This window comes from Cebidichthys violaceus, unplaced genomic scaffold (genome assembly GCF_023349555.1).
Source record: "Cebidichthys violaceus isolate CVI_PGR_0920_01 unplaced genomic scaffold, fCebVio1.0.p SCAF_23, whole genome shotgun sequence".
Classification (NCBI taxonomy): Eukaryota; Metazoa; Chordata; class Actinopteri; order Perciformes; family Stichaeidae; genus Cebidichthys; species Cebidichthys violaceus.
The window spans coordinates 3727513-3829086 of record NW_027176406.1 but is presented as its reverse complement, the minus strand read 5'-3'; the positions used below and the strand labels follow the sequence as shown (position 1 = coordinate 3829086).

The window sequence follows — 101574 nt, the reverse complement described above, 5'->3', positions numbered from 1 at the left end:
TCCCGGTGTCGGTCAGTGTGTTTTATAAACTTATAAAAGTAGAATGAGTTACATCGTGTGCAGAGCGGCATTACTCGAGTGCAGAAGAATGCAGCGCAGGCAGACTGTGAGAGAAAGAGGTGTCCCACTGCTGCCCTTGATTCCCTCTCACAGACACTTTATGTAACCGGCCTTTTCTTGTTCCTCACTGAGCCGCTGCCCTCCTTATCACCGTGCTTTTGAACATGCGTGTGTCCGTCCTTGAGCCGAACAGAAAAATGAGGACAAAGACAAACCGTCACATACTTTCCATGACTATAGTAAACACTATATGCCTCTGTTTACTTTCGCACAGCGATGTTAGCGCATGTTTACGCTGCCCAATGACAGGAGGTCCTTCTCAAGACATGTGCTGTGTATCCAGAATCATCTAGAAACACCAGGCTGACAGAGGCCTTCAGCAGGAAGCACAGGGAGAGATAAAGCTTTCACAAATGACAATGACACGCGGTCACGTGATGAACAGGAAGTGCTGTAATAAAATTTGACCGATACGTCACAATGTGGTCCATTTATTGAAATGACACCGGCCCAGCCTTAGCGCTGCACCAAGGCCGCGCTGTGTCAGCATTTTTGCGACACTGCGCAGTCTTATAAATAGTTTTTTGTTTCCTGTGAGGTACATTGTGCTGTAAGCTACACCGTTCTTGTTTTTTTGTGGCGCAGAAATGTGAACTGATACTGAAAGTGTATGTGTGTGTGTGTGTGTGTGTGTGTGTGTCTATAACACTGAGGCCATGACCCATGGACTCAGACACACTGTGTGCTCTGTGTTATTGCCTGAGGCTTCCAATTTAGGGAAATACGGTTAAGAGTTAGAAAGAAAAAACATGGCATGCCTCCGACAAATGTGTTCACCCAAACACACACACACACACACACACACACACACACAGTCTGACCAGCAGCAGTGATGACATCATCCCTGCTATTACTGGGGGTCTAACGTCACCCTGACCTGAGCGAGCGGACACAGACGGGAGATGTTCCCCTCGTGGACCACATGCATTATTCAGCCAAATGAAGGGTTGGGCTGGGGTGTCTCACACGTACACCCCTCCTCATCTCCCCCTCCTGCTCCTCCTTAGTCACAAACCTGATACTCACAACACTTCCACCTCAGGAGGAGAGGACGCAAAGGAGAGGCAATGGAGGGAGGGAGGGAAATAAGAGGGGGATGAGGTAATCAGTAACTAGGACACACACTGACAGTGCGTTGAGTGCAACGTAGGGGAGATACAAGGAGGGTGTCTGTGCTCTCTCTCCTCCTCTAAAACCAATCACAAGCTCTAGTACAAGCAGCTGGTTGCTTCCAGCCCGGATACAACACCTGCCGACAGCAGCAGCAATCCGCCCTCACACAGAAGCTGTAAAACACTCCAAATATTAACAAACAGTGTCCGTGATGAGGGTGAAGGTGGCAAATTCATCAAGCATCAGCTGCTCTCACAGCAAACAAGCTGAACGATGACGGTCTCTGTGCAGGCTGGTGACACGAGCACACGGTGATATACAAAGGCTCATCTGACCCTCTGGATGGGAACCCTGTTGCATGACATCCCGTCTCCCGCCTTCATCCTGACTCCAGGCGAGGGGGGGGGGACAATTTCTGCATGACATGTTAAGACGGATCGTGACCGAGGATGCCTGTTAACCCACCACACTGAGCCACACCCCTCTTTTTTTAATGCTTCTCTCTCTCTCTCTCTCTCTATCTCTCTCTCTCTCTGTCCACTCCCAAAGTGTTGATCTTATGCCCAGTATAGCAGAGCTAACCTGGTGATGTTTTCAGCCGTGTCATCTCTCCAGAGGCCCGGCACTTGCCGGTGGTGGCACCTCTGCTGCCCCCCCCCCCCCCCCAGAGTGAGACCTAGCTCGCCGGGGGAGCAGAAAACACATCGCAGGATAAGCAGCGTGCTGTGCTGTTTGTTTTCACCTTGAGGGAATGGAAAGAGGGATGATGGATGTTATGAATGCTGCTGCTGCTGCTCTGTGTGTGTTTTGCGTCAGCCAGGTGTGAATGTGAAGAACACTAAAGCTGGTGGTCCCCTTCACTTCCCCTTCAGTCCCTCCCTTCCTCTCCTCCTCTCCATCCTCACCTGGTCCATGATTTCAGCGAGCCTCCTCCCTCCTCCTGTTCCCTGTCATGGCACGAGATAGCCGGCTGTCTGCCTTGTTCCTTCTTCTTCTTCTTCTTCTTCTTGTTCAGTATTCCCAAAAGCAATCCAATCGTGCTCTCCTCACACAGGCGAGGCAGCCTGGCCGCCGACGGCTGCGCCTCCCCACAGAGGCATGGCTCTGCCTCTCCTTGTGTCTCTGAGTGTGACAGTCTGGTACACCCAACCAAACACTCCCGTCTTGTCCTTTTCTCTGTCTCCTTTCCTTCTCCTGCTGCTCCGGGTGTAGGAGGTTGGAGGGCAAACAGGGTGTGTGTAGGATCCTCGCCTCTCTCCTTGACCACGCAGAGTGAAGAGTCCCGCTCTACGTTTTCGTTCTGAAGCTCTTTCACTCGTTCCCTGTGTGAGCCTCGCCTCCCCTCCCTCCCTCTCTGTATCTACTTCCCTCCTCCCCTCTATCCATCTCCCCTCCCCCCTCCTGCTGCACCCGAAGAGAGCCAGAGCGAGCAAATGAGAGAGAAGGAGTGAGGCAGAGAGGAGGGCGGAGGGCTGAGATTGGCTACCGGGGGGGATCATGTGACTCCCGGTGGAGGACTGAGGGACCCTCTACCAGCTGTCCAGCTCATGCTTCCCTGAAAAACTCTGTTGCCATTGACAACAGCTGCCGTGTAACACACCAACCACAGAACCCCAGACACAAAGCCATTGGCTGGCGGGATTCGTGGTCCCCCGCCCCCTTTTTTGGGGGGGAGCATGTTGGGACGTGTAGTCCAATCTGTAGTGACGGTGGACGGCGTGTTTAAGAGCACATATCCCTGTGCCTCTGGGAGGAATGTTTCCCCCCCCTGTGCTCGCCTCTTTGCTGAAATGTTAATGCATCAGAGCAACATTGGCCGCCCTCCCGGGTGAAACAGAAGGACAGCAGGTCGTATCATTAGCATTAAAACTCTGGCATAAACTTATATAAAAACACACATGAGTGGAGGAAAGACCTCGAGGCCCGGGCATTCTTGGTCAGCCAGGAAAAAGACATCCTCTGTCGTTTTCCTCTCGGCCAGTGCGGAGGGAAACTCCCTCCCCACAACAACAGGAACTCCACCACTGAAGGCCATTGCTAAGCACTTATAACCCCCCTCTCTTCCCTCTCTCCTTTCTTTCACTGCCTCCTTTTTCTTTATTTGCGCTGTCTCTATCCTCTCCAGGCCCCCCCACCCCTCCCTCCATCTCTTGTATTATTACACTCATTTACTCGCTGCTCCATCCTCCCATAACTCCATCTCATTGGCATCTGGAAAAGGTTGCAAGAGGTTACAGGTGACACAGAGAGGAGATGTTGTTATAAACTACCACCATGCATCAAGAGCCACATGTAGTAGCAACAAATCCACAGTGGGATATTCTTAAGGTGTTAAATATCATTGGCAGGAGTTATTATGTGATGAAGTGTTTGGACTTATGATGAATTCACAGGAAGATCCCCTGATTGCTATATTCAGCTGTTGGATAAACAAATGGATGCAGAAAGCAATAGTCCCACCCACTGCTGTGTTTAAAAGACAGCATGTGTTGTGGCTGCAGTGCAGTTTGGTCTATTGAAAAATCGAAACTCTGCCTCTTCTATAACAGGTCACTCCCTTTAAATTAAAAAATATCTAAAATGAAATAAAAAAATTAAAGGACTTTTAAGGACTGACACAAACCTGATATGTATTGTTTATGTATTAGATACGACATTTTTCAGCCATTAAATTCTGCACTGAAAACATCTGGCAGTGTTGTCACATTGTGTACATATTTACCAGCATCGTGTTAACCCAAGGAGAAAGGAAAAGACAAGCAGATTACAGAATGCTCAGAAATGCCAGCAGCTGCAGCAGTGCCAGGGTGATTTTACCTTATAAAGTAATCATAAACACTTTAAAAATGTCCCGTATTACAGCATCTACCCAGAAATACTGCTCATGGGGAAACCCAAGGCCCCCGCAGCTGGAAAACAAAAGAGCACCTGTTCTGGCTTATTTTGATTCAATGGGACGCATAACATAGCTGTGACATGATCTGATATGGTATTTAGGAGCGGTGTGACAGGCCAGTAGAGTGAAGGGGAGGAATGAGGGTCAGGAATGCAGGACAAGAAGTTAATGCAACATGCAGAGCTGCAAACAACCAAACAAACCCTGCCCTACTTTCTACAGTCCAGCTTCAGTGAATCCTTCGCTTTCCTCAAACACCCTCTACTGTAGACTGCTGCAGCGTCGTTTGATCTGAGCCAAAGATGCTATTTGAAGTGAGATGACTGCATGTGTGTGCGAGTGTGTGTAGCCTATGTGTGTGCGTGTGTGTGTGTGCTCTCAGACAGAACAGCGGGTGTATTGTAATGCTGTGTGTGAGTGGTAGATTATACTATCAGTAGAGGAATTCCGATTATTTCCCACAGTGGGTCTGCCTGCACACATGTGGGAGAAACTCTAGCTAAGTGTTCAGAGGATTGCGACACTGTGAGGCGCGCGCGCGCGCACACGCACGCACGCACGCACACACACACACACACACACACACACACACACACACACACACACACACACAATTACACTAAAGGAATATGGAAATATGCATGTGTGCTTTCTTGCTGAGAGTCGGTAAGAAGGTTGGTACCACTCTCATATGAATATGAAGCTAAAGTCAGCAGCTGGTTAGCTTAGCTTAGCATTGAGACTAGAAACAGAGGGAAACAGCTAGCTTGGCATTGTCCAAAAGTGACAAAATTCACCTACCAGCCCCTCTAAACCTTACTGATTGACATGCTACATTTTGTTTGTTTGATTTGTACAAAATGTGAAGGACTATTCCCGTGACACAGTAAAAGACTGGCTAGCTTTAGCCCCCTTGTTTCCAGACTTTGCGCTAAACTAAGTTAAGCTAACCAGCTGTCTGGTAAGTGTTTGGTAATTGTACTTACCAAAATGTGGAACTATTTCTTCAAGGGGGGAATGTAGTGGGTTTTTAGAGTATGTTCAAAGAAAGCATTATTTTAAAAGGTTAAGAAGATTAAGATTACTTAGAAGGAATGCATACAATTCTCAAAATATTTCACTAAAGAAGCTGACCTGTCACTTTGTAGAATCATTGGAGAGCAAGATGAGGAAGACAGCAATCCTTCATCTGTTAAAGAAATGACAAATTAGAAAGTAATCTTGTTTTAAAGCCACAATAGAACCGAGTTCCAGACAATATGACATCAGGTTTCTGTGACAATCACACCACAAGAACAGAGAACAAGTCCTGACATGTGACATGTGTCTGACATGTTTCACTCACAAATACGTTATGTATTACGTTTTTCAAAATATAATAATTTATTAAAATACACTGTAAAACAAGAAATAACTTAGGTGTATAAAAACATCAATAATGGATTCATATTCCTTAAACTAAGGGCTAACATTTGCTGAAATAGTGCATTCAAAGCCATTCAAATGTAACAAATCTGCTGATTTTCATCAATTGTGACTGTTGAATTGAAATCACCTGTTCTTACCATGGTTAGACTGCCATCAGCTGGTTCTCCACAACCTTCTGTAGGTAAATAGCACCATCTGCAGGACAGCATGTGCTCACACCACCAGGCCAAATGTGCTTAAACCGACAGGAAACATTGAGCAGGATGCTTAAATTAAATCTTTAAAACAGAACATTGTGAATCCTTCACAAACATGCATAAGACAGAGTTTTATGACATTATGTCCCATGAAGGAATATATTTGTTGTGATGATTATTGAGGGACGGGGAGGAACTTGCAGATCTCTCACTCCCTCAATGTCAATGACTCTAATTTATATACCACTGGACTACAGCACCACATAGTCCTGAACAATATAGTATAATAATATAATAATACTGTTCAATAATACACTTCAGCATGGAGGCATTGTAGCAGTAGGCCTCAGAAATGTAATAATCAGTAAGTGCAAAGTACAATAGACATTATTTTGAAAAGAATAGTCTTATGAGCTGTCTACACCAAATATAAAGGCTTATTTTAAAAGCAATATTTGCGTAACGTCCCTGTTTTCGGCCAGCCTGGGATCTTTGATGAAAGTCATACTCTTCTGTCTCCCAGTATTATATCCCTTATGTCACTTTCCAATAATGCAAATAAATATATATACTAAGATATAGATCACACAGACGTTGGGAATGATGAGAGAATTAAAGGTGAGCAATGCTCTGTGCAGCAGAAATGAATGATTACGGACGACAGCAAAAAATTAAAATAATATTGTGTTGAAATGAAGAGAAAGCAACTGGGTTTACTGAAATCATCTTTATTAGACATGTCATGTGAAATACTTTCATTAACCTCAGTAAATCATAAGTGCATCAGTAAACTTAATATCATCGATACATAACACATAATAGATATGAGGTTTGGTGGTAAAACTGCGAAGAGCATACGGTTGATGTATTTCTGAAATGACATCATTACTCCCCGTGGACATCATTTGCAGCTGATGTAATAAACAAAAACAGACAAACATAGCTAATGTACAGAACACTGAGTCATATAAGTGAAACATTCCCCTTGGCTTTAACCTGACAGAGAATCTTAATAGTAGTGAGGAGAAGAACATATTGGCTGCAAGTGAATAGAGTAATATAACACTGACGTGAAGGCTGACTCAACCAAGGCAAAAACAATGAGAACAGAAGGGTTGGCCACAAAGTCATAAGGATGATAAGGTCAAAACTGAACATTACACGTTACAGTCGGAGCCAAAAAAATCAGCTCACAGTGTTGCTAGGAAGGCAAATTCTACACCTGTATTACGCTCAACACTACGAAACGGTCCTGCATCCATGTCTACGGATGTACAGGGCTTGTGCAGAGGTAACATGTCTCCTCCTTTAAAGAGAAGCATGCACAACCTTCAGTAGCATAGATAATACACTGGTTAGACTGATTGCAAATAAGTGGGAGCAGTGACATTTTGTAGGAGGACCCTGACCCAATAAAGGAGGAGGAGAAGTGGGGGCTTCCACTTCTTGTCCAGTTGTTTATCTCAGCTGGATTGCTCTGCCCCTCCTTCAGGAGAGCTCCAATGGGGAAACCATCGTTTCTTGACCCAGCTGCTCTCCCTGAAACAGATGACAGCTGGCATCAAACATTTACAGTTGATCAGGGATAAATAATCGTATTAGCTCAGTCAAGTGAAATAGTGTGATAATTGCCCACATATATTAGAGACTGTAGCCTACATAAATGGAAAGCAAGTACAATCCTCCCTGCAGTGTTCCAATGTTAGAGCAAAATATCACATTTATAGTATGCAATGAAACGCTCCCTTACCATTGTCCATTATGGAAACCAGGAATGCAGGACAGTGGAAAAACACACATCCCGTGATCGCCTGTGCAGCAACGAGCAGGACGCTTCATCATCTTCATACTCATCATCATCATCATCATCACAGCAAGTAGATGATGTAGGAGAGGAAGACGAGGCCAACGATGGCGAAAAACATCAACATCAAAACGTCCACCATGATGGAAACAGTGTCAGAGATGGACGCTGTGGACGCGAGAAGGACACGCAGCTAAAACGCAGCACTGCCGCCGGTGCAGGGGATCGGCCGATATCGGAACCGTTCGGAGGGACCGAGAATCAGCTCGTGGAGGTATAAATTAAACCCCGCCCCCCCCTGCCTAAAATAAGGAAAAGAAGATACGGCGAATTGGGGGTAATTTTTACCTCGTGTTTTGGGCTTTCAGGCAGATTTTCACGACGAGCTGCAAACCGTATAGACCCCCAACAGCATTAAAACGTTTTGTTTGGGTGCCGATAAGTGTCATTGTTAAGGGCTCTATACAAACAGGAAGTATGACCTGACAGGATAACGTCCGGGTAAAAATGCCCCAAAAACTGGATGGTGATTTCCTCCATTGTCAACAATGAATCTGATGTCACGTTCTACTTAACGACATAACAGAGCAACCTAATTTACACACACTGCCATTTATAGAATGAACTCAGTCGTCAGTTTATTAGGTACAGTTAGCTAAAACTAATGTCCCTGCACTAACTATTACCTTCATGGACTGTTAATTCATTGGTCTGTAGCGGCTCAAACTACATCCTTCAAAATGACCATTAAGTTTCATGTGAAACTGAACATCGTGCATTTCATGATTCATTGCAGGACTGTTGCATTGTACTGCAAACGTTTTAGCTACATGTACCTAATAAACTGGCAACTGATAGTGCAAACTGTGCCAGGACAAGTCTTGCATAATCTGAAATCAGCCTCCCTTTATTCTCAAAGAAATCCCCCCCCCCCCCCCCCCCATATTGTACTTCGAGTGATGCACATATTGAATGAATACCTGAACACGAGAGAAGAAATATAATAATTCTATCTGGGGTTCAAACTGCAAATCAGTCAGAGAACCACAAAAATACAAAATCTACTGTGGTTCTGCATTATGACCTTATCTTGAGTCCTGGTCTCTCTTTTATTGCAGTTTATATTGTGTTCACGAGGTGCATATTCCTTACAACTTCTTTTACATCTGTCCCGCTATGCTGCTGCACATAGGATGTAGCACAAACAACAATCTGAGAAAAAAAAGACATTTTATTGAATCTTCAGAATCATAAGTACAATTTGAAGTGTTGTAACAGGGCAACAGGAGATGATATCAGGTCCTTAATTCGGAGTAGGTATTCAGAATGAGTTTTGAATACACGCGTATGTCAATGTGCATAATGGTATCTTTATTTTTTATTTATTTAAAAAACAACAAAAATGATACAAAAAACAAAAACAATTTAAGGTGGAATGCACAAAACCGGTCTGTATGCTAAACCTGATTGAGGATTACATGATTTCACTCTGCGAGGTCTACAGTATATAACCAGTATCATAGAAGCAGGGAATGATTCATCAGAAGCGCGGGAGCCTACAATGAAGGCTGAAGGAGAGAGGGATCTCAGCAGGCGGGTGGACAGGATACTAGACAGAAACTGAATGGAAACAGGGTTATGATATGAAGTTACGGTTCAGTAGATGAGTAATGCCAGAGCAGAAGAGCGGCGCAAAGAGGTTAACTCCTGACTAATATCCAGGTCAGACAAACAACTGGCCCTGCCTCACAGCCTGGGAGATTGAGGGCATCACATCACCGCCCTCTGTAGCGCCTCCCCCCCCCCAGCCTCACACACTTACATCGCCACATGCTCAAATTTGACTTTGCCTTAAGAAATCCATCCTGAGTCACACTTACACAACACTGCCCTTTTTTAAATGTTTTATTTCATCCAGAACACCAAACGGTCAAAATAAACGCAGTAGAGGAAAAAAAGAAAGTATCAGTACATCTGTATCAGATGTAATCCGCACGGTAACAGAGGCTACCAGTGTGAGTAGCCTCGTTATTAAATTCAATTTGAGCAAATATCATAAGCCAGGAACAACAATCATTTCACTTCTGGCCAAACCATCAACTCTTCAGTTTAACCGAGGGAAACGCAACCGTGAGCTCTAAAACAGCTTCTCCACCTAGCATCTGTTTAGCAAATAAACTTGTCCCGTTGTCAGGCAGAAGTTAATGCAAAATACAGGCATACACCTATAAACCTGTTGTTTTCTGATTCAGTGATCAGCACTGTCACAATTTATTAAATGTTGCAAAATTGTATTAATATTAAACACCAACTCGCACCAAACTGGATCTTTTTCCACGAGTCAACTTTTAAATCACACGACTTCCCCTCAGCCACATTCACAAAAAAGTAAAATATGAACCACTTCATTCTGAAGGCAAGCCACTTCCCAGAGCACCATGACCTGTAAAAACATTTCCCCTAACTCACCTTTATGATACATATACAATTGTACAATGTCACCTAGCTACATAGTGAGAGCCTTGTTTCTTTTAATAAAGCTGAACATTTCCCACCGCCCCGACCCCTCATGTCTGAGTCACAGTGCAGTGCAGGAGAATGAAACGGCAAGAAAGGGGGGGGTGGGGGGGGGGGGGGGGGGGGGGGTGTCTGTATGGTCAGGGGCCGATGAGATTATTTACACCACTGAGAAATGGTCAAATATCATGTTTGAAAACATATACAGGTCCTCCTCACAGAAATACGGTATCTAGCGTGAAGGAATGATACAGCATTTCTGTGTGATAGCCAGCAACTTAAATGCTTGGTTTTGTGTTTATGAACCAACCACATGCTGGTAAATTTATATGGATTCACTGGTCAAAACATCCAAAAACAGTTGACAATTTTTGGGATTCACCTGCCAAAAAAAGACAAAAAACAAACAAAAATGCTTGCATTAGTGCTTTGCCCTGACAAACGGGTGACAGCATAAATTAGAAAGACCACAAAATAATTAAGTATAAGTGTGTATTTTAAATGCCATTCTGTAACATGACCCTTTGTTAGAAGCTCCAGAATATTTAACAGCTTAAGAGAGATCCACTGATCAGAAACGAGCACTCAGCCAATTTCTCAACCAAGCTGCAGGTCGTTTAATCCCACAACTGATCAAATACTGCGACTGCACAAGTCTAGACAAACACTGCTGCCTTGGTTCATAAACTGAGTTGCTGGTTTATTTATTTAATACACTGACTTTTCTTTTTATTAATAATAAGCATCTTACAGTAACAATAAAGGCAAAAGGAAGAACAGCATGAGAATGACATTTACCACAGCCACGGATTCAACAACTTCTCTCACATTAAATGGAAAATAAAGACGGGAATGTTTACTCACAAAAACAGTGGAATGAATTTAATAATAATAAAAAAAAATAAAAAAATCACAATATAGAATTGTGCTTGGCCTTCTCTTCTATGAATGTGTTTTCTTGGTGATTTTTGTAGCAAAAGGGTGGAAGGACTTGACCTGTTCCTATCTCCTTTCTCCAAAACAGTTTAACAGCGATCACCAGAACTTTGTGATTCTCTCAGGACTGAAGGCATTCAGGCCGCAAGAAACAGGACTAAAAAGGTGCACAAACTGTACATCCACACCAACTGAGGCGATGCATTCAGCGTGGCAGCAAGAGATGGACCGATAATGTCCCCTAACTTCTCCCTGATCCCCTTCCTGGATCGCCCGAGAAAGGCCACGGCAGAAGGTGCTCTTCAGTTAGGCTACGATTCCAGTTTCACGACGACACAGCGCTGAACACGAGGGTGCCTACTCCAGCACACGATGGCGAAGATGTGTGTGTGTGTGCGTCGATCTATAAATATATTAAAAACCTCTCTGTTAAGACTGATAACTGGCTGATTGGTGCAACAGCAACGCGGTTAGAGGTTAAAGGAATGTACACAAGTCAATATTATTCAAGCTTAGTTCTAGATAGACTGAGATTCTACACTGTGTTTCCAGTCTGGCCAAGATCACGCTGCAAAATGAGAGAAAGAAAAACAAACAAGCCTTTTTACATTATTTTTTCTTCCTGTATTTTTGCCTGATGATGTGCGAGGATTGTTAAGCGCTGTAGCTACGATGGGAGCTGTGGACACGGCGTGGCCCCTGACATACTGCGATGAACTGTGAGTTTATCTTTTAAGACTTTTCATTTTTTTTTCCCCACTCGTGACAGCGCTTTGAAAGTGGAGCCAGGTTCGGGAAAAGATAAAGAGAGGATGACGAACATCCAAACGGAGACAGACATCGGCACAGACAGACGGACAGACGAAGAGGCAGGCAGGCAGACAGACGAAAGGACAGACAGACAGATAGGTAAAGGGTGTCTGTGGTGGAGCAGTGAGAGCAGAACAGGGATGCAGAAGGGGGTGGGGTGGGGTGGGGGTGGGTTCAGGGTCTCACAGGACAGATTAAGGAACAAGAGTAAAAATCAAGAGAAAGCGGCGTTAAGATGAGATGGCACTGGGCTTTTTCCTTTCCTTCTTTCCCTCCCTTTCTCTACCTCCTCATTCTTCTCTCTCGCCCCCTCTTTTTCTTTCCCTCTCGCTCAGATGGCCTCCACGTAGTTGGAAGGCAGCATGCCCTGCTGGCCGGTGCGCTCCACGCGGCCGTACATCCAGCCCTCGTCGATCTGCTGCACGTCTATGATCACGTCTCCGTCCACGAAGGACACCTCGTCCTCATCGGCGGCAGAGTAGTCGTACACTGCCCGGTACCGCTTCTGTGGACAACAACAAGCAGTTCAGTTCAGCTCTTGAAGACAGCTGCAGCGGTTATGATCTGCTAGAAAACAAAAACTGACACTTCATGTAAAGAACTGGTGGAGGACCTACCCCTGCACTGGGAGGCGGGCCGGCGGGGGCCGGCATTGGTACAGCAGGGGGCTCATAGTTGTAGTTCTGAGAGGCTGCAGGCGGCTGGTGAACTTCTGGTAAAACTGACAGAAAAGTGGAGGGAAGATGAATGAGCTGGACATTTTTTTAATGCTTCTCTTCCCTCAAAGACACTTACTATAATGGGATTCATTGTTTTGGGGGAGTAGAATTATGATTTCAATCCATATAAAATAAATGCATCTTGATGCCAGGTCCGTTAACGCCCGTCTGTACGTCTGCATTGACATTTGGATTGAGTGATGGAATTTAAAAACATGGCAAGACAAGACGTGCATCCAATGGCTCTTGATCTCTTTGTTACACAAGAACAAAGCCGTTATGTGGTAAAGTGTAAAACGGGCATGTGAAACACAAACAGCAGGATCATTCATATACTTAGCTGTAACTTTTCCTCATTTTACTGACATAATATTGTTCACATTCATGACTTGAAAGCTGCTAATTTGGAGCATCGGCAAACAATCCATTGGCTTGAGTCATGTCCATGGATTTAACCATTTTAATGTTTCTACATTAGTAGAATTACTTTCATGGTTGCTTTAACACAGACATTTCTGTGGCAATGCAACTATTTATAGCTGAATGGATTGAATGCAGAAGAGGAGGGCAGCGAACAAGTTACAACCAAGATCTCCGAGTGGTGACACCCAGCCGGGTGAGCTCATACAGCCAGCGGCAGAGACGGAGCCAAGCACAGACAAGGCAAGAAGAAAAATGTAGATACTTAGCAATCTTTTTAGCAATATATGCAAAAGCACACTAACATATTTCCCCACGTCCGTTAGTATCTAGTCATACAGACAGTTTTGGTTTGATTAAGGCTTTCTTATTCTATTTTTAATTCGGGTGAACTGATCCTGTGATGTTGTAGAAAGTTCCTGGACCTTCAGACGGTGCTTTCTGTAAACTAGGCTCTTCTCTTACCTTTTTACTACTTTTACTACTATTTCTCCTTCTACTGCTTCTAAAACTGTAGACCGAGTGATCAGTAAAATCGTATTAACTTATAAGTTATGTAAAAGTAAACGTGCGTCAGAAGGAATACCTTGGCCGGGGTGGCTCAGCTGCGGATGCGAGACCTCTCCTCCTCTTCCCATAGACATCTTCTTGTCAAATTCCTCATGGTACTTTATCTGCAACAATCACAAACAGTGTACGGTCACATTAAAGGATAACAAGTGCATGCATCTCCACACAAGAGCTTCAAATCCACAGGTGTGATCATCTTTCCAGGAAGACGTCCCGGGGTGTAGTTCATTTTCTGGCCACCAGAGGTCCCCTGCTTCCTCTCCAGCCCGCTGTGTGTTTGTGGCGATAGGTGGGGCGCCCTGTGTGCCAGCAGAGCCTCTGGAAGCAGCTTGACCCGGAGAGGAAATGACATCTCACCAGCCGGAAGTAGTGCGAGCTCATTGTTGCGTAACAACCCTCACCGACACATCAGGAAGAGCAGGTGAGGTGAGGAAAAGTGAACCGAATAGAAAAGGGGTATTCAATTAAAATTCAGCGAGGTCCAGTTAGAGAGAATTTCCTCACGGAAAGTTCCGGAACATCACAATAATGTCTAATCTGCGCTATGATTAAGTGCCATATATATTGAAGTAGCCTAGCAGTTGTATTAACATCTGTATGTAGTCAACAACAGACTGTCAATTTAAATAAAGTTCAATTGAATAATATATAAAAAATATTTATTGGCAGATTTCAAAATTAATTGGATGAATTATAAATACATAATCCAATAATAAATACATGTTCTTCTCTCATTTCAAGTAAAATAAGGGCTGCATTAAAAAATAAAATACATAACCTAAAGTTTTTGTAAAATGTGACTCATAAAATAAAGTACTTAATTTTAGAAAAATTGCAGCTTTAAGTTAATTTAATTCAGATGTGAAGTGATGTCAGTCAAAAAGGCCAAGATATCCATATTCTCATCTTCTAAAAAGAAAAATGTGTGTGCACAGACTTTATCTGTGGTTATTAAACCCACTTGTTTCAGCTCCATTCTCCTCTCTGTTTACATCATTGTCGGACAGTGAATTAATGTGTTAGGATTCTGATCATATTGGGCTCTTTGATTGTTTATTATCTGTGCCTTCATTTCGGATGTGAGTGGGTACGTTTGCTCAAAAGATTTGAGCTTTGTCTCGTAGTGGCGCTTTACATTGACTCCTTTAATAATCGCCACGGTCTCCGAGAGACATGAGACATACTGCTTTTGAACTGGTTGTGGGAATAATAAACATATAAGAGTCGGTCCATTCTTGGGTAAAGGCTCTGGTTAGGGTAACCTCTCCAGCCAGTGTGACAAAGGCAGCATTCAGCGCTACACCATGAAACAGGGACACTACGATGAAACTGAAACCGAGTGAGTGCTCTACGACTGCACCATATAAGCCTCATTACCAGGCTGATAACAGACTGACTCACAGTGTCTCAGTCGAGATTTACAAGCCCCCGATTCTGTCCTCGCTCAAAGAGCCCACTGTGCTGCCAGGCGTCAGCAAGAAGTGTGTTCACAGACGGGACGGGATGACGGCGTGTTTGTGCAAAGGACAGTGAAGCGGGTGACTGAGAGAACACTGTGACTGTTCTCAAGTGCAATATGCTAAGAGAGAGTGTGTGAGGGAGATTATTTTGGTTTGTTTTGAAGGAGCAGGTCGAACAGATGGTGTGTGTGTGTGTATGTATATTTACAGGAAGTGCCCAGGCTGCTGCTGAACTAAACCACTGTACTTCTCAATCTTTTGCTGCTTGACAAAAGGAAGGTGACGGGAAATGGAGAAGAGTCATGACAAAGCAAAAAGAAAAGAAAAAAAGATTCAAGATTCAACAGAAATACGCGTTAAAGGCTTGAAAGAGTGGACTGGTTTGTTCCTTAGAGTCCAAGGAAGAGAACCAAAAGAGAGGAAGACGTAGCTTTCATCTCGAGTGGTTCCCTACGTTTGGCTCGGAGAGACGCACTAATTGCAAGCAGATGTTTTGTTTATCACTTTTGACCAAAAACACTTTTCAGGATGTGCCCGAATCCCTCCCGCCAAAAAGCCCTTCTTATCCCATACACCTATGTAACATATGTGCATCTCCCTATGTCTCGATCTTACACATACGAGATCTTTAACCGCATGAAAGCAGTGATTACCCATCAACCCTCCACGCCAATTATGCAATTAGCAAGGCCAGTGCAGCGCTGGTTATGTGTAACGAAGTCTGCTTTGCATCCGAGTGTGTTTGACTTGGAAAAAAGAATGTCTTTACAGCTGGCTTGTGCAGTCTGAGGTAAAAAGGTAAACACTGCGTGCCTTTCTTCAGCGCTGGTCTGTATTTACAGAGAAATGGCAAATCAATAACTGGAGCTGAGGGAGAGAGGGAGGGCAGCGGGGAGAAGAATCACCCATGTGGAGAGTGATTCGAGGAAAATTTCATTACTATAAATGAGGGCCACTGTGAGAAGAGAAAGCCTGACATTTACTGAAGTTAGTGACCATGTGGGAGGATGAAAAGACACTTAATAAACAACAATATGCTAAATATTATAGAACTTGAGATGTTGATCTGGTGAAGCTCTCCGAGGACTGAGATGAAGAAGCCAATCTCAAGTGAAATAAAGAAAACGATCAAAGTCCTGGTGGTTTCCACGAGTGACTCTTGTTAAGTCTTTATAACAAACATAAGAAGCGTTATGCAATCTCTGAAACTATGCACCAGATATGCATGACCCGAATAAAGTTAGCATGAAGCTGTGATATCAGCAATTCTCAAGGAAAGAAAGGACCTGTTCTAGTGTAATTCAATATTGGCAAAGAGATAACAGTGATATGAAGGAACTAAGGTTCTAAGGGGGGAAACAACACTAGAAGAGCTCTAAATGATTTGTCTTTGTCAAAACACTGAAATAAAATGTCGGAGCTTTTCTGTTACTATTTGGAGCGCTACATAAAACAGGTGGAGGGGTCAGTTGATTGGCGACGGTGTTGCAGACACTCACATTGCTGATTTGTTCCTGCGACTTCTTAATTCTCTGCATCTCTGGCGTGTCTGCGACCGCGCTGAAACCTTTCCCTTTATTCTTCTCAAAGTCCTCCTTGTAGAGAACCTGCAGAGCAAACACAGTTCATGTTAGAAACAAAAACAAAATGATTTAAAAACATGCAGGGCAAACAACATGGGCCACATATTTGAAATTGAAAATGCGCAGACAGTTTCAATTTGTTTCTGTGAGAGTCAACAAGGAAAATCCAACAAATGCCGCGCAAATGATTATTTATAGATGCTCCGACCTAGATTCTTTCAACATATACAGAAAAGAAAAAAAAACGCTTGATGTGTCTTGATATGTTCTTTGATATTTTTCCGCCTGTGTTAAATTAATTTGTTATTATATTAAAAATTAAGTAAAACTCTTCACTAATATCATCTATGGTGGATAACATGTTTTTAGCCCATATTTTAATAAAATTATGCATGTGCTACTAAAAAAAAAAAAAATCCCCTTCTCATTATATTGAGTACATTTCTCTGTAAAGCAGAAGTTTGATGATGAAACAAAAAAACTAAATGGTAACCTTATAATCCACATTTTCATGAGAAGGCTTAGAATTCAGTAGCTTAAATAATCAAAGTTTTCTTTATACTATGACTGAAGTAAGCATTAGCAGTGTGTGTGAGTGTGAGTGTGAGTGTGTGTGTGTGTGTGTGCAAGCAAAGTAAGGCTGGCCCCGCGCATATTGCACCGTCTTTTGTGGTGACGTTCACTTCCTGTTTGTGGAGCAGAGGAGGCCGTACATACAGGACGTGGTAGTAACCATATATGGTCATAATGAGAGGTAGTATGTGACAAACAGTGTGTGTGTGTGTGTGTGTGTGTGTGTTTTTCCAACCTCCCCACCCTAACCCTGACCCTAAGAGCAGAGGAGGAAGTGTCCAGCCCAAGCAGCGTCAGATGAGTATCAGAAGTTACAACGCGTAGCGCTCTCCTTCACTGCCACACACACACACACACACACACACACACACACACACACACACACACACACACACACACACACACACACACACACACACACACACACACACACACACACACACACACACGACACAGAAACTCAGGTACACGTTCTATTTATACAGCCACACACACTCTGGCTCTTCTCCGTCTGATCTCCCTGGCACCAACCAAACCCTGACTCCATTTCCTGTACACCTCCTTCCTGCACAGTGCATTACCAGGAAACTAAGCTCCACCCCCCACCTCCCCACCCCCCACATTATGTCTGACACTGCTGAACAGAGTGCTGGCCAGTCCTCCTCTCACCTCCCAACGCCTTGTGATGACATGGCTATGATTCACAGATAATGTGTGTGTGGTTCATATGTGCCGTCACCCCTGTCGTGACGTCCGCCGAGAACATCGGGTGAAAACTATGGCCGATCGTCATTCCACGGGAAATTATACACAGCTCTCAAGCCCTCGCAAAAAGATAAGTCACGAAGAAGATTAATGCGGCCTCGACCCATCATTGTCTCTTGCTCGGCTCCCATCAGTCAACATATGATCCTCCCCCTATGTTTTTTTTATTTCTCAGTCCATCTCCTTTGTCTTTTTTGAAGTCTATGCAACAGCTTTCCTCTCCACCAATCAGGCCTCTGCTTTCTTTCCCCACCCACACCACCTTCTCTCTGTGCTTCTTTTTCATTCATTCATATTTTACTGCCTCAACAGCAACAGACAGTCGTCGTCTAACAGAGCCGGAGCCCTTCCTCATTATAATCGTTCTCTCTGCTCCCATTTGCATTCCTCTAGCTTTCCTTGCTCTAGGGATTTACCCCTCTCTCTCTCTCTCTCTCTCTCTCTCTCTCTCTCTCTCTCTCTCTCTCTCTCTCTCCCAATTTCGTTTTCTCTCAGATTCTTTATCTCTCACTCTCCCTCTGGTCTCACATCTTTCTATCCCCCCCCCCCACAATGTTGTGTTGTAACGAGGTGTGACAAACCTCTACCCTGCTACCATAGCAATAGGGTTCCCGTAGCAACTCAGGCGCCAGTGTTGGATGGCCACAGTCCTCCACAAACACCTTCAACTTCACTAAGAGTTCAGACCAATAACACTGTAGCACATGAGCATCACGGTGCAAGAAGCATTGAAGAATCTCTACATGCATGCGTGTATGCGTGTGTGTGTGAGAGAGTAGTGGCATTCAGTTTTCTAAATTTTTTTATTAATTTAAAAACAAAGATGAGTGGGAAACAATTGATTCAATTTTGAAATACCACTTTATATATTCATATTCTGTAGTTTAACAGGAAGTTCTTTAACAATGACCTTTTCTTTAATGGAGTCTGGCTGATTAGCATCTCAATCAGATACTTCTTTGACTTCTTTATGACTGTTTACTTTAAGCTGCGTCTTCTTCTTGATCATAAATCATGTTAGCACACTGCTGTTAAAAGCTTTGGGGTTTTTTCTGTGTGAAATCATAGTTTCCCGTGTCCACTATGACCACTGTGGTCACACAACTTGCTGTAAAGAAAAGAGAAAGGAAGCTTGTCTCTCATCACGACTACACAGATCCTTCACCATCACACACACAAACATCATTTGTGGATTAACAATCTCATTCTTAGGATAGTGACGGTGCATGGTCGTGTGTTTGTGGTGTGGGGGGGGGGGGGGATACAATCCGTGTAGACAAACACCATCTGTCCCTCAATCCCTTAGTTATCCCCCCCCACATGACCACTGACCCCACCCCTAAAACCCTCCTCACATACTACACATGAGTCTGGGTTGAAAGTGTTTGACACCGACACCCGGATAAGACGAGGGATGTGCTTTCTTTGATAAACACTCTCCTCTACTACATAACAAGAAAACAAGCCTCTCCTTCACCTTCTCTCTCCAGATTACTACATAAGTCCCTCTAGAATCTTGCAGTCTTTTGTGATTAATGAGGCTCAGAATTGCTCAATGTGAAGGGGCTTTTATTATTCTTTTTTTCCCCACTGTATTTAAATACCTCATTTGGCTTCTTCTGTGGTTCCTTTAGTGATCACATTGATAGACAAGTTCTTAGCACACTAAGGAACATGCCTCAAACGTCATTGCATGAATAAGAGAAGTGAAACCTTTAATGGCAGCCTTCAGGGTTGACGGCCGTCTGCCACTCGTTTGCCACCAAATAGAACATAATTTTATAGCCAGTTTATCTGTCTCTTGTTATGCCGACTTCAACTACAGACAGTGAACATACAGTAGCATAGTTTAAAGTCTGTTGGTACGTACAAATCTCTCTGACTCTCTATCCGGGCCGTCCTTATCAAGGCAATAACACATGACCCAGTTCACATGGATATTTTAGTCTGATGAGGGTTTTTTAATATCTTAGAATATATTTTGATCTTTGATTTTTTTTTTTAGCCTCTGGAGAAAGAGCCGTAGTAGTGTTTTCTGTGGTTACAGAGCCAAGATTGGGGGCTATTAGAAGAAAAATAGGTGCAGAGATAATTAGGGAGGCTCTATGATCAGCATAGCAACCAAGATGCAGTAAAAGGAATAGAGCATCTGTACTGGGCCCCAGCAGACATGGTACGTTATAAACAGCACACTATTTATTAGTCTGTAATCCAGTTTGCAACCATCATAAAAAGCATACAAATGACAGTCAGACAAATGTGATCAAGCTCATTAGGAAATGAAAACGTACTATTTCTTCAGACTAACCTGGTTCCTATTAGGCTTATTTTCAGACCTCAAGCTTAGGCAGAACTAAGCGATAAAAGGAAATTGTTGCAAAACAGATTTAAGCAAGATCCTATTTGATATTTCCAAACTGCATAACTTTTGAATAGAATTTAACGGGTGCTAGTATTCTAGTGTATTTCTGTCTGATGTGACAATAAAAAGACTGAATCAGTAATAATAGAAACTGCATATTCCTGCACACTGGATTGGGATCCAAAGCCTGAGTAACTGAACCAACATTCTTGTAGTAAGATTGCTGATCTCCGAGGCTGTGCACCATTAAAACGTACCAGGCCAGCCAAGTCTTTTTCTTGAACATAGCTTTTCCCTTTCTTGGTCTCTATAACATCCTATGTATCAGACTATTGGATGATCATGGACCTCCCAGCCCTCTCTTACAGGTCTTTTCCTTGACTATTGTGAATTCATTTCATGCTTGACATCTCAGGTCAGTTTTCAAGTTATGAGCACACAGTTATCTCTAATGTACAAACTTAAATTAGACTGATTTTTTGATCTGAAAGTTAGCTTTATTTAAGTACTTAGATCCAGATACATTTTTAGGGTTAACTCAAGTCAGGCTTTTCAAATGTGAACAAACTGTGTGTGTTTCAAAGCTGGAGTTTGGCTAGGCTGTGAGTCCTATAAGTAGTTACTAACAGTGAGAGAGAGAGAGAGTTACCTGGCTCTGCATCTTGCTCTGCTCTTTGAGGCGGCGGTTCTCTGGAGTGTCAGCCACACAGGTGAATTTTGTCTTGGGGTAGTGTCTGAAAAACAAAAACAAGGCAGACCGTCAGCACAGTAAACACACACACAGGCCGATGCCAGCGTTTTACTCAGGCTCCCACTGTGACGCTCAAGTCTAGACTCTAATGAGAGAGAGAGAAAAAAAAAAGAGCATAACTCAAGCAGTGTGCAGTCTGTAGCCCCACAGTGGGGTCATTTGTTATTCAAGGTGGTCCTGAGGTTGAGTTAGAAGCCCCTGTAGACAAAAAGCATGTCAGGATTACACACAATGCTCAGTCAGTGGGAGCCAAGGTAGTCTGAGAGAGAGGACGTGCAGACAGGGGCTGTGTGTGTGTGTGTGTGTGTGTGTGTGTGTGTGTGTGTGTGTGTGTGTGTGGATGAGAGCCCAAAGGTTGCAGAATTTTGGAGGCGAGCCATAGCAGGTGTGTGGAAAAAGCTTTCCATGCTTACTAAACACAGACACATGGGCACAGCCCTATGGGGGGGATAACAGGAAGAGAAACAGTATGCAACAGACACAGCAACCGGGTCAAAGAGACGGTGGGCGAGTGTGAATGATGTCATGGGCAGCAGAGCAGAGCGTGAAGGCCAGCGTTTCTTTTCTGAATGGTTCCTTGGAATGTTCTCGACAGTCACAGACCCATAACCACCCAGCCTCCTGCTCGGGAGAAAATGCTCTGCCTGAAACAAATATAACAAACGTAAAGATACACAAGTAAGCAGAAACATTGCAGACATGCATGCATGCCGCACGCCAAGCACCCTTCCTAAAGCCATTCATCATTGCATGCTTCTGTATCGATTGCTAAACCACTGTGAACGGTTTGTGCGTGCCGGGCATAAGTCACTGTTTTTTAATACACCGGAGGCTTCTGTGCACAAAGTAGCCTTCAGGTCCACAAATAATGGACCCGGCCAGTTTAGTGCGATCCTTAAGGCGGCAGAAACACATGGCGTAAATCTAGTGAGAGAGGAAGAGGCCTCATAGCTAACAGCTCGTATGGACTGCAGTTCCCAGCGTGCCTCAGGCTGACCTCAAAACTCTTCAACCACTATCCGTGCCTCTGGGTAACCCATTTAGGCAATATGTTTACCGTTTCCTTGACAACATGGTAAACAAACTGAATCAGCCTTTTGTCCTGATGTGATTATGGGATGTGAAAAACTCTAACAAAAGGATTGTGGTTGGCGTATTTTACATAAAGTTGTGTTAATGCAGCAGCCACTTTAAAGAAGCCCCCCCCCGAAATAATTTCAAAGAGTAGGAAGCGGAACATGAATGTAGTTGGAGAAGTTGGCATTTCAAGCTGTTGACGCACAACAAACCCGAGCACTTGATCCGCGCCTTCATCCATACAAACACTCGAGCTTTTACACCTGCGAGCGCTCATTTACCTGAAAAGGAAGCTATCGGCAACATTCAGATCTGGTGGTTTTCTACGTGAGCAGCAGAGGCCAGGCGAGCTGCGAACAATCTGATCACACAACGCAAATGAAGCTACACTTCTATTGTTGTAAGATATCTAATTAGAGTAAAAAAAAAAGGTGTTTCCTACACCGACTCCCTAATCTGTCTTTTTAATTCGTTTGTCACAAAGTGCAAACCTCCAAACTCTGTTACATCTTAAATGAAGAGGTTGAAACTAGGCTACATGGCTAAAAATCTACATTTTGTGGCACTACAAATGGATATAATTGTATTTTTTCGCTTCTAGGCAGGGCTATTTCCTAATGCTCTCAATTTCCATTCATCAATAAGGTCATTTGACTCTCAAGAACCCATCCTTCACAGCTGTAAGGCTAATCAATGTTGACTGGCACTTTTTGAAGAATTTAGTTACATCTGACAAATGAAGGGATATAAACGTGTTCAGATTTAGTTAAATTAACTAACTGACTGCCATACATTTTACCAGCAGTGCTTCTTTCTCTTTTTTGAGTTGGGGCTGTCCCTTTTATATGTACATTTCTTTCTGTGGCGCTGGGCGTGTCTGGTCTGTGGTAGAACACACTTCCTTTCACAGAGCACCCACTCCGTCTGACAAACCCTTCCTTGCCTGAAGAAGATGTGTATAAGCCACACGGTCTTAACAGCGCTCCTGTCATCTCCAATGCGTCTTTATAAACCGTCCTTGTACTTAGGGGGCAGTAAATTGCTACACAAATACACAAAAGGGTTGAAGATAAAAGCTTAGTGAGTCAATGGGATCTAGTTACGTGTGTGTGTGTGTGTGTGTGTGTGTGTGTGTGTGTGTGTGTGTGTGTGTGCAACCACGTTCACATTTTCGTGCCTGTTTAAGGCTATAAGTGAGTCACAAGAACACTCATCTATCTGTCAGGTTGTATAACAAGGTAACAAGTCGCAGACGGCAGTGGGTGACACTCAGTTAGCTCTGTGACGCTAAAGAGGGAGTGATCAAAATGGAGGGCAGGAGGTACTGCTGGGGGGGAGGAAGCCACGCATGTGTAATCACACACACACACACACACACACACACACACACACACACACACACACACAAACAAACTGCCTACTGTGCAGGAGGGGAGGCCTGTTTGCATAGTGGAACCAGGAAATGTTGAGGCCGGCTTGACCCTGTGAGACCTGGAAGGGTTGTAATGCATCATTCAGCGGGAACATTTCATCTACGTGTGAAAATGTGGACAGACGGCTCATCAAAACACACGCACAACAGTAGAAGAGCTGTAGGTAGAGACAGAAAGCAACAGGCAGAGATGTCTGCTGTACAGTAGAATACATTATACTCTCATATCTTTGCCCAAAATGTTAAATGAGCAACGAGCTGTTTACCAGACCAATACATAAGGCAGCGTAACCCAGGGAGCAGTGTCACTGCTTATTTATCAACAACATGTCAACAAATGATTTAAGGTAGCGTTTAATGGAAGACAACTGGCAGGCATCGTGAGTGACAATACTAAATCAAGACATTTGTGACAAGTTTAAATAATGCAATTTATGTTCAAATGTATTTCAGATTATCAGTCATGAAGGCAGCGTCCCAACAATGGCTCCCACAGTCCCCTGGGGGAGATGAGGATTCTTCATGTCCACTTATCTGCCCTCCTAAATGTCCCACAAACCCCCACCCCTGTGACTCTCCAGCATCTAATCAGGGATGAGACTCTCAGGGAAGCGGCGGGTGGGAAGACAGTGAAAACAAACAACGCCTATATCAATTACCGAGGACAAATATAGAGGAGTAATGGTAAAGTAGTTATCCCGCAGAATAATGACAGAGAACGTAGCCGGAATTCCTTTCTTGAAGCGGGGCGGCTCTTCCACTGATGATGTTTACTCGAACAAGACTCGTTTTTAAACAAACGGAAAGAGGCATAATAAACAGGCTCTGAAGGGCCGAGAACGGAGGGAACATCGGAGGCAGGAAAGGGAAACGAAGACGCCACTTCAGTCTGTGGACGCAAATGTGACAGCAGAACGACACCTGCTGAAGAGGCTTAACACCTTAAACCAAGAGGGGGCGGGGTCAGTGTGATTTTAGGACAGAAATGTTTACTACAAATATTTAAAATAACTATATGTTATTATATAGCAATATATGATAACATGTTATGTTATATAAGCCTATAATTAGGCCTACAAACGGGTGTTTGCACTTGTTATGGCTCATCGAGTTGACGTCATTATTCACAGGAGACAATTTGACATGTCAGAGTAGAAAAAGCACAGGTGTGAATAATTAAAGTAATAAGGGCTCAATTCCATTTAGTTGCTTCAGTTTCAGGGTTTTGTTCATGCTGCCTCACGCTCACAGCTTACTAAAGGAAACTTGAGTAAAACAGAGCCCTCGTAAATGTAATAAACAACACGTGTGTGTGTGTGTGTGTGTGTGTGTGTGTGTGTGTGTGTGTGTGTGTGTTGCTGCCAATAAAACTACACATGACAAAAGGCCTATTGCAGATTTTTAAAGCTTACATGAGAAGACAAATGCACACATTCACCTGGGAGCTGGGTGTACTCAGAAACAGATTAACACATTTGGTTAATCCAGAAAATATTTGCATGTATGTCAAGTTTTGTTTTGGCCTATCAGATGTAGCGAGGACTCTTTTGTGTCCGGTTCATTTTCTCAGGTTAAAACGCGATCTCTTACGGAGTTGTGCGATTCCATTTCGTGCATGTATTGGGCCAAAACAGCGAGTGATTGGAGGAAAATTAGGGGAACCACTGGAGTTAAAATCAGCCGCACCCCGTCAGTGCTTGTCGCTAGTTAGCTGCAAACACCTGTACTCTCTGATGAAGGACATGGCTGTTTGTGGCTAATAAACGCAGACAGCAAATACACTTTAGCAGCCAAATTTGGATGAATACAGCGACACAAAAAATGTCATTGCAAGAAAATGAATCTAGATTCAACTATATGGACAAGAAACGTTCCATAATGTTCCCTGAAAATGTTTCTTGAATGGCAAAGCTAGCTTGACCTCTTGTGTGATTTTACTGGCAATAAAACGTCAGTTCACGAAAAATGCAAGTAAAGTAACATGTCAGAACACAAGGCAACGCCTTCCCTGCATTCCCTCTCAGAGAGAGAGAGAGAGAGAGAGAGAGAGAGAGAGAGAAAATCATTATAAGTAATAGCAGAGGGGGATTCCATGGATTCCTGATGAGCCTCTAGTGTGTGAGTATGTTCTGGGGCGTGAGTGGACATGCTAGTTTTCAGTGTCCGCCTCTGTCACTGTAAAGGAACTTTAGGAATTTCCTTTGTTGATACCCCCACCCCTTCCCCACCGAGGAGGAGGAGGGAAGCACTTTCCCACACCACACATAGGCCTTTTCTGAGAGGGGGGGGGAGTTGGAATAGTCACTGATAAACAGCAGAGGAGGGAGAGAGGGGCCTTAGCTGGGATGCAACATGATTTCACACACGGCCCTATTTCCATCTGTGGACAGATTAAACACTGCTGTCAGTGTCTTTGTGATGCAGGCTGAACCAATCGAGAATAAAAAAATAAATATATAAAAAACATTAAACATGCTCACTGACATACACAGAATGATGACTTGAGGGACAACTTACGAATTGCAGTATGGTTTCTTCCCAAAGCCTTTGTAATTCTTCATGTTTAGAGTCATTTTGCAGACCTCGCAGCTGAAGCATCCTTTATGCCAGTACTGTCAGAAACAGAGAGACAAAGAAGACACGGAATGTTAAGGGAAGAGATTTGAGACTTGTTTCACCTTAAGTGCAAACCCAAAAATGGACCGCACACACACACACACACACACACACACACACACACACACACACACACACACACACACACACACACACACACACACACACACACACACACACACACACACACACACACACACACACACACACACACGAAAGCTAATTGAATGAGAGCGAGACCAGAACTACTTTCTATTCCCTCGAGGTCTCACAGGGACAGGAGCTGGATACAGACAGAAAGAATAGCGACTGTTTAAGACTGTGTGAAAAAAAAAAAAGTGAAGCGATGTGAAACACGGTAGTTTGTGTGCTGGCACTGAACAGTTACAAAGAAGACCAACGTCCCCTTTTGCAAGCAAATTGTATGCTTACTATTTATAAGAAGATGGGGCCAGTTGCACCGTTGTGAGCAGTAAGGAAGGAGATGTAAAGTTTGTGAGTGCCATCCATTTTCACACCTTTATTGCTCTCAGCTCAGTGTGCAAAATGCACATTTTGACTCTGTCCGCCCATCTCTGCAGGTCTGCATGTTTCTGTACCGCCACCATCCCTCTATCTCCCTCACTACTCCCACCCACCCACCCTCTCGCCTGCTTTCCTTTTCCTCTCCTGGCACTGGGCTGATCTGCGGCCTGAGGGTTCAAAGAGGGATTGAGGGAGGGAGGATTGGAGGCTGAAAAGAACTGGAAGGAGGGCGGAAACATGAATGGGAGGAGCTGGAGAGAGCAAAGAGGAAGGGAGGGGTGGGCGAGAGATAGAGAGAAAAACGCCAGAGAGTGAAGCAATGATCTGGAGGCTCCTGCTATATCGTCAAGGGAAGGGAGAAAAGGAGTGCAAAGACCACAGAGAGAGAGAGAGAGAGGGAAAGAATGGGAGGGGGAAGAAAGAGGGAGTCCTTATTAACATGGCCTCAGGGTGCCATGTCATCACCCTCTTTCTTTCTCCCACTCTTTAGCACTTCTACACCAATTGCCCACACACAAAACATCCATCTTCTAAACAAAATCCTCAAAACAGAGGATAAAACTGCACATCCAAGTACAACATCACTTTGTCAATGTTTCACTCACAAACACAACGCAAGTTTGATTCCACACAGTCTCCTCAGGATAAGACGCTACAGTCAGGAAAAGCTATCCTTTCCCTGCGTGCAGTGATACAGTTACAGATAATATAGCGTGTGTTACAGCTGGAAATTAATTAACAGGGTGTTGACGTTGACCGAGTTGCGAAAGCTGCAGATGGACAGACGATACAGTCACGGCGGCGCTATGTATTGAAACACAACCAAACACACATCACTGTGGCCATCTCACTTCCTTTCATTATCGAACAAGAATATCGCTTGAGGCAAGAAACAGTCTTGTCTGGATGTAACGGACCACCCGGGGTGGTATGCGTTGACAACGGGCAAGTGTGTGTGTGTTTGACATGGGTGTTTGTAGCTGTGAGCCAGCATATATTGTACTAAGGCATACTAAAGAGGAGGCTTGCTGGGGAGGCCGAGCCCGGTGCTCTGTTCGGTTGTGATCCACAGCCAAACACAGCCGTCCAACGCAAACTCCTTATCCCACGACAACCCAATCCCGGCCTGAGGGAGTTGCAGACGGACACATTGTGTTGCTCTTCCCACCACTCTCTCCGTCTCCATTGTTCTGGCTACTGCTGCAATGCCAAATCCCTTTACAAACAACAGCATCATGCAGGCAGATTCCATTTCCTCTAGCTTCAGCTGATTTGCAGCTGTGGTGGCTGCCATCTTTGCATGCTATACTGGCTGCTTCATCTAGTTGTAGTGCAGCAGCCCAGCATGATATTCTCTATGGAATACCGTTATCCCCTTCTCATTTCCCCAAATCTGTAATAATGACAAACCAGGGACTAATAGAGAAGTGTGAATGCAATTGCCGTGCGGAGAAAGGTGACCGTGGACTTTGACACTCCTGTTGTTTTCACTGAATAAATATTGACCGCGGGTCTATTCCAGAGAACAAGCCTGCTGAACTTAACCCTTCAGCACACTATTGACTAGATGCAGTCTCGCAAACTACCAACACGACACGCCCACTTCCCTACTCACCCCACCCCAACCCACTTGACCTACTTAGAACTATTCCAATTCCTAAGCCCAGCCCAGCCCGCTAGCCCACATTCTACCTGTAACGACTCTAGTGACCTCTCAGGTCACACTAAACTGCAACAACAACAGCTCTTAACACAGATGCTGAAATGAACTCAGGCCACATGTGGTGGTGGTCGGGGCAGCATGTGCCCACATGTGCAGCGTAGTGGGAATATAAAAATGTAAATACACTGACACATTACAAAAAGGACCACCCGGTGAACTCACCGAACCACTGCAGGCATATTCTCTCGCTGTATGGCTGAACACATACTATACTACACTCAGCAGTGGTTGCAGTTTCTCACAGATAAAATCAAATGTGGAGGGAGGTGAAATATAATCAGTGGAGACCAATCCCATCTGAATCTAGACACAATCTAAATATACAGTATCTGTTAGGAATATATAAAGTCTGGGGCTTAGATTAGGTCTAGGATTACGACAAATAGAGGCCAGAGGGAAAGAAGGGATGACAGCGACGTATAGGGGCTACATACATCCCAAATGTGTGGTGTTCAAGAGGCCATTCCGCACTTGTCAGCCATGTCCAGCTCCAGGAAAAACCTGGCTCCTGGGTGCCAAGACAGGATCTGGCAGTCAGCTTGAAAAATGAGGACACTGCAGAGACAGAGCCCTAGAAATAAAACACCAATAAAAAAAATAAAAAAACAGCACTGTCTTCCTGCATCAGCGCAGCTCAAGGGCACATGTGTACGTGGGCGTCTTTGTGCGTATGCGAGCAATAACTGCGTGCGTACATAGTGTGTAGTGCAGTCTGTATGTAGGTTATAATGTCTCAGTGCACGATGCATGTGTGTCAATAGGGAAGACTCCATCCAAGAGCAAAAAATGCTCAGTCAGCCTTGCAGCTCCCTTCTCAGTGAGAACCAAATACAAGATGAGCGGGACTGAAACCCTGCAGCTATCTGGGAGGAAAGCTATCTTTCAGAAAGAAAACACACACACACACACACACACACACACACACACACACACACACACACACACACACACACACACACACACACACACACACACACACACACACACAGTTAGTGACCAGGAGCATGCTCTCACATACTAACTAAAGACTCATTGGAAATTTAAGTGTCTTCTATTTACTACTTCCTGTATCAGCATTAGTGTCAAATCTAAATTGGGAAGATTTCTCACCTTGTTTGGACCACTACACATAGCAACACATATACCTAACCATCGTTGTCATTTGATTTGTATAGAAACACTGGCTGCACTCTTCTCTGAAAGCAGTGATGTTATCAAAGTAAGCTAAATAGACACGGTTATGAAAAATGTGGATGCAAGCTCTAGCTGAGCTAAGTTTGGAAATAACGGGAAAAAGGGCGAGTTTGGATTTTTGAAGTGGGTTTGTATGTTTACTCCTTTGTTCTGCAAGGTAAAATTACCAGACAGCAATCTTAACTCACAAAAGTGGAGTTTGTGGTCTACCGCTGCATTGATTGGTTACCTTGTTTGTGTTGTTGTTTGACTATTTGATTATACTGCTGAGCTTCTGGGGCGGTACTCCCGTCTGCTTCTCCAAACTGGGAGTGTGCCAACTGCCCTCTAAGCTACTGTAGGTAACAGAGTGCTAAAGCCCAGAGATGGGTTCGCATTTTTGCGTTTCCAGTTCCCTCTCGTCTTGAAGTCAATGGGTTTTTTGGTCACGCGTATAGTTTCTTTATAGACTAATATTAGCTCTTATAGTCATACAGTGATATATTAAAAAAATACATAAAGTAATGGACCTTTAAGTACCTACCAAGTGACTCATAGAGCAGGCAAATTTACCAGGACTTGGTTGGTGTTATTTTCTACACTGATTAAATGAAAATTCCTTATTTTAGATAAGAAGAAACTAAACAACAATCTATAGGCTGCGTTAACTGGATTTTCACAATCCAGTCTTCTGGTCGTCACCAAATTAAGCATCAGAGAAATTAAGCGCCTTATAAACACTAAAAGGACATCCCGAGGGAGCCCTGATGAAATCTTTCAGAAGTCTTGGTCAAATCAGCAGCAAATCACTTCAGTCTAAACCACTTTGTGGCTGATCAGGCCTCTAAAGATGCTGCGATGGCTCTTTGACTGTTTATTTTCTACCAAAATATTAAAAGCACCACCGTACGTGCGCAAGCAAACGCGCGCGCGCACACACACACACACACACACACACACACACACACACACACACGCACACGCGCGCGCGCACACACACACACACACACACACACACACACACACACACACACACACATGCACATGCACACGCGCACACACACCTCTAACGTGTGAAAGACTATTCTTGTAAGCGGTACATGCCCACAGACAACGTGCCCACATCTGGCTGGTGCTAATAAAGCAAACTAACTAATTAAAAGCATGCTGGCTAATTAATCATTGCCCTACCTGATGCCCTTAATTCTTACCCAAGCCAAGGGCTTAGTTGCTGGCCAGCAGGTGATTTGAACAGACATGCTATGCAAGAGTAAAGTACACGCTTAACACCATTTTTGTGACCACTCCAGACTATGATGCGCACTTAGTAACATACACATCCTGCCAGACATTAATAATAACAAAAACATCCCAGCAAAAAAAGATGAGGTGAGCACGGTAAAGGTGATATTATATTAAACCAGAGCACAGACAGACCATGTAATTGTGCTGGTATAAATAAAGCTGTAACACATCGAGAGAGAAACAGAAGATGTGCGCTAGTTCCTCTTCCTGATACAACGCACAAAAGGAGAAGTAGCTTGCCGCTAACTGTGGAGTCAAAACCTCGGCTGATTTTGACTGTAATGTGTGTTAGTGAATGTGAGTCATTAAAAAGGGAGGTGTCTCGTGGTGGCCGGACAGATTCCTCACCTCTGGTGCCATTTTGGACGACATGAATCAGCTCTCAGAATAATCTGTCTAAATACAGACAAGGCGGTAGACAAATTCCTCTAAAGTCCGAGGAATTGTGTTCACACCGGACCATCCGAGAGCAAAACCTCCCCGTTTAAAATCAGGACATGTAATATAGTTTGTGATTAACATAATATAAGATGCAACATGAATCATTATAACATATGTGAGTAATATAAACAGTAAAGAAGTTATTCCACTGAGCACACTGTTCTAAGAGAATAAAAGCTTTAATGATTTCTCATAAGAACAATTTTATGCATTTGATTTTACATGACTAAGCATGACGTCAGCGCCTTCATGCTGTAAAGACTGTACAACAGGCATACTGTACTCTTCTGACTTTTAACCCCGTTTTCAAGCAATTTCCTGTGATTGAGAAGCACCAGTACAATCAAGTCTCACATCTCGGAGAGAAACCCCGCACTGAAGCCAAATAACACAGCAGCCAATTTGTTAGCTAAATAAGAAAAGAAAAAAAAAAAAAAATGCACCCAAGTCGTAACTGTGAAAGCTACAGCACAAAACTTTAGTATGTGTCGGATACATCAGTGTGTGTGAAGCCAATGGTGCTGCTAACACACACACACACACACACACACACACACACACACTTTTGATAATGCCAACTGTATCTGAACATTTGAGATCATGTGAACCAAGAAACATGACTAAAAACATATATTCTAAAGTTTATATAGATTGTTTGATCAAATTCTTTGCTGTAATTGATTGTTCTGTGAGGAGCATAACATCAGGGGGTAAAACACAAGACAGCAGAGTGGGGTTTTTTTCTGGCCTGTCTGCATTTTAAAAGCCTTCAACCACATGCCGACGTAAAGAAAATAACTTCCTACTCGGGTTGTGTCCTTACATACTTGACTTTCTTCTCCACTCATGGACTGTTTTGATGTCAGTGAGGCTGTGTCTTATCCATGATACTGGGTGCCATGTGGGAGATCTTTTGTTGCATTAAAAAAATGTATCTGAAACAAGCAAACGGGTCTTGCCTCTGAAGAAATCTCGCCAATATTGTGTACAAACACTCGTTGAGATGTTTTGACACTGCGAACATATTGAAGAGCCCAAAACATATATTGAAGAGCCAGTAGCAATGTTTGCGCTTCATACTTACTTATTAAAAGCTGTCGGAACATGTCATGTTTCTCGCATTATTTATAGACCGTGAAATACTATGTTTACTGAAATAGTGGCTGGTTTACTACTCGGGAACCGGTTACACGGCTTCATAATCAACAGCGTAATAGCACAGCTAAATATTAATAAATCTCGTGGAGAGGAAAACCTGCAGGTAGGAACAGGCTCTCTGTAATTCAGACATGCAATATGCAGCTCATAGAGATATTAAGTACACAGACACTCCAGCAGAGAGGAGTGTTCCAGTCAAAGAAAGAGCTTTAAGCTTCAACCACTCTTTACCAACCTCTCTATTTATCTCGACAATACACACTTCCTGAGTGCTGGAAATAGCTACAAATCTAACAGTGATACATACAAATCACTTCTCTTCTTCAGACATCGCCCATTAACCTAAATGTGACCAGTTTTACTTGTGTGTGTGTGTATATATATATATATACATACACGTGTGTGTGTGTGTGTGTGTGTGTGTGTATATATATATATATATATATATATATATATATATATATATATATATATATATATATATATATATATATATATATATACACACACACACACACACACACACACACACACACACACACACACACACACACATATACACATACATACATATCAGCACTGGTGAATACAATTTATGTCATTCACCCACTACCACTTCCTCGTTGGGAGTTTTACTGGCTGAAGTTCAACAGCTACAAAAAGCTAACCTGAAAGATATGAAGCCTGAGACTTGAGCCAAATAAGGAGCTCTTACAATCAACAAGTATTTTTTAGAACTGAAAGTAAGAATAAAAGGCTAAACCGCCGCAAACCAGAACAAGAGCCTCAAGTGAAATGCACTTCCTGTCTTTACACGTGCTGGGCCCAGCCCCGACTATACTGGAATGCAGCCGACAGACAAACAGGCCTCTGTGGCTCAGCCTCTCACACACCACAGAGGGATATTATAGATGAAGCCTGACAGGTAAAAGGCATTCATCGGGAGAAGCCTCCATTCCCCCTGCTTTCACCTGAGCTAGCCTAGCCAGTGTGGGCTCGGCTGCTTTAAACAAACGGGGAAGAGCTGTGTCTGTGTGTGCCACGGAAAAAGGAGAGAAGGGGTTGGTTGTGTTTTGGCGTGTCTGAAGGTGTGAGCGCTGATGCGGAATGGCAGCAAAGACAGACGGCAGGGCTACTCTCTCCTGTGCTCGGTTCGGAGCAGGGAGACGGCACAGCAGGCATCTGACAGAGCACGTTTTATGGGAGTGTCTGTCTGCTGGAATGCACTCTTGCTTCAGGCCAGATAGCCAAAGCACACTGAGGGCCATACTTGTGGCGATACCAGCCTTCCAACATACTAACGTGACTAATATTTGTTTAAGGGGCCGTGGGTGAAGACTGGGGTTCTGAGAGAAATCAATTCCAGTCCAAAGCACTTTGGGAAAACATTAGTCATGGTGCATTCAGGAACACATCCATGCAGAAAGCAATAATGCAGCCAATCAAGAGCTGACGTTACTTTAGATAATGTGCTCTGTGTGCTCTTTCATTCACCTTCCTCGTCAGTCCACCACAAACGAATAAAGAAGTCCCAACAGGCATTGATTTTCAATAGTCATTCTGACGTCCATTAGACAAATTATCTACTTGCTCAAAGACCTGCTTGGGTTAAAAAAAACAAAAACATTTCTATTGATATATTGATATGCCAAACGTTGCAGACCCCACCCACATAGTAAATGTAGTGTGTTACATGCATCTTGTTGAAAAGTTACAGTACTGAGTGCAGCAGCATTCAATACATGCAATAATCATGATCACCTTTACCTCCTCATAGCTAAAGTGGTGACAGGAGCCAGACGTGCTGTGCCTGTGTTAGCTCAAATGTTAGCTCACATGTGAATTAGTGACGACTAAAGGGTAAATTGATGAGATTAGCACCTTGGCTGAGATTATGCTCCTGCTTTTGAATGAAAACTAATCCAGGAGGCTCCACCGATGATCCCTGACTTGGATTAACCGGTGAATTTGACACGGATATGTCTTTATCAGTCCACGCTGCCCACGAAAAGCTTGGTTATTAGGAGACTATAGTATTCAGTGAGAAACCCCGTATCGTTTAATATGTGTTAAGGTAAACCCCTCGGATACAGAATTAGAGTTTCTAGACCAGGTTAGAGGCGTTAGCTGACGTTATTCATCAGTTTTCTTCAGCCAGGCCCGAACCAGAGGCTGTCGGAAGCACCGTGAAGGCGCTGTTTTTTTTTTAGGGTGAATCCATTTCGTAGCCTTGAGTCATTGTCTGGTGAAAAAAAAAAACACAAATTCTGCTTTCTTAAAGTTGCCCGTCGTCCATACGATAAGATGTATTTTCCTTTCAGTTCCGCGCCCTGTGCCATCGCCTTCCAGACGTTAAGCTAGCCGTTAGCGTGTCTTGCTAGCGACATACCTGTTCCTGTCGGGGTGTTGAATTCATTCACAAAAAAACATGTGAACGGTGTCATTTTGAGCACAAATACGTGCGGTCAGTGTACACAAGGGAGGGCGGTGAATAAAGAGTGTTTTATAGACGAATAATACAAAGTAAGACGGCGTTCTCGTGGTCTTACCTTGTCCAGACAATTCACTTTTTCCGTGGGGTAAACGACTTGTTCACATCTGCCACACAACGGATTCATGTTGGAGGAATGCTCTTCTAGCTAGTTAGCACGGAAACCGCCGATGATACCGTTTTGTAGCTTTGTGCTGTCGAGTCCTCACTTCAGACGCTAGCTATAGTGTACGACTATGATCAGTAGCAGACCAACACTAATCTAGTTGTGTGTAGCAAATCCAGGAGGTTGTTGTTGTCGTTGTAGCCGCACAGCTGGCTGTCAGTCCACTAACCAGACACGGAAAGCGCGCTCCCGCTTCCCCCCCCCCCTCTCTCTCTCTCTCTCTCTCTCTCTCTCTCTTCCTCCCTCGACTGCGCGTGTCCGATCAGAAAGGGAAGAGGCAATGTGGGAGGTTAAATGTTTCACTTGGAAGAAAGATTTGATCACCATTTCAGAGGAACTAGGTTATCTATACATTGTACATCTTTAACTGAGACTCAAGTATTGTGTATTGCAACACAATCCCACTTTTGTGTCGGTGTAAATAGATCCAGGTTGACCCTTGTGCATGTCCAACATGTCTGCCCTCGTCCCATCTGTGCTCGCATAGCAAACTCGTGCGATCATCTTTATTGTTGCAGGTTTTTGGGGCTTTACCAATCCAGTGGTCTCAATTCAAAATTCGTACACATCTGCCACGTTCACTGCATGTCCTACTTGATGTCCATGTGATAAATTTGGTTAGGCTGACACCTGTTGACAAAAGAGCTGTACTGTCTGCATTCCCACAAATTGACATACCACTTTATTTGGGGATTTTCACCCCTTTCATGTACAGCAACAAGTGCTGCTGAATCGGACATAAAAAAACAACAACAAAGCCTTTCAGGCTTGAGTACTTCACGAACTGTGTAGTATGTTCCTGCAAAAACAAAAGGTGGAACTAAAGCACAACCAGATCTTTATTTGTTTGATGTCAAACAGTATATTTTATGTATTTTATCTAAGGTTGCCAACCTTGTGGCATGCATTGCACAATTCATTGCAGACAAATTTGATAATGTTTAAAAATGAGGATGGAATGAAACACATTATTACAGCAGAGAAATACATTTCCAATGAAACCATTCAATATCATATAACATTCAGCTTTAATCTACGTAAACACTTTGCAATGGAGACATGGACAAATTTATATATTTGAATTTTTGTAGGAGTTCAATGCAAATATTTATCCATCATTTCAACATGGCCCAGCTTCTACAATGCTGTCTTTTTCACGTCCTTCTCCTTCCACTTCTGTGTAACCGGGGTGTTGCTTCTGAAACTTCAAAGACGGCCAGTAGTTGTTACGTCGCTAAAAATAAAAAATAAAAAAACAAGCACAGAAAAATTGTGTGGACATGTGTAATTAAAGCTCTTGTCAGGGCAGGTGTAGGCCACATTCAATGCTCACCTGGATGAGGTAAAGTGGTGATGCAGCAGTGGGATGGTAGTTGATGTAAAGAGCAACCAGTATCAGAGCCAAAAGTAACACCAGCACAGCTGTTATACCGGCTATCACTCCTGAGTTGGCCCACCCCTCAGTCTTGGTCGAAGAATCTGTCCTCACCTCTGTATCGAAGATGAAGCCCAACAATTATTTCCCTTCATAAGGCTTGACTATAATGGCACTTACAAGTATTAACTCACCACTGCCGGTCTTGAATATGTGACGTTTGGTTTCATCTGAGAAAAGACAGAAAGCAGTCATTTCCATACTTATTTCCTGGCAGAATTTGTTTTTATTGAGTGAAAAAAATGTGGTGAAATACTGCATACATGCTACTGTACTGTATACCATTCTGAAAAAAAAAAATAGCTCAGCCTCACCGTCACAACCTTTTTGTAGAGGAGTCAATGAGGACACGTCCTCCATGTCTGGTGTGGTGGAGGAACCAGTGGAGCTGTCCCCCCTGGAGTAATCCTCACAGGTTGCATTTTTGCTCTGCCCATATACAACATAACAGATGCATGAGTCTCAAAAGTGGCAAATAATCAGATATATTTATTCCTGACGTCCAGCAGTACCTCTTCTGAACAGGTGTAGTCCAACCATTCTTGCCTGTGTCGATCCATGCCATCTGAACACCTGAAAACACACAAGATGTATATTTATAAGGGATAGAACTGCTGCTATATGGACATGCAGGCTACCGTAATGTCCCACTTACCTCTGGAGTACATTACACCAGCTACAATTGGATGTTTGGTTGGATGAGAGGCAAAGCTCGCAGCTGTCATGCTGCAGGCAGGCTGAATGGCGAGAAAGAGACAAGCACAACAACAGAAGATGTATGGCTTGAGTGTTGATGCAGTCTAACGTATTGATTACTTGAAACTAATCCTTTAAAGATGAGGATAAGGATCACTTACTAGGCAGTGGAGTGAACTCAACAGCAGAGAAGCTGGTGATCTTTGTGGAGTCTATTTCAACCCGATGGTACTCATAAATCGTCCGCTGTTGGGCATCTGGATCAGAATCAAGTTTATCGCGAGCAGATTTTCACATACAAGGAATTTGCTTTGTTATTTGGTGCTTAGCAATAAACATAGTACAAAAAGGAAAAATAAAAAAGTAGTACAAAATATAAGAATCATGAATATAACATAAAAATATACAATACAAATGTGAAATATATAGGTTTTTAAAATGAAAAAAGATGAAGTGGGCAAATGTTCACAGTATAAAGAATATGTGCAACAAAGATAATAATATAAAAGATGTGTGTTCATTTAACGCATTGACTCAGACCTGTGGTGGAGATATCACAGGCTTAAATACCTGAAGGTTTTCCCCAAAACTCTCTGAAGGCTAATTATCTCTATACATAGGTGGGCAACCATTAACATTACTGCTGACCTGGTGATTGAGGAGAAGGTTGAGTGACCATGAAGGCGTCCGACAAACCGGCCTTTACCGGATGCTCAGCTGAACCAATCCCATCTAATGACAGAGGTATCTGATGAACACACATAAAGAGGAATCGCTTATGCATTCAGCACGAGGGAAGAGAACAAGTTTAGAAGAGCACAGACGTGTGTCTCACATCTCGATAGCTGAACGTGATGGTTCCTGTTTTGTAAAGTGCAGCCTGAAACGTAAAGACGCCTTCTGACTCTTTTCCAGGAAGTCTGACCCGCTCCCACTGGACCACAAACACCTCACCTGAAAAGAGTGAAGATCAAACAGGAGTCAGACAAATAATCAGACAACCGTATTCAAATATGAGCTGGTATCTCACCATTATCCAGGTATTGCACAGTGGACTCTTTAGAGTAGCTGGGGTCAAAATTAGCCATTAGAGGGGCGATGTACTGTGTGGCGGTCAGCATGCGGTGAGTAATGTCCCCTGTGAAGATAAACCCTGAAAATGGCCAGATGGAAGAACATGTAAGGCCTGAGTAAGACTTGTTAGCTCGCAAAAACACTTCTCTGCTGTGAACATGTGCAAGAAAGGTCACTTGAACATCTGCTATAAAATCAAAGAAGGTACCTCCAGTTGCTATGGTGATCTGCCTCAGGTAATGTCCGTAAAAAGGAAAGTCAAACGACAGGGCAACCCTCTGCAAGGAGATAGAAGCAGAGAGAGAGAGAAAGAATCAGACATTGAGCTTATATTTTCATCTTCTATGGCACTAAGCATCCTCATAAGCTCTTAAAGAAGGGGGGGATGAAGAGAATAAATGCATAATGTTTATGAAAAAATTATGATTCTTTCATTTCTATACATCATTTTTTTCAAATGCTGACCACTGAGCTCTACCCCATGTCCTCATTGTACATAGTCAGCTCAGTGACATGTACACTAGCAGGCATACTCAGCATACTGATGTAACTATATTGCAATGATCTGGTTAAAACATATAGACTCAACTTGAAACGGCTAATTGAGGTTAACAGGCGGGAACTTTTCAAAACTGATATTCTACTAAATAGCTGAGATCTACAACACTATGATTCACTCTCAACATCATTTTATCAGTGTCGAGATCAATAGAGCAAATGGGAAAACTGATATAAACGATGACCTTCACTGCTGTTTTTGCTTTTTAATATTATACTAAAGACACCTGTCTTTAAATTGACCAAACTGCAAGCACGTTTTTCTCCTTAGCTTCATCAATTTATAATCTAATGTAGAAACTGTTCCTTCCCCAACTATGTAACCTTGGATGTTTCTATAAAGCCAAAGTTCTGTTTCCACTTGGAGAATGCCTTCCCACATTAAAGTGAGCTGTATGTATTACACAGGTGCCAGGTGTTGGACAACAGAGGTCAAAACTAGGCAGCCTCTGGCATGACCTGTAGCTCTTGGCATCGACCAACATTTCCCAGTCCCTTAAGCTCCTCTAGCAGTGGTACTTTATGTTTCAGACTGAACTCCATCCTGGCCTGCTGTCACATAACATGCAAGCAGAATTTCTGGATTAGATGTTTGTGTACAGTACTTGTACTTGCTACAGTGTTGGCCTTTTGCACTCCATTTCACTGATTAGTTTTGATTGAAATTTGGAAAAGTCCCAGTTTGTGTCCATATCCCAGGGATGACTTTAGAAAGTACATATAACCATTTTCAGACACAGCACTTTGATAATCCAAATATTGAAAAACATGCCGTCACAAGCAGGGTGCACATGGATTAAAACCACAGACCTCTCGATCTGCAAAATGCACTGAGCTATACAACAAATACTGTACATTACCGCCTGTTGATGGCCTAGTATAAGACCATTTTAATGATGATTTAAACTGGGGTTACTGCAGTCAAATGCTCTACCACTGAGCTATACCCACAGTAACATTAAAATGTAAGTGTTTATACATACTCTGGTGAATGACCAAATAGATTTATATGTTTACGGATAACTAACACATAAAATAAAAGCTTTGATCATCATATATGTTTATTATGGTAGGTTCCCATTTACATGAAATATGAAGGGTAACGTGTTGGAATATCTCGTTGACTGGTAAACAGCCATTATCTGTGTCTCACATCAAAACAGTTAATTTGTCATTTCACTGATTTATGCTTTAATTAGGGAGCACCCAAGTTGAACTTGGCTGCTCATAATCTGCCATCCAATGCTCTACCACTGAGCTATACCCTCCAATGGAGACTTTCTGAAAGCCAGTATAATCACCATAGATAAAAATGTTTATGAATAACTAACACATTAAATGAGAGAGTGCATCTCCGGTGGAGAATACATCCCACTGCATACTGACAGCTTTAAGGAATAAACGTTAACTCGTGCTGCAGATTGCATGAGCTCCTTTAAATTCAGGTGCCTCTTCTTTAACAAATACAGAATCATACATTTTGCTATTAGCGTGTATGATTACTTCAAAGATACACCGAAAGCACACCAAAGATTATTTCACAATTGATGGGCACCCAGATTTGATGTGTAGTCAAATGCGCCACCACTGAGCCACACCCTCTGTCACACATTTATTATGGTGGCCTGGTAAAGTACAATACTAATTCCTTTTGAAGTAAGGCCTTACATGCATATTGTGAGTGTGCATGTGTGTGTGTGTGTGTGTGTGTGTGTGTGTGTGTGAGACTCACCACAGCCTGTTTGTATGAGTTTGATAGAATGCCATGGACTCTCACTTGGCCATGCCGGACGTCACTCATGTCTACCCATAAGTCCTCTGTGCGCTGGTCCTCTGGACCAAAGCTACGCCATGTGTAATACTTCCCAGAATCCTCCTTGCAGACAAGAAAAACACAGAGAATCAGAGGGGGTGATGGACGTTGAGGGAGTGTGTCATGCAGGCATTAAGAGTCCAGTCTGTTAAATCGCATGCTGTCACAAGTGGAAACATGTAAACTCTATTTCCAAAAGAAAGCAGTGTTTAACTCCAACTAAAACAAAAACGTGTCAAAAGCCAAAAGCATAATAAAAGCCACAAATCATTACAGTCATACAAAACGCTGTGGTGGAGCTCTCACCACTACGTGTGTCATGTTGTCTGGCAGGGTGTTGATGGTTAGTCCTCCACCACCCAGGACCGCCCTGCTTATCCTAGCGTGGCCTGAAGATGACCGCTGCACTCCGTAAGGATGACTGTCACCTCCAGTTGACTCTCCATGCTGCTGTGACATCACACCGTACCAATTGTCTGTCCAAAATAATGAATATCAGGTTAGCGCGCGATGGTCATTATGGGATGTCATGATATAAGCACTTGTGACTTTCTTCTATGCCAACTGATGCATTTCAAATTCAAAATCTGCAGATTAAAAGACTCCTTTTAATATAAGAGGAAGAGAAAGCACACCAACGCGCTTTTTCTTTTAACCTGGCAGCAGTACCACACACTGCCGGGAAACATTTCAGATGCCAGTTTTATTCAGACTCTTAACAATAGTGTTTACAGTTGTGGCTTTTGATATCGTCAGTCTTAGCCTTGTCAGTTAAAGACATTGTTGAAAGAAGACAGAAAGAATACATATAACATTTTGTGATGGTCAGAAGGAGCTGTCAAATCCTACAAACAATGTAAACCATATCTAGTAAGCAGACTGGGGTAGGTAGGCTTTGTTTTAAACTTCTGGGTGTTTTAATTGATGGCTTGGCTTTCTTCAAAGCCACACATTGAAAGCCACATATTCCGAGTTGATGTTAGGAGTTTATTTTAGCATCACCCTGACATTTTTTTATTGAGTGTGGAAAATGCATGTCTGTATAAGCACCGAGACTTGGATGTGGATCTAAACATCTTGGTCCTTGCATAACCTTGGTCACCGATACAGATGTACATTTGAAGCTAAAATGTCTTGATGGAGCACCCAAGAGTAATGTATGTTGATGGTATACAAAGTAGAGGCAACGCAGGCTTAGAAAGCTTTTTTGGGTAAAACCTGGTTGATGGATAATGAATCTATTAAATGTTTAATTATTATATGTTGTTTTAGGAGGGAAAAGGTCTATGTTTTTAGATGCTTCGCGCTATTTTAAAAACAAACTTGCAGTGTTGTATAAGTAATGATCAAAGAATGCATTCTTAATAAAATATTCAGAAAGTCTGCCATTTCAGCGAGGTTACAATATATAGTTGGCTTTCGCAAAAAAAAATCTGCTCCACTTTGTGTTACAAAAAACAAGTTTTGAAAACAGTTTTGATTGTGTTGAAGGATTTCCATACTTCCTCTATTTTCACAAGCCAAAGAAATTGAAGACTACATAATGGGAGAAAAATATAACAAAGCAGGAACTATTTATTGTTCTAATTACATTTTTGGTTTTCAACCAATATTGAACAACAGTCAGACGTCATCATGGTATCGAATAAAGTACAGCATTTGAGGAAATACTCAGTAACATTTCACGACTGCATTTAGAGGGTGAATTTTGCCAGATATAACGACATTGGGGCTGTCTTAATTCAGCTATGGATGTTTAACTATGTAGAAACCAGGACTTAGCAACAGAAGCATGCCAGATCATTTATTTAAGTAATATTGCATATCGTCTATTTATCTGTCGTCGTCTTTTTAGAACATTACGGCAATACGCGGTACTATTAGGTATATTACGGTACACAATGGTGACGTCACCTCACAGCCTATATAAGCCTCCAGACGGCGACTCTTAACGTACGGAGTGTCTCATCTAACCCTAAATCAGGTCGACCTCCTGTACTTAACGTTTGCTGTTTTTCTGTTTCTGGCTTTTCAGTGAACTACAGGAGGGGTTTGAAGCGACGCTGGGAACGTTTACGAACAAACAAACAAACAAAAAAAGCCATGATAATCACTCCGTCGTGTTCAGTGTCCCTTCAGAAACACCGCGAATATCCTGCCGTGGTCAGCTTTGTGCTGCCGCGAAGAGTTCGGCTCTGTTGCTCCGGTGTGTTCGTGTCGGGACTCTCGTTAACTGAGCAGAGTAAAGCTGAGCAGGGTGACCCTACCAGACTCTCTAGTGGTCCGGCTAGGAAGCCTGAGCTCAAACACCTGTAGACCTGTAAACCTGTGTAAACCTGTGTCGCTCTTCACTGTCACATGTGCGTGAGTGTGTGCTAGCTCCCCAAGTCATGCTAACTGCTAGCAAACATTAGCAGGACTGACCCGCCCCCCTCGTGTGCCTTCAGTTGCGAACAAGATATTTTGGGGAGTTGTGGAAAAAGCATTTTAACGTTGATTAACTTACAAACCTGCTTCCCTACAGAGAGGAACATCAACTGTGAAAGAGGAATTAAGAAAGCATTTGACATGGAAAAACATACTTTCTCATGATAAGTGTCATGTTCCTTAAAGCCACCAGTTAAGCCTGCTCTCATCTAACACACCAGAGTCAAATAGATACTAATGAAATCCTTTCTCCCATGCAGTGCATTAATTCGTGATGTAGTTAATGGTGAAACAATTTGCTTGTGGCTGAAATACAAATTCTGACGGCACTGTTTTTTTTTTTTTGGTAAATGCTTGATGCAAAATAATTAAACACTATGGCGTCATTTGAAGTGCGAGTGCACATTAAATAAAGTGTTTGCCATAAAGCTGGATCTTGAGGTTTTGGGTTGAGGGCGTAGCTCACATGGGTGTGAAAAACATGGTAGGCCGGTACAAATTAATTCAAACCAAGTCCATGTTATAGTTAATGGTGTCTGGGCTACTGTGTTCTCATGAAAAGATACCACCTCTATTCTTCCATTTTTAGAAAATGAGCAGTCTGGAACTTAATTGTTCCTCTTCTTTGTTAAACAAAAAGCAGGGGGGCTCTATCAAGGGCATTTTTCCTAACAAAAAAACTGCATAATCAGCAAGAAAACCCATTTTAAGAATATAAAATCTGACATTTAGCAACTAAACAACTAATTTTGGGTGCCAGCGCTCAGTGCAGCTCCTCTCAAGCCAGTGAAATGTTAGTCGACGTTTCTGTCCTGACTGTGGGAGGAGAACACATGCCTGTTGGCCGCTCAGCTATGTCCTGTTCCAAACCCCCAGAGTTCAGACTGTGTGGGACGTTGGCTGGTGATGCCTGCTTTAAACATCACTCTGCATTCACACAATTACAACACTGATGTCTTCCAAAGCTGTCAAAACTACAATGCATCATTTACAATGTCTTGACCTCGTAGGGAACTTACATTATTTTTGTTCAGGAGCGTTTCTCTCCCCTTTTTCATTCAATCAAAGGGTGCGTCAATGCATTCGTGACAGCTCGTATATTAAACCTAGATGTGTGATTGTTGAGTGCCGGATCCGCCCTGTTATGGCATCTATGAGGTAAGAGGAGACATGGCGTGCGCACAGTTGTCGAGGTCTGCAGTGCAGCAGATAAACATTCTGGTCTTATAAAAGCTGGGTGGGGTGCAGACAACCAACATGAAGCTGTGGCTTCTAATATCTTCTCAGGTCATCCGCCTCACAGCAGGCAGTATTGAATTCACTGGGACTAAACCAAAACGGTGAGATGGGAGTCATATTGTTTCTGCTGTCCAGGAGAAACGGACAAGAACTCACTCTTTTTGTAAGAATGGGACATTTTTAATGTTTAACACATCGATACATTAAACTTGGCCTTACAATTACATGAAAATTAAATATAAATAGAAGTACATGTTTTCCCCCACGTTGATCTATTCCCTCAAAAAAATCACGTGAGGATTGCAACAGAATACCCGATGAATCAATATCAAGATGGACCTGGATTATTTTTGTACATCTGCTCTTCTTTTAGGGAAATAGCAGCGTGGTGCACCCAGCAGCCAACCCATGCCTCACTCATGCCAGCGTAGAGATGGTGTTGGTGAGTCAGATAGAAAGAGAACCATCATTAGTTAAAGCTGCTCCTGGTCAAGAACACAGATGAGGTTTGCACAATTCAGTTTGCTTCAGGATGTAAGAGTTTAATAAAGTGAAGCGAATTAGAGCAGTATTGAAGCACAGGATGACAAATATAAAGACTTGGGGAGGTAAAACAGGATCTGCTTTTTGGTCAAATGTAGGCAATGAAAGAGCAGATGTTCTGGACAGAAAACTGACCTCTGCCCGCTCTTTCAGAAGCTACCAAACCACGACGTTTAGCTGCCTTTTTCTGTGAGCGGTCATCTCAGAGCGGTCTGAGAGAACACACCCTTCCTGAACAGTGGCTGGACGAGTTGGCACAGACTCCCCAACATCACCCACAATAAACATGCATTCATTTCAAGGCCTGTGGTTGAATTGCATATATGCAATTCTTTAGTTAAAATTCCAGTGAATAAGTTTCATCCACCTAATCAAGCCACTTTGGTCTTGGTGATTCTAAGATTGCTTTATATTTGAGGAAAGATATGTGCATATTTCACTGAACTTTGCCTCCTTCACTATTACATCGCTGTGAAGCTGATAATGTGGTGCATCTCTTTGAATTTATTTAATATGAGCTGCTGACATATTTGAACAACTCTCACCGTGGTAATAAGGCCTTGAGAGGAGCCTCCTTTAATAACTAACTGGAAAAATGACAAATTTAATTTATGACATCCCTAAGAGGGTGAACAAACGTTTCACAATAAAATGACCAACACATTCCAGTTTTGGTCAAGTCTTGTTAAGAGAACATGAGTGCACTGATTGCTTCACTTTTCTTTTGTCATGGTGAAACCTAATCTCTGCATGTAAAAGCCAAAAACCTTATCTTAATAAATCAGACAAATAAGAGAAACGGAGACTGAGTTCTGGTAAAAAAAAAAAACAATTCTCATACAAACGCTGTTCCAGTGTACAACATGATTCAAAGAACATGCTGCTCAGCTGTTGCCAGCGAATCGATACTGCTCTTGCCACTTTACTTTTCCTAAAACACAAACATGTTTTGTTCATCACAAGACTTTTGTAAATAATAAAGTAAATCTGGGATCCACAGGCAATAACATCCTGCCTATGTTCCAATCTTACAAAACAATCTTTGTCGCTTAAATTGTCTTTTTTCCCCCCATTTTAGCTCCAACATGTCTGGATCAGCTTCAGGCTACAAACTTCTCAGCAGGACAAGAGACAGGAGGCTAAACACTGAGGTCACTGACGCGTACACAATTCATTTTCAGCTTGGGGCTCCGTGTTTTTACAGTCTGGTTGTGATGCTGTAGATGGCTCCCTCAGGACCAAAGTCCTTTTTAAAGACAGACTAAGGCAGATAAGAGCAAAATTAGGCGAAGGAAAGGAAGAAGTGTTTGGTCAATACTGACAGCTGACCCCTTATTTTACAAGCACACATCTGACCACCTCCTGCACGTAATGCTGTTTCCCCTGGAACACATTTCACTCTGCAGAAGAACACGAGGAGCACAGGATGATTTAATGACATTTAAAAAGGCTCCTTACATTTTCTGAGTCTAGCAGGGAGACAAGAAGAAAAACAAAGTCTGTATCTAATTTTAAAAATGAAACAGTCTGTTTGTGGGTTGTTGTTTAGACTCAATCGCATGCTTGTGGAATAGGGTATTTTTATTGTACACTTTATCGTAAACTAAGTCATTCACTTTTGTGCGTACAGTAAAAAAGGCACGGCATGCCCATTTGCTGCTCCATAAAGACTCCTACTGAAGTTTTGCGGTTTACAGTGAGTTGAAATAGCAACAGTAGCACACACACATCATTATCATAAACATAAATAGATTAGAATATTAACTAAGAATAAAACTATTTGCATGCAGAGTTTAACTGCACAAACAGTAGGTGCTAATAGAGCAAAAGACAAGGCATACTTGCACACCTGTAAACTGCAGGTGTGACTTTAAAGACCAGACAAGATGGAAATGTTAAAGCAATGATGAAAAGAAAAAAATACACACAGCTCACCTGTTTGATGTTGAATCAAAACTTTTGCCAGCTCTGTTTGGGAGACACAGAGGAAAAGCATCACCAAACTGAAACACATGATGGCCAGAAGAAGACAAAAAATAAAAGCTTTTGTCTCAGCTCCCCTCTTCGTCTCCCTCCTCTTCCTCTCTTTGCAAAAACAAGTTTTCTCTGAATTCCTCTTCCTCCCTCAAAATCTCTCTCTCTCTCTCTCTCTCTCTCTCTCTCTCTCTCTCTCTCTCCACACACACCACCCATGTTTTTAACTAAAGACACAAGGATCAGTGGATTAGGCTTTAGAGCAGAAAGGGGAAATGTTATCATCTGCACATGTTACAAGCCTGCATATTGAGTTACAATATTTTTTATTTTATAACATTATACAATGTATTCCTCTGTTTGGGATTCACACATCCAACCTTCCACTGGGGTTTGACTGTCACCAGCGCCTCCCTACATCAGTGTGAAATGTGACATCTTAGATTAGACACGGTGATCATGATGCTAACAATGCCAGGGCTGAAATCAGTGCTAGTTATGATATTACTCATTCCATGTCAAGTCTGTTTATGACTCCCCAAAACATTGTGTCTCTCTTAACAACAACATGTGGCCCACATGGAACAGAAAAGTCTCCCTGCCGCAGTTTAATTTCCAGCAGTTATGTAAAAGCCTTGTTTTTTATGGGATGTAAAACTGACAAAAAGCGAGCTTTACACAAGCACTGTGGCTGACTCATTTCTATCTGCTCTCAGAGCAAACACGGAATCCTTGGAAAAAAAAAAGGCAGCTGAGCGTTTATTGGATTCACAGCTGGAAAGGCAATCAGCACCCTATTTCATAATACAGACCATAAACACAACGCACAGTGGGCCCAGCAGTAAGGTGTGGATTATGTGGAGAGGTCATGCTGACTTTAAACAAACACATAAATACACAGAGGTTGTAATAACTGTCATTTTCACATCTTTTATATTTCCATCTTCTGTGAAAATGAAGATATTGTACTTTCCGAGCACAATGCTAGGATCGCTTGTTCTTTCATGAATTGCACTGATGAGGTAAATCCAGGTAAAAGCCAATATCTGGATAAGGAGAGGCAGATTAGTGAGGAAGAAAGAAAAGGAGTCATAACAGAGTTCAGAAGCAACGTTGGGCCGCGAAGGTCCTATTGAAACTAAAGGAATTATTATTATTTTTCCCCCAAATTAATTGCTTTTTGGGGGCTTTATCATATCCCAAAACTCCCCAAATTTGGGATGCTTATCAGGACTGGTGATTTGATATTTTATGGGTCGCATGCTCGCGTATGACAAAATTGCTCACAAGCACCCTGTAGAAGGTGGAAAAGCAAGCCCCCTCAGCCCGTATGTCCAAATGACTTAAAGTTTTACAGACATAAGCAACTGAATGAGCTCTACAAAAAAACCCTCATGGACCCCTTAACTCAGCCTACTAACTCATTAGTATGCAATTCATAAACACAGTTATACATGTTTTATTCTTGATTAATAAGCTCGTCTATTATGTGTTTCATGATTGTGTTTTCATACTTTAGAAATGATGGATTCTCCATTAGTAAATTAAATATTATATATATTACAAACCAATTATTAAGGAGCTGTAGATGATTAATAACATAATTTATAAGGTATTAGTAAATGATTAAGAACTTATTTAGAAGCATTTTATACATATAATTATTTAGATATGCACGAATGGTTAGGGACTAATATATGCTTTATAAACATGTTTTGATACTGCAATTCATGATTAATTCAGGTAGTTACTAGTCATTTATTAAGTATTTTGTGTGACCTCATCTAAAGTGAGGACTATCTATGCCTTACAAAATATTTATAAATGACATTGAAAGGCCATCAGTGCCTTAAAACCCACAAAAGTCTCAGTTACACAGAAAAGGCAAAAAAGACACAACACAAAGTGATCAAGAACGCATCAATAGTTATTGCAAGATGCAAACAATGTACTCGTAAGAACATACCTCAGACATTCATTCATCTAAAGAGCTCTCTGGTGTTACAATCTGGTAATTTTGTCAAAATTAGAGGACTTGTGCTTTGGTTTCCTAACATTTGTTGAAATGTCAAACTCGGCATACTATAATAATAATAATAATAATAATAATAATAATAATAATACACTTTAATTGTGGATCCAACATATATTTAATATATGTGAGACTGCTCCAGAACAGGTTAGGTGTGCATCATTAATTATCAATCTACCCCGCTAAGAAGTGAACCACCGCTGTAGGACTGTAAAACCAGGGTTAACCCTGAAATCACCTCTCTAATCCCAAATCCTGCTCCGTAGCAAAGGGCTCTCGTTAGGTCTGCAGCAGCAAGTTGCCATGGCAATATAGCCAGGTTAAAAGAGAGCTGCCTTCATAACATTGAAAACTGGCTTTAGGCTCAACACACACACACAGCACTGCTGGTGCTTGAGGCATATTTTAGAAGTTTGTGTAGTGAGCAAAGCTGGCTGTTTCACTGCTGGTTCCAGCTTCATACATGTTGCACAGCTGTGAGTGCTTATCCATCTTTTTTCTTTAACCATGACCTAAATCTTTTGTAAACTTTAGCTAAGCAGTTTTAATTAACCAAACCAAGGAGCTGGCAGAATATAGAAGTCATTTTCAGTTTATTTTTGAAACCACTGATAAACAGCTTATTTTCACCTTTCACCAACCTTCTGTTGTTTAAAAGTAGAAATATATAATGTAGCAGATTCTTTAAAAACGAGTCCAGTATAGACCAAAGTGGAATGCTTTGTCATAAACACAACTACAACAAAAGAAAATACAACAAAACAGGCAAACGTTTTATTTATATTTGTTCGAGCTTAGTTTCATACCTCAGATTGATCTTATTTGAAAGTTTCAGCTTCTGAAGTTCTTGTTGAAGAGCTTCACTTTTATCTTTCTCAACCTGGATCTCTGCTGAGAACTTTTCTTGATCGATTGTTTGAGCCGCTTTGAGCTCCCTCACTTCTTTGTGCTGAGTGCTGTTTTTCTCCCGTAGGAGCTTATTTGTCTCCACTTGTTTCTGGAGAGAGTCTGTTTCGATCACCTGTCTCTCCAGTTCGGTGGTAAGCTTCTTCACCTTCTCCTTCTGACAAACGCTGAGAGTTTCAGCACTTTGCAGCTTAGCCTTCAGCTCCTCCACTTCATTTTTAAGAGCCTCCTTCTGCTTCTCCTGCTCTCTGATTTTGTCCTGGTGCTCTTCTCTGAGCTGGCTGAGTTCAGTTCGGAGGCCCTGACTGACCTCCTCCTCTGCCTGGAGCTAGTGACCAGCTCCTGGTTGTTTGAGACCTGTTCATCTTTTAGGTCCTCCAAGTCTTTGAAAAACATCTTCTCTTTCTCAGAGGCACTTTTCTGTAGGGTCTGGATCTCCTCCTTCATCTGCTGAACCAGAGCGTCCTTTTCAGCCATCAGCTGTTTTGTGGCCTTCAGGTCCTCTGACTTCTTTCTGCTTTCAACCTTGAGCTCATCTTTGCTCAGGTTGGGCTGATGTTGAAGTATCAATGAAGGTGATTCTGATTTCCCATATTGTCAGAGAAAGAAGATACGTATTTAGCTCTATGAGCTATAAAAAAGAAAAGAAAATGGCAATTCAACAAAAATCAGGCAGCCCTCATTAACACAATTACAGTTAATATCAATATGACTGTCCCTAAAGACATAAATCCACCTCAAGTATTGTTAATTTTTTCAAGATGGAGCTAATTGGAATTACTTTGTATAGCCTACTGCTGGGTTACTTAACCTATAATGTATTAGTTGATTTCATATTTGAATTGATAATCCAAATTTGCAAAGGAAATAGTAACTACATGTGTCATAATGTAACGTTAGTGGATTAAAAAGTGCAATATTTACCTCTGAGATGTAGTGGAGTAACTTGGAAGTACGTAGCATTGGTAGCATAAAATGGAAACACTCAGGTTAAATACAGCAAAGTTACTTTAAAATTGTACCAAAGTAAGTCTGGCTATAGTAGTCTAACGTTACTTATATTCCACCACTGCATTTAGGTAAACTGTGCTTCTCCTAACCTAAATACTAAACCTTGTTTAACACCATGATGTCCGTGTAGATCAAAACCTAACACTCAGAGAGTCTCTTTTTGTACCTAAACCTAAGCAAAGCGTTGTCACATCTTAAAACGGATTGTAGTGGTCAACAATCAATAACGATTATGGCAGGCGCAAACAAATGACGTCACCTTTCCGACAATGGCGACAGATTAGAGAACGCTTTGTGTGTTACAACCACAAACGACGCATTTTCTTTTAATTTGGAGTTGTTGTTTTTTGCTTTATCCTGACTGTAAGATAACAGCTCAGTCTATGGGTACATGTAGCCACACATTTAGGCTCGTTTCTCCACCTAGTGGACAAAGTAACGTCGTGCCTGTGAAAATACAAATTAAATTCTGCGCGCCTGGCGACACAATCTAATCGTATTCAACCAAAAGTAAATATTCAATGCTTGGTGTGGTGTGAGTCACTGTTTATTAATATTTCCCACATGGCGTCATGACACCGTAGGGGGTATAGCTCAGTGGTAGAGCATTTGACTGCAGATCAAGAGGTCTCCGGTTCAAATCCGGATGCCCCCTGTTTTTCTATTTCTGATTTATTGAAATCTACCGTCTAGAGAAGTAGGTAGACTGTTTTAGAGACATGAAGTCACGTTGATTTCCACTATAACAAAAACTTTTAACTGGATCCATTATAATAGGCTTAGGAATTAATATTCAACCGCATATGCTTCAGTATCCAGCTGGTAACATCCTCCAGTTTATAAAAAAACGACAACATAGTATAATATAATGTTGTGCTGCTGCACAAACTGCTGTGAATGAGTGTTGGCACACAAAATATATTTTTGTCATTGCTGTTACTGTGTGTACTAATGATATAATCCATCACCTTCAATAGCACACTCACTTGTTGAAACGAAGAATATCCCAGCTGGACAACATTGACAACACTCCGACTGCATATTTATAACAATGATATTTATTTATTTTTAAATTACACAATATAATACATACTTTCAAAATATGAATCAGTACTTAGCAGCTAGCTCTTTTCCCTAATCAGTAAATTCCTGTAATATACAGTAAATAGTTCAAGAGCTTTGTTTTCTTAAAATAAATTACTAAACATGTTTAGGTCTTGTTGTTCATGGCATAAAATATCATTATAACAGGTGCAGACCCAACAATGCAGAGTTTCTGAGGCCACAGGAGGTAAAGTGTGTGTTTTTCAGATTCTCAGTTATTGGGTAAAAGTCTTCCATGATAGAGGATTAAGCTTTTAATTAAAGCAACTAAACTCAGTTTGTCACTATAACTAGTGAGGTATTAAATTTGGTTGCAGCAGAAATAGTTACGGTAAATTAAGAAAGATAGTCATCAGTGACAAGAATCACCAAACAAAGGACAAAATGAGATCATGATTGTCATGCTCAAAACTTTAGCATAATCAACAAACACTTTACCCGGGAAACATATGTTTTAGTGCCTCAAATGTAGGTTGTAACATCTTTGGTACAACTTAGTCAGTTCTAACAATTGAATGATACTTTAATTACTACTTTGCAGTTCAATAAAGTAAGATGTTGTCCCGTGATTAACCCTTTGTGAAAAGAAAAAGTCCCATTGAGACCAGAGTAGAGAGTGAGATCCTTGGTCTGGTAGGATGTCTAATGAGCATGGTGCACACTAAACACTGCGGCGTACATCTTCATAACCATAAACTGAGAAAAACGTCTCCAGCTAACCCAGATCATTAAAACATAACCGAGCAGTTCTTGAACAGTCCAAAAGTCACCGTTAACCAACTCTTGAGATCACCCATGTCTCTGCCCGTCCACCCTGAGGCCTCACACAGCTGGGTAAGACACACTGTAGGCGTGGCAACACGACTATTCGTCGCACGACACCACACTCACATGACTACCCCAGCCCCACCCCATAACACTGTAAATAATCCTGACACGGTGGCCTCTGCGGTGCCTCTCGAGGTTGGTTCACTGTTGATCCACTGCGTCTGAGCGCGTTCTAGTTCACGACAACCCGAGACTTCATCCAGTCCAGACTGGCAGGTAGACTGGGAGAGAGTGAAGAGAATAAAACGGAAGCATTTTGAGTCATTACAGCGAGAATTGATGTTGGTAAAGGCATTTTTTTGGGTTGACTCATACAAAGTGAGGAGGGTGTGAAGACTCACCCCTCTCCTGTCAGGGCACAACAAGCTTGAACATGCCAGGAGTGTGATGAGATGGATTCGAGTGTGAGGCACTGGGAGATCTCTGCCGCTGTCATCGAGCCCTTCACGTCCTGCTTGTTGGCCAAAATAAGAACGGCTGCATTCTCTAGGTCCTAAAACAAGAGACGGGGGGGGGGTTAATATGTTGCTTTCTGTATCGATTGATAGTCAAAGAGCTGGAATGTTTTCAGTGGAAACCCCCAAAGAGTCCCAGTGTCAACTTTTTGAGAACAAGGAACAGGAACCTCTGTGGAATATTTAGGCACATGTCAACCCGCTGACTGACACAGTCTGGGTTGAGACTTCCTCATCATGTTGTGTCATGGGTTTGTTCCATGTGCGGGTTAGTTAGTCACTCTGAAAGTAGGAGTGTATCTCAGACGTCACACGAATAGACGACTTGGGCAGTTTCACTGAATAACAAAAGAGTTTTACGTCACTTCACGTAAAGCCAATCCTGCTGCGACTACACGCTCAGCAGTCAAGTGCTGTACTTGTGCAAATTTTTGGTATTTGTACTTAACTTGAATATTGGAACTTTCTGCTGCTTTATACTTCTACTCCACAAATTCAGAGGGAAATATATTACTTTTTACAACACTACATTTATTTAATAACTTAAATTACTTTGTGGATTGAGATTAATAATACAAAATATAATCAAGAAATTAATTATGATGTGTTATTATAGGTTAAGATAAGATAAAACTTTTTTGATTCTAGAAATTCACAAGCTACCCAGCGGTGTATACATTAATTAAAACTAGCTCCACCTTTACCAGCTGCAACATTAAAGTGATGAACACATTAATGCATCAATAATTATAATCCAGTAACAGACAATATTCTGAAATGTGCCATTCTGCACAATGACTTCTTTTACTTTTGGTACTTTAAGAATATTTTGACGTTAATACTTTTGTATTTTTATTTAGGTGAAATTCTGAATGCAGGAATTTTACTTGTAACAGAGTATTTTCTACACCATTATATTTTACTAGAATAAAAGATCTGAGAACAATGTGATCTGTGCTGTAGTCTGGTCTAAGGTAAAGAGTGAGTCGTGGTAAAACATGGGGATCATCAGGATTATGACTCTTGAATTAACACACAGCCATCAACACAGCCGGATTTGTACCTCGTGTGCGAGCATTCGGTGCAATTCTTCCTTGGTGAGCGTGAGACGTTCGCGGTCGGTGCTGTCCACAACCACAATGACAATCTGAAAGAGCCATTACACATAATGGAATCAGTGAATAGCAACACAATCGACAGATATCGCACATTTTCAGAGTCCGTGTTATCAGTTGTAATCATAGCAGGGGGCACAAGATATCTGCTACAGACATATTAGAAATGATAATGTAACCCTAATGGTGATAAGAAACTTTGTCAATACAGAAAGCAGCGTAGGATAATAAGAAACCAACATGGGTTAATGGACAATGGCCCAGTCAGCACAAGCCAATAAATGCTTTCTGTTTCTGACTTCACTCTTCAATTTTCCACAACTACCAGTGTCAACAAAGCTATATTACATTTTAAATGATAAATTATTTTTTTAAGCCAGGAAAGCTAGATTTTCTGGAGTTTTTTGGGGAACAAAAGACCAAGAAACTTTATCTTAATCAAAACATGACATAAAAGCATCCGTAAAACGTAATGTTTCTCACTTTTATGATATATTTTTAACTAATGAAATGTGTTTCAGTGCTCTAGTGCTGCACATGCAGCTGAGGTGAAGACAGGAAGTGATCCATACCTCTGTGTTGCCGTAGTACGAGTACCAGCTGGCTCGAAGGCTCTCCTGTCCTCCGATATCCCAAACCAAGAAGTGTGTTTTACGTACGATGATCTCCTCAACGTTGCTGCCGATGGTTGGTGACGTGTGGACGGCTTCCTTTGTCAGACTGTGTGTGCGTGGGGGGAAAAAACATTATAAATACAGATGTGAAGCAGATTTTATAGTTACATGTTTTTGCCACTGAAAGTAGCCAAATCACTTACAACTGATAGAGGATGGTGGTCTTTCCAGCATTGTCTAAACCCACAATGATGACTTTGTGCTCTGTAGGAAAGTAAAAAAACAAAAAAACATTTAACCATAACAGTGCAAACTAGATGTGTTGTTATTGTCAGTTGAACCCACTCCAATCTAGAGTTGCATAACTTGTTTCAGGGCTTCACAAGACAAAATGTACACACAGATAAGATAAAGACCAGTACAGGACTGGGATGAACTGAGCAGAATAACATTTGTTATCCAAAGTGAGGTTATTACATCACTGCGTACCAGGCCTCATGTAATGTTTATAAACGGTTCTTAGTTTGACTGTAAGTCAGTCACCACACAAGGACATGTATATGTAAAGTGACACAAGGGAATAATACTTGATATCGTCACTATTTGTGATCGGCTCCATGAAAGCAATTATTTTAATTTCAATACGTATTTATTTACAACATATAACTTACTGAACTGTTTATTCTTATACTAAATTTAACGGCTCTACTTTGTCAAACATGTACACAACACAGCATGCAATTTAGCCTCTGTATTGAACTCATCAAAATATTAGAAGCAGTGGGAATGTATTCAGAGAGCAGTTTGGGGGTCCCGGTGCCTTGCTAAAGGGCACCGAGAGGCGAACAGGCACCTGTGGGCTCAAAAAGCTTGAACGGCAGAGTAGTATGGACATGGCCTTACAGACAACAGAGATGACGAAACTGACACCAGTGTGAAAAAAAAGAACTTAATCTTACCTCTGTCCCCGAACACCGCCATCATCTTGGTCAGAATAAACCCCATGTCCAACAAGTGTGTGTGCGAATAAAGTCCAGGAGACGCTCTCAGTGGAGACAAACTTCAGTATCTGTTACCTGCTGACTGTCACGCAAACCCTAATTCCTTCAACTGATATCGCTTTCTACTCGTGCATACGGTAAGTGGGTGGCGCTTCTAAGAAACCAAGTCTTTGGTATTTTGCATCGGAATGAGTCACGGACAAAGGGCACAGTTATGGTGCGTTCAGGTGTTGTGGGATATGTCTGAATACGCAAGTGAGGGATCCTAAACACGGCATTATTAGGTAGGTACACAAGGCTAAAGCCACGAAGTCTAACAATAAGTTATACCTTCCAGAAAGTTATATTGGTATGTAATAGTATTCATATTAAATGTGGAGGTTGTATATGATATTTATAAAGAGCAGAGGCTAAGTCAGTTATTTATGGTAAAAGTGATAGCCTACATATTCTTTTTATAGAACCCACTATGAATAAAGGTATGGCAATTCAATTCAAATGAACAGTGGAAACCTGCCATCACTTTTCAATTTATTGATATTTAAATGCACTAACTAATTAGACAACAACAAAAATGTAGTCATTCATATGTATTGTGCCGCTAAAGGTTTATTGAAAAGCATGTTTTAATTCTCAATGATAAATGTTATTTATAGGCTCCAAAACACTACTGATTGTCAGCGGTGGAAGAAGAGAATGACTGACTATGATCATGGATGTGAAAGAAGGAGTGCAAGGAAATGAATATGTCAATGTTCTCCATTGACATGATTACAAGGTAGGGCAGAACCTGCAGGAGAGGACTCCCCAATTAGAAACAAATCAGTACAATTCTAAAATCTGATTATTTCTCTGAAATTAATGGAAAGCGCTGATTTGTAGATGAACTAATCAAACTAAAATTATGCTTTGAAAGTGATCAGGATGTTTCCCTATGTTACAAATTTGCCCCCTGGTATTAATACGGTATTCAGATTATGTTACCGATCCAGTAGAGAAGCATAAAACATGATGTTAAGATTACTTGATTCTAAAACAGTTAACATGTTCCGCTGTTTTCTACCATTGATCTCCTTGTCTCAACATAAACAAACTATCAAAATGTTCGCGGTCCAGAGTTCTATGAATCTGCAACAGTGTTGCCTGTAAGTTAAAGCTAAAATACAATAAAAATGTGTACAGTGCACATCATAATCTAAATCTACAAAGTAACTACGGCTGTGAAATACATAGCCTATAGTGGAGTAAAAGTACAATATTTGTCCCCCAAAGTGTTTGAAGAAGTAGGCTTAAGTTGCATAAAATGGAAATACTGAGGTTAAGTTCAAGTACCCTCAACATTCAGGCCAAGTAACTACAGTACTTGGGTAAATGTACTGTACTGCTGATTCGTTTTTAAAGTGAAGCTGCTGAACATTTGTTTTTTGTTTTTTTTTGGAAGTCCAGTCCACCTCCCGTTCATCCTAACATTAGCTATTGAGGTCCGTGCCACCGTTTTTCCAAACCAAAAGAAAATGTATCAAGAATATAAACCATAGTTTAGCCATCGCAGCTCAGACGTCGGAGTTCATTCAGGAGCACTTGAAGGTGACATACGACACAGGCGTTCCTCCCGTCACACCGACGACAGGAGTGTACTGATGACGCAACTATGACACACAGGGCAAGTCCATGTATGGAAAGAGAAGTAACACTATGTTCTGTATGTTCCTCTGTAGCACAGCGACTTTATTATGAGCCAACAGAAAGCAAAACTGGGTATGAAGAGGAATCTCCTGGGATTTCCAACTCTGTCATTTATTTCCGACGTTACCCACTGTATTCAAAATAATAAATAGATAATATAATATATATGTAATAATAATATATATATTTTAATTGTTATTTTGCTGGAGTTTGAAGGTTTTACTGTCATATTTTTGCCCCTGTAAAATTAATTTATTTAACACTATATCTAATAAACAAGCAGTCTCTAAATGATATATCTGTTAAAGATTTGTTCATGGACTAAACTGCCCAACAGTATACAAAGTAGATAACATTAGCTGGATACCTATTCCACAACTGAACAGTTGGAGCTTATCTGGTATATTTCAGTACTCTCTGCACACTGAGCTCTTGACTTCTCACCTTGTTCAATAACTCTGATGCTCACGGTTAGGTTTCAGACGGAAACCATGTCCTCATGTGTGACACGTCCTCCACTGCAGTTGATGAGATGATAAAAACAATGAATAGGAGAAATATAAACCACATCCTGGATGCAGCTGCACTTTAACTTAAATCTTTTTCTTATTGTGTTTCCTCCATGACTGAAAGACTTAGCAGGTGTGATCAAATGTCCTGCAATTAGAGAGGAGTGTTTAGTAGATGAAGAAACAATAAAGTGTCGATGCTGCACTAGGACACTTTCTTCTCCATTACCATTTCTTGCATGCTTAAACGGAAGCCAACAATGTGGCCTTTGTTTAGGTCAAATAGCATCCAGACAGGTTCTACAGGCAGGGTAATATTAGGTGTTGTGTAATTATGTGACATCCGTTGAAGCAATAAATGATTGAAATTGCTCACTCCATTGTATTAAATCTCCTCAAGAGACATAAAAGGTAACACCTCTAATAAATATCAAGATGAACACGTACAGGTTTTGCATCTTTGAAATCTCTCTTCACATATCAGCGCATTAATTAAGTGACACAATAGCATTCTTTGATTCAATTTTTAATTAAAATACGAATTTATCCACAGATTAAAAATGAAAGGCAGAAAAAGCAAAATGTAGCTACAATCAGGCACCAATGATACATGTTAGTTCATATTTTTAACAATTGCGATAACGCAACAATAACATTATTTAATATTAATTTATTCAACTGAAGACGGGCAGGCAAAAGCAGCCCACCAAAGACATTCATGGATTCTCCATTATAGATAACTGAGTAATGACCACAGCTGATCCTAACCCCCCCCACCCCACTTGATACTCCTCTCACTACCTCACAAGAAACCTTTTAAATAAAAATTGCAAATGTCCACAGGAAAAAACAACACCAATTCAGTCAGAAATCAAGTGTAAGAAGAGAGTGGTATTTAATATCAGACAAGCTAGCTGTTTGGGTGGAAGTTGGGAGTGATTGACCACACGCACGCACACACACACACACACACACACACACACACACACACACACACACACACACACACACACACACACACACACACAAGTACTTTTTATATAACCATTAGCCCTGAAAAACAGACAACGAAGCTGGTGCAAAGAAAAACGACATGAGCTACGTGCTGGAGCGACAGCATGGGCTACGGTGCAGAGTAGCCACGAGACACCAAGAGACACATGCTATGAAAACGAGTGGAACAAGAGTTAAGACATCCCACCGTGGCAGTGGTGGACATGGCTTGGCAAGACATTCCGGCACTTGTGATTGGAGTTTTCTTGAAATAAAGGTGTTTTAGGTTGCGAGTGACTAAGGCAGGACACTTCATTCACACAACTACAACTGCGGTGCTGCTTTGAATCTCCACCACGTTAGAAAAAGAAGAAAAAAAACGGGGAACAAATGATTACTGCAGGCGCCCACAAGGAAGAGGAAAACAGAAAAACGGGAGGACTGGGTCAGACGTGTAGTCGGGTACAGTGGCTGAACCAGGTCAGGGAAGAAGTAAACGTCTTTGGAGTGTACTCTTTGTTGTCATCAAGCTTACATGAGTGTAGCAACATCGATAAATCGTTGTGTTAAAACTTCTCCACCAGCTTTTTTTTTTAAGGTTTGGGTGATAAGAATGTGGAGGCGAGACACTCATAACTTCTGGATCTGGTACGGGAGAAATCCAAGAGCACTGAGTGAGATTAAGGTAAAGAGAAACCCTGACACTGTACATGGGGACGGTGACATTAGACCCTGTTTAAGACTGCAGAGGACAGACAGGACAGACGATGGCTCTACCGGCCTTCACACTCTACAACTGAAGGAGAGCTTGAGTCATACAGATCACAATCAGAGATTTACAATCGTAACAATTACTGTCCTCGTGCTGTCAGTATAGAAATCTGTGATATTCATGCAGTATTAACAAAAGAAACAAAAAACAGACCAATAGTATTTTTTCTAAACATAACTAAATTGAATTGCAAGAAGTTGACGAGAATGGCATCTGGCAGTTGATGTTTTTCTTTACATTGTACTGGGATGTAAACAGATTCACTTGTTAGCCTGACTGGCATGGCCCCAAACCCACACTTCAGTTCCTTCTGAACCCCAAAACCTGAACGTCACCCCCCCCCCCCCCCCCCCACCTCCCTCCCTCCCCTTCATCTCTCTGTCTGTCCAGTAGCTTCCTTGCCTCTGTGCTAAGATGCGTGTTCAGCGGATGTAGACGTCCCTCCCCCAGTCGTCCTGGTTCTTGTTGCGGCTCATGTTGGCCCCGGTGTCCACAGGGTCCTGGCAGTAACGCTCCCTCAGCTTGGTGCGACCGTGCGGCTGCGTCTGGCTCGGCATCGTAGGGTGGTTCAGGTTTTCCTGGTCCGGCTCGGCACCTTCATCTTCCCAGGACGCCTGTCTGCCGTGATGCTGAGCCAGGTGGAGGCGGCTGCCCCCGCCGCCTCGGTATGGCTCGGGCTCTTCGTAGGGGTCAGTCTCAATGTCCATGCAGGAGTCGCCAGCCTCAGTGTACGCAGAGTCCCGGCTGCCTTGGGTCTCAGAGTCAAAGGTGTCTTGCCTAGACAGCCCCCGGCCGCTTCCTCCCCTTAGCTGGCCACGAGAGGAGCGCAGGTATGCTTGCTGCTGCTGCTGCTGCTGCTGAGGTTTTCCTTCCATGTCTGTCTGATAGTCATGCAGGGTGCCGCTCCCCCCGCACTCTTTCAGAGGCCCTTCCCGCTTCTGCTCACCGTGCACCAGGTACGGCCCCTGCAGCCAGCCACAGCCATGCCACACAGCGACCATGCAGAGACACAAACAGCAGAGCAAAACCAAACTGTCAGTGGTTAGTCAGCGGGGTTAGAACGAGGCAGGGCATACAACACAGAACCACAACATCAGACAGATGTTCCAGCTGAAGGACCTGTGGTTTTGAAAAACATTAAGTGTTCATGACTGACAATCCATTTATAAACATACATGCACGCGCGCACACAGCAATAATTCAATTAGTCAAACAGATTAGTTCTACTAACTGTTTTTAAAATCATGATACCTACCAGCAAACACCAACACATCAGAGAAGTTATTCAACAAGCAGACTCAATCTAACGTTACAACAGTGCCACCTTCTGGCAGATTGACCTCATGGCAGGAAAAAAAAGCAGAAATGTCAATATGACTATTATACGATTACGTAATTAATTGAACCGTAAATCAGGAAATACCAACAGATCCGAAGTGCAATTGGCTCTTAGATTCTTGTTGTTCTCTGACTATTTGTGTTGCCACCTCTATAATGATAGTCTCAATAAAAAGGTAGAAGGAGATATAAAACATGTTTCCAGCCATTTGGTGCAATATTGTGGCTCCTGTGACAGAAAAAGCTTTGACGGTGTGCCACTCATCATAACTGATGTGTAGCCACTAGTAACTTATGAATAGAGACACAGCTGATTAGTACTTTGCTGTTAAAATGATTATAAAAAAAGTTTAAAGTAGACAGTGTTAGCAACAGCCTCCACCAAACTAAGCAGTTGTGTTTGAAGAGGCGGACATGACTTGCTGTTTTCAGGGGCAGTACCATGGCAACACGGAGGAGGACAGCAAACTGGATTCAGCCTCCCAAGAAGAAATAAAAAGTGCAGGAGAAAGGAGGCCACCGAGCTAAAGAGGGCAGGGTGGGGGTGGGGTTGTGGGGCCAGCAGATATCATTTTACTCTTGATTGCAGCGAGAGGTGCCTTATGGGTTGCTCCTTAAGTCCAGTGTGGTTTGAGTTGAGCTGCTCTCACAGTTTAAACAGTGCGGCGAAGCAAACAGACGACCTAATCTTTCTTGTGGGTGCTCTAAAAGCTAGCTGTTCATGTGTGTCAATGTTGGCTCATTAATGTGTCCGGTGCACTTGTGTGAATGTGTTTCTATATACAGCATAAACAGGGTTTCAATGCACTTTTCCTTCAGTGTAAAGAGAGCAGGCTGCTGGGTCAAGGTTGAGTTGTCGGAGTCCCCGCCCGTCTTTCTGTTGGACTTCAGAGAGCATGTTCTTCCTCTTTCCCCTCATTGGCTACAGCACTTTCCATGTCAGGCCACATATCCATATTTCTGCGCAGGGAGGTGAGCACCTGTACCTGCAGGTTGGAGACGGGCTCGGGGGAGGCGGCCAAGGCTGCCGTAGCCATGGTACGGTTGAGCAGCGGGTTGGGAGGATTGCTGCTCGGGGGGTGTGTCGCCTTCCAGTACGCCTCCAGGTAGTCGGCCAGGTGTTCGCAAGCATCCTCCAGCTGGTTCTCGTCCAGGATGATGTCAAACAATTCCTGCACAGAAGAAAAATTACGATTTGGTGGTTTTACAGAACCAAAATTGATGTGCTTGTTTTTCAGAAGTTCAATAAAGTTTTAGATCTTTTATCAGTAAAGTCACAAAGCAAAACTCACCGGTGGGCACTGGGCCAACTTGTCTGCTGCCACCATCTGCACATTTAAGTGTTTAGCCTGGGACTTCCCCCTAGATTTGATGAGCCTCTGGAGGACCTGCACGGACACAACAACACTTTGTCTTCTGGAACTATGCTGCATGTAAGGGTAGGCAGGCAATTTTAATCCAGGGAACGCATTACAGACCATTAGTACATTGCTAATTGCTAAAAAATAAATAAATCATCTGTCATCTGTTGCCATACCTTAGGTGAGGCTATTTTGATATAGACAATGATGGGAGCCAGGGAGGTCTTAGCCAGCTGAGAGGGGTGGTTGATGGTGTCTGCATCCAGAGCGACCAGCTGGAGGGTACGTGCCAGCTCAAAGATACGCTCAATCTCACTCTGCACCTCCGCTGAATGCCCGGGACACAGATAAGACACATAAATACAGCAAAACGATTGCGTAAACTACCTCTCTCTTTGAGAAGATGCAGCACTGTGTATCAGCCATGAGTACATAACCAAGATGTTTGTACTCTATCATGCATGATTAAGATTTTAGAAAAAAACAAAAAACCTGTTCAAAAGCGTATGAATTAGATTGGATCACAGTTAAAGTTCCATTTATACACAGCTAAATGGAGCAGTGCAGCATCCTCATTCTGTTGCCACCTCCCAACATTTACAATTTCCTCATGTGCATCTGACCTTTTTTATTGTAAAGGAGGGAGGCACTTAAGAATGAGATGCCTGTTGCACTTGTAATCACAAATAATAAGAGCACAATTTCTCACCATGTAAATAAAACCCCTTTTAAAACAAATTAGGTAGAACATTAGTTGTTGTTAGCGCTAATGGGCACAGCAGTGATTATTATTATCAGGTGAAGCACTCAAATCTGTGGACTGCTTGGTTGTTTTGTTTTCATTGTTCCTCAACTACAGCCTATAAGAGCTTGTTATTTAACATTTTGAACAGTCTCCCCCTGTATTCATCAGCCTGTTGACGTGTAAGGAGAGAGATTAAGACCGGAAACCAGACTGTTCCTCGCCTGTCTGGTCAAACCTCAGCGCCTCTGAGCTGTGCGCGCTGCCAGCCCAGCGGCAGAGAGAGATAACGGGGGCAAGGCAATCTTTGGACAGACGGGGCCTGCACACATTTCAGCAGCCTCCAGAGGGCTGAGAATTAAAGCTGGAGGCAAAATCAGGAGAGTGCTCTGCAGAGTAATAAGAAACATGAACTTTAACTCATATAAAAGAAATAGCTTGTAAGGTTTCCATTAACCTCAACAAAGACTTGGACTTTTTGCAAATTTGAATTTGGCTGCAGAGAGAAACTTGCTCCCAGAGTGGATGAGGCGAGGTCCAGCTTCTATAAAAGGCTATCCTTGGGAATGATTGCACACATACAGTATATGGATAGCATTATACGTAGGTCACAAAAAATCTCTGCTCATTCGCGCTCATAGTTTAGAGCAGACACCAGCCGCCCTCCCACAGATCTCTTTCGGCTTTGATTTCGTAATTCCTTTCTTTTTGTGAGAGACTACATGCTGTCACACGGAAGCATGAGGAACAGAGAAACTGACAGGCAAGCAGACGGGCAGACAAACGATGTATGAGCAGATGATGAATATAGTGAGGAGAGAAAGGGGAGGGTGAAGAAGGAGAGAGGCTTCATTGTTTGGTTGCAAGGAGAGCATACATACCCAGTACGTCTGAATCAATAAAGAGTGGAAGAAGAAGAAGAAGATGGGAGGTGGGAGAGAAGGAAGGATGTGTGGTTGAAGGGCAGAAAAGACAGGATGAAGAAAGAGAGAGGAGGCCAGATCAGACTATAAAAAGGGGAAAAAAATACTTCACACTTTCTTTGCATGACCTACCTACATGTTCTCTAACACGGAACTAGAGTATGTCAAAATATATTGTGCAATTCTGTATCCAACTATGCCTCTGCCAACCATGTCATGTTGCAGTTTACATCCATGTCTGTCCAAGATGTCATCACTTCATCATTTTGTCCTGTTTCACACTGAATTCATGAGTTATGGCCCAAAATGTGTTTCAGTTCATCCTGGAATCCAGGTGGACGTTTGTGTCAAATATGAAGAAATTCCCTCCACCTGAGATATCACGATCACAAGGCAACCTGAAAACATAGTTCGTCCAGTCACAGCTGTTGCCGGCGTGGAGGCACAAAAAGCCAGGCAGCCCTCATTACATTCAATTCATGGAGCTAAATCATGAGTTATCACCAGGAGTATGCTCAAACTACAAAAAATCCACGTTTGTCGATATTTTTCTTCATTGTCTTAACTCCTGCAGCATCACAAAAACACCCTTTTACTGTTTCACATTTTGTTTTTATGTGTAAATATGTTTTGTATGTGTGGAATTTCAAATGTGTCTTTTAACCTGCAAACCAAACTACCTTTAAAAAAGGACATTAATTAATAGATCTGATCATATTCTATATTTTCCTTATCGTCAACAAATCCCATGTAAAATCTATCTATTTATCTAAACACACAAAGCAATAAAGATATGAAACACATATAGTGAAACGTATTTAAATGGATGTTTAGCAACATGATGTGATGAACAAAATGCTTTCCATTGGCTTGCTCTTTACTGCTATATTGTATTTATGCTGTACTTTGTCTGTCCAATAACAAAATAAGAGTCATTATTGTCTTAACTGGAGACTTAATGGCAGTTTTCTTTGGTTGTGGTTTGTGCGGATCTGAAGCGGCTGTATGTTGTCTTACCCAGGCTGGAGCGGGTACTCGAGCGCTCAATTATGGTGTGTTTGCTGGGGTTGTTGAGGACTGAACGTTTGGCCAGGGAGATGTCCGCTGTCACCCGTGTGATGGATATCCTGAAACGGATATCCAGCGCACCAGTCGTTACCGGGTAAGAAAACAGAAACCAGTTAAAGCACAGCCTACAGTGCATAATGGCTGTGAAGAGCAGAGGATCTCCTTCTTACCTGCCCTCAAACTTGTGTTTCAGAAAGTCAAAGAGCGCTTTCTGCATCATGTCTGTCACCTGAAGACGAAACACCAGGCGTAAGACAACAAACTATGGAAGTGAAATTAGATGTAAAAAAAGCACATGTTGCGAGTTTTCCTCGTTACCTCATATCCTTTGAGTGACGGCCCGACTAGGATGATGGGTCTCATGGAGGGAACCACGTCATAGGGGGGAACATGCTCCATCTGGGCCAGAAAGAGACAGCACCAACGTTGGGGTCAGTGAAGCAGTCATGTTGCGTCTGACTGTACTCTCAGAGCAGTTCCACAAAGCCCACATCGATGTACAGACACGCATAAATCAACCCAAAACTGTGAGCGGGCAGATTGATGGATGGTGAGTTTCAGACGCTGGAGTCCAGTCGTTTTATTGACTGCCTATGAATGTTCGGAGAAAGAGATCAATTTCCCACTGAATGGCACTCTATTTCTTGGTCTGCAGTCTCACATAATTAAAGTGTCCATAATTAAACCAGACGCTAGGGTGTCAGCTGCTGCTCTAAAAAAGGCGTCATACTTCACACATTTCTCTTTTGTTCTGCATCTGCACTCAAGTTATTACTGCCAGTATTTGCTGAATTGTGATTTTCATGTTAAGAATGCACTTTTGTGCTTCAACTTTATTATTTTAAGAAATTCCTTAAGTCCAGTTTTAGCTATTTAGGATAGAAATCTACAATAATACGTTTTCAATGCACGCATCTCTGTCACAGCTTTAACTTACCCATGTACACAGAGCGATTGCCTCCATTATTTATTGTCTTTGTCCTATTTTCAGAAATCTTTCAGAAGGTATAGAGCATGTACATACAGTAGTCTGTGGCTTTTTTAAGTCATTTACGTCAAAAATCACAGAGCTTTATATACAACACCCACACACAAACACGACCCATATTGCTGTGCCTGAACTTCAAGCGTATTTGTACATTATGAATCATGAAAGGAATGATTCATCTATAAGGATTCCATAAGCCTTTGTGCTCTTTAGACACAGCCTGTTTTTCAATGAGATTGAGGGGGAAACAGTCACATGTCCTATATACCTTGTGAAGATTCAAATTGGATGTATTTTTTTTTAGATCTGTATTTCAAGCACGTCCCCTCCTCCGTGTGTGCTGTGCAGCTCTTCAAGCAGGGGATAGTGCTGGAGTGCCCCGCTCCATTACATTACATAAAGCAGAGCAACGGAGGCTCATTTCACCTCATTTGTATTCACAGAAGCTAAAAATATATTTTTTAAAAGTTTCCAAATGGCTCTTGTGTCTAAAGGGGCAGAGCTGGAGCACCAAACACAACATAAAAGTGCTCATTGGTTTTGAATAACATGAGCACAGTGCACAGTTTAGTGTGGTGAGTAACAGGCAGGATGGTGTGCCTAATACAGATCTGGATAATAGTCCAATATTACAGTTTATTGTCGCTCTGAACAATCTGAAATACTACAACTACAGTTGCCATGTTTACAGCAAACAAAAGATATTTTATTTCCTAAAAAAGAGATATCGATAGTTAAAAACTTACAGTATATATTACTTGGACATTATGGGCTCTTCAGTCAGATAAACATGAAAAAACATTTGACTCAATGGTGTGAACAGGAGTTTTACTTTTTATTTTGTGATTATAAAGTATCTAGATAAAGTTGTAAACATTTTATCTGTACAAATTTTGACCATATCCAATACTACAGTTTATTTTCCCTCGATGGAATCACATTATTAGAAAATGCTAATGTTGAGATATTGTTATTCACATTTATCCTGCAGCCTTAACGTGTGATTGAAATTGTGCTGAAAAACCTAAAAACAGCTGATTGTGGGCTACTGTGACTCAAATTAGCCGTCATAAATGGCAATGAAAGCGAGTCAGGATGAGTTACTGTTACACTCTGACTAACAGGGTCTGGAATGGATCTGCACCTGCACACTGACAGCTGTGATACGAGCTCTGGGGAAATGACAGAGGCGTCACCATGATTTACAAATGATCCTGTGAATATTTTATGCTTTAATGCGTCCTTGGAAGCATTAAACGGTGCTAGGAAAATATTCTGTGGACTGGTTTCTTACCACCACAAGAAGGAGCATGTGAGACAACAGAGGATGAGGTGTAAGAAGTTGAAATGTTAGGGGTTAGCTTTGAGAACAAACCACACTCACCGACTTCTGTTTCTGTTTAGCTGGGCCACCTACAGTATCATTCCACACAAAAGCCAGAAGAGACAAAAAAAACACAAAACACAAGAGCACATTTGGTTATTGACAGGTTAGGGTTAGTGGGGAGAGGAGCTGTTGATTAAAACAGAGTTTACACTGACTGCCACCACTTCACTTTAAAAACAGATCAAAACTCATATGCTGCAGCCGCCATTTCAGAGTGCATTGGTTAGTTCAAGGCCTCTCCCAGCTGTCAAGCACAGAAACAAACCACAGAGTAACCGTCGTGACCGGAGCCTGAGGGGCCAAACAGTGTTAGATTCAGGAACTACAGTAGCGGCAGGGACAGTTCAGTTGTGAGCGGTTAGTGAGCGGGGAAGAGGAGATTAGACCTGAGCACATCTTGGACGAGTAAGGGACAAATGCGGGAGGGAGGCGGGCGAGGTAAGCGAGTTATCGTGGGCCCCTAATGTTACCTTCTTAAAGAAGGGCAGTCGGTGGGCGTTGGCCTGAGGGGATGTTACGCTGCCTGACGTGCCCTTGGTGGAGCGAGGGTCACCCTGGGACTCAGGGGGCTCCTCAGCATCCAGGTCGAGTGGGTCAACGTCAAAGGACACATTGGACATGTCCACGTGAGCTGATGAGGGGTAAGGGCGAGCGGTGCAGAGATAGGGACAGACAAGGAAGAAGAAAAGGAAGGGAAAGACAAGGCAAAGTAAAAGAGGATGAGAGAAGAGTAAATAATAGAAGAGCAAAAGCAACAGGGAAAGAGTAAATAGAAGTACGAATGTGAGAAGCATCCAGAAAGAGGCATGGAGGACATTGCAAAAGATGGCATTTACTGAGATCAAAAAAAGGTGGCATTGTAGGATTTAAACTGGAAACAACATTGACAAGAGTTTAAAAAAAAAAAAGAACACACCAAATTATCATGGAGGACGGCACAGATGTGGGGTATAACAACATGAACAGAGAGTGGGTTCAGTGTGTGAGAAAGTGACAAAACTTGAAGTGTAGATGTGTAAAGGAGCTGCAGAGGAAACTGGAGGAAAGTAGTAGATAGAAAAGGAGGAATCAAGCTGAGAGGGAAGCTGCGGTTTCGAATTAAGTTCTTGTTGGGATTATTGTTGGTGATGTATGGGGGGGGCAGACAAGGCCTGCGGGGGTAAATAGCTTTTCCCTTTCTTACCTGGAGTTGAGAGATGACAAGATCGATACCACCAATCGGTCTGACATATATATGAGGCTACAGCTGGCTGTCTTAGCTTAGCACAAAGACTGAAAACATTGTCAAACAGTAACAAAATCTGCCCACTGGCACCCCCAAAGCTAATTTATTGATGGGTTATATCTCATACATACATACATACATACACTTTGGTTTTTCTACTGATTAAACAAGCAAGATGTGGTGTTTTAATTAGTGAGCTTCAGAGGTGCCGATGGGTAGATTTTGTTCCCTTTGAACAGAACCAGGAGTTTCCCCCTGTCCGAGCTAAACTATTAAGACAGGTTATGAAAGTGACATTGATCATCTAATTATTTTCCTAGGAGACAAATAAGGGTATTTCTCAATATATCAAACTTTTGCTTTAAAGGGGAACACCCCCTAAATTAAGAATTACAGTATCTTATTTCCATGGCCTAGGTAAGCGCAATCAACATTTATGAACAAGAGCGGCTCTGTCAGTAAGTATCAAACTAGCTTGGCATCAAGTATAATGCCTGGAGCTGCTCCATAGACAATAAATAGTAGGCTGACTTTGTGGACCCCAAGAATGTAAATTTTCTTTGTTATACCCAAATGAGCTGAATTCTATTGTAGATTTCTCAGTTGTGAAACTGAAAATGTGCCTATATTCACCATTCAGTGTCATCTATAACATCTTTTTCAACTCATGTTAACCAATATTTTTGGACTGCCTTAGACCATAGGAATAACGTATATTTATGTTTTGAAATGACCCTTCAAGTCAGATCGGCCATTTACTGGAGGATGTACTGGGTGTATTAGACAGATGTGGTTTCTATTCTACAAGTATTGAGCTCAGTGGCTCTATTTGATAAACAAAAAACGTTCAATCAGAATATTTTCCCCATGTTTGCACTTCCATCTCTCCTGCTGTCTCTCTGGATATCGAGAAGCAGCTCTGTGTCGTCTCAGCAAATGGGCGATGCACGCACACACACACACACACACAAGCCAGACATACTTGTCAAGTTTGGTGAGTGCGGTCCATTCGCAGCTCTATTTCGGTCCCGCCCTGTGTGCAAATGACAGACCTAAGACCTCACTCACTTCCCGCAGCAACCCACAGAGGCGCGCCGTGATTCATCATCATGCCTGACTAACTAGCCAATTAAAATCTTCATCTAAATATCAGCCGCCTGTCTCATCTCTTTCTCGCTCTGCCAGGATTGCACCAACACCCACAAAAACACGCAAAAACAGTCACGATTTTGCCAGCTGACAGGGAGATCCCCTGACCTCACCTGTGCCAGGTGGGGTGGGCCTGCGGGTTCCCGTGGCAACATCCAAACTGGAGCTTCCTCCAGATTTACTGAAATGGGAAAAAACGGATTGCGTGGTGAAAGACAGACAATAATGGTAGCTTCACATTACTGAGTGCATAGTACTCATCATCGTCAGATTTTTATAAGAAAAATAAAATTTTAAACAGATTTTACTTATACTGTATGATACAAGTAAGCAATTGTTAGGTTTCTTCCTGCAAGAGGACACTGATCGTCATATTTTTCAGAAGACAAGGTGCTGTGTGAGCTTTTGGTAGCAGGTAGAGGAAAAACTAATAACTAAAAAAAGTGAAAAAAGCAGTATTAGGAGCGCTTGCACTGCAAATTGTGTATCAAATCCCTGTTAGAAAAAGCTGTGATGGTGGTACTGTAGCTGCTGAGGGTTTTTCATGGTTACCTGGAGCTGAGTCGGTTTTGCCTCATCTTCTGCTCCTGCAGCAGACGGGTGTTCTCCAGTTTGACTGGGCTGGGGATGAAGCCCACCTCACAGCCCTCCTTCACCAGACGTCCGATCCACCAGTCATTGTTGTATTTCTGCATACACACAGGCATCCGTAACCAATGATATACTGGCATTTTCCTGCTCACACACACATCACCATTTAACACTTATGTGTTCAATGAAAGCATCCAAACATATACATATGTATATTAAATATAATATATATTTAATTGCATTTGATGGCATTAAGGTTTTAGACATAGTTCCAAACGCTATTTCCATACCATAGTTACACTTTTAGAAGCTTGTTGCTAAAGTCTGAATAGGGTTTTGACAGATTGAGACAGGGATCATGCATAAAACATGATCCCTCAGTGGCTTCCCACCCACCATCACTGCCACTTTTGGTCTTTTCCCCCCAAGACCATCAAATGATTAACCTTTAGAGTTTAGGCTGAATTCGTACAAATGTGTACTCTAGGCCACAAAAACTGCTCTGGATATTCATACCTCTTTAATATGCAAGAAGTCTTTGGCTTCGAAGGATATGGCCATGCCCTGCACAGGAACGTCATCATTGGGACCAGGGTTGTAACCAACATTTGTCCGCACAGCAAATGCCACCGGTTTGGTCTAGAGCAGTGATGGGAAAGACAGATATTAATATAAAAAATAAAAAAACACCCAACTCCGAGTACAGTGTCCCCTTGTTGACACTCATGATGAGGTTTAACAGTGTCAAAATACTGAGCACTGATGTGAAGATTATGCAATATAGATGACTATTAAACAAACACTGTGCAAGATGGATGACATGGTGGAAGTTAAAGCACTTGAACTCTGACCTTTGCTTTCTCGAGCGTGGCGAGGGCCTGTCTGTCGGCCTCTTTTCTCAGAGCCTCAGGGTCCTCCTCCAGGGACACGTCTGAGTCCGATGGCCGGCTGGTGTAGGAGTCTGCCGAGCCCTGAAATGCATAATGAGTTTACATAAAGGTGAGGAGGGGAAAAGGACAACATGTCCATGACTCAACCGTTGAGGGAGCAAAACAGGAGGACACCGTGTGAAATTGCAGGATGACCTCAATGAAGTCTGGGTATATGTTTGAATGTCTGCTGTCGACAACCCGTCTTCATCTCTAGGTTTCCTGATGTTCTCCTGCTTCTTCAAATTAACTTTTTTCGTCTTAAGAACAGTTGTGGCTCTGCCATTGCAATTTATTTGTTGTCAAAATGTCAAACCTGCCATGAGAAGCGTAACCTACATTGACACAAAAAGGGGCCTCGGCCTTCATATTGCATGAAAGCCGACTGTGAAATAAGAGGCCGACATTTCCACTGCAGCTTCAGTGAGGCCGAGCTGCCAAGTCTTTTTGCACAGGTACAACAGATTTGGTGTGTGGGTGTGTCAAGTAGGGACAGACAGCAGTAGAGAGGAAAAAGTGGCCTGGGAACTGTTCATAATATTAGGGGGGGTATGAATTTCTCATGAAGTGGATACAGTTTCCAACACATCCAGCACTCATGCACGGTAACTTGACTCTCTGCTGCTGACCCTCATCCAGACACCCATACCACAATAAAAACCCGAGCCTCCAGTGAGCCTGCGGCGCCGGCATACTGTACCGTTCAGCAGAGCAGTACAGTGAGGGAGGCAGCCTGAACTTATAAAGTGTTTGAGTGTTCGACTTATATAACAATCCCACTTATTCTCTTTTTGCTGTATTTTTTTCTTTTCTTTTCCTGCTGACAGGCTGCCTGGCGCTTTGTAGGAGGTGCTGACAAGAATGCGGACAGCTGAATGTGCCAGGCAGAAGAAGTGAGTCAGTAGGTGTGGGCTTTTAAAATAGAGGTGAGAATGCACAAAGCTGACATGCACCATATGTAATGATGATGAAAAATTCCCTTCACATGTGTAGTCAGACAACACAACGAGTGCACTCAGTGAGACACAACAGTGACAACAAAACAACACACATCTCTGTTTCGATATCAGTGACTTTTGATAGCTGAGTTTGGAACATAAATTCATATAAATACATTTAAAGCCATTTTTGATTTCATAAAATATGGCCGCTCATTGCATCAGTAGTAAAGAAAAATCTTAAATAAAACCTTTAAGTAGAAAAACAAAAATGATCACTGATGAAAAGTTAGGTAAACATTCCTAAGAACATTTGATGCAATACTAAATCAGTGCAGTACTCTTAAGTGCTGAGATTTTGATACCCAGCCCTACTCTGAACTCATGGCCAACTTGCTGTCATTTAAATCGTTTTGTAATCAAATGTTTCTTATTTTAAAGATCAAAAGAAATGTGAGATGTCCCGGTGGCCTTGTGGTTAAGACGCATACTGTATAACGGCAACATCATTGGTTTGATTTTGACGAAAGCAAAAAGGATGTCCTATTTAAAAAACGATTGACAGAGTCCTTGTCGGCATTCCTTATGAGAAACACCAAGTGGACCTAAAGGTCTAAAGATATATCCAGATACATCCAAACAACCTAAATATATCCGGTCGTATGCTGAGGAGTGAAGCATCTTTGTGGTGCGGTCTGTGAGCATTTATGTGTGATTAATGCTCCTCTACACCTCTGATTACCAACCACGCGTCTCTGTATGATTTCCAACGAAACGCAAACACAAATGTTGATTCTAGCTCAGCCACCTGTCGTACCGAGGCGCCGTGTGACTTGGCAACAGCACACTAAATGTGGACACTCCCTGTTGCCAAGGCGATGGCTAGCTGCTACTCCTCGCGTCCTCGGCCATCCACTAACCATCCCCACTTCCTGTTTCATTTACTCCAACTCAAACACTCGCGGCGGTGCGCCCCGCATCCCACTCAGGTAGGAGGAATAATCCGGTGAGTGGCATGCAGCATCTAATGAGGACAATAACAGCCACCCCCACTTACCAGCTGTGAGTCATCTTCTAAATCATACAAGTGCATCCCAACACGGAGCACTGACTAAGTGAAGGTTAACAAACCCTGACGGGGAACCCACGGGAATGTTTTTAGAGTAAAAAAAAAAAAAAGCCGAAATGACGTCCGGAACAACCCGAGACCAACTGGCTCACTACAACAGGTCGGTGATGCAGCAAAATGTAGAAAGACAGAGTGGGAGGGATTACTCTTGGTGTGTGTGTGTGTGTGTGTGTGTGTGTGTGTGTGTGTGTGTGTGGTCAAATGCTTCTGTGAGTCACTCATCCAGTTGATTCACGTCACACACAACCAGAGAAAAAAAACACAGTCAGGGAAGGAAGAGAACGGAGAGGGATTGATGGATTCATGCGCACAGACACAATCGTCAATATTTCATATTTTTAAAAACAGGTGCATGTGAACAAGGGGACTCAAAATAGCGACTGATCAATAACCTCTCTGCACCCTTCCTCTCCTGAAACCCTTTCAGAACGTGTTGATAGACTGAGCGAGGAACTGAACACATTTCCTCCACCTTTTCTTTCTGACACCCTCCTTCCTTCCCTCTCTTCTTATTCTCCTCACATGTCATTGGGTTGTGTCTCTAATTTAGCTGCTTGCTTCACTTCACATACAGCTCCTGTTCAAAATAGCTACAGGCCACCTGATGGCGGAGCTGCTTTCCTATTGGCAGTGCCAGACTAGAGACCCTAGCAGTGTCATAGTAACCAGCTCTGCAGCTTAATCCAGGCAGCCTGTGAGAGCTGCATCTGGAAGGAGATAGAAAGAAGATATAGGAATCAAAAAGTGAATGAAATACCCTGAAGGGAAATCGACAACGTGGAAATTGCATAAAAGCTTTTCAACAGGTGATCAATGGTTTGCTCACGTAGTGTGAGTTACAGCTGTGAACTCAAAGCCTGGAGGATAACACAGCAATAACTACATCAAACAAAACATTATGGCATTTGGGGAGTTTTTTTCCCCAAAGGGAAATATCCATGTTTAACAAGAAACTTTTCTATCTATGTAGTTGGTAAAATCCAAACTATACCGCATTGTTACAGACCACAGAAAGATAAGAAAGGGTAAAACACAAGACAGGTGCAGGAGGAGAAGCTCAGTAATCATCCCGAAAATTAACCGACTGTGTTTCCTCTCCATTTTCTGCACGGTGGCTGCCACTGTGATAAATTTGCACCTCCTTAGCATTTGATATTGGATAAATGGACGGGGGGAAAAAAGAGCAACAGAGCGGAGGGGGAGTAATGGAATAAAGAGTGAGGGCGGGCCAGCAAGAGAGAAGTGATTTGAATAATGAGTGTTAAGAAAAGAGTCACCCTGCAGAAGGGAAGTTAGTTAACATTGATTCTTCTGATGCAATGGCACCATTGTAAATGAAAAAAGAAAAGGGGTCATTTTAAAAAAGGGAGTTGGATTAAGTAAAAATGATCTGACGTTACACACGGCGGCATAGATATCATCATGGAAATACTGAACCAGCAAGACACATTTCCTCCTCTTTAAGATCGTTATAAAACAAAAGGAAATGATCACCTCTGTGTCTTCCTGCTCTTATCACAGATAACAGGGCAGAGGTCAAAGATTTTAATATGCTGCTTCCATAAACAACAGGAACATTGCAGCAAGTGTTGTCACACAGAGAAGTTATAACCATCTGAGAGCGAACCCCTCATTAAAAAGATACAAAATATATTCATACTCATCAGCTCAGATAATGTGACACAAATAAAGAAGAGAAAGCGAGAACATTAAATATAATTTTCTTATTTGCTTTATCGCCGAGTCTCCTCATGCCCCATGTTGAATATTTCAGAGAAGAAGAACACAACATGTCATCTCAAACAATTGAGGGCTAAAAAATTTGATATTACTTCAGCAAAGACGAGAGCAGGAAAAGAAAATTGTAATAAATGGGGAAGAAAAGGGGAAATACGTCTCACAAAGCAGGCAGACGGAGGCTACAAACTGAGGAATCACAAAGGACAGATTTCCAGTCAGACACTAAAGGCCGGTGGCTGTAAATGGCCATTCTCCTTTTTTCCGTCACAGCAGAGTCATGGCAACCAGCTGGACAGTGTGGAGATGACTAAAAAGATGATTTAGGGACTGAATTCACCGGAAATCCCCATCTTCACAAACAAGCAAAAGAGAGACCAATAACAAGTTGCTCCTTATGGATTATTTTCTGTCAATCTCGCTAAATTCAAAACATAATTGCGCAAGGACATTAGGGCTCAAAGACATGCTTGATATCACAATTCTTTTTTTTCAGGTGTCAAATAAGTCATGATTAGGGCTGGATATAGTTAGAAATATTTTGAGATAAGTTTATTGATACTAATTTCCCAAAACCAATAATGTTTCTACAGAGCCCCTTTTCCATTTAGTAAAATATGCCAACATTCTCAATGCATGTGTAATTTTATGTAAAAAAATAACTCTAAAATAACATTGCCTAAATTAAAAAAAAATAAAAAAGTTATAAGAGTTAGAAACTGCCGATGAACACCGAACATTTTTCCAGACTAGATTTTACGAACTTGTTTGTGGATACTCACAAGGTAGTAAGGCTGAAAACCTGCCTTACCACGCCACATCTTATATGAAGCAGAGCTAAAATAATTAGTCAATCAGCTGTAAATCATACATTTGTTCTTTTAAGCACAATTGACAAAAAGCTGTGGTTCCAGCTCCTTCAATGTGAATATTTGCTGGTTGTGTAATGGACATTTTTTGTGATATTTTACAGACATAATTGGCAGATTTTTTGATAATGAAACAAGTATTAAGTTAAAAGTTGCAGCCATAATATGAAATGATAATCAATGGAGCAAACTGCGTTCAACTGTATTAAATCAAAAAATAATCAATTTGTTTTATTTCGGTTACAGAATTTTCTAAAACAACAGTGCGTGACAAACAATCATTTGATCTAATCATCACAACTGCTGAACTGATAACTCCATCAATAGTCAATCAACAATTTTAATAATCCCTCGTGGCAATTTATCTAACAAAAATGCACACAACTGTTAGGATTTGCTGGTTGTCTTTGATTTATGTCATTATAAATTGAATATCTTTGGGTTTTCAACTGTTAGGTGAGATGTATCAAGCAATTTGAAGACATCACTTTGGACTCTGGCAACTTCAGTGATAGATATTTCTCTGTCTTTTCTAGCACTTTACCGACGTAAGAACTGACAGATTAATATAATCAATAATGAAAACAATTGCTATTTACAGCCCCAATCATCACAATACAATTCCAATGAAAATTAAATTAGATTCACCTGAAATGCGTTAATTGCAAAAAAAATAAAGGGAAGCCAACAACAGAAAATGTAAAATTGTAAGGCAAACACAGCCAAGTTCAATCAGAAGCTAAATGAAGATCCAGCCCAGGCCCCTTAGGGACAGGGGGACAGCAGTGAAAGAAGCCCCCTGAAATGGCCACAGTGCTGGTACGGCCGGGCAGGCAGTGCACATAGCAGCAGAGGCAACCGGTGGGACTGGAAGTCTAATTAAAAACACAGCGCCTTTCCAGCAGCTGTGGCCCGGCCCAAAATGGAAATCACACTGAGGAAAGCAAAGAAAGACGCAGACCAGGAGGTGAAGCGCTATCAGGACAGGGGCGGCAAGTTGTATTCTCCCGTCGTATCTCAGAGCAAGAGTGTCTGCTGAACTTTCAAAACTCGATCCAGATCCACACGCTCACAGAGAAACTCACACACAAACTACCTCCAGTTCAGTCAGACGCAGCGAAAAAGCTTATCCAGAGCCTTCTTACCATGACGGGCCTTTGAATCCTCTCAGTCCTCTCCATACCTCGTTTGCCACGCTCGCCACACCAAGGCAAACCAAGGGGGCAACGGCGGAGTCCACAGACAGAGTTATGTGAGTGTGTGTGTGGGTGTGTGTGTGTGTGTGAGAGAGAGCTAGCAGTTACTAGTCTGAGTATCTGTCTGTTAGCTTGACAAGTGTAGAAGAGTACATGTGTGTGTATGTCAGTGTATGTGTGTGTGTGTGTGTGTGTGTGTGTGTGTGTGAGATAGGAGAGAGAGAGCCAGAAAAGAGTGCCGTATGTGTGAGACTAGGAGAGCACTCTCTTAACCTCCAACCCCTTCACACACACACACACACACACACACACACACACACACACACACACACACACACACACACACACACACACACACACACACACACACACACACACACGCCCCCACCTTCACAACCCAGAGGAACGTGAACCTTGTGTAGAGGAAGGGAGCTGAAGCTGACTGGGGGTCGGGTTGCAGGACTTGTGCTACATTTGCAAACTGGGGAAATATATTTAGCCCCGGCCGGGGCAGAAACAGGGACATGAACGCACCGAGACCCAGAAGGAGGCTTGGTATGCAGCCGTCAGCCATTCAATGGCCTGACTGACGTGGGAGAGGGCTGGGGCAGTGCCCAGGGAAACCCCCCTCCATTCTCTCTCCCTCTCTCTGCTTCATTCCTCCCAGCCTCTGAACCGACATCATTCTTCCCAGCCCCTTTCTCTGTCTCTCTCCCGGAAAAAGGGTATCAGAGGAGGGATTAGGGTTAGATGTTGGCCCTGGTCACCTAATTTGATTCGGTTCTTGATGGTTCGGTTTCATCAGATTCCAATGTTGCATAAACGGCTTTGCAGAATTTACATTTAAAATGTATTTTACTTTCAACGTGTCGGGTCAGTTGTATTTATAAGAGGCTTTACAATCAGTACATCATAGGAGACCCCCTGTCCCTTGAATTTAAACAAGAATTAAGTGCACATCATAGGCTTAATTGTAAACAATTCCTGGTTATAAAACTATGGACCATGGACTCATTTTCTTCAGCCAATGTAAGACATCTAAAACATGCCATATCTATATTTTGTATGCCCACATGTCAGCACAAGAGGGTAGAACCTGAAAGTCTGTTTACTAACTGACAGTGGGCTACGTTAGCTAGCGTTAGCTACCCACCTTTTTGAATAACTTGATTTCCACAAAATAGGCATTTTACACATCACACAGCCCTAACTCACCCACCTGTCAACACATAACATCTAGCAAAGATGTACACATTTTTTAAGAATCCATATTGGATCATTCAAATAAAAAACGTAATTAATCAGATGTATTTTTAAATCAGCCCTAAAAGGGATTATTAGGTGTACACATGTACCAATTAGATGTTGCGTACCATTTCTTTCTTGCGTACTGACTGCAAAAAGTGTACACTATGAAAATGAGCATACTGTATGAACTTGGTACAAATAAAAAAGGCAAAAGGAGGGAGGTCTACAGGCAAATAGGTGTGTTTGGAGGGGTGGTGGTGGTTTTGGGGGCCCAGTGTGTCCACAAGAGGGCGAACTCTGACACAATGAAAGGCGCTTCTCCAAAGCCACACACCTGACCGCCTCCTCCTCCTCTCTTGTATAAGTACCTGATGACAACACAACCAGCTGGGGAAGGTGAATAAATGGAGAGCTGCCAGCAGACCGGTTAAGTCCTTGTGCGTTCAAACACAGCAGCAACGGGGCTCTGCTGGGATTCATATGTCAGAAGTGACAGGAGGACAGCTTATCTCTTTGCAGCATCTAGACCCTCAAAACATTTCACATATGCCAGCTAAGTCAAGACACAATCGGGTGTGGAGCAATGGGGGGGAATTGGTCAATGTTTGATGGGTAATATATCTCGTCACTGCTGTATAGCATGAGAGTTTTAAGAGTCTTAAAACAAGCATTTGAGTTGTACAATTTCTAAAATGCGCCTTTACCACAGTTATCTTTATATGTGTAAAAAAGTTTGTGTTTTACATAAGAATGAAAACACCTTGCAAATAACACCACTTTGTATCTATTTTATACTTTTTTAACTTGAGAGATGGGGAATAACATACAACAAAGATCTCCAGATGGATTTCTATCCGGGGCACCTTTCACGGATGCACTTTGCAAGCTGCTTACATACGGACTGAAAATGCTGTCAGCATCCTGATTTGAAAATGATTGCCACTCGCAAATTGCAGTTACATTTCCAGGGACTCTTGCATGTGATGCATGGGTTGCAAGTATGGCATTTACTTTGACTCGTCAAACGTGTTCAAATTAACGCAAGAGCAAATTATCTCCTGTTGCAGATAGTAGGTTGAATGTTGCAAATTTAGGGAAAAGGGGCATAAGGGGCATTGCGGATTATGGCTGGCACCTTAATCGCTGGGAAACTAATTGTACCAAACGGGTTTAAATTGATTAACAGATTTAATATGAGCTGTTGTTTGCTGTATGCCAATTTAGAGGCTCAGTCGTCCACATTTTAGAGTAGAGCCTCCAAGATTCCACAACACATTCATGAAATATACAAAAGCCAGAGATAGAAAGGAAAACACTAAAGGTATTTTTTTTTCAGACACATCTAAGGCATTTGACACAGTTAACCATCATATTCTTCTTCAGAAGCTTTCACATCTCTGAATAAGAAACATTGCACTGCTCAGACTCACCAGATAGACAGCAGTTGGTATCGTATAACGGAGCCAACAGACCCTTCATTAAGGCCCGCCCCCTGCTGCTCCTCCAACAAGCTGTCAGAGCTACCATTGAGCCCACACTGTCACTTAGTGCACTCCCAAAACCAATTTCAGGGAGAAGCAGACATAAGGGTCTACAATATGCATTTGAAGGATAAATCCAGGATGTCAAACTGATTCAGCAGCGAAAACAGGTACACAATAAAAACCACCAAAAGTGAACCACCATATCACCTGGCAATCGAGACAGGACCCTGGTCGGAGCTGGCCAATGCTACACTATGATTGGCCAGTCTGCATTCAAGGCGGGACTTAACAAAGGGTAAATTCACCTTTTTTTCCTCCATACTATGGTCGCATTGTAACACAAAGCGTCATCCTTGGGCCCTTACAGTCTTTGATACTGTTTACATTAATGACCTTCCCAACGCCTCAGAGAAACTGTCTAAAATTTGATTTGCAGATGACAGAGAAGTGTCATAAATATCCCGACACCATCATCAAGGTGTTAAATGAAGAAATTAGTAAGCCGTCTACTTGGTTTACGTGCAACTAGCTATAAATTAGCATCAAAAAACAAGTTTTTTTGGTCTTAAATTAGGGATTTTTGACTCCTTGTATATAAAAAAGTAATTGATAACATCCCCATGAGTAATCTGCATACTATACGATGTCTTGGCATTCTGCTTGATGTATCCTTATCTTGGAAACATCATATCAGGGCCATAACCACAAAATGGCCAAAAGTATTAGCATACTAGGCAAATCCCGTCCCTTGATCAACACTGAGGTAGCTCTTATTCTATACTATGGTTTGTCTGTATATCAATTATTGCAATACAGCTTGTGCTAGCTACCCAATCACACCAGACTTGAGCCCATATACCATTTTCAGAAACGAGCACCAAGAATAAGTTGTTTTGTACGTCGTACAATCTTTCCTGTCTTATGAAAACTCTACGCCATATCACATGAGTGTATGTTCTCAGTTTGTTAATGATAGTGATTTATGAATGAGTCTTCCTGATATGTGTGTTATAACTAAGTGATGCAATATATTTGTGTAACAGATGGGTGTTTATGGGATGCATTGCTGTCAATTACTTTGTCTACAATTATTGATAGATACATACTTATATTATTATTACTGTAATTATAAGTTCCACTTTTCAAGCCCCTGGAAGGTTTTTAGGCAATTCAACCTTGCAAATTATATATTGTATCTTTTTTTATTATTTTACATGAATAAATAAAAAAAACTAAAAAGAGACTAAAAAACGCTATATGTACAAAAACCTATAAGGCACGTGTGTGTGTAAAGCACAAAGAGCATGCTGTGACTCAGGAGGTAGAGCCTCCTTCTAATCAGAAGATCGGCGGTTCCATCCCCAGCTTCTCTGCATGCGGAAGCATCTTTGGGCAAGATACTGAACCCCCAATTACTGCCGAAAGCTGCAACATCGTTGTGCGAGTGTGTGTGAATGATTAGATTAGATCCCGACGAGCAGTTGGCACCTTGCATGGCATCCTCTACCATTATTGTATATTGTATGAATGTTGACATGTGTGAAGCACTTTGAGTGGTTGGAAGAAAGGTGCTATATAAATGCAATTTATAAGATGGCAAATATTACAAATTTGAAGTAAAAATCCCCCCCCACACATACTCACAACAGCAGCAGCAGCGTACATGGTATTCATACATGGTACCTATTGTACGCAGCAGTAGCAGACAGTCTGATGGAAGACGTGTTCAACACACAAACCAGCACTGCACAAACATGTAGGCTGCACCCACACACACACACACACACACACACACACACACACACACACACACACACAAACCCATCTAAACATCCTCTCCTTCGTCTCTCCATCCCACTGTGCCTGCACACAGAGGGAGATTCAGTGGCCCGGTTGCCATGGAAACCAGGCCGAGTGTACCAGCCAGCTCTACCGTTGGCTGATTGTGGCTCTTGTGTATTTGTGTGTGTGTGTGTGTGTGTGTGTGTGTGTGTGTGTGTGTGTGTGTGTGTGTGTGTGTGTGTGTGTGTGTGCGCGCGCGTGTGTGTGTGTGGTGAATGAGCTTGCACTTGCGTAGGTGTGTGTGAGACTGTAAAGCCTATACAGGGCTCTGCTTTGCGTTGTTCAAGGGGAAGCTAAAAAAGGCTGTATGACCAAAAACTATAGGGGGCCTGTGTGCTTCTTTTTGTCTGATTGAAGCCAGGTTAAAAAAAATCTTACCATGGTTTGAGAAATTGCGTTCACATAACACTTCTTCAATCAATTTTTGGTTCATGTGCAGCATTTCTACTGTTTAAAATGCCAGCTCCTTCCACTGCTGCACCTTGATGAGGGAAATGCTAGTGTGCAATAGCATGAGACAGGAGAGGACATTTATCTGAGGACGCGTTAAATCATCCTTACTACAGGTAATGAGCTCCTTATACAGTGCGAGTGATTATGAATCCCGCCTAACCTGCAGGCCCCAGTTCAGTTAATGAAGGACAAGGCAGTGGGAAGGGTGATGCGTGTAGGCGAGGATGCAGCTAACCTTTAGAAACCACAGGAGAGTTCAACTCCGTGTTCACCAACAGCGACTGGATTTTTCTTTTTTTCCCTTTTTTTTTCGAAAGCAAACACCCGTACTGAACAGGTAAATGTCATTCAGCAAAGGGGCAAATCATTTCCTCTCACAAATGAAGAGTTCAGACAGAGGGACTCATTTACCTGCCGCACAGCGTGGCTTTGAGAAATGTCACGTCCAGAGTGGACTGCGGCGCGGGGTCGCGCGCGCGCAATGCTTTAACCCCTGCTACCGAAACTCCCAGAGGAGAGGAAGTGTTCCAGTCTGACCAAGAGGGGCTTCTTGACCCATTCTTAGCAATGGGATGCATCTACACCTACAGACCAGGGGGGAGGCAGGGTCATGGGGTAGTAGTGTGGGGCTGAGACTTGGGGACTAATAATTACCATCAGAGTCTCTGGAGGAATCTCTGCTGACGTCTCTCAGCTCCAACTCTGTCACAATAAAGCGAGCCGTGTAGCTGTAGTCACAGGGGTTTTACTGTTGTTACCATGTTATTAAAGCCATTTCAGTGTGTGAGATACAGTACAATATGTGGACTGCCTGTGACAAACACACAGGTGAAGAGAGAGAAAGATACGCCTTTCAGGAAAAGGAGTTTTACTCCTATCAAAGGTGCAGAAAGTTTATTTTTATTTGTTAAGCCTCCTGTGTGCATGCTTCTGACTGCATTACACTATATAAGTAAGTATAATATAAACCTCATATATAATTACTTTTATGTTGATCTACTAATCGATCAATTATCTAATCGTTTCAGCTAATGTAAAAGTTGGATTTAAAGAGAGGAATTAAAAGTCATAAATAATGATTAAACTACTATCTATTTGGAGCCGCTTAATTCCCAGCATTGAAAGACCTCACTTTGACTCTATTAAACTTTTGTATGACTCTTCATTAAATAAAATGAGGCTGAGACTCTCAGTCTAGCACCTGGATTAGTGGTCTGGAGGAAGGATTAAGTGTGAAATGTTACCTGTCGGACAAAGCTGTTCGAGGTGGTGTCAGAGGAGGTGCTTCCATCTGAGCGCTTAAATCGGCTCTTCCTCTTGCCGTACTTTCCCTGAAAATTAAGAGGTTGGAGGGCAAGGGAGAGGAGAAGTTGGAAAGAAAGAGAAAAACACAAAAAGTTTAATTGAGTTGCTCCATAATAACTTATCTTGGCATATAAAAACCTTGTTTTCAGGGGGGGGGGGGGCGGAGCATGACAGCAGTTAACATTTGGCATAGAATTTGTAACAGCTTCTGAATATGATCAGGCAGTCAGATGGAACCAGAGATCAAGCAGCACGAGTCCCAGACTGAGGAGGAAGTCGGCCAGAGAAAAATGTGTACATGAACAGCCTTCATTACTTTGTCGTCATGTTCTCATGCAAACTGGGACCTTGTAATCTGATTGGCAGACCCCAAGCAAATGGCCTATCCGGGTTGGGCAGAGGCCACACATCGCATTATGAGACCGCCCTGCCCACATTGCCATGGTTACACAATGCCGACTAATCACATTTGTAGGAGGCTCATCAGGATGCTGACTGTGTTTTTCTTTCAGCATTAAAAAAAAAGAGAGGAACTGCTGAGATAAAGCTTAGAAATAAAGATCCAACATTAACATACAGAACGTGGCCATGCAACAGTCTGGGCCCTGTGACAGTCTGGCGACCTGTCCAGGGTGTACTTCGCACAATGTTAGGTGGGACCGGTTTGTCCACAACTGTTCACACACACTTGCTTTTGGTAAACCAACCAACCCCCAATACTCTAACCTGCACACACATCCTGTACACCTATGTAAACATTGAATATTACCGAGCAGCTGCTTCAAACCTTGTCCACGTGTCCGTGTTGTTCTCTGATCAACAGGAAAGATCCAGTTAACATCTCGCCAACAGTGATCCCTCCTCGACTAAGTATTTTGTTATCTCTTTCACATCATGTACGACGGGGCGGGCCGAGGCCCTGAGACGCTGCCCTGCCTGCCTTTAAACAAGCGTTACCTATCACAGATTTTAAAAAAACACTGCTGGCCGAGAGGTTTCCAGTGGTAACAGGTAAAAAGAAAAATCTGTTTTGAGCTCAGGAGTTTGTATGAATATATTTTTTAAACCTCCTATATATCTAGCCCTGTGCGCCATGCTTGATTTACTGCTGCTGATGGATAGGATGAACACACAGCAGGATCGTCCACAGCCAACCAACTGTGAAATACCCAACAACTACTGTGTTGCAAACTTCTGCAAGTATAGTTACTGGCTTTTAATGTTGAACTCGAGGCGATGATGCGTGTGAAAAGATGTCACTGGGCAACTGTGCTTGGGGGTTCGGTGCAACTGATACTAAATAGATGACATCACTGCTGGCAAATATTTCCGCCCTATTTCCCTACACTGCAACGTAACCTTGCACATTGGTTCGCATGAAAAGTTATTCTGCATTATTCTTTCCTAACTTTGTAACACAATTGAACTAAATACATAGATATAAATGTACTGAATTGGTAGTTGTTAAAATAATGGTATCCCGTACCAGATCTGCCTATCACCGATAAAACAATAGTCAAATATCTGTATGCACTGTAACAGTACTGGGCAGAGAACAAGGACAAAAGACAGAGCCAGTTTAAGTCTTAAAAAATACACCAGAAGTTCACCCTGGAAACTTGAGAGGAAGAGATCTCCTCACTCTCAGTATATATCCCAAACCAAATACACTTTCCTGATTGTCCTTTATTCTCCCATGATGAGGAGATCAGATCCAGGTGTGCACTTCCCACACCTGCTCTCAATACTGTCATATGTGAGTGGGTGAAGCCACCTGTCAGGAATGTAGATGCCTCCAAGTACCCCGCCCCTCAGCCCCGTACAGTACATTACAACAAGGTAATCCTTCCTTCTGTTCATACTGGCCATCCTTATGTTCTCTCAATGTAAGTGATGGGGAACAAAACAGTACTCATTCTGTGCAAAATGAACCTTCCATTGCAGCTCAACAACTAAACACAAAGATTACATTTTAAACTGAAATGATCATAAGACCGCTGAAGCCTCATAAAAGCTTCAGAAAAATGTAAGAATATATTTTTGTACGAAATGGGGACTGATGATTTGTTCCCGTTTCATATATTTAAAGTGCATTTGGGAGTGATCTTTTAATGGCCAGTATGAACACGAGGAATGACTACAGCAAGTAAAAATCAGTTTCAATGTTTTCATGGGCACCTGACTAATGTTTTAAGACAGACTTCAACAATAGTAAATACATACTTTAAGAATGTAGCCAATATGTAAAGATTACATTGACACCAGACTAAGATCGGACCACATGTGAACCAGACCTCCTCCAGATGTTGACAGGCCAATCCAATCACATTCTGATTGCTATCCATTCTGCACTTGCATTAACATGTGTTTCACCTCATCCAGATAGGGTATCCATTCAAATCTCTGGTGTAAATGGGGTCTTACTCACCATCCTAATTGCTAAGATCTGAGGGAGCAACATGACCACGCAATCAAACAGGTTGTAAACAGGCATGCTTGCCAGTATGCACCAAACAGCTATGAAGGTTACAGGAAGGACTATGAGCCTGCACAAGCAGGCAACCATGAAACAAGCAACAAAAATCATTGCAGACTCTCAACATCCGAATTCCAACCTCTGCCATCAGGAAGAAGACTCCGTGTGCCAAAGTGTAAAAGCACTCGCTTCAAGCTATCGTTAGTTCCAGCCTCCATCAGGTGCTTAACTCCAATAAATCTTGTGCAATAAATACACAAGCACTTTATTCTGCCGTGATGTAAAATGTCTCTTACTGTATGTTTTAGAATGATTTCTTATTTAAAACAGATTTTAGCACTGTCCCCTATCCATCTATCTTAACAAATTCTCAGTTCAGTTATATAGTCTGAACCATATTCATAAGAGGCTAAAACAAAGACGAACACACCACAGTCAAAAAATCTATTATCCACAGCGCTGTAAAATAAAGGAATTTAGCACCAAGTTGAACCAGTAAGTAACTCTGCAAAGCCTGCATGTCGACAATAGACAGTTTAAGTAATCAATTCTAAGTTCACCTTCCTTTTCATTTGCAAATAGGTGACTTACTGTAGATAACATGATCAGACTGTGGATGTTTGCCCTGCTTGAGCTGTTGCTGTGCCAACAGACATCTCAGCAGTAGCAGCAATAAAATGGTATCATAAATGATGAGAGACCACAGCTAAATGACTAAAATAAGACCTATGTTGTTGCAAAATTATGTTTTTTTTCATAGGATGTTCAGGTGATGGTGGCGGGGGCAAACGTATACTCTGCTGTCACAAGTTCACAATTACATTAAACATCATGTGTGTGTATGTGCATGCGTTTTTAGCGGTCTCTACGATCGGATCCATGATGGGGCGAGTTCCTGTCAGCAAAGGGCAGGGAAATGCCAGAGGAAGTAGGGAGGGGAGACTTCCTGTTGGTAAACATCCTCCCAGATTAAGTGTATAATTAAAAAGGGTGTGTGTGTGTGTGTGTGTGTGTGTGTGTGTGTGTGTGTGTGTGTGTGTGTGAGCAGGGGGCTCTGAACTGGAAAGCAGGGAGCGTGGAGAGTGAAGGGTGGTGGGGTGCACGATACGACTGTAAAATGTAAACCACATTACACTCTTTCACCCAGAACGCTCCACACACTCTGCTGAGGGAGATCAACACTGATCTGCAATCTGACAGCGATCAACAGGCACAATCTCTAAACTGAGCGACCCTTGGGCGGAATTTGGATCAGTTCTTCAGTCTCCTTCAGGATATTAGAAATGTGGTTCCCTGCTTGTCTCCCCATGACGGAGTTATAAATACATATACCAGCATGACCTGCTGCAGGTCTGCATGAACTTTATATCTAATTGATCAGAGGTGTCACAAACACACACACGCACCGTTCCCCGCTGCCTGGCACAAGAAGGGGGGTCCATCTGTTTCTCACCACAGCCTCGCAGCAGATAAAAATATGATTTCTAAAAACAGATAGGACGAGGTGAGATGGTGAGAGCAGGATGGAGATAGTGGGACATTCAAAGTGGATGCAGAGGGAATCTGGAGAGCTGGGCAGGAAGCGAGAGAAGCTGGGAGGAGTGGGAGTAAAAAGGAGAGAGCAGGATTTGGCATTGTTTGAAGCGTTGGTTGTCTATGACAGGGTGTTTCTTTTCTTTTTCCTTCTCCAGAGAAACAATAACTGAGCTCAGTGTGGGTGTGTTGTTCTAGATATTCTCATCATTAATATTTTTTTCATCCACTTAAACTGTTATGACTAAACATGCCCACAACATCATGCCACTTACTAACAGCCACAGCCTATTTGTATCTGTAAAAATAGTGACACCAACGAAAGTTTATGGATCAAATTGTAGATAAAGGAGGGGGGGGGTCATTTCACCAAGTTTAATTTTTGAGTGTGGATTAGGGCGTCAAAGAATATATTTCCTCCAGATTGAAGAATAGAGCTGATGTCAGATGCAAGACTCAAAAAACAAATGAATTACTTTCATGTAAGGTTTGAAAACTTTGCCTCGTATTTTTTGTGATTCGTGTAAATTTAAATAAATCTCCTCCAGCAAGAAACATGAACATTTAGTGTATCGTCTAGTTGGTTGATTAATGATTAATTAAACAAAGGCGTGGTTTTCGTAAGGACCCAATGAGGGACAGCAAAAAAAAAAAACAAGCGTTACATCATATCCTCGCATACGGTTACACATATGGAGACGTATTAATACCAACACTACATGAGGCTGAGGGCGGAATTCTAAAATCTAAATCTAAAGAACATGAAAACTACAACCTATCATCCATTTTTGATTCCTCCTTTAAGAGGAGGAAGTAATCAGATAAAATCCAGGCTTGAATCAGTGCAGCGTTCACCGGCATTTTAGACTCCCGAAGGCAAATTAGGCGACTTAATTGCTGAACAACCTGTTAATCTCCAGGAGTGAAACAGCTCCACCGTCATCGCATGCACTAAGAATGCCCGATAGTTCACGCAGTCTTTTTATTTGACCGTGATGATGTCTCTGCTTTTCTTCCGTTTCTGCTCCTTGCCTCTTACCTGTGTGTGTGGATGATGGTCGAACATGTCCATTTGGATCTCCTGGGTTGAGGTCGAAGGCGTCCTGGACATACTACTTTTCTGTACCATTGATTTAACTTTTTTAAATCTATTTTCAGTTTCGAGTGTTTATGACGGTGTCGACAGACTCATCATCTTCTTTCTTTCTTTCTTTTTTTAAGGAGGGTGAAGCCGCTGATCTGTCTGCGCTGGCTGGTAAAATAATGGCAACAACTGCCTCCTTCCAGCCTATAGCGTTACACACTGGCGCACCAGGCTTTAACACCAGAGTCAAGTCAACGGAATAACGCACCGACATATCCGGTTACTGTTTTCAAAATAAAACATTTGGCAAAGTAAACTAAATAGTAGCGTAGCAGCCGGGATGGTATGATTTTACACTATATTGAAGACGTAATCAATCGCTTTTCTTCAAACAACCATCACAAAACATAAGCCTACTTATCCGATGGACTATGGCCTATATAGACTATATGAATATCACTGTAGTTTCTCTTCCTTTTGCACAATGCACTTTTGAATAGAAGACCGCAAACCAACAGTGGACATTTAGGGCCTATACAAAACAATCAGCCTCAGTCACACACATGACGAAGCAATCACAAAAACATTTGTCAGAAGGCAACGAGGCCTAAAATCAATACATAATGAAATGTTCCAAACATTAACACACACACACACACACGCACGCACACACACACACACACACGCACGCACACACACACACACACACACACACACACACACACACACACACACACACACACACACACACACATGTTAACACACATAAGTCATATTGTACCGCCATTGCCACTGCGTATGTAACGACCCAGTTAAGAAGACTACACTATTACATTTCATTAGGCAATTTAGTCTGCAGCTTATCAAATAGTTATAATATGTGGAAGGAAACACACTTGAGTTTCATTACTGATAAACAGTCAAATGCCACACCTTTCCCTTTTTTTGCAATGAATTTCAACTTTAATTTGGCCTTATGATTTTTCACAATTTTATCATCGCGAAATTAATGAAAATATTATAGTAGTAACATCAAAAGCAAAAGTAACCCTAGCCTAACAGGTTACAACTGAGGTCTTCAAACCCACATGCCCTAATTTTGAAGGCGGATTTCTCTTCTCACCGGTACGCTTCTGTCTCGCTCTGTCTGTCTTGACGTCGTTTCTCTCTCTTGTGTTGCGCTCGACAGACTCCAGCTGGGAGCCGAGGTCCACGCCCCACTGACCAGACCCCACCTTTGCTTATCGATTGATGAAAGAACAACAGAGCCGCCGTGCTGATGGAGGCGGCGAGCGTGGACAGACTGTCGGGTCGAGCCGCCGGGGCCCACCCGGGGAATCCAGATGCAAAAGGTCCTGAAGGGCTGAAATGGGGGATGAGAATGGTTCAGTTTCACAGTTAGTTTGTTGCAGCAGCAGAGAGGTATAGTATAGTATATTATGCTGATGTGGCCTTAAAACTCCAGGGACCAGCTCCAGGGACCCTGTTCTATAACTGATATATAATGTTGACCCATGCGTGGGGCCCCGAAACATGCCAGGAATTATAGATATTTACAGTTTAAGCCCCAGGGTGTGCCCCAGATGTTCAAGCATGGCTCTGGTGGATTAAGAGAGCAAAAAATAGATGTTGCCATCTGGGATTATATTAACAGAATTATGTTAACTTCAAAAGTTAAATATGGATAAAATCAGGAAGGATGGCTCTGTGCACCTACAGCAACAACAACAACACAACTTCTAACTTCTTTAATATAACAATAGTATAAAATACAAACAACTTTGTGTGGATCTAGAAAATGGTGACCCACAACCAAACAAAAATAAAGTCAAACCTGCTGTCACACTTAAATGTGTTGACAGGTCCTTCATGAGTAACAGCAAGCTTTAAATCAAAATTGTATTAAACATGCTTTGTTTTTCTTTAACCACTTCTGGGCAGTGGACAAGCTGTAAACACAACAGTAGCAACATTATGTCTCTAGCTACACATTTTGAAAAAAGCAAAAGCATTGGAATACATTTGGAGCCATATTTATGGCCACCTGATGAATGTATGTCCAATATTCACTCATCTTTTAGCTCTGTTTTGCTCTCTGCAAACACCAGCTGCCTCTTTTGCTGCTAACTGCTCCACTTTATTCAACTAACACTAGCTGGTTGCTGACTTTGTCTGTTGGTTGTTTGGGTGTGGTTAAAGTGTACTTTGTTAATGTTGCAGACTTTTTACCTGAGGCTGTGAAACTCCTAAATTCATCCTCCACCTGACACATTTAATATAGCTTTTTTTTGTTTTTGCACAAATATGACCGCAGGACCAATTGTATTAATTCGCCCCAAATGATCAACGTACCAACTGCACAGACGTTAGCGCAGACCGTTTCTGTGGGACTGTATCTATGTTTTTGTGTTCAGCTCAACTGATGAGAGTGTGGAAGACTAAACCCAACAACAGTATTCAGATCAAAGTAACAAGACCACACTGTAGAAATACTCCACTACAAGTAAAGGCCCTGTATCCAAAATGTATCTTTAATAAAAGTACAATGTACTTAAAGTATCAAGAGTAAAAGTGCTCCTGATGCAGAATAGCTACTGAATTGGATCATTATTATAGATGGATACAGTATGTAAATGGTAGCCTACTTGAATGTTAGTCGCGGTAGAGAGCTAATTTTTAAATACTTCTTTTGGTATTTTAATCATAACAATGGACCATGTTTTATAAACTGATTACTTATTTTGTATGTAAACTCTTATTTTGAAAATGATCTGAACTATAGCTAACTGTAACAATATGAAAATCTGATATCCTAAAACATTAATTAGTGCTGCTTTTGAGGTTTCAGATGGTCCTTTGCAATGTTAGTTTATAACAGATTCATTTTCAGATGTTTTTTGTGAGGAGCCTATATATCATGAAATGTATATGGTAAAACAATATGCAGATTCAGCCCTTAAATCGCTGTATAGACAATAATAACTACTCGTATTTCTTCTCAGTGTAGCAATGAATGATTTAAGGTAAGGTAAATACTGAGTACTCATATCGATTGATTTAGTAAACCTGAATAAACAAGGGAAAGATTCCTCCACCTCCACCACACAGAGCAATAACCCCTGACCTGGGAGGACAATTATCTCCATACTTGTTACAGTCTGTGACAAACTCCTTCTGTGACATTGGGATCAGAGCTGATGGCGTTGAATTAAACGCCCACGAGATCATCCTCTGTGGCTTTATACTTACGGTGGAAGCCTTGATGGCTGTCCTCTTCAAAGAGAAACAGAATCATGGTGTACTTTTTAAAATGATGCGAGAGTCTCTGTGACGCTCCTGCAGCAGCTGGTCGACATCTTCCCCCAAGAACAAAATGTGCGGCGTGAGGACAGAGTTTCAGTTCTTTTGTTTTTCAGCTTCTGTGTTGTTGCTCAAGGTAACTGAGCGTCATGAGACAGTCATCTTTGGCATTTAGCTGCTACTTTTTTTTTGTAACTTTTTGCAGTGACGACAGTAGAATAAACTTAAGTTTCGGAATATGAATAAGAGCAAGAAATAGATTAGATTCATTCTCTCCTGTGTTGTATGTTTTTGTCTCCTTCTAGACGGGCATTATTTGATGAGAGATGTCTACTTCATGAGCAACACTTGTGAAGGACAGCAGTAGAGGTACACCATCATGAACACCCTGATGAGTTCAGCATTAAAGGACCCTACAAATGTGATTGCAGTTTCCACGTGACCCCGCTAGAATGTCGTCCTGCTTGTCATTGGAGGACTGAGTGGCTTCACTGCTGGCTCAATGTGACTTCAGGCTTAGTGCTGCTTTCAGCGACTTTGATACCATTTACTGTATCTTGAGTAAACAAGTTGAAGAAAATCAATACATTTTGACCGACAAAACTTACATTTATTAAAGTATAATTCATTAACAAGTCTGCCTTACAGTTGTTGTTAATTCACAAAGAAAAATAAAAAAAAATCTGTATATGAAATGAAGGGTTAACTAATACAAGTGAACAAGTGAAATGTTTTTTATGAAGTGCTTAAAGATGATAATGTGTCATAGCGAATACCTTCGAAAAACTTCAAAGATATTGGGCCACATGCACAACTTACACAGCGCAACTCATTCATTAATACGATTCATCGGAATGAGGTTTTGGGCACTAGACCTGGACAGTGCTAATCAACTGTTGCATTGCAAATAAGAAACGCTAGAAATCTGTTGAGGAGGGTCTCTTTTAATTTTTTGCCTGCACAGCAAAAACTTATAACGTGATGCTGTTTGTACCTAAGGGGACAATGCAGTTTCTCCATCATGTTTCCATGCATGCTTCGTAAAAATCCTGTTTATGTGTTACGCGTGTAAATATCATGTCATTATTTTGAGAAACCTGAATATTCTTGCCGGAGTAATCCAAAAGTAACTAGGATGCTTTGAGATGTAAACCCCCTTCAACAGGTTTCTGATCATTCTTTGTTGGTACAGAAACAAGTGGTGGAGATGTTTAGGAATGAAGACATGGATTGTCAGAAACCTTGATATTGTTTGGTCCATGTATACATGAATATGAAAAAGTTTCTCATGTTTATATAATATCAAAAAACAAACAGAAAAGGCCAACAAATTCAATGTGAGGAAGTTTTGTTGGTTTATAATGGGTTAAGTGATTGTTATAGAGGTATGAAACAAAAGGGTAATGATATTTAGAAGAATACAGTTTAGGACCACGAAAGGCCACTCCAGACACATTAGTGACCCTCCTCCTCAGTAGACAGTGTAGCCCAACATGTAGTCCAGCACCCTTAAGGTTTACACATTCGTGTGCAGAGAGGAGAGCAGTGTCTGTTGAAGCTGTGGTAGGAGGTGATATCTGGTACTTTGGGTTATACTCTCCCTGGAGATGATGATTTCAGCTGGTATTTCTGGGTAACCTGAGGTTAGGAAGTCACACAAGTGCTTCTTGTGCACCCACACTGTGAGTGTGCAGCGTTGCCACGGTGACGGGCTTCTGCTAGAAAGCCAAGAATGCAACAGTGCACTGGCAACCCGAATACTGTACCAGTTGGCTATTTTTAACAAGTAGCCACTCATTAAAAATAATACGTTTTTAAAGTGTAACTTACCCCAGGTCTGAACCTCACTCAGACCTGGGGGGGGGGGGGGGGGGGGGGGGCATGAGTTGCTCAGTGACATCTGATTAGAGGTTTTAATGTAAAGTTCATGACATAGACAAGTCCCGACCGGTCGACTCTATGTCAGCATTGGCCGTGAATTGTTCAGGGCTGATTTAAAACATTAAATTACTAATATTAATTATTATTTTGAACATATGAAATGCTGGTTTTTAAACATTTTGTAAGAAATGTCTATTCTTAACACCTACATTGACTTGTTTCATCCCAGTACAATCAAATAATTTAGTTTAAACCTCAAAAAACATGATGTAAATGTGCAGTACGTCTTTAATAGAAGCCACATGAAAGCTTAACATTTTATTTTTCTAATCTGTTAATATGTAAACATGTTTTTTTTTGTTATTTTTTGACTTTCCTGAAGCTTCATATTGAAGCTGCATATTTTAGACATCAAGTTGTTGCTAAACTTAATATTGTTCGTTTGGAACAGTTCCTTATTCATTATGGATGTCTTTCACACCCTTAAAAGGCTGAATTTCACAGTGCATCACTTACAGTTTAGATGGTATGAAAATACTTTGGCTTTGTGCAATATTTCCGGAACTCAAACTTTTCTTCTCACTTGTCTCCACTTTGTTGTTCGGGATAGCAGCATATGTTTTTATGATAGAAGTACTCAGTGTCACTACTTTTCAGTAGTGAAGAGAGAATATACAAAAACAATTTAAATGGCAGACAGCCAGAAGACAAACTACAAATACATTTGGCATCAATGGGTATTATTTGAGATACATTTTGTATTTTATGATGGTCTGGAAGGCATTTAGCACTAATAGGTCAGGCTGGTCTCATCGGTTCTATGTGATGCAGAATATATGTTACATATATGTTATAATAATACCCTCTATTGGTATTATTTTGTGAGTTTTATGATACCTAATTTTACTGTGGTGTTTTAATTTCCTTTTTTCATCTTAATATTTTTTTTTCGTAGGAAGCTGAATTGAATGTTTATGTGTAATCAAGGATTACACATAAAAACTGGTAAAAGGAGACGTTTTACAATATAATTTGAAATATTGGTCATTAGTGCATAAGTGCAATATATTAAACATAGTATAAGTATTCTTTAAAACGTACATAATCATAAACATAACACGTTTTGATTGGAGTCTCATATCAGTGGCGTTCCTGGTCTCAACACCGCGCCCGTGTGTATAAAAAGCAGAATGCACCCAACGATTCCTCACCCACAATGCATTGCAGAAACACTGGTTAGTACCATTAATTTACGAGGGAGGAACAGCTATTTAAACTTTTAAAATAAACTCAAGATTGCTTGTGTCTGTATCATTTTCTATTGATTTTAGCTTTAATTAGACACAAATATCAGCACTTCGAAATATGAGTGGTATTAATAATGTGTAGTATGGTCTGGGCTAACACCGAGCTGTTTAGTGTTTAGAGATGGACTCTCCTCTATAATGGTACATTCCAGTCCGGCTCTCAAGCCTTCCTTTCCCTACTGAAGTAGCAGCCATGAGGTAGGGTCACTGTCGATGGCATAATATAAGTCATCATTTAACCGTTATAATGCACATATTTTGACCCGATATCTCTTCAATGAACCACACAAGTCTCTCCTTAATCGTTACATGAAGTTTAAACCTTACTCCAAAACCAACAACACATATTTCTATGTTCATCTGTGTAACACGATGTAGCAGACGGGAGAAGCCATGTTGTCTAGCCGGCTGGTTGGACCGTTAGCTGTGCGGCTAACGGCGGTGTAGTTACTGACACATTGTAACAACACTATGACACGTGTCAGCCCTGTGGCACTTCGTGTAATACACCCATAGAGGTAGAGGTTGGACGTTTTAACTGTGAGGTGTTTAACCTGGGTTGTGTGCGTCCTACAGCATGCTCAGGCTCCAGAAGAGGCTGGCCTCCAGCGTCCTGCGCTGCGGCAAGAAGAAGGTCTGGCTGGATCCCAACGAGACCAATGAGATCGCCAACGCCAACTCCCGTGAGTAACGTTAGAGCAATGTCTTAACCATTCAGTGAGATAATGATATGACAACCCTTAATTCTCTCAATGTGTGAGTGTTTGTTTGCACCAGCATTTCACTTGAAGTGATGCTGAGAAACATGTCGACTGCTAAGTTTTAGTGTCTGCATTTGACTGTCTTGTTAGGCTGATGCATGCGTACCTGAACCTGGGGTCTAATGAGAAACAAATGCAAATGACAGGTTGAAATTGAAGGAAGGGAAATGAGGTCTTAAATGTAATCTTTTAGCAATGTTGCAAGGTTTTAACAGCAGCGTTACGAATAGATGTTGCTTTCTGAAGTGTTTGGTAATGATGTCCATGCTGCTGATGAGAATATCTAAAGATGTGATAGATCAGTGCATCCCTGTAGCTCACTTGTCTCCTTCTGTCTTCAGGTCAGCAGATCCGTAAACTGGTGAAGGATGGTCTTATCATTCGCAAACCTGTTACGGTCCACTCCCGTGCCCGCTGCCGCAAAAACACACTGGCACGTCGCAAGGGGAGACACATGGGAGTCGGTAAGTTTGCCTTCTTAGAGGAAAGCTATCGTGTAAAGATGTTGCTGTTTAGATTAGAGTCTTACTACCTGGATGATTGAGAGCAATGCGTGCAGGAGAGTTAACCTGCTTTACTTATCCCTGTTCCCAGGTAAGAGAAAGGGTACAGCCAACGCTCGTATGCCAGAGAAGTTGTGCTGGATGCGCCGCATGAGGATCCTGCGTCGTCTGCTGCGTCGCTACAGGGAGTCCAAGAAGATTGACAGGCACATGTAGGTTCACGACATCTTCACTGGTTGTTTCTGCTCTTATTGAGGTGGCCGGTCTCGTGGCATGTTTTTATGCACATTTTATTGAAATCTTGGTTTTAGCTAAAAGTTTCTGAAATTGCCTTTTCCACGCCTCGGTTTTTAATACAGCAGTGTTTCTGGTGATATTTGGCCACGCAAACTTACAGTTACAGTTTTTAATACTGGTTATTCTACACTAACCAGACCTCCTGAAGTTATTCTCAAATCATAATTTTAGCTCAGTGAAGGTTGCTGTTACACACTGGCACACTTAAAATCTGGTGCTTCTGAATTCTAAGCTCTTTATGTATAATGGTATTATTTCAATGCTTTTTTTCCCCTCCGCTGTCTCTCAGGTACCACAGCCTCTACCTGAGGGCCAAGGGTAACGTGTTCAAGAATAAGCGCATCCTTATGGAACACATTCACAAGCTGAAGGCAGACAAGGCCCGCAAGAAGCTCCTGTCGTAAGTTTGGACCCATCTTAAGTTGTGTTTTGTTCGTGTTCAGAACAGTGTTTGAACTGTATTCATCCTGAGAAAGTTTTGGAGTCAGACACATTTGAAACCAGTGCACACGCATTGTATTTGCTTTTATGATGACACACTGTATAAACGCCTGTCTGCCTGTCCTACAGTGATCAGGCCGAGGCCCGTCGCTCCAAGACAAAGGAGGCCCGCAAGCGCAGAGAGGAGCGTCTCCTGGCCAAGAAGGAGGAGTTCATCAAGACCTTGGCCGAGGAGGAGACGACCAAGAAGTAATCTGGTTCTGTCAATCCTGCCTGACGCTGCCACCTGTCAAGTGCTGACAATAAAAGTGTACATAAAGACATTGATGGCCTTGTGTATCTTCTTTCCTCATGAAGTGAAAACATGATTAATGGTGAATAAAAAGTAGCTTGAAGGCCAACACCTCTAGTGATCATGAGACAGCTTAAGCTGCTAAATGTTCCACTTTGCTCACCATCTAGTCTATAATTTGGTCCGTTTGGTGCAGAACTATTGTACGGTGTCGTAGAACTTTTTTGCTGAAAGTGTCTGTCTGCTACTGCTGAAAACTGTCTGGGAGTGGTGAGAGTGAACCAAACTACATTCATAGGCCAGACAGGTAAAGTAATGATGAACTGAAACTCACAATAAAACTAAAGCTGAGAACTGTAGATATATAGACTTTGTGGCACAGTGCTCTCACCATGTGGCTGATGGGTGACAATTTGAGGGGCCAAGTGTTGGACAAAACTTGCAAACATCTTTTACTTCAGATCTTATTATCAAAGAATTAGCTCGGGAAAATATGAATTACTGGAATTCTGATTCTCTATCCTGCCATCCCCTCTGGCTGCAAAGTTACGTGAAAGACAATTTATTTCTAACCAAGTGTACATGGAGTTCAAAGATGAGCCGGGAGGTTGTTTTTATACACTTATTACACTTTAATTAACTGACAAAACTATCCCAACTATATATATATGTATATATATATATATATATATATATATGTATACTCAACTACATCTCAGTCAGAAACATTATACTTTTTACTCCACTATATTATTTGATACCTTTAGTTACTAGTTACTTAGCAGATTCAGGTTATTGATACACAATATATTCAACAAATAAGTCGGAATGCAAAGTCAATTTACTTGAATAAACATTTGAATGCAAAATGTTTACAATGTAGTATTGTTACTTTTCCTTAAGTGATATCTGAGTATTTCTTTCACCACTGCTCTGGAGGAACTGAAACAGCCACTTAGCTGACGTCTCATGGTTGAAAGGAAACAGCTGGTAGGTGGACCTTGAGTTGAGATTAAAGACGACTATTTTCCAAAAGAAAGAAAATGATCATGCTTAATCTATGGTAACATTTAGAAGTGAGTGCTGCTGTCAAACAAAGCAGAAAAAATGGCAAACTAAGAGAAAGACAAAAAAACGTCTTCTGTTAATTCTGGGCTCTACTGTAGCACCTCGTTAAATTAAGGCATCAAATGGAATATGATTTTGTAATTCCATCATGGAGTGCACAAACTCTTGGAGCAAAGATGATGTTTGAGAAATAATGACAGAATGAGTTTTTGGAAGTGGATCTGGCTTAAAAACAAAAGACATAATTTTTCTTTAATTTATAATATTAGATTCAGTTTGAATGCTGTCTTTGTATCATGGCTTCTGGTAACATGTTTTGCCTTGTTTGGCACCAAAGAAGTTTTCTATCAGACCAAAGAAAATAATCATCAGACTTCTGATTTAAAGCCAGTTCTGATTAATTTAATTTCCTGCTCTCTGAGGAATGAAAATCCCTTGTTAACCTCGTAGACACTGTGATGATCTCCAGTGACTCCTAGCTCACATGTTTAAGATGATCAAACACATTAAGTCTCCTGTTTCATTTTCATAACCAAAATCTGTATATTATTTGGCGACATACCAGACACAACCTGTAAATACAGTTAGTCATTTTAAAGGTTTGTTGCCATGTGGTTGCAGTTGGTATGAGATATCAGCCAAGGATATCCTGAGTGTTGTCTTAAAAATGGTGTGATGAGAGTTGTGACATTGTTGAGAGTCAAATATCTGTTAATTCCCGTTTTTAAGGTCCCGTTTCACAGCAATGGTGTCTTGATCTTGTCTGGACCAGACTTCTAAGTGGTGATCCCCAAAATCTAATATATTTCAACCCCAATGTATTTTTGCTGCTGGTTCGTGCAGTCAAGGGGTTTTCTTCTTTTTTTTTACCTTTAGCAAGGTTAGCTGTTCCATCTAACTGCTGAATATCTGCCAGTTATTGACACGTGCAATGCAGCTGAACTTTTTATCACTTGCAACCATAAAGAAATCTCTGAGATTCAGCAGCAGAAAATTACTTTTCACTTCCTGTGTTCACGTAAAACATTCTGAAGTTCCTTTACATGTCCTTTTGTAAACAGACACAGAAAAAAACATAAAAATGTATCAATTTACACATTTCTGAATATTACACACAATCAGCAATAATCCACTCCATTCAGGCTACTAAGGATTAATTTGTAATATGTTGGAATGGAGGGCTCTCTTGTCCATTACAGCCGTGGCAGGATGTGTAAATTATGCATGTGCTCCTTTAAGTGAGTGTATGTCTGAGTGTGGTCTACAGATTTGTAAACAGTGTGTGTGTGTGTGTGTGTGTGTGCTGACACCTTTTGTCAGTTGTGTGTTTTGGTGTCATGAGTGCTTATGAGACATGCAGACTGATAGTAGTTCAAACAGGCATGAGGGCACCAGGCCTCATGCTAAGCAGCTCTGGAATGCACCAGGATCAGCTGTTCCTCAACCACATGACCCTCACTACTGCCCCCCTCAGGCCTGCCTCCTCCATCACACCTCCCTGTGGAGCCATTCACCAGTCACACCCATGGCAAGTGAGGTGGAAGGTGACAATTTGAGGGCCCACAGCTGGAGAAAGCTAACAAAATCACTCCATCAGGTGACTCAGAGCTCCTGGAACCACAGGCTTTTCAGCCAAGCCTCATCAGATGTGCTAATGAGATGAAGATTCTGTTGAACATGGACAAGATTGTAACATACTACATTACATTACAGTCACCTTTATCCAAAGCGACTTACAATTCAGTATCTATCTACCGTAGACACAGCTACGGGAGCAATTTTGGGGTTAAGTGTCTTGCTCAAGGACACATTGACATGAGACTGGGAGAGCAGGAGCCGGGGATCAAACTGCCAACCCTCTGATTGTAAGGCGGCCCTGCTCTCCACTTAGCCATAATATGTGAGGATTTAAAGTTAAGCCACATGATAGTAGTCATTGGCTTTAGCAGTCTGAAGAACATAGGACAATAGTAAAAAAGTCCACTGGTATTACCTGAAGATATTTGATGTACAATGATGTTAAACAGGGAAACGAAGCAAATACTCATTGCTGCAACAAGAAGATATTTGGCGTCTTTTGTTTACCAAATAGCTGATAATTAATTTTCAGCAGATTCCCTTATCGACTCATTAGCTAATAATCTCAGCTCCAGGTTCATTTATTATTTCATTTAATTAAGGGTTTTTAGAGGCCTGAAGAGTTGAAAGTCTTTTACAAGAAGAAACGCAGAAATTTGAGGAATGTAAGAAAACTATATTCCATGACCGAATTTTCATCTGGTGACCACCCTCAGATTTATCTTGACCCCCCGATTGGGAACCTCTACTCCAGTATATGCACTAGTGTGGACATGTGTCAAAAAAAACAAATTTGGATACATGATTCCCAGCTATGTTGTAGATGCTGTTTAAAAGGGACAGACAAATATGTAGGGCATATACGTTGGTTAATAAGTGAAAAGATGACGTGAATTTACATTGATGCTATTGATTTACAAGTGGGTTTTATGCCATTGTAGTTTCTCTTGGCACTGCCCTTTCGGTTCATCTTAAGAAAAATGTATTTTGGTTGACCCCTCTTGTTTTGGAATATAAAGGCGAAACTTAAAGTGCACAAAGCTGGTCACCTTATAATCCATTTGCAGACCTTGAGGTATTTCTATTCCTCAGCCTCTCGCCAACTCAAAAACATTGTACACTTTTGACCCTCGTCCATCATCTGTTTTCACATTTACACACAGTCACACTCCTACTGAGAGAGCAGGAACAAATACATGTTTCCTTAACAATTTTCCGTAAAAAATAAAGTGAGT

At 42.0% G+C, this 101574-nt stretch overlaps 6 protein-coding genes, 1 long non-coding RNA gene and 1 other non-coding gene across 11 annotated transcripts in view; 2 read left to right on the top strand and 6 right to left on the bottom strand.

Moving 5' to 3' along the window:
- Positions 1-2573, bottom strand: part of arhgap23a (Rho GTPase activating protein 23a) — a 63680-nt gene extending 61107 nt beyond the window's left edge. The window contains exon 1 of the mRNA XM_068718833.1: positions 2139-2573. Coding sequence (XP_068574934.1) covers positions 2139-2147 — 9 coding nt within the window. The 5' untranslated portion in view covers positions 2148-2573. The remainder of the gene's footprint in view (positions 1-2138) is intronic.
- Positions 2574-6466: 3893 nt separating this feature from the next.
- LOC137878437 (uncharacterized) lies at positions 6467-7783 on the bottom strand. Its single transcript, XR_011103612.1, has 2 exons — positions 7505-7783; positions 6467-7293 (listed from the first exon to the last, which is right to left on the bottom strand). It is a non-coding gene; the product is annotated as an uncharacterized lncRNA (long non-coding RNA).
- A 988-nt stretch (positions 7784-8771) lies between these two features.
- Positions 8772-35326, bottom strand: lasp1 (LIM and SH3 protein 1). Its single transcript, XM_068719124.1, has 7 exons — positions 35024-35326; positions 26051-26145; positions 20923-21007; positions 16490-16597; positions 13547-13634; positions 12439-12542; positions 8772-12326 (listed from the first exon to the last, which is right to left on the bottom strand). Exons 1-7 carry the CDS (start codon positions 35090-35092, stop codon positions 12153-12155), a joined length of 723 nt encoding a protein of 240 aa, XP_068575225.1. The 5' UTR covers positions 35093-35326; the 3' UTR covers positions 8772-12152.
- Positions 35327-35915: 589 nt separating this feature from the next.
- On the bottom strand, positions 35916-46976 carry plxdc1 (plexin domain containing 1). 2 transcript variants are annotated; one of them, XM_068718670.1, is made up of 14 exons: positions 46852-46976; positions 41014-41183; positions 40627-40770; positions 38545-38614; positions 38293-38415; positions 38098-38216; positions 37911-38010; positions 37424-37519; positions 37222-37303; positions 37079-37139; positions 36881-36995; positions 36701-36736; positions 36465-36622; positions 35916-36365 (listed from the first exon to the last, which is right to left on the bottom strand). In XM_068718670.1, the coding sequence occupies exons 1-14, from the start codon at positions 46928-46930 to the stop codon at positions 36252-36254; spliced, it is 1467 nt and encodes a 488-aa protein (XP_068574771.1). In that variant the 5' UTR covers positions 46931-46976; the 3' UTR covers positions 35916-36251. The 2 variants fall into 2 exon arrangements, with proteins under 2 accessions (XP_068574771.1, XP_068574772.1); XM_068718671.1 differs by having other exon boundaries at positions 40627-40767.
- A 4446-nt stretch (positions 46977-51422) lies between these two features.
- trnac-gca (transfer RNA cysteine (anticodon GCA)) lies at positions 51423-51494 on the top strand. The gene has a single exon. It is a non-coding gene; the product is annotated as a tRNA-Cys (tRNA).
- Positions 51495-51875: 381 nt separating this feature from the next.
- arl5c (ADP-ribosylation factor-like 5C) lies at positions 51876-56109 on the bottom strand. The gene is made up of 6 exons (XM_068718904.1): positions 55915-56109; positions 55159-55219; positions 54914-55061; positions 54290-54373; positions 53113-53264; positions 51876-52992 (listed from the first exon to the last, which is right to left on the bottom strand). Exons 1-6 carry the CDS (start codon positions 55958-55960, stop codon positions 52944-52946), a joined length of 540 nt encoding a protein of 179 aa, XP_068575005.1. The 5' UTR covers positions 55961-56109; the 3' UTR covers positions 51876-52943.
- A 4171-nt stretch (positions 56110-60280) lies between these two features.
- Positions 60281-89128, bottom strand: cacnb1 (calcium channel, voltage-dependent, beta 1 subunit). 3 transcript variants are annotated; one of them, XM_068718405.1, is made up of 14 exons: positions 88867-89128; positions 83758-83844; positions 71540-71659; positions 71205-71327; positions 70650-70786; positions 70211-70278; positions 68194-68354; positions 65667-65747; positions 65519-65577; positions 65298-65407; positions 62792-62943; positions 62547-62642; positions 62241-62426; positions 60281-60881 (listed from the first exon to the last, which is right to left on the bottom strand). In XM_068718405.1, the coding sequence occupies exons 1-14, from the start codon at positions 88954-88956 to the stop codon at positions 60339-60341; spliced, it is 2013 nt and encodes a 670-aa protein (XP_068574506.1). In that variant the 5' UTR covers positions 88957-89128; the 3' UTR covers positions 60281-60338. The 3 variants fall into 3 exon arrangements, with proteins under 3 accessions (XP_068574506.1, XP_068574504.1, XP_068574505.1); XM_068718403.1 differs by lacking the exon at positions 68194-68354 and adding an exon at positions 67721-67749; XM_068718404.1 differs by lacking the exons at positions 68194-68354; positions 83758-83844; positions 88867-89128 and adding exons at positions 67721-67749; positions 77436-77869.
- A 6392-nt stretch (positions 89129-95520) lies between these two features.
- On the top strand, positions 95521-97724 carry rpl19 (ribosomal protein L19). Its single transcript, XM_068718957.1, has 6 exons — positions 95521-95597; positions 95976-96082; positions 96502-96624; positions 96755-96875; positions 97250-97360; positions 97531-97724. Exons 1-6 carry the CDS (start codon positions 95593-95595, stop codon positions 97652-97654), a joined length of 591 nt encoding a protein of 196 aa, XP_068575058.1. The 5' UTR covers positions 95521-95592; the 3' UTR covers positions 97655-97724.
- The last annotated feature ends 3850 nt before the right edge of the window (positions 97725-101574 follow it).

Excerpts from the sequence above, each read along its gene's own strand:
- lasp1 (XM_068719124.1), bottom strand. The coding sequence starts at position 35,092 with ATGAATCCGTTGTGTGGCAGATGTGAACAAGTCGTTTACCCCACGGAA. Across the intron at positions 21,008-26,050 it reads AAGAAACCATACTGCAATTC|ACACTACCCCAAGACAAAAT; the intron begins GTAAGTTGTCCC and ends TTTGTTTTTCAG. Across the intron at positions 13,635-16,489 it reads CGCAGGAACAAATCAGCAAT|ATAAAGTACCATGAGGAATT; the intron begins GTGAGTGTCTGC and ends TGATTGTTGCAG.
- plxdc1 (XM_068718670.1), bottom strand. The coding sequence starts at position 46,930 with ATGTGTTTCAGTTTGGTGATGCTTTTCCTCTGTGTCTCCCAAACAGAG. Across the intron at positions 38,217-38,292 it reads TGTGCAATACCTGGATAATG|GTGAGGTGTTTGTGGTCCAG; the intron begins GTGAGATACCAG and ends CACTCTTTTCAG. Across the intron at positions 36,737-36,880 it reads TCTACAAAAAGGTTGTGACG|ATGAAACCAAACGTCACATA; the intron begins GTGAGGCTGAGC and ends GTCTTTTCTCAG.
- arl5c (XM_068718904.1), bottom strand. The coding sequence starts at position 55,960 with ATGGGGTTTATTCTGACCAAGATGATGGCGGTGTTCGGGGACAGAG. Across the intron at positions 54,374-54,913 it reads CGTACTACGGCAACACAGAG|ATTGTCATTGTGGTTGTGGA; the intron begins GTATGGATCACT and ends TGGCTCTTTCAG. Across the intron at positions 52,993-53,112 it reads TGTGCCCTGACAGGAGAGGG|TCTACCTGCCAGTCTGGACT; the intron begins GTGAGTCTTCAC and ends ACTCTCTCCCAG.
- cacnb1 (XM_068718405.1), bottom strand. The coding sequence starts at position 88,956 with ATGGTACAGAAAAGTAGTATGTCCAGGACGCCTTCGACCTCAACCCAG. Across the intron at positions 65,408-65,518 it reads AAACACAAGTTTGAGGGCAG|GATATCCATCACACGGGTGA; the intron begins GTAAGAAGGAGA and ends TATCCGTTTCAG. Across the intron at positions 62,944-65,297 it reads GAGTACCCGCTCCAGCCTGG|CGGAGGTGCAGAGTGAGATT; the intron begins GTAAGACAACAT and ends CCGGGCATTCAG.
- rpl19 (XM_068718957.1), top strand. Across the intron at positions 96,625-96,754 it reads GGGGAGACACATGGGAGTCG|GTAAGAGAAAGGGTACAGCC; the intron begins GTAAGTTTGCCT and ends CCCTGTTCCCAG. Across the intron at positions 97,361-97,530 it reads GCCCGCAAGAAGCTCCTGTC|TGATCAGGCCGAGGCCCGTC; the intron begins GTAAGTTTGGAC and ends CCTGTCCTACAG.